At 48.1% G+C, this 144,062-nt stretch overlaps 1 protein-coding gene and 1 long non-coding RNA gene across 7 annotated transcripts; both read right to left on the bottom strand.

Moving 5' to 3' along the window:
• Positions 1–23,100: 23,100 nt before the first annotated feature.
• On the bottom strand, positions 23,101–81,121 carry MVB12B (multivesicular body subunit 12B). Of its 6 annotated transcripts, XM_065695319.1 has the most exons (11): positions 80,970–81,121; positions 75,436–75,553; positions 74,267–74,389; positions 69,332–69,439; positions 66,494–66,590; positions 63,392–63,521; positions 62,951–63,073; positions 49,822–49,919; positions 28,238–28,293; positions 27,215–27,274; positions 24,729–25,627 (listed from the first exon to the last, which is right to left on the bottom strand). In XM_065695319.1, the coding sequence occupies exons 3-11, from the start codon at positions 74,375–74,377 to the stop codon at positions 25,454–25,456; spliced, it is 957 nt and encodes a 318-aa protein (XP_065551391.1). In that variant the 5' UTR covers positions 74,378–74,389; positions 75,436–75,553; positions 80,970–81,121; the 3' UTR covers positions 24,729–25,453. The 6 variants fall into 6 exon arrangements, with proteins under 6 accessions (XP_065551392.1, XP_065551391.1, XP_065551389.1 ...); XM_065695320.1 differs by lacking the exons at positions 24,729–25,627; positions 75,436–75,553; positions 80,970–81,121 and adding exons at positions 23,101–23,277; positions 80,576–80,685; XM_065695317.1 differs by lacking the exons at positions 75,436–75,553; positions 80,970–81,121 and adding an exon at positions 80,576–80,685.
• Positions 81,122–83,616: 2,495 nt separating this feature from the next.
• LOC136022266 (uncharacterized) lies at positions 83,617–89,118 on the bottom strand. Its single transcript, XR_010616105.1, has 2 exons — positions 88,553–89,118; positions 83,617–85,498 (listed from the first exon to the last, which is right to left on the bottom strand). It is a non-coding gene; the product is annotated as an uncharacterized LOC136022266 (long non-coding RNA).
• Positions 89,119–144,062: the final 54,944 nt, after the last annotated feature.

Below are 144,062 nucleotides of genomic sequence, written 5' to 3'. Positions count from 1 at the left end.
CCTCAGTGATATCCCCGGTCAGATGAGCACTAATAAAGCCTAGCACCTCTCTGGCAGTGGGGTAACAAGATGTCTATCTAGCCAGATGTTACCTCCAGCCCATGCAGCCCCAGCTGCAGGTGCCAAACTGAACCTGCAGCAGCGACTTGGCAGAACCCACCCAGCAGCATCACTCAGGAACAGGTACTGCATAAAGCAACCTAATAGGCAACATGTACAATTATTATTACTTATAACATGCTAGAAGCATGCATGCTGCTTTACAGATTAATAAAGAGAAATTCTTTGCCACTGTGGTTTACAAGTGTAGAGATGCTGCAGTGGGAATCAGTAGAAATAATTAATACAGTTGATATAGGAGAAAGTAGAAACACATGTTCTGTCTGCAGCACACAGTACTCCCACTAAAGTTATGTTATTTATCTCTAGCTACAGAAATGTTCTAAGCACATATTCCTGGCAAATATATCTGCTAGTAAGCACCTATGAACTTTCACCCCTGTAGCTGTTTGGGCTCAGTGGTGCTGTGATCCCCTAAATGAGACAGGGCTGGTCCAGTACATCAAGACGGTTGGGGCACCCCTCTCTGTAAAAGGCAGGGATGGTATTTCACAATGGAAGCCAACAGCTAAAGCAGAACTCCAAGGAACATCAGATGTACAAACCCAAACTGATTTTGGGTTTAATTATTAGTAATTTTTACAAATTCAATGAATAAAATATCCCAAAATAAACCCTGCAAATGTCAGCAGCTGATGGTGCAGAGTCTAATCCAGCCTGGCTGTTAATATCTGAGTGACGCATTGGTCATTCTTATTCATTGTGATGTTCATTAGTACCTGGGGAATTCATTACTAAACACATACAGGTTACCTCCATTATAGCTACTGGAAGAAACAGGCACTTCTGTCCTCAGTTATATATTTTACAACTGCAATGACATCAGTAAAAGGCATTTTTGGATGGGATTTCAAACTGGAAAGTCAAGGCAAAGCTTAGATGCCGCAGTTGTGAGAAACTGCCACAAATACCTTCAGCAGAGCTGGATATTAAAACCTGTGAGCTTGTTTGGTCAGAGCAAAGTAATAAACCGCTATGTTCAATCACATTGGAATGCAAGGGCTGCAGTGAGCGCGGTGATGCCTCAGTGCTGCCATGCCCTTTCCATTCACTGCTCCATGCAAACTTCCCAGCAAAAAATCTGAAGGAAAAGTAAATTCTCATGCAGAGACTACACAAAACAACGTTGCAAAGAGCAGCAATGACCAAAAACTAATCATTGTGACACTTCAGCATGTATGAGCGCAGAACAAGAGACCTGTTGCTGAGAGGCAAAGGGCAGCTGGGCTAAATTAGCTGAGCAAGTTTGAGTCTGGATAGTGTCATTAGGAGAAAAGCAGAACTATGCCATAAACTCTAATGAATGCATTAATGGATGGCTTGTGCCTCTCAAAAGGGGAAAAAACGGTTTAAATAAAGTTATTAACACAGCCCACCTGTGTTTGGCTCTTGGACTATGTTGTTTAAATAGCCCATTAACTCTTGGAGTAACTAATCTTGAAAGTGAATATAGCCTTTCTGAAGTAGACATTTAACTACATTCATATAATTCAATTAGATTGAGCATTCTTAGTCCAAAGCCAGTATTCTCTGCTTTCATCTCTAATAATGGTGCACAGCAAACTTTGTTAATATGGTGTTAAAAAAGGAGAATTTGTATTTGTAATGGTAACCAAAAAGAAATTGTTGGACTGAACCCTGAAATATAACATGAAATGTAAGTGGTGTGAGTTGGCATTATTATAATAATACAGGTTTTAAGATAGTATTTTATTCTAAAATCAGTATTACACAAGTGAGCCGAGTTTTATGGCTCTGCCTTAAACTCCAAAGGAAAAGTAAGGATTTTTTTTAAACTGATATGAAAGCAAAGCTTTTTTTTGTGCTACCAGAGCTCACACCAGTTCGCAGACAATACCCTGGACTGCTTCTGCTTGGGTTTTGGCTGGGGGGGGGGGGGAGGGAAGAGGAGGGAGGTGAGGAAGAAGAAAAACAAGTCATGGCCCGAACAAGTTCATCCAGTTAATAAATAGTTAAAGCAAATTCATTAGGAAACAGGAATTTTATAGATTTAGTTAAAGGTTTCTTCCTATTTATGTCACTGAGAAATGATAAAATTCCTTTTATCACTCTACAACTTGTTAATGTTTTACCCCAGGACCACTTCATCTGTAATAAACATCTTAACAAAATATGCATCCCTAGGGAGGAACCGTTAATTTCCTTAAGGCCTCACACATGTAATAGGTTTTTATTGCATGCAGGTGCTTTGTGAAATTGCATTGACTTGTAATAAACGTCCAGTAAAGAGCAGGTAGCACCTAAAAGGGGGAAGTGTTTGTGCACCTGTCTGAGGAGAGACTTAACACACCCTAATCCTCCACGGGCTTCTTCTGACTGCACATCACCGAGACTCACCTTCTGCTGCCTCTAATCACAGCAAGGTAAATGCTTGGATTTTTACAGTTGTGTTTAGCCAGCTTAACAAATCAATGCTAAGTGAATTTAATATATATTCAAAGATATTTATTGCTGCTTCGGCTAAAATTGCAGCATAAATTACAATCAAACACACTCTAAAGGGTAGGGGAAATAACGCATGGCAGATTTTCCTTTTCGTTTGTAGGAAGTTGTCTGTGTAAGGCTCTTAACGGAATTAATATGTTTTATTAAACTGTTCAGAATTAAGTATGAAGAAAGTTTAATGTAATTCTTACAGGTAGTAACATACCTCAGATATTTCAATGAGGATAGCTTTGACTAAAGTGTTTAATTTTGAGACATTGTTTTTCAAAACCTATTTGAACAAAGATGCACCAATTATTTTCCATGGATGCTTATTGAAAAGGGCTATTCTACCTGTCACGGTAATTAACCAGAATGAAAATTGTGTTTCAAGACGTCTAGCAGCAGCATGTACCTATACTGAAGCTCTTTCTGGCTCAAACAATCGCTTTGCCAATTCTCTGTGTTCCATCGGAACACTCGCAATACCTGTGAGCATGGAAATTGCTCCCCCTCCTATCCTAGAGGGATGCAATCGGTATGGACAAGAGTCACAGAAAATCAGGGAGTTTGTGGGGTTTTTTTTATCAACATTTGAGGCAATACAACAGATTTTGTACCTTTGAGGAATTTGAGTGTAGTTACAAAGCCCAGAGCTCACCCTGTTCTTCAGTAAAATCTGCTTATTTCCTTTCTTTCCCCCCTCTATTTTTATCCGTTCTAAATACAATTCCTCAGTGATGGGAGGTCAAGGCAAAATTGCACAAGAAGCCAAATAAATGGCTCTGGGGATCTCAAATAGCTCGGATTAGAAATCGTTGAGATGAGATGGGATCAAATGCCTTGGTCTGAAACTGCCAAGGCTACAGGGTACCAGAAGCCGCTTGCAAAGGGCACTGATACAAGCACTCGATGCACCCCTTGGTTAAACATAGGACAAACTTTTCCAAGGGCTCCCGAGACACTTAAAATCCAAGTTTAGTTCAATTTTTCACCCAAATGCATAGGAGAGCCTTTTGACCTGTAACAGGATTATTACTAAAACACCCAAGATGCTTCTTTTCATTTCAAATTTGGGCATTTTGGAAAACATATGCAAGATTAAGTACTTAAATATTTTGACTAGCCCAGACAGAAGGATATGCACTCCATAGGCCAAAGCATCACCCGAAACATTTATTAATGACTGAAGCACTTCAGCTCAGCAAAAGCCTGCAAGAATCTGAGAAGTATTTTAGATGTGTGTTTAATTAAAAAAAATACCTACTTTTCACCAACACCTTCCTGAACTGGGTACAGAATGTAAAAACTCAGCTGTGATGTTATTGAAGGCAAGAATAACAACAAATGAATATACTAAAATGAATTCTGACTTCTTGAGGGGAGGGTAAATTTACTCATTGCTGAGTTATAAGAAAACTATTCCTATTGAAGTGATTAAAAGAGACAAATTTAAAGTGAATAAATAATAAGGGGAAAAAATGAAGTAAAAATTATTTAAGAGCAAATATGGAAATGGTGAATTCTGAAGAAAATCTCCTGGAATTTAAAAGGCAGAGGAAAAACAAAGAAACAATAAGTAACCTCACACCTGAGCTAAGATGGCAAAGAAATAAATAGCACTGCAGAAATCAGGAAAGCATTTAAACACATAAGTCACTCATCCGCAGCCCCATTAAGCTGGCAGGGGCTGTGCACACACAGAGGGCTCTGCTAGAGCCAGGTCCTCGGCTCTGACCCCTGTGGAACACCACATGCCCAAGAAAGCTGATGAATTATACGCACAGCATCTACGAGGGCTCATTAGAACATATTGCACCGGGCTGCAGAGGCAGGAGGTCCTGGTGCGCAGGGGGTGGTGGGTGAGCAAATGGGGGGATGCTGTTGGGATGCTGAGAGGCTTTGGGGGTCTCTTACAGCGGGTGATGCTGGGGATGCGGCTGTGCGAAGGGGCTTGAGGGCTATTCACTCTATACCTCGATGCGTGTGGGGCACTGCTGTCCTGTCACAGCCTCAGCCAGGCCAAGTGGGGAGAGCCAACAAGAGGTGGCTATTTGGGGCTTTTAGCCAGGAAAATCCACCAGTGCTGGTGATGGGGCTGGGGAAGGGGCAGCTGAGATGTACATCATCACTGTGTTGGCAGTCCCAATCTGTTCTGGGAAGGGATGAGTGGTGGAGCAGGGGGTGCTGGGGGAATCCTGCTCTCCCCAGCTGGGATGGGTGAGAAATGACTCCCAGGACTGAGCCCTGCTCAGCCTGAGCAGTGTCCTGTGCTCAGTGTGGTGTGCTGAACCAGAGATAGACCAGTAGGACTTAATGATAAAGGAAAAAGAAAGCTTATATTGCCAGTAGGCAGCATTTGGGCAATTTTTGCCCCCAGAATGATCCTAAGAGTATTTCCCTCCACTTGAGCAGCCCCTGGAGGCATCTCCAGGCTGTGCCGTGCAGCTCCTCTCCTGCATCAAGACACAGTGAGAAGAACAGGCAGCCGGCACCCCAGGAGCACTATGCGGCATTTACTGTGATTCCTAGAGAGAAAATCCCCTATTCCTGCTGGTTGCTGGCTCAAACCCACCTCCTTTACCCCCACGCACCACCACCCCCACGCACCACCACACCCCCCCCCCCCCAGGATTTAATTCTAAACCACTGGCCCTAGAACAGAGCATGGTTGTCACGGAGCAAAGAAACGGAGCCAGCCCCAACACGAGGAGAAGGGCAGAGGTGGCTGCGCCGTGTGTGACAGGGCCGAGAGCAGCAACTCGAGCTTCCTGTGGCTCTGAAGAGCTGCTTTTTAAAGGGGTCAAATAGTAGGAATGATCATCTTCAAAGAGAGAGGATTTATAGATGCTGCCAGGTCCCAGGCTTTGCCCATCGGGGCTGTAAGCGGATGGGTGCGCTTCCTTCGCTTCAAATCTCAGCTCTGTATCTCATGGAGCTGCCCCGATAGCTGTGATTGCTGAATCCCACTGACTGCCATTACAAATATTCCCTAGGAAAAGCTTGACACAGTATCTTTGTTTTCCAAAGGGAAAATAACAAACCAACCAAAAACACAAACCAAGGAAAAGGCAGCCCCCCCTCAGTACCGAGGAAAAAATAGAGACAGGAGTCATAGAGGCAAATGTAATTAGGCAACATATGAGAAGATTCAAAAAAGTTCAAAAGAATATGAGAAAGGAAATGTATAAAAAGTAAATAAAACACATTGTTTAAAAATGTTTCATATTAGACTTCCCCTATAAACATTTTACTTTTTATTTTATAGATTTCATGCTATTCTAATCAACTTTATTTTTGTAACTTCACAACTGAAACTGTAAACCTTACAGCCTGTTTTCACATTTCTGGTGTGTCCTGTCAGTCTTTTATATCTCTCGAGATGGGGGGAAAATAAAGTCAATGAAGTGAGCCAAAAAATTCTAATTTCAAAACTTTTATAGAAATTTCTCCTGAAGAAACTCAGGCACCACATCATGGAAAGATCATAAAGGTTTGGTGAAAACAGTTCCAACTCCCAGACAAATCAAAGACTAAATAGTTTACTATTGCTTATGAAGAGCATGTAAACTTGTAAAGGATATTAATGAAGGTGTAAACTCTTACTGAGGAAAAACAAACCTTTGCTGTAGAGGACTGGGGTATTAAAAGAAAGCAAACACAACACCTCATCTGCCATGCCTTAAGCCGCACCAGAACATCGGAATTAGGGAAGCCAGGTAATCTAAAAACCAATTTAGAGATGCAAGGCTTTTGCTGGCCTGCAGTCATCTGGATGAAGGTCCCATCTCATCTTTACAATCAAAGAGTTAACTCTGATGTCCCAGCACACAAATAAGTAAATGTGGGATAATTAGGAAACAAATTCTGCAAACATCTTGAAAGGGGCTGGAGACCTTTGATCTTTATAGAAAAGAAAACATTACAATACAGTCTAGCTTTTGGGGTCTGCACACATTTTATACCAAGGCAGAGGATGGTATCTTTCTTAAAAATCAAGTAACACCTAATTCCATCATACCCTAATTATCTTAACTGATTTCATATGTCTAAAGGTATTTCACCAAAAGATTAGAGTAGAAAGAGGGACTGACAAAATAATTAAATATGCAATTTGCCAAGCTTGGGCAATATGGCTTTGAAATCACCTTTTCAGGAAGTTTTACAGCTTGTTCATTGACATATATATTGCAGCCTTCAGATTCTTATTTAAGCTCTTTTGATTACTTTAATGGATTAATACCTGAGTACCATCAATGTAAAGCCTAATACTCAAGCCTGTTTCTAATTTGCCAAAAGTTGCACCAGTTTCCTTTTGGTGTTATGATAAGAAAAAAAAAATAATAATCTGTATCTTGATACAGTTATTTATTTTAAAAATCATGAAATTCCTTCTTCCAGAAGAGCTCTGTGAATACAGAAGTAGGCCTCTGTCTGGTGTCCTTTCTGGTTACATGAAGCGCTTTCATGTTTTCTAAGGTTTTGGTGACCTAACCAGCATACACACCACCATCAGTATGGGCTGGTTTTACCAAAAGAGTGCAGATTTGCTGCTTTAATCCTTTCAGATTTATTTTGGGTGAAAAAGCTTGTAAATGAGTTCATGTCTGCAGCCCTCACCACTGCACCATTTGGAAGGGCACGCATGGTAGCGCCTATCCTGGTGCCCCAGCCAAGAGGTCCAGCTCCACTACCATTGCCCAATCTTCCCTTCTGCCCCAACGATGCTCTCACTCCCAAAGCCACCACATCCTCTGCACAGGCAACACCAAGGCAGGAAGACAGCCTCGACACATTTCCAGGTCTGATTTCCAGCCAGCTGCAGGGAGGACATTTCTCTGCTCGCAGCAATAACAATATTCCTACCTCTCCAAATCTTTAATGAGGCAAAGTTTCCACCTAAGATCTGTGGCCTGCTAATAGAAACCATGAAAGCAACCACAAGAGGTCAAAGCAAGAGTTGTCCAACCAAGACTCTCTGCTACTGGCCAAAGCAGAGCACTACATCCCATGGATGATCCTCCATGACCAAGGAGTTTCCCAAGACACAGGTGGGTTCTGCATCTACCAGCCCTCCATCAGCTTCTTCTCTCCCAGCTCCCATCACAACCTGTGGTAACGCATTTCACAGCACAGTGACACGCTGTGTGAAGAACCACCCTCTTCAGCTTGCTTTGCACAGTGCAAGACAGAAATGACCAGCGTGTGCCTTCCATAAGCACACAGCTCACCGGCCACCTCAGTATCTGATCAGCCAGGTATGGCTCTTCCACCCAGACAAGGCACAGGAGCAACATCACTGGAGTTGTAAGGCGTTTTAAGGAAATAAAATGAAAATCCATATCTGAAGAGTTCCACGACTCGGCCGGGGACACCCACAGACATCACTATTCAAACGCGGTTCAAGCGTGACCCAACCAGTTGTGTAGCAGGGAAAAGGCAGCCATTTTCTGTAACACCTCGAGCAGTAAAGCTCACTTTACCCAGTTCACCCACTGAGGATTCTCACTCTGGCCTGAGTACACACAACCAACCAACCATCCAAAACGCCTCGGGAAACAAACCTTCTCCTTTTAACACTTGTTCACAAACCTTCCTGGGTACCCAGTTACCAGCCATGGGCACTGTCGGTGCTCCTACAGCCCAGGCCAGGGCAACCAGGGCTGAGCCAGGTTCTCCTCCCACAGCCCCCCCCATCTCCAGTTTGAGTTTTGTGAAACCAAAAGGAAAAAAACAAGCTTTAAATACTTAAATAGACAAGAAATTCAAGCTTAGAAACACTCAAGACCCTGGGCACTAGAACAGGGAAAGGGCTTCAACCACTTCTCCAGAAGCCAACATGCACTCTTTAACAAAGAACAGGTTTTCTGGAGATTTAACACAACAATCCAACCCAAACCAGCACAACCTTTGCCTCTTCCCAAACAATTCCAACGTAATTACAAACTTCCTCTGAAAGATGAAAAAACAGAGCCGATACTCACAGTCTGGGAGAAGATGCAGGCAGCAGCAACCCTAACGCAGCCCCTCTCACACTGAAAATGGCGGCCAATTGGCTCCCCACCTCAAAGAGATAACTCGTAATGGCTTCCCGAGGAGCTGGGCTCCGCTTCAGGTGTGTCCAATTAGTGTCAGTCAGAGCCGCCGGCTCACACCGGGCTGTGCACGCTCACACCGGTGCAGCGGGGCTCCTGGGCGCAGCGTGCCAGCGCCCTTCATCCTCCTCCACAAACAGACCCGGCTCTAGGTTGCTGGGGTTGTTTTCCCATGTTTATTATTCCTCCATTACACGTTATCATCTGAGGCCATCAGAAATGACCCGGGATGGAGAAAGGGCACTTGCTGACCGCAAACATGTGTGCAGTGTTCTCGGCTCAGAAGGCTGGCTGTGGGTTACTTGAAGGTCTCGGAGCAGGGGACAGAGCAATGCTGCTGGGCTCCGGGCTTTGCTGCCCATAGGACGCTGCTCTCCCTGCTGAGGAAGCAGAGGGTCCGCAGGGTGAGCACTGCCCTGGCTTCTCCTCTTCCAGCGCAGAGGAATGGGATGCAGTGCCCAAGGGCTTCCAGCGCGGTGTGCAGCAGGAGGAAACTGGTCTGGGATGCCGGGATGCCACCAGCACAGGGGCTCCAGGGCCATTCGCCTGCACCTCTTTGGGCTGAGTCCCCATTGAGGGCAGCCTGAGTCGGGATTAGCAGGACTGGTGCTGCTGCCATGATGCTGCCTGCTGCAATGTACATCATTGCTGCACATGGGTGGCTCTGCCTGTGCCTTGGCCTGGAGAGTACAGGCTGCCAACAAAGACTCTGCCTTCACCAGGGAAGGTGCAGATGGCTGGGAAAGCAGGAAAGGAATAGTGCTGCCTTGACACAGAGACACAGTTCAGGGCCTGTTTGTTTATTAGTGCCCATAAAGTTTCGCCAAGTGACACACGCTGCATTACAAATAGAGGTGATGTCAGAAATGTTCCCTGGAAGCCACAGTTCAGCAGACATCTTTAAAAATAACTAATTGAACCACAACCGAAAGACACCAAACTGACCCAATCCTTTCCCCTCCTTAAAATCATGTACAAACACTATATTTCAGGGTCAATTTATCACAACATGCCCCTTCCTCACTGGTGCATAGCAAAAGCGAGTGCACAGGCATATTTATAGCACTCACTGCTTATCAGATGGTATAAATATGTCCGTGCTAAAATAAATCAAGACGTGGATGTGAAGCTCAGTGACCCATAGCGAGAAGGAAGTGTTGATGAGCATCCGGACTACGGAGCCTCTCCTGTGGGCATGGACAGGGTGAGCTCCCCTTGGCAGGGCAGATCAGGGCTGCTGAACACTTCAGTAGGGACTGGTCACCTTGTTTGCTTTCATACTTGCATCAAGGAGCAGATGGAGAGGATTAAAAGGAGCTTTCTCTGGATTCTCTCATTCTGAGCATTCCCCTGTAGCTGTTTACCCAACTGCATTTTGGATATAATGAAGCTCCCCCAGACAAGGGTTTGTCTCGGTTTAAGAAAGCAAAGAGAATTGGTCTATTTTATCAATGTGGTGGTGGAAGATGTTTTTCTTGTTTGTAGCTGTATGAATAATTGACGGTTTAACTAACTTTTCATTCTAGATAAAGAAGCGTGATTGAAAGATAAGAGCATGGTAATGGCAGGGGGGTTGGACTAGATGACCTTTGAAGGTCCCTTCCAACCCAAACTGTTCTATGAGCTATGATCTATGATCCTAGTCAGGTCTTGGACCTGCCTCCTGTGATATTAGTGGTAAGGCACTGGTTGAGGTGTGTCATGCTCCTCTGCTGAACTATAGAAATAGTAACGGGTTCTCTTAAACTTCTATCTGTCACTAATTTACTCTAATGTCATTGGCACTGTTGTCCACATTCTGAACATCCCTGCAGCTGAAAAACCCCAAGGAAACTTCCAGGTAATATGGGATTGCACAAAAAACCCCAACAAATTGGGTTCCCCATTAGATACTGCTTTTAGGAGAATAGTATTTAGTACATCCCCAGGTACAGAAATAAGCTCAGCAGTGCTATAACAGGAGAGGTGCAGGGAGACTTTGGATTCAGGGTCCTTTCTTGCTCAATTGTCCATCTTGTGCCTCCTGCAGCCTTGGGAAATACAAGGTTTGCCAAACTGAGAATACAAACCTATTGATGGGAAAATTGGTTTCATTTTCAAACAGCAAAAGATAGTAACTCACAAATCAGCAGGAGGCTTGGGGCAGAGCTACTGGCAGCGATAAAAGAATTACAGAAACTGCATGTATTTGGCTGGTTAAGAAGACAACTTGGCAAGCAAAAATGTCAGCAAACCCCACCAAGGTAGAGCTGTTGTGTTTCCTTACGGGGACCATTTAAGATAATGCCTGCTCCTGCGCCTGGACAGTTGGGGCCTTCTAAGAATAAACTGATTAAAGAACATTTTGCAACCTATAAACCTGGTGCAGTTTAAAAGAAGTCTTTTAACCTTGGAGGTCTTATTTTCCTTAATAAGAAGTTGGGAAAGCCCTTGCTTTCCCCAGTTTGATCAGCTCATTAACGGACTGACAATATCTCAGGAGCTGCTGATACTCAATGCTTTAATAATAACATCTGCTGACTTCCTCAGGGCCCTTTCAGAAGAAATTAGGTGCAGGTTTGCATGCCAAAGAGAGCGGGGATGTCATGAATCTGCATCCAGCTGGGAAAACCAGACATAGCCACACAGTCACCGCCCAAGCAAGCCCTGGCCAAGGGGAGGCAGGTTTTGCCTCCCTCCCCTTGTACCAAGAGCATAAACCGGGATTGCAGCGCCTGCTCCATGGGCCCCCCAGCCCCGAGCATCACCCTGTGTGAGAGCCAGGAGGGGGGAACCACCAAAAGGGCTGGTAACTGCTGTGGGATTTTTTTAATCTAGTTTCCTATGAAAACAAGGTTCCTGTGATCCCTGTGTGCTTGTCTGTCTGCCTGTCCTGCCCAATAACTTTGAACTCTTTTCTTTGCTGATTTGAACCAGATTTCGCAGAGAGGTAGAAGTCTCAAGGATAATTAAGTTCCTAAAAGTTTCATAGAAGGAGGCATTTGGGCAGAAAGAGGAATTTAGAGTTAGAACAGGCAAAAAAAGTTTGCATTAAGGGCTTTGAGCCCATCGTCTGGCTTCTGCCGCCTGCGACAGGTCAGTGCCGGGAGACTGTGGGAAAAGTCTTACGTATAGGTGGGAAGAGCAGGAAATCTCTGTGTAATTCCGTTCAAAATCAGTCGCAGGAAACCACCTCCATTACCCCCACTGAAACAAACTGACCCTCACGTATCCCCAGAGCTTGTCCTTGCGTTTTGCCAGCAGTGTGGCCCCGATGATGGTTTTGCCCCCGTCAGTGATGAACTCTTTAGTCACTATAGAGTACAGAAGTGCATGTGCTGGAGCCCAGTCGCTGCTTCTCTTGCTCATTGCAATCCATGTAGCTCAGCCCTTCCGCTCCCAGTGCAGTCGGAGGGAGCTGGGGTTACAGTGCAGTGAGCTCTGTGCAGCTCGGGCTGTTTGTGACCTGGGGAGGTAAGAAAAGCATTGCTCTAGAATCACAGCCTGGTTTGGGTTGGAAAGGACCCTAAAGCTGATCCATTTCCAACCCCTGCCACGGGCAGGGACCCCTTCCACTGGAGCAGCTTGCTCCAAGCCCCTGTGTCCAGCCTGGCCTTGAACACTGCCAGGGATGGAGCAGCCACAGCTTCTCTATGCCAGTGCACCCTTATAGTGAAGAAATGAGTCCAATTTAGCAGCAAGTCTTGGTGTGCTGTCATTAGGTCCCTACCCAGGGCATCTTGCCATAGCACTCATGCTACATCCTCCAGTGCCTGCACCACACACCCTGACCAAGGTCTCAGGTTCTCCTACAGGACACGCTACAGGAACGGCAATAACGGGCTTCTTGCACCACGTTCAGGCGCTCCTGCTGGGAGCATTTCCCTGGCAGGGAAATGACCTGAAATGACCTTCTCGGGCTCCCTGGTTTCTTGACACTTCAGTGACTCTGTAGGCACCATCCCCCAGCTTCCCGCAATCCCAAACATCCCAAATCCCAACCCTTTGCCATGACCGTGGGAGCAGCCCACTAGTGTGCTCCCGGAGGCAGGGCATCACTGCACTCCCCTCCCCACAGAGCCTCAGTTGTACCCCGACTACTCCCTTAATGCTTAGCAAAGACTTAGACTTGGGACCACACGGCCCTCCCAGGCCTCACCTGTTTCCCCTTTAGGAAGTTTTCCTAACATCCATATGGATTTTCCTTGTTACCATTTAAACCCTGCACTTCCAGTGCTCTCTAAGGAGAGGAGACCCATGGAGGATTATGGGCCCATTAACAAGGAAGTGTGTCCCTCCTCAGCCTCCTCAGCTGATGCTCCGGCAGCTCTGCACATCCAGCACCATCCCATGGCCTGGGTGCCCCGTGGCCAGGAACATTAAACCTGCCACAAACCCAGCCAAACCTGGCCTAATTGAACACACATCCCTGCTCTTGGAAACCAGTAAAACACTTTAAAGTTGAAAACAAGATTCTGTTTTTTTGTTTGGCAAAATTTGGTCAGTTTGGTCGAAAAAACTGCTCTAGACAATTAGCATCCTTATTGTTCCACACCAGATTAGTTTAAATTACAAAGCTATAAGCCATAAGCAAACCTCGGCAGACTCACCTGCTTGATGTAGGTGTGAAAGCTGTCTAAGAGAAGAGCACAGCCTCTTCTTGTCCTTGCTGCAGCCAGGACCAGGCAATGCCAGGGAGCACGGACCCTGAGCCAGGCAGGGCTGTGGCACTCAGCAGGGGCTCTGCAGCCTCAGAGGGCACTGGGCTCTGGGGCAAAGTCCTCTCCACCTCTCCTCTCCCTCCTCCATTCCCCAAATGCTGGATGAACCAGTTTGCTGATTTTTTCAGTGAGAACCAACAGTAAAATTTACTCAAAATTTAACTTTTTTTTTTAATATCATCTAAACTATAAATTTAGAGAAAAAAAAAGGTACCAGTTCCTCGAGGACAGAGGTAACCCATGGGGTTTCACAGCAGTGTTTTCTTCACGGGTCAGTTTATGATCTCTCTGTGAATGATCAATGTAATTCCCAGGGCTTCACACTGCACTGGCCAAAACCAATTGTGTAGGAAACTGCCCAGCATCGATTATCCCTTCCTGGCGTAGTACCTTCCCTGCTCTGAAGCACCAGGAATTCCGGACTGTGTATGAGAACACGTGTTATCTGATTCCAGGTTTCTTCACTCACCCGTGTCCGTTTTGGAGGAACCCCTGAGGATTTGCTTTGGTTCTGTTGAACAATGGGTGTTAAATTGGGGCCTTAAAACATATAACTGTAGCTAACCTGTCAGCTGAGCATACAGCATTTAAAGGCCCATTCCCATAAAAGAGGATTACCTGGAGTTTGGTTTGGACTTCTTTTACCAGCATCCCATACTGGCGAGTGGCAGAAAGCTCCTTTGCATGTACAGGCATAGAAAGCTACGATACAGGATGGTCTCCATCGTACGACTTGGTGGGAAGGCTGTAAAACAGTATCTGGCAGAGCAGCTGGATGAATACTCAGTTTAATTTCAGATCCAACACTCACAAGTCAAACTACAAAGTGGTCCCGCTTGGGTTTTGGTTGAATCGAGTGGAATTCTAGAGGTCAGATTTCATCCTCAGTAGAAGGTTGTCACGAGACTTCCAGCATTTCTGGGGGAAAAAACCCAGCCGAGAACCCCGTTTCCTCCAGGGAATTGCACTGGGTTTGATCGGGCTTTTTCTCCTTGACACGTCGCCCGTTGTATTAACTTCTGCTTTGCTTTAAAAAGAGGCATCTACCGTTTTGCTTCCCTGAAGAAGCTCATAATGTTATAATTCAAGTGTCAGGACAGATTAGGTTAAATGTACTGTGTGATTCCCAAAGGAAAACAAACTTCCAAACATACTCTATTTGCCTTGTTACATGTCATGGATTGCATTAGAGCTGAACATGTAATTCTGTCGCCTAATGTGTTAAAGTTGGCATGAATTTTATTCTCTGTGCAAGGTGAGAAATTACTTAGCTAACAAAACATTTCGTTTCCCCCTCTTTGCGTTCCTGCTTTATGAGATTCTGAATGTGACATTTTCACAAAAAATCCCTGCACTTATTTGTGAAAAATGTATATTAAAACCAAAACACATCAAATGGAAAGAAATCACAGATGGTTTTATTCACAAGCAGTAGAATTAATGGCCTTCCCTACTCTTTATAAATATTGGAAGCAGATGAGTTCATTACTATTTCACTCTAATAAAGAAAACCTGCTTTATTTTGACAAGACATCTACTTATCTCGTGTTTCTACCGAATAATAAATCTATTTGCTTTGAAAAAGAAAAGAGAGGTGATCGATACACAAAAACCGGCCTGGAAAGTTTGCCGATGAAGAGAAACCAACCCCCAAACATCTTCATTTGGGGAGAGTGCAGGAACGGAATTGGATGGATTTTGAAATGTCACTAATTTCCAGCACAGAAAGTTTTGAGATGTTTACTTTGTGGTTGTCTTCAATTTTTACATCTTTCAACAAAGCAAGCAGAAAAGTGAAAACATCTGAAACGGCTTTTGAAAAGAAAAGAGTCAGCACAAGCGGGATAAAGCTGTGGGCTCCTTTATCTTCGAGAAATCTGCACACATGGAGCGGAGTTTAGGACTCCCTTTTTTTTTAACTCTGCATTCAAACACTTCCCAGTTCGCAATCCCCGCTACGCCGTTTGCCAGGCCTTCAAAGTACCACTGGCAGCCTTTCCTGCGCTGGGATAAAACATCTTACCCTAGGGAAGCAAGAGCTGAGTCATTTTTAACCCCAAACAACATTCACTGATGTGGTCATCTTGTTAGTCATGGAAATCCTGTGTTATTTCTATTTATGCTTCTTTCAACACTTATTAACCAAGAAGCGGGGAGGCTTCATTTTAAACTGCAGAAGATGTTTACCCTCTCCAGGGCCATGACAATCAGTTACATGGCTTATCCATCATTCCAGAGAAAGGAAAAGAGTTTGAGAAACTCCCCGGGCAAGTTAATTTTTAAAGCTGTAGGAGGGAGAGGGGAAAAGAAAACAAACACCACCACCAAGCCACAGGCACACAAAGCCCAGCACAACCCTCTAACGCCGCAGGGACCGCGGCTGGCTCCTGCCAGCCCTTGCGCCTGCTGCTTCCCCCTTTGACAAAAGGAGGATTTCCCCGGGGCAGGAATGGCCGACCGGACACCTCGTGGGGGACAAATGGCTGCTTGGTACCAAAAAACCCTTTGCAGACGAATTTAGTTTGTCCAACAAGGAACGAATGCAGGAGGAGGAAGTGAAATATCAGAGATGTCCAGGTGAGGGGCGAAGGATGGCTCAGTGGATGGATTTATGTTATCAGAACAAAGGAAATGCTGTTCAGGCACTGGTTTGGCCTCTGATGGCACCGAGGAATGCGGCAGGTGAGGCTCTGGGTTTTCTTTCTGTCTGTTTTTATCATCTCCACCAATCTGTGTTTTTGAACAGTAGGTCCATGCTCCAGCTTTGGTCCGTGAGCAACACACCTCCAGCCAAAGCATCACACAATATCTGGAGGGGCAGATAGGGGTAGGCAGGGAAGAGGGGGGAGGATGCCTCTGCTTCTCCAGGCTTTGAGCATTGCTCCTCACGATGGAGACTCCCTTCCAGCTCATCACCACTAAAAGCAGCTCTTCAGATTACGGCTGTTTTGGGAGAAAAACTGCAGAAACCGCACAGAGATTTGGTGAAGAATGAACGTATTTTAAACATTCCATAATTACCCCAGAAGTCTGAGCAGCTGAATTAGGAAATGTGAAAAGCAAAACAAGGGCTGGGGATGAAGCTCTTCCTGGCAGGCATGCCTGGAAGCTCGGCTGTATTCCCAGGCAGCGGATGCGCAGCCCCATGCCATTTCCCATGCCACAGATCCGAGCCCATGTCCCGTGGCAGCAGCTAAATAGGCAGAAGTGGCTTTGATGTCCGCAGGCATCACTCGCTTGGCGATGGCTCCGAGGCAGCTCACATGCCTGCGAGCTGGTGTGCAGGACAGGCCCACTCTGGTTTATGTCCCCCCTGCGCCGTTTCCTCCCTGGCCGGGATATTCAATCAGGTGCCGGTGACGGCTCCCACAGCAGCTCCAGGTTGCAGTTCCTTAGTTTTTGGTGGAGCAAGTGGTACTCACTTTGAAAAGGAGGTTATAAAAACATGTGCCTGAACAGAATGTCGGGAACTTGGGTATTAATCTCCTTTAATTCAAAGACCACTCAAAATAAGTGAGACAGAAATATTGGCTGGGGTGAGAGAAGATGCCAGAGGTCGCATTGTGCACCACCAGCTTGGGTCAAGTCCAGAAGAATAAGTTAGCACAAAGAAAAACAATTTTCAGTTTTAATGCTGTGCTATTGGCCTCTCTCTAGCTGAAAAGTCTGTTTCCCCTACCAGGGCTTACTGCCACTGCCCATGTGGGTACCTGTCTGCAACGACACCAGCCCGGCAGCCATTGCTGCAGGACCCCATGGCAAGGGCTCTGCCACCAGCACAGTCCCTGCACCAGGTTTTGCCCTGTCCTGCCCATAATGAGGCATCTCCCCACTGGCCAAAGGAACTTCACCCTCTGGCACTGCATGAACAGCAGGCACCAGCTCCCATCGCTCGAGCTAAAGCCTGTCCCAGCAGCATCCCTGTGGTGCCCTTAGAGCACTCAATGCTCAGCCGAGTGCCAGCAAAGCAAGGCCACGCAGGACACATCAGTCATAAAAGCACAACACCTTCCCTGCAACTCACACTTCCACCCTTAACTGCCTCTCTTAAAACACGTCTGTATTTCAGAGTTGATTATAAAACCCCTCTTTATTTCTGCAGAATCTCACTTTATAATATTTGTAAAACATAAGACCATGGAGTCCTGAGCTAGGCAGAGCCACTCTCGGCCTGCAGCAACGCTCCCTCCCCATCCATGCACAGCCTCTGTCCCATCAGCTCCAAGCCACAGCACTGCTGCCCGCTGTGGGGAAGTGTTGTGAAACTCTGTGCAAGGTGCATGCTGCTGTCACTCACTGCATGCTGCTGTGGTCTACTGCATGTGGCTGCAGTGGTCCATTGCTGCTCCCAGCAAGAGCCACGCTGAGCTGCAGTGGCACCAGCATCCCTGGCATGGGGCAGCATGCTGGTACCGAAGGGCTGGGGAAGGAGCAGCCACGCACCAGTGTGCACATGTTAAAAACAACACAGAAAGCTGACAAGTCAAACCTGCAACAGCTTTTCCAAGCTTTGAGGCCAACTCCATGACTTTAACTTGACTTCCTCCTAATTACGTGCAATGCAAATTTTGCAGCTGATATGAGTGATTAAAGTTGTTAAACTTCATAGAGGATAAACAAGGTGTTTCACCGATGCTGCTGTCACTTACTAGAGTGACATACTTACTGAGACACGCATTTGGGACATGGCCGGTGCGGATGCCACGTGTGGTCCCTGGCTCCAGAAAACGCTGAAGTTGAGCTATTTTGAGTTCTGCGTTTTGACTTTGCAGCACACCTTCCGAGAGAGACATTTTGGACAGACTTTCCAAGGCTTTTTACATCCCATTTCCAAGGACAAAACCCACACATTACCTACAGGGGGATGATGCTGTCACCTCTGAAGCTGACCCCTCAGATCCATGGCCAGACTGTAGCTGCTTAGGTCAACCAAGCGACCAGCCAGGGCCATAGGCGATCACTGCTGTTCCTCAGTTAGTTGAAGCTTCACAGCCCCTCGTCCAACTCTAGTGATGCTTCTGCTCCCACTTCTTTATTCCTCCTGTGCCTGGAATTAGGTCCCATCTTTTGCAGCATCCTTGGCCTTCCTGGGCAGCTTGAGAGCAGAGGAAAAGGCATCTCTGGTCTTGGTCCTCACATCCCACCAAAACTATGCAAGAGGGGTTTTAAACTTCTTAAACTCCAAATTTAAGACACAAAGCACAGAGGATAAACAGATTAAAACGAGTTTTATTTAACAAATTATATTAAGAATACAGACTAAGTTATCACACAATGAAACTTCCCTTTGTAAAATACAGGAGGGTCATCTAAAATAAATATAAAACGTAGTAACATTCATAAGATTAATGCACAGTAAATTCACTTCCAATAACCCAACAAAATGCATAGCATCTTAGAAAAACACTTTGCAACTGCATAAAAGGTTTCTCTGTTCCATTTGCAGGATGACATTTAAACCTGTTGCTGTTAGGAAACGATTCACAATAAACAATCAGAATATCCAAACTGTTTGGTTTCCCTGTATGGAACGAATTGAGCAGCACCTTACTGAGCTTTTCCATGCGCAGGGGAGCACCCTCCCTGCTGCTGGGACGGCGCGGGATAACCAACACCGAGGCCGCTCTGCTGCCGGCAATTCCTGCCTGCTTGTCAAGGCTCGAAGGCTGAGGTAATTATGTGAATACAGCAAAACGCCATCGGGAAGAGTGGGATGGGCTTCCCAGGGAGCTGCTCTGCCAGCACCCATAGGATGTGCCCATGGCCACCCCAGCCATGCTCCTAGGGATGCTTTGGGAGAGTGGCTGGGGGCAGAGCCCATGTCGCCTGAGGGCAATGGGGAGGCGAAGGCCAATGTGGGACCGACTCCAAAGGCGCCGCATCCCATTGTCCCTCTCCCAGGTTGATCTTTAGGGCTGCACTGAAGGTGCCCAGACCTGTGGACACATGCCCATGCCACCAGTGTCCACACGGCACACGTCAGGCTCTTCTCTGGGCTTTGCGGGGTGTGGGCTCATCTGGAGAGCTCAGGGAACTGGGGGGTCAGGGGCGGGTGTGAAACCAAACAAGCCCAATGCTACAGACCAACAACAACCTCTCACTACACAGGAGGCTCACAGGGGATCCTGTCCTACAAACACACCGCGAGCAAACTCGGTGACAGTCACAGGAAAAAAGCTTGACAAAGTTTATTCCTATGGAACTACAGCTATGGAGATGCTCCCCCAGGGAAGGCACCTGCTACGACTGTTCACACTTGAATTTTATCACAAAGTTCACACTCTACATTATTTTCTGGACTAATTTCTCGCCTTTCCATTGTTAACACATCAGACAGCACAGCCTGGCCTGGATGGCCCACGAGTCATCTCAATACGTGACCTGCTCTTTGCCGTGAGAAATCCAGGAGGCAGCATGTCACTAATAATTCACATCAGAAGGTGTATTTTACAGTAAGCAAACCCCTCACTGCTGCTTTTCTGTCTCTGTTGCAGATATACGATAATTCAGCAAACTAATTTCTCCAACAGTCCCAAGATTAAGCTACCTTGACGGTAGTTCTGTTCTAGAAATAGAAGCAAGGTAGCCAAGCACATCTGGTAAAGCTCTGCAAATCCACTTCTGCTGCTTTCCACTGACTCATCCCTTCCCTTATGCTCCAGAAGGTTTCTCCACAGCCAGACACCAACATCAGGCTCTCTAAGTAGTTACTGCCTGGGCTGATGCTACCATAGCACCTTTTGGACAGGGAAGGAAGGACATGCAGAGAGATGCTGGTATTGGCTATGGCACATGCCAACAGGGAGGACTTGTGAGGATACAAGGACCAGCCTTGCAGTGAGTTGCTGTGAGTATAAAACTTAATGGAACAGCAAATAAAACCTGCTTGTGGAAACACTGACCTGATGCCCAAGACCTTGGGAATTCAGAGGTGCAACAAAAAAGCTTCCTATAATGACTGGACTGAGCAGATGACACACACAGCAGTCACCCTGCACTGCATGTCTCGCTGGGCTTCCAAGCACTGGCTCTAAGCCCTCTCCCTTTGGAAATGCCCAGCCTTCACTAGCCAGTCTGAGAGCTCGGCTGGCTCTCAGAAGCTGTAGCTCTTTGCTCTAAACACCTCTACTGCATTTGTACCACAAAAACTGCTTTTGTACTATTCCTGCTTACAGTACAGGGTATTCTGGCAGTGCCACAGTGCAGAAACACACTGTGAAGATCAAACTGATCTCCCAAGTATCTTTGCAGATGCACCTCTGAAGCAGCTCAGCTAGGCCAGTGTAAGAAGAGTGAGAACCAACTATACAAATATATCCTGAACATTTCCTAGATGCTTGTCCCAGCTGCACATCCCATCAGTGTTTTGAGCCATCCAGTGTTTCTTGTAGGTACTGAAGAGAAAGCTGAGCTCACCATCTCTAGGAAGGCTGAGCAAACATAATTTGCTATAAACATTAAAGCACCAATTTTATCTACTGCTGCTCTCTAAGCTGAATCTCACAGTAAGGGACTTGAGGCTATGGACCCATTATTCTCAGATGTCCCCATGGATCGCAGCTATCCGAACCTGCTCCTCCTGGAGTGCTCCAGCTGCTCCATGGTCAGCCCTGTCCTTGGTGTGGGAAGATGTGGCTTGAGGAAAAGCTCCTGGCAGCCCTCTTTCCATCTCCCAATGGCAGGAACCACCCCTGGAGCTCTGCAGACTCTGCACTGGCTGCCCTGCACCTACCTGCAGTCCTTGCTCCTGCACCACCAGGAACAGGGAATGTCTCTGCAGCTCCTTCAGCCCAAAGCCACAAGGAATGCATTGCTGCAGAGGGCTTTTACCTACCTGCAATGTCCACTAAGCCACATGACAAGCTCTAAACGGATGCCACAGAAAAATACAGAACAAATTACAAGCAGAAAAATAGGAAGACAAAAGATGGATGAGATGGGCATAGTACTACAGCATGGAGTGGATTTGAACTTCAAGTGAACCTGAGCCGAATGACCAGGCTGCCATGGTATGTTCATTTGTCGATGTCGGCATCATCAATCTAGCCTTTGTGAAGCTTGGCAGTGAGGTCTGGCTTTTCTTTCCTGCAGGATAAATAAGGACTAAAAGTGATGCTGCAACCTCCAAGTAAACGAGCACTTCCAGGGGGTCACCAACGCTTCGGAGCTGGTGCAAATGGGATAGCTTTGAGTCTTTTGCTCAAGTGCAAGAAGACACCTGCAACCACATGAGCCTCTGCTTCCCAATGGCAAAGCCCTGCCTTACAGAGGCAGCTTCAGAAAACAATTTACCTGACTGGAAGAACTTGAAGCAAAGACTTGAAATGAGTCTGTCCAGAATGGTAAGGATTTTGTGCTCATTATTCCAGCAATACAGCATGGTGCCTTAAACCCAGAAATGAATCTTTGGACAAGAAATATTTTACATATGTACAAATAAAACATACAAGCTGACAGTACAAAACCTAGTCACCACTAGTGTTAGTCACCATTCTGGCCAGCTACAAAAAGCAAGATCAATCAAAAGCAGTGCAAAGCAGGTCAGGGCATATGTACAACCCAGACTGAGAGCGGCAACACTGTTATTTGTTACTATGGCAATTGCATTTCAATAGGGTTAGGTAATCAGTATTTTACAATATAAAAAACTGGTATGTTTGAACACTTACTTAAAAAATGCCATTTTGCTGCCATGATGTAGCTTTGTTCTACAGCAGAGACTTGAGAAAGCAGCATGGAGTCAGATGGGCACTTCTAAATAACTTATTACAGCAACAGACTTCTCCAAGACATGCATTTGACTCAGGAGCGAGCTAAGGTCAGCGATCACAAGGAGGCTGAGGTCAGGGTTTAATGCATCCCACTCTCATCCTGCACTACGTCAGAGTTCAGTGCTTCCCCGTGAGCACACGAGGGAACAGGCACATCTCTTTTGTTTTAGCAGCTAGCGGGGCAAGTATTAGAAAGCTGTCCGAAGTGACAGGCAGGTGACAGCATCCAAGTTGTCAGCAGAGCTCCAGCTCTGCAGGAAGCATGGCCAAGGGTCAGCTGGGCGCTGCCAGCATCCAGCCCAGAAAGAAAGACAGGATGTTTGTCACTCCTGGTCTGGACAGACACATGGACACCCTGTGCAAAGCAGAGGTGCTTCCCCTTAGGAACAGCAGTGCAGCTTCTGCTCTCTGCACCCCTTCGCCTTGACGGGACAGAGCCCAAGGCAAGTCTGAGCAAGCAACCCTGGCTGTGTCAGCTATAAGAGAGCCAAGTGATCACATCCTGAGGTTGATCCCGGCCCTGGTGGAGCTGCTGTGTGCCCAGACCTTGCTGGAGGCAGACGGGACATCTGCTGTAGCTCAGTGCTGCCTGCTGCAAGGCATTGAGAGCCCATCAGCTCCACATCAGCTTGGGCAGGATGCTCGTGGGCTCATGGATTAACCAGTCATATCATTTGTTCTTCCCTATTTTTAGGGCTCGCTGCTGAGCATTTCTTGATGGTCCAGGAGCTCACAGCTCGCTGTTCGCAGCAGTTTGTTACAGCTCTGGTTTTTATCACTGTCCTGCAGCAACAGGTATGAAGCGGGGATGATCGAGGGGCTGCCCCAGGCTCCCAGTCACGTACTCACGTGGAGAGGAGCCCGCAGCAGCGAGGGAGGGTGAGGGCAGCTGCCAAAGGGTTGCGCAGTCCCAAGGCGTGGAGCAGTGTGTGCAGGAGGAGGTGGTGCAGCGCAGGGAGGGCGGCGATGCCCGGGCGAGCGGCGGTCTGGGATGGCCCCGGTGCCACATCCTGCTCAGTAGTACGCACGCACATCCCGCTCCAGCGCCGGCCGCCCCGCTCAGGACTGGGGGACCGGCGGGCACCTCGTGGGGCTGGGTGGCAGCCGGGCCGCCGCGCTCTGCTCCGTCCGGAAGCTGTAGTCGTACTGTGGGCAAAGCAAGAGAGGGAACTGTGGAGCGCAGCCTGGGGCAACGTGTGCAGCCACGCTCCCCAGCCCATGCCAGGGCAACACAACACGAGGTAAGAACTGGGCCTGGCAGCACCCGGAGCTGTGATCTCCCCAGATAGGGCCATGCCGGGTGAGCATGCCAGCATTACCTGACTCCACGGTGGTAACTGGATCCATTCCCTTCCTTAAAACCCAGCATTAACACAACACCCTAAACACCAGCATTAATACAAACATGACCACATGCATCCTGCACATAAAGCACCTAGTCAGAAAGGCTCCCCTTTGCCCTCCTTGCTCACACAACATTGTTGGTTTGGCAAGGTGGGTGAAAATTCCTACATATACGTCCCTGCTCTCCACAGATGTCCCTGCAGTGGATGGACGCAGCCGTGCAGGCCTGGTTGCTGCAGCACACGCCGTAGCAGTGCCATCTCGTGGCACGTGTTGGGCCATACCCCGACAGCCTCTGGTCACCTTGGATGCTGCCGTGGTCCCTCACCATGCCATAGCATCCCCAGGAGAGGATGACGCTGCAGTGGCTGTCCCATGTTGGCTGCTGGGAGTGATGCCCTGGGGCAGCTTGGGCACCCAGGCCTGTACACACACTGCTCTGGCTATGGACAGTCCTCCCTTGTGTCTCCATGTCCTGTTTGTGGCTTCTGGGATGTCACCAAGATGTTCCCTTGGACCAGGCCCATTTGTCACAGCTCCTCACCAGCCAGCCTAGGCATGCTGCCAGTGGTACAGCCCCAAAAACTCACAGTGACTTTGCCAGTGCCTGACCCCGGCCCTGGTGAAGCCACAGTGACGGCCGGGCTGGCTGTGCCAGGGATGTGGTGCTAAGAGCCCCAGGCACTGTGCGAGGGCCTCATGCTGAGCTGGACCAGCACCTCCACAGGCTCCCAGCAGACCTGGCACTGGCCTTCCCAGCTCCAATGCTGAATCCGTTCTGGCTCTCCGAGCCCACTGCGGAGCGAGCGAGGCCACCGGCGCTCCCTCCTCCGTCACCACCGGGATGCCGGCAGCACGGAGCCCGAAGCCACCAAAGCGGCCGCTCCAGGGGGCACCAGCGGGGCCTGCAGGGAGGCGCGGGGCCGGCAGAGGGCGCGCGGGGACCGCGGCGGCACCCGGAGGCACCGGGCCCGGAGCGACAGCACCGGAGGCACCGGGACCCGGAGCGGCGGCCGGGGGAGCGCACCCCGGTGCATCCTTGGCCCCGAGTCATCCTCCTCCCGGCCGCCGTTCAACTGGCAAACGCGTCTTCATTAAGTGCACCTCAATGTCAGGATGTCGCAGCGAGCAGCACCAGCCCCGAGCTAAATACGCAATAAGCCTCATTTTTCAACACACAAACACATAAAGATGTCAGCTCAAACTGTTTACTAATTAACACTTAAAAAGACACAAATTAGATATGCGTGGCTAAGAGCAATTATAATCAAGACGAATTTCTCTAGTCATTTGGGAACTGAAAAAAATGCCTAATTGCTGGAACCAATGTTTTAAAAACTGAAATCATGCCAGTTAGCAAATATGTTCATTTAAAGAACATTTCATGTGACTACACTCTGGAGAACTGACTACAAACATGAGAACAAGGAAAAATATTTCTGTATAAAATTAAAATTTTAAGCTCTCTTAGATTTACAACTTCTTCATTAAACATATTTGCAAAGAGCAGCCCATGAAAACTTGTAGCGATTAAGTGGTTAAATGAACTGCCTCCCTTGTCAGTTTAAAAGGAATGATTAATATTAGATGCTTGCTCTGCTCGCTAGCCTCTCTCCACACTTTTGCTCAGTGCCAGGCTAAGATGAAGATGGGGCACACACCATGAGCACAGGAGGCCCACAGAAGCCAAATGGCTGCAACGGTACCCACAGCCACATAGCACAGCAGCATCCGCTGCCAACAAAGCCATGAACAGTCCCAGTGCCTTCACTGCTGCCTGCACTGCTCTGCACCACACAGAGGCTGCCTCGCCTGCTGGGTGACATTCCCCATGGCAGGACACGCAGAAGAGCCAGCAGCAGCACTGCCAGAGCTCTCTGCTCCTCTACATGCTACATCCACCAAAACAGCCGTAAGCAGATGATGCTTCCAGCTAAAACCTGACATCACCCACTGGGCTTCACCACCTTGCACACCATCACTTCACACGCTCCTCAGGGCACAGCAGTGCAATCCCAGCGCACAAGATCCTGACTTCAGGAACAGCCTGAATGTACAGTACAGGATTTGAGCCTGTTTTCATCAGTTTTCCTGAAAGGCTGGAGTACTTCCATTCAGCTCGCCTCGCAACTTGGAGGATGGGTGCATACATCTGCAAATGTGATGACAGAGAACAATAACTCTTGGAATTCTTTGGGAATACTTTTTTTTTTTGCAAGGCATCTAGCTCCAGGGAAAATGTTCTTGCTGCTTTGGAAATCCAGAAGATTTGCTGTAATGGTGCTATTGCTTGCAAGGGAAATAAAGCCATGCAGAAATTCACAATATTTATATGCGCAGCTATCTATGTGCAGACAAGATGCTTCATCAAGGAATATGGGCTGCATAATTATACTTTTCATTACTCTGAAACACACGCAGCCTTGACGGAACAAGAGGGTGTGAGGAGAGCAGGCACGTATCGACCTCTCCTCCCAAGGCCACCCAAATGACTCTGGTGCTGGTGTCCCTGCAGGTCTGCATAGGGCAGGGGACAGCCTGCACAGCCCACCCCTCTAGGCAGCGTACCAAGCTACCGAAACCCCAGTTGCACCAGGCAACACACAGAGGGCTGGGGAAGGAAATCCAGTTCCACTTTGCTTCCCCTTAGGCAAAAGGGGCCCACTGCCCCGCAGCCAGCTTTTGCCAAGTGTTGGGAAGGCATCCAGCATGCACAGGGGCTGCCAGCCCTGAGCAGCTCTAGCTCCCAGCATGCAGGGCCCTCGCCACAGATGCAGGCAGCCCTGAACAGAAGCATGGCACATGTGCAACATGGCAGGACCACAGTGCCCGAGGCACAGGGTGCTTTGGGCAGCAATGGGCCTTGTTGGGCAGTGCCTTCAGAGCACCCTCACTGCTCCCTTGGCCTGCCAGGTGCCTGGGAAGCCCCTGGCAACCAACCACCTTCTGGTACTCAGGCACAACTTCCAGGCAGAAAAGGATGGATTTAGGAAACTGGACTCACAACTGTAATCACAAAGTGGAGAAGCCATGAGAAGTCTGTAAGTTTTGCTTTGCCATCTTCTTACTTTGCTTAACCCAGCTGCTCAGCACAAGAGATGATGTTTGTGACTGATGAAGCACGTGCTGCTGAGACAAGTTTCCTCCTGGTTCGAAACTTCAGCTGAGAGGCAGCCCTTGCAGAACAGGCGGCTCCTCAGCACAGTGTATTCCAAGTCATACACATGCCAAAATGCTCCCTTGGGAACACAAGACCACCCTTGATTTGATGGCTGTCTCCTCCCCAAGCTCCTGGAAGACTTGGGCTCACTGAGAGCCCAGCCTGGTTTTCCTGGTAACAAGTTACCAGCAGCATCAAACTGAAAAGTGATGACTCAGTTTACCTGACATTGCTTAGTCAAGTTCCTTTGCTTCCCTGAGATGCAAGAAGCAACCTAACACAAGCAGCTTGTAGCATGCTTTGTTAATAAATGAGAAAGAAAGGTTAAATAAGACAGACATCTGGAATTAAACAGAGGGCAGAAGACTTTGCCATTAGATTCAACACCTAAAGCGTCTTCACCCGGATCATGGAGGACATCCCTAATTCTGAGCTTACTGTTTTACTCCGCATTGAATTTATCCACCAGCAGTGACTTAGGAAAGACAAGGGGGAGTTTTTCCATGAGGGAAGGGATCTTACAACAAAGTGAGCACAGCTCTCACGATGCTTTTGCTTAGTGCCTGACTCACTACCTACCTCCTTTTCGATTTCTGCAAGGGTTTTGATTGTGATGCCCAAGAGATCAACTGGCTGCATCTGGCAAGAGAAAAAGAAACAGAAATGTTAAATTTAGGGTTTTTTTTTTTTTTGTTTTAAGTCAGCAAATACTCTATCAGCAGAGATTCAGAGGCACCATCTGTAAGCACGGCCATAATTCTGTTTCTCAGTCCCCTACAAGTGTGGGTTAGGACCAGCAGCTCTAATGCCTTTCTCCCTAAGCAGGGACAGCTGACACGCATACTGGTGTCACTTTGCCCATCTCCCTGCTGCAGGACGCCTGTTACCAGCACTCTGTAACACCCTATGGATTTCATATGGCCTCAGCACATAGGTGTCAGCAGTGCTGAGTGTGGGAAGCCCTGACCAAACTGACCATATGGTGGCAATGGTGTCTAAAGGATCCGAGGGGAGGATTAGCACGACCTAATCTCTCTGCATTTGTCCTCGCAGCAGGGACTCCAGCTTTCTGGGAATAACGGCCCATAAACCACCCTTTCAGAAAGCAATGGTTGGGAAAACCCTGTCCGGCTGCACATGCAGGTTGTGTCAGCAGGAAGAGGAAAGCACAAAGTGGGAGTACAGATGTGAAAACTCAGATACAGCTGATAGCTCAGTGTTTGCCTTAGCAGCTTCTTGTAAATTGATTTTTAAAGAGATACTGGCTTAGAATTGGGTAGATTAGGGAACTTGCAATGGGATGCTGAGCCTCTGGAACTAGATCTTTAAGGTCCCTTCCAACCCACACCATTCTGCGATTGTACGGTTCTATGAAACCTTCAGCTCCTGGGACAATTCAGTTTTAGGAATGATCTGGCAAAAGCCATTCCCACCCCATGGGGAAGTATTGTTAAGTGCAACACTGGGTCATTTCAAGCATGTATGTATTGGGCCCCACAAAGGAAAAGCTCACAGAAGCAGGTGATTTGTGTTGAAGTTTTGTGACTGCTCTCCACGAAAAGCTGCGTTTTAGACACTGAAAGAACAACGAAGGCAACTCACCCCTTCAGGAGCACAGGCAAACTTGTCCGAAATCATGAAAGGCACTCCATCCATTGCTGAGAGAGACAAAATGAGCAGAGAGTCACATTTCCAGCTGACTTCTGACATGCAACTTCACACATTCCCAGTGACAGATCAAGTATTCATGGCATTGACACATGACTGATAGCTCGCAGAAGCTATTGCCAGCCTTTTCCTCGCTTGAACCTGCCAGTGGTTTATCTCTGATCGAGACACAGCTGGGTTAGTCCCTACCAAATCAGGAATCCAGTGAACACTCCCTGCTGTATCCATATACAATTTCATGGTCTCAATTTTGAGCCTTCCGATTTGGTTCAGCTGCCAAAGCAGACAGTATATGAAACTGAAAACAAACACAAACATTTTGAGAGGACTGAGATTCATTTACCACTACCACACAGAACCACTGGAAAGAACTCAGTGGTGTCTGAGCAAGAAGACAAGGAACATGCCCAGTTCAGGTGCCTTGAACTCCCCCAAGTAGTTACGTACTACAAACACCTAGGGCCAAGCACTGGCCTGGCCTGGCTGCTGCCAGCACAAACTCAACAGGGAGCAGCAGAGCTCAAGCACTTGCAAATCACAGCAGGAGAATGGAAACCAGCGGAGTGTGAGGACAGACACAGGGACATGACAGCTCACGGCACAGCCTCGTGTCACTGGGCCAAGCTCTCTCTGCAGCACAAGCTTAGCGGTACTGTCCTCTTAGATGGAGCAATGGCTCAGTGTCTGTGTCATGGTTTAAACCAATCCACACAGGTCATCCACTCACTCCCCCCCCCGACCCTCCCCACTCCCGGAGGGATGGGGAGGAGAATCAGGAGAATGTAACTCCCACAGGTTGAGATAAGAACAACCCAGTAACTAAGGTGTAACACAAATCACTGCTGCTACCGCCAATGATAATACTGATAAGAGAAAATAACAGGAGAATACGATACCGCCGCCGAACGAGTTCAACCCCTCTGAAGAGAGAGAGTGCCCTTCTGTGTAACTCCCAGTTACATCCCAGGCATGACGTGCTGTGCTATGGAATACCTCTTTGGCTAGTTTGGGTCAGGTGTCCTGTCTCTGCTTCCTCCCGGCCTCCCCTCATCCCCGGCAGAGCATGAGACTCACAGAGTCCTTGGCCAGAACAAACATTACTTAGCAACAATTAAAACCAATCGGTGTTATCAGCTCTCTGCCCAGGCTGGAAGTCAAAACACAGAGCTTGCACCAGTTACTAAGAAGGAGCAAAACGGCTCCTGGTAAACCCAGGACAGTCTGTGTCTTGCTACCACCACCTCAGAAACTTCACAGAAAGCCTCCCACAAGACGTGTCAGTACAACGGAGACACTTACTTTCCAAACATGTAACTCAGCAATTTCGACACCAGATGGAAAAGGGCACATCTCTAAGGCAGAGTGCAGCCCCAAATACACCCAGCTTTATTTCAGGTACACATTTAACATTTTAAGTCCTTAAATTTCAACTCCGAAAGAAATAAAAACTTCAAACTAGAGCAAATTTAAGCCCTGAAATGCCCTCAAGTAATCCTCAAATAGGGTTTTCTTTCACAAAGCATCTGCACCCACAAACTCAGTGTTCCTCTGCTCGCTGTTTGCAACTTCCATTAGCACCACTGAGTTACCATGTTAGCAATTTAACAAGCATTTTACATAGCATTTTACATTTGCTTTTTGTATTTCTGACTTTAAAAAAGCCCCCACTTCTCCACTGGAGTCATTTCATTATCAAAGGTGCTATGTGGCAGCCACAGTGCTGTGTGAACCAAAAGGAAACAGATGAAAAGCAGCATCACCAAAGCCAGGAAGTTTTGAACCTGGAAGCCCATCTGCATTTGTTACCCCGACAGAAACCTGCTTTGATCAGTCACACGCTGGCTTTGGTATAGTAATTTAAAGACTAAGCCATGATGAGCATGCCCGTCCACCCGTCCTTCAGTCCTCGCACACTCCAGCCCTCCCAGAGCTCAGAACTGCACAGCAAAGCAGCAGATGAAAGCAGGGTGTGCCAAAGGCTCAGCAGCGCAATTAGCACTCTCCTAAACAAACGAGCTTCAACAGAGCTGTAATTAAGCAGGCCTGTAATTAAGTATATGCCCTTTATCATAACGATCATGCTTAAAAATGGCATGATGCATGGAAGTGTGTTATTAATGCTGTGCTCCCAAAGCGCAGGAACGTGCACAGGAGCCGCGTGTCAGGCCCGTCACCGGCCTGCTGGTAAAATACATTAAAGGCAGAAATCAGAAAACAACACGCTCATTCAACAGCCCTTTTCACAGCCAGGCACTGGGAGTCACGAGGATTTAAATACCCACCAATTCAGGAAACTGTACGGAAATAAAGCACCAGTCTGCCTCCCAGCACTGGCAGCCTCTGCCCCTTCACCCTGCGTCTTGGTTGGGCTCCAGCCTTCCAGGCTGAAAGATGGCCCTGGGCAAAGCAAATGCTTCCAAGGAAGCACACCCCTGTGTCCTCCACCTCACCCTTGGAAGTGCTGCACACTGTCCCGGAGCACAGGTCACGGAAAGGGAGATCGAAAGCTGCTGCTGCTTTTGTCACGTTCATGAGGACATCAGGGGTGAGGCACCCAACTTCCTTTTAGAAATGTAAATCTGAGTCCAAGAGGAGTAACAAGTGCAGTGACAATTTGCTCCAGCGCAACAATGAACCGCCTCATCTTAATGTTAGCTTTTACATCCCGTGGGTAAGACTGTGTTGTGCTATGCTTCACGAGGGTACCACACACCACGCTGCCCTGAACAAAATGCCAGCTGCAGCAATGCATTTCTGCAGTGATTTCACAGGGGCACCCTTGCACACTACACAGTGATGGGGCTGAGTGCTCTCCCAAGGCCACACTGCAGCACTTGGTCCTTCCCTGCAATCTGGCTCCATCACAGTTGGTTCAGCAGCACATCGCCCTGCACAGAACTCACCTTTCCGTGCTTCCCATGTGGAGCATGGCCATGCCACATAAGCCATAACAGGGCTGCACATGTGCAAGCTCAAACTCACCACTAGCGCAGGTTGAGCCCTTACAAGCACTCCTCCACCGCACACCAGCCCACTGAGACTCACAGAAAAGGGATGGAGGTAACTGCAGGGAGGAGCCTCCAGGGCCAGGCATCTCCAGCAACAAGCAGGAAAGAGCTCCCATCGCTGTGCCACAGTCTGCTGGGGTGTCCAGCACCAGGGTCTGGGTGCCACTGCTCCTCCTGTGCACCATGAGACAGTGCGCAACTGCCGTTTACAGCAGCCAGTTAATTTCATGATAAAATTAAATGGAAACCAGAACCGTAGGAGGCTTTTAATTCCATGTCCCTTGTTCTGATGTTCTGCTGTAAATAAACAGCAGCAGCAGCCTCTGATTCCTCCCTTTTCCCTCCCCCCGCCATTGCTTTTGAAGCATTCCTGGCAGTCTCTGATGAGCTGAGTGCTGTGCTGAGATTCTGCCCGGTGCTGCTATTTCCATGGGCAGCATCAAGACTTACCAGCCAGTCTCTGGCCTGGAGCTGCAGTTCCGGTTAGTCTGGCCAAGAGCTATTCAACTCTAAGATGTCAATTTGTGTTATGTTAGAGACCAACAGAGAGCAACACAAACAGATAAAAGAATTTGGTGCTGGTTAATGGCCAAATACAGCTATTTCCAAAGGCAATGTGTACCGATTCAGAACAAAAAAAGGTGGCAAGGCCCTATTTTCACAACACTACCACTGCTAACATTACTCACACCACCACATGAGTAAACTCACATTAACCCACGTAGGTTTAACATCTTCAAAAGGTGGTGACTTCAAAATACTTTAAAAGTCCTGTGAAACATCTGCACCTTGCATGTTTCACATAAAGCCTCCTCGCACAAGCAGGCAAAGCTGACCTTGCCTTGTACCACTCTGAGCACACCAGCAGGAAGGCAAGCTCACTCCTAAACCAAGCCCTGAAGGATGGAGTCCCCATGAAGACCTGACAGTAGCCAGGAGGAGGATGGACCCCTCCAAGCGAAGGGTACATGAAAGGAAGGAAGAGCCACCCCCTTCATTAGTGCAGGACCACTGAAAAGCACAATCAACTTTTAACTGGTGCCTACTTCTTCATTATAATTTACTAAGACTTACTCTCAGCCTTTAAAGGGCAGGCCACAAAACTGTGCTCTAAAAATACAACTTGTTAGCTGGCTCAGAAATTCTCTTTTTAATCTGAAAAAGTACTGTCACCCTCCTTTAAGCACACGATAGATGCTGCCTTCTGTGCTGCAGACTCCAACTAAATCTCAGTTGTCAAATTAGTAATTCATCTTTCTTGAATAACTATATTTTTAGCAAAGCTACCAGATTTAAATAATCAGACCTGCCAATGCTACCCTAATTTAAACACGCTGACGAACTTTCACAGGCAGCATCAGCTAACATAATGAGTTTCTGGATGACAAAGAACTTCAGACTGTAGTTCTCTACACTACCCAGCGTAATAAGCACTTGTTCTTTTCTACAATGCGGACATAAAAGAGGAATCTAAATAATAATTGCTGTAATTATCTTGAAAAATATGTGGTGATTAATGGTGATTATGAAAATCTGTATAATTGTTCATTGAAATCTCCAGTGATCAGATGCTTTCTTGAAGCAGCCGTTAATGAAGAATGCAGGAACACAAAAAGCATCAAAACTCAAGCCAAGCTCCTGCCCGTTTGAAGCGGGTGAGGATGCGACAGCGCACACGCCGGCTCGGCTTCCGCCCCTCCCATGAACTCTCTGCAAGAGGTTCCGAGATGTCCGTGATGTGATGCACATGTCACTGCGGTTCAAAGCACGAAGTTCACCCTGTTATTTATGCAAATAATTAATTACTCTTGTATCCAACTAGCAGTTTGTCATGACACATTAATGACTTGATAGACTTCTATGAACTAGTGAACACAGGACAGCAGAGCGCTTTTATCGTCATTTAATTTAAAAACGATCCTGTGTGAAATTATCTAGTCGTGAGTGATGGAAGCATAAAGAACAGACTCAGCAAAGCTTCTTTTGGATCATTGCTTTATTAATGGTAACGTCAGGGAAATGAAAAATGCTAACATTGTCATATTTAGCTCCTGGGTATAGATGAATAGCTGCCTCAGTGCTTGGCGGGTTCAGTTTGCATACTGCAGTGAGCGCTAATTCTTCACACCACTATTGTGGGGATACACAGCCATGGAAGAGTTTATATACCTGAACTCCCCAGGAAATAACAGCTCCTTCTGCATCTAAATTCTCACCATAAGCTTTTACAGCTTTGGATTCTGTTATTGCTATTTTTGCATGGCCTTTTACACTTGAATTTTCAACTGCTGATATTAAAAATATTTAAATTAATAAATCCCCTGCAAAACACTTCCCTTCCTGACTTTGAAAGCCGAGCACTGCTAATCCAAACCAACAAAAACACCCAACAGTGAAGGTACTATTGCCACCTTGAAAATTTAAATGATCTTAGAGTTTAGAAAGAGCTTTCTGCAATACTGCACAAGTCCTCAGATTTTCCCCAGACCCGAAACACTAGTAGAGTGTTTATGTTTTACCGAGATGAATATCTCATAAACCAGCTCACAGCAATACCATAAGCCCAGCACAGCTCTCCTGCTTTGACAAAACTTAATTTTTAGCTCAATAACGCCAGAAGCACTTGGAAGCGGGTATGAACCTGGCAGAGGGCGGGTAGCAGTGCTTGGAGCGGGCCCAGGGAAGCTGTGGGCAGACTGGGGAGCGATGTGAGCCCCTGTCCTGTGTGGACATCGAGGGCACCCACCAGCACACAGCACAGCCTTGGGGCCCCTCTGAACACCCATTTCCACGTATGCAAAAAAGCACAGCCCATGTCTGCTCCATCCCCAAGATGAGGAGGGCTCTTTCCATCAGCAGCAAGTGCCCTGTGCAGGGTGAGGCTGTGACTCGGACACAGTCACCCCTCAGCTGATGGAGACGGCTCTTCCCTGGGGAACACCCGCTCTGCAGTCACAACTGTTAACCAGGGGTGATGGCACTAGGCTGATGCTTTCCAAGGAACAGAACAGGGACTCCCCAAGCCCTTGCAGGGCATGAAGGATGCCAGGTCCAACGCCTGCCTGCCCAGTGAGGCTGCTCCTGCCAGCAGCATGGCCCTTCCTGCCCAACCAGCACACCAGGCCTCGCACAGCTACCTGGCCAGGGCAGGCTGGTCAGGCAGGGACCAGGACACCCATCATCCCTTTGCACCCTGCCCAGCCCCTGCCTGTCTGCCACAGCCATCCTAACACCCTACAGCATGCACAAGGCTCTGACTCCCATTCACACCTCTCTGCTTCCCACAAAGTACATTGGCAACATCTCTGCACACTTGAGCCTTTGCACCCAGGCACGGAGGATGGCACAGGACACCTGCATGAACCCAGGCGCGTTGTGTGATCTCAGAACAAGGGGAAAAAGTCATTCAGAAGTATGGAAAAAAATGTTGTACAACAGTCTGCAACACATCAAGAGAAGGATGCAAGCTTTTCAAAATAAACCACACTCTTCATAATGTACAGCTAAGCCTCCCACTTCACTGTTTCTGTACATAGTAATTTAAATAGCAGTCTGAATAGTAAACATGTGTGTGTGCTCCCTGTGCTACCGTGCACCAAGTCCCAGATGGAACAACACCACTCTGCATTTCCAAATCACTAATGATAGCAAAACCTCAGGGGGGAAACAAAAGCAAACCCTCCCACGAGCTCCTGCCAAGCCGGCTGCAATGGGGAACGCTGCAACTGCCCCAGGCTGCAGACACCGCACCCAAAATGCACACACTTCATTTAATAAAGTACCCAAATATTAGAGAGTGACCCCATTTCCTCTGGCTCCTCTCCACTCCCTTTTCAGCCTACCCAGAGCAGCCCTGCAGTAGGGGAGCCCTCGGACGAGGGGCAGGGGAAGGCATAGGATAAGGGGAAGGATGTCTCCAGGACATGCTGCTTGGGCTCACCATCTGTGCTGCTCCCACAGAGGCCACTGATGCCGGCTGTGCCGAGGCAGCAGGTTGCCAGCCCTGTGCAGCCTCTCGTTAGTCAAACATGCTGACGAGGGGAGACCAGAGTGGCCAGGACGGTCCAATACGCCACTGAAACAACCTGCACTGTGGGCTGTGCCTGCACACCCAGCCCAGAGGTGCCTCCAGGTGCAGGGCTCAGCTTCCCTTCTCCAGCTCCACCACACCAAGGCACGAACCCAAGTTCAGGAGAGCACCCAAAAGCACCGCAATGGCTCTGGGGTTAGCTCCTTGTCCTACAGCTCCCAGTGGGAGCTTGCACCAGGGAGTCATTGTGGGAAGAAAGGAAACAGTACCATAGCCCAGATGGAAGCCCATGCCTGGTGTCCAGGCAGTACAACAGCAGCAGCACCAAACCACATGATGCTCAGCGAGGTGAACGGGAGAGCAGGGGCCTCCCGGGCTGTGGAAGGAAACCTCCGTGATGGGAAAGGTTTACAGCTTTCCTGTTCGTCCTGAAAGCTCTTTGATTAAGAAAACAGACCTGGACTACATTTTCATTTTTGCTAATTTGATTGTCAGCCTTGATTCTGTCCGTTTCCTGCATAGCTCACGACACAGCACAATTAGTTCTTTACTGCTAGATCAAGCCACGAAAACACTTGAGAGAATACTCCTGGTTTTGATTATTTTCTTTTTTAAATAAAGTGAAGGTTAAGTACTGCATGGTGACGGCTAAGTAGTACCTCAGCGCTGCGGCTGTATCAGCACCAGAGAACATGGAGAGACTTCAAACAAAGCTCTTCAAATTGCAAGTGTTTAGGAGCTCTTGATTTTATTATTTTTTAATAAAATGCCCCCTTTGAAGTCTCCGCACCACACTAAACTTCAAAGATCACACCTAAGCATGTGCTACTTCCAAGCAACAACCCTTAATTAATTAGACCAGAGCAGATACAGAACAGGGCCCTCGCGCGGGGCTGTGCAGAGCTGGGACAGGTCCTGCTCGAGGACAGGGAGGTGAGGCAGAGGCACTCACCCCTCCAGCTTGTACTGAAGAGAAACACAGACGCTTTTCAATTACTTTCAGCTCTGGCTGTAATGACAGACAGACTCCTTGGAAGTCATTAAACATGTACCGTCTGTCTGCCGCAGAGAGGCAGGGAGGCGCAGGCAGGGCTCGGGCTGGAGCAGGCAGTTGCAGAAAGCATCTCAGGAAGCACCCACAATAGCTGCAGTGTTCCCCGGCCGGCAGCTGTAAATTTCTCCCTCTTGATGAGAGAAACATCCTGTTGGGTAACGGCCGCTTCCTTCCAGCACTGGTATTTTTTGCATTTCAGTCATTTCAGTACCGCAGGTTAGGAGCAGGGGACGTTAAAGAAACACGCTGCATTTTGTTACAATAGCTGGCCCTGGAAGCTTTGATTTTTCTTTGCTAACAAATCTACGGAGGTGTGATTTCGAACTACAGGGACAGCGAGTCCCTGTACACTGCAAGGTTATGGGGCTCCCCAGCTGGAAAACCTCTCTGGACAGGGGCCAGGTCACCGGGCAGTGGCAGCGGTCACACTTGCAATGATGGCTGTGCCCCTGCCCAGCAGCAACAGCACTGTGCAGTGTCCAGCTGTGCACTGAGCGACCAACATCTGTCCCACGGGGCTCCCTGGGGAGATAAGCATGCACAGCACCCTCTCTTAACATGGTTTTGTTTTAAGGTACTTTAGGGTTTCTTTTAAACATACAGACAGCTTTTTGCTTCTAATAAAAGAGGACAGAAGACTGATCAGCTGACCTGAAAGCATCCTGCCCTCCATACTCCAGTGAATGGAAAGCAGAAACACACCACCAGCACGCCTGCAAAGGACATGCGACTCCATCTCCCGCTCACTGATGAACAGAACATGTGCTCACAGATGTAACACTTATCTAGCCAGAAAAGCCTCAACAAGGACCCAAAGCCAAAGGTTGTCACTGCAGGGGAGGATGGCAGGATGGCAAGGGTGACGGCTGTGCTGCATGAGATTCCACGCATCTGCAGGAGGCTGATCCTAACACCAAAGTCTAGGGAGCCAAAAGGACAGGGAAAGGTTTCCTCGTTCTCCCAACAGCCAGACCATGGAGCTACGGCCCTGCAGAGCCAAATGCTCTGAGAGGAGGAGGAGATCCACCATGCCACTGCACAGCAGCGCAGGATCCAGATCTCCTAATGCAATTTAATTTTTAAGTGCTCAGAGTCATTAGCGGAGCCACATATTTCTATCAGGTAAATTTCATTTGCATATGCAAATTATATCTAAATACATGGCACCATTAATATGATCACTAATTACATAATAATAGTCACCAATCTCCACACAGATCAAACTTACAGTTTTGTAGCTATTAAGGAAATTGTGCTTTGTAATTAAGATAATCCTCATTTCCAGATGCTAATTAACTATATAATAATTAGCTTCTTTTGCTAATGCAAATTAAGTATTTTCATCCTTATTGGTAAAAGAGTTGCTTATCACTTAAAAAAAAAAAAGAGAGAACCTAGAAATAATCCCTCCTCCCCCTTAAAGGTGAAAAGGTAACTCCATTTTTATCAGTCTCATTTGCAAATGCAAATTAGCCCCTATTAATCAAGTCACAGATAAATGCATCCACTCTGTAGTGTAGACACCTGCCTGGCACATCCCTCCTCTCTTGGAGGACCAGGACCAAAACCAAGACGAGGACCAGGACCATGCATGCTGCTGCTCTATCATCAGTGCATGGCTCAAGGCTCCTGGCAAGGTCTGGAGCAGTGTCTACCAGCATCCTCCAGCATAGCGGAGCACCCAAAAGCAGCCACGTGTTTGTTCCACAGGGCTCCCTGAGGTGCTGGGAGCAGCGGTGGGTGCTAGCGCAGGTTGGAGGTGAGTACTGAGCCCAACACCAGCGCCAGCCTGGCTGCCTTGGCACGGCTTGGCAGCGGCTGCAGCACATCCATCAGCTGCGAAACCAATCCGCCTGCTCCGCACCACCATTTGTCATTAATTATGCTAATCAGCAAACCATTACTCTCTGATGACACCACAGCACTTATTAGCTAGTTATGGCTTTTCAAAAGCACAGCTTATTGTGTATGTAAGTGCCGCGCATACATTAGCCTACAGGGAAGAAATGTCCAATTATGAAAAGAAGAAATTTGCCATTATCTCCTTCTAACAAACCAATTTACTAATTATAAAAGTCTCTGAACTCAGAAGGATTTTTTAAGAAGAGCTGAGTGATGAAACCAGAGAATTTTGTTTGCAATAACTTTCCGAGTTGGAACTAAAGTGACAATAGGGGAATGAACAGTTTTTATTATCATAATTATAATTCTTGCATCTTAACTTTAGATGATCAAAAAGCAGAATTTATCTAAAGCGTGGCTTCATTTGGCTCTTTCCTTAAAGTATGTTTATTTCAGTAGATACACAACCAAATCTGTGTAGCGCTGCAGATATTTACACAGGCCTGGCCTGTTCTCAACCTGCAGTTCTTTACTACACACACAGTTATACGAGCAACAACAACCCCTGCTACACCCTTGAACGCCCATGAGACGATGTATCAACGAGCAGGTCCAAATGACATCACTGAGGCCGAGGTATTACATGTTCTGGGAACATGAAGCAGCGGAGCTGGGACACAGCCCAATGCTGATGGAACTAAATGGGTTGGAGAAGGCGTCTGAAGACGCGGTTGAAAAACGGTCTTGTTGGAGCATCCAATTCATTTACAATTCCTAAGTTGTTTTGCTCACTGCGAGAGGAATACCACTAGTTTTAGAAGCTTAATATGTGTTAAGAGCTCATTAATATCATCAGAGTAAATGGGCCTATTAAAACATCTTTAAGCAATATCTGAACATAAATCTCCCTAAACTATATTTAATGACTGTACTTAAGATACATTATATGCAAGTCTTAATGAGACATTAGATAGCATTTTGAAGATTAAAATTAGAGAATCCATATAAAGTCTGTCCACTTAATGTAGCCTTAAGCTACACTGATGAAAAGCATTACTACCAAATTATTACTTCATTAGAACAAACATTTTCTAATCATTTCTGATTTATGCCATTAGTTGTCTCCATATATATTATTCGTATATACATAAGAGTATACACAAAACAATTTCCTAGTTCCACAGGAGATGGGAGAAATTTCGAGCTTTCTAATGACTGAGTTAATTACTTGTCTTTTTTCTATTGAGTTAAAAATAAGCACTCTTTATAAAAGTCCATTTACTGTATCCCCCCATTTCTAATTGAATTGGATTATAAATTCCATTAACCAAAAGGTCATTCTTTAAACATTTGCTCGTTTGCGTTTCAAAGAAGCCCATGACATGGCACAGCACAGCACACAACACCAAAATCACGGCCTAACACTACTCCTGGACAAACCCATGGCAAGACCAAGGGCAGCATTGAGAACCCCTACCCATGGCATAGCCCACAGGATGGGGACCTGCCACTGGGACCCACCATGGCACAACCAGGACAGCAAGGCAGCAGGATGCCTCCTCCAACCACTGAGTCACCGCCAAAATGAATCGCAATAAACTCATTAGCAAGAGGGCTTTATGTGTGGTTTATTTGGTATAAACAGCTTTTCATTAGATAAATGAAGCCCAACAACCTTTATAAATGTTTTCAATTATGAAATTACGCCATTGAGATATCCGGATGACGATAATCAGGGAAAACACCAGTGACACCTCTTGATTGGAGTCGGAGCGTGCTGCCTGGATGACTGCTCCTCCCAATAAAACACAGCCTACCCCACATCAGTCATTAAAAAAAATCCTTCCTTATTAGATGAAATCTGTAGCAACAAGACTATTTTCATTTGTTCTGCCCAAGTCTTCTATCCAAAAGAGAGAACATCTCATTGTAACAATTTTGCATTTTTAACTGTGCAAATTAAGCATTCTTCATAAATAACAGCCTGGTTTTCTGCACTAGAACTCCTTTTTATTAGCAGCACAGTAACGAACAATGAGCAATGTGTTCTATTATTCTTTGTCAAATCACAGAATGCTACATTAGAATAACTCTGCTGGTCAATGTAATATAGTAGATTAAATTCAACTTCTGTGCAAAAACCACTGTAAAACAGCATGATAAGAAGGCTATAAAAAATTTAATTTTACTCCAAACTCCATCAGAAAAAAAAAAATGGTGTGAAAAGTAATTTTGCATAATCAGTACACGCCATCTGGAACAATTAACCGATTTCTATAGAACTATGAGGATCAGTCATATCTGCTTATTAAAGATCAGAAATTATACAAGTAATAAATCCTTGAAAAACTAAGCGTACTCCCGCCTGTCAATGCTATTTTAACTTCAAATACTGAAGAACGCCTGATAAGGCTGAAAAGAAGAGATTAATATATGCAAATTACATCCAGCATTTAAAATCCCCAACAACTGTCTCCGGTTTTCTGTCCCTTATTGCTGCCTTTATGTTTTATTCATACACCAACTCACCTGTCACTTCATAAGCTATAATATTATGGGGGTATTATTAAACAGCATAAAGCCGTGCTTTAATTGGAAAGCTTCATTGCATTTTCCAATTATTTGGAGTAAATTAAAAGCAGATGCACATAGTTTAATAAGGAGTCTAATATCAGTTCCGGGAAATCAAAATTCATTGTCATTACTATGCCGTGATAGTTTTGCAAACTGTACTCAATTTCAGAGGTTTTGAAAAGAAAATCTGTCTATGCAATCTGTTAATTGTCATTCGGTTAATAACTGTTTAAATATCCAAACCACAGAGCAGCTTCCTATTCAAAAAAAGAATTAAACTATGGCACTCAGAAAAGCAAAACAAATACAGCACAGCCCGCCTCAGAGGTTGTGCTCCACACGCAGCAGTGCGAGTCCCACCAGCACATCCTCATCCAGCAGCCCTCCTCCAACAACTGCTGCTGGGCACGCGGAGTGAGGGCAGAGCCGCACCCTGCCCCGACCTGGCTCCACATCATCGGCAGGGTACCCTCCAGCATCACCCTCCCTCTCCATACATCCTTGCTCCAGCGTCAGGCAGCGTTCCGATGCACCCAGCTCAGAGCTGCTGGTGTCAATGCCTTCACCACCGCCCATGCCACGGGTACACCTGCTCATACATAATTCAAGGCTTCGGGGTAGCAGGATAATCCTCTCAACAGAGATCAACAAGCAGCCTCCTCGGAACGAGACGTGTGATCTAGGAAAAAGCCTGTATGTGTGGTACATTACGGCAAGGCTGCCCATGCCGGACCGCGGCTTTGTACCAGTACGCAAAGAGTGAGATGATGAAGATAAAGAATGCCACTTCAGACGACACCAGGTTAATCAGAAAATCACATGCCTGAGAAATTACACAGGGGGGAGAACTCATGGCTTCATCTTTCACCATTGGGACCGAGCACAGCACTGATAACGTGGGGCCACACACCGCAGTGAGCACGCAAAGAACCTGTGTACCACGGATGAGCTAGTTTAACAAGAAATACACCTTTCTGAATCTCATTAAATATAGTATTAAGTAACACTTGAATTTTCCTTTCTGAAATACGCAGCTGCAGCATTTTACTTGAGACTTTAGTCTCCCTGAACTGCTGGATATTAACAGAGCCTTTTATATTTCAAAGATTATCTGGGTCTCTCAGTCCAAAGACTGGAAATTGCAATAGGTAAAGAACAAGCTGACTTTAATCTCAGCCTCAGTAAAGAGGTTTCAATGCAGAATAAAGCTGGTGTCACAACTTGTCTGGTTTTGGACCATCCTGATTAAAATTCAGTGTCATAAAACATAAATTTAGTTCCGCTTCTATTCTTAAGCAAAGAACACACACGTGGGAATCGGGATCGACAGTAAAATGGAGCACAGGGCCTCCCCCTCTAGAGAGCAGGGTGTACTGAAACACTTCAACATACACTTGAATACAAGAGGGTATCACAAAACCACCAGAAACTATGCTGGAAGATGAAGATAAAAGCAATTCTTGTGCACTGATCCACAAAATAGCATCTTCCTTTTTTTCAGAATTACCTGTTTTAATAAAGCAGGCACACTGTGCCAAGTGAACCATTTAATTACCTGCAAAAATGATGAAGCAAAACAACAGTTTGCAAAAATAAATGACTAACCCCTGATTAAAACGTCTGTCCTCATTACAGCCAGACAAAAGATACAGTATCTTTTAAAAGAAAACGTACATTGGAGAGAAGTAAGTGGCAGCTGTGGCATAGATAACCTGACATTTTGCACAAGAAAGAAGTTGACGTGCGGGCAATGAAATGTAACGAAATCTTTAATTTTTCTTTAATTTCTTAATCTAGAAAGTCCTCTGAAAGAAACTTTTGTCATTGAAAAAGAAAAAAAATGGATTTTTAAAACAATGATTAAAAAGAAAAGGACTAAAATAAAAAGGCGGGGCGGAATATATGCAACGAGGCATTCCCAAATCGATTGCTGCCAGCACCCACCCCAGCGAGCCCAGCTACTGCAGGGCTCAAGCCAGGCTCCAGAGCCAAACTCAGCCACACTGAGTAAATCGACTGAGCTCCAAAAAGGAAAGAGGGATCTGGAAGCAAACTGCTGCCATAAGAGCAGCGTGTGAAATAAATGCTTCCAACAAAGCTACCCAGACAAATTACAGCTCCCCCCTGCCAAGCTCTGCATTATCCAATACAGAAAAGCAACTTGGTTTCCTCTTCAGGAATCCACTGCTTTGATGTTTTTCCAGATCATTAACATCAGTTTCCACTCTCTGCTGCCTCCAGAGATCTGGATCATAAACCTGTGTGGAATGAACATCAAACCTCCCTGCGTTTCCTAGAGGAGCATCCCCTCCTCCCAGTGCTGTGTGGTGGATGGACCCTGGCTCACCTTGCCTTCATCACTGGACTGAGCCCCCAGCCCTGCAGGGACCTGGCCCAGTGTCTCCTGCCACTGCAGAACAGCTGCCTGCCAGGGAATCCTGCCTGGGTGACCTGGCAGAGCCACCTCTACCTGGAAACTACCCTTGCAAACATTCCCTTCTACAACCACAGCCTGACTGTCCTGCTTCACAATGGCAACTGCTTTGGCTTGCCTGCCCCACGTCACTACCTGCCATCCATCAGACCACAGAATGGTTTGGATCTGAAGGGACCTTAAAGCTCATCCTGTTCCAGCCCCTGCCACGGGCAGGGACCCCTTCCACTAGAGCAGCTTGCTCCAAGCCCCTGTATCCAGCCTGGCCTTGAACACTGCCAGGGATGGGGCAGCCACAGCTTCTCTGGGCACCCTGTGCCAGCGCCTCAGCACCCTCACAGGGAAGAGCTTCTGCCTAAGAGCTCATCTCAGTCTCCCCTCTGGCAGGTTAAAGCCATTCCTCCTTGTCCTGTCCCTACACACCCTTGCAGAAAGGCCCTCTCCAGCTTTCACGTAGCCTCTTTAGGTACTGGGAACTGCTATAAGGTCTCTCTTCTCCAGGCTGAATAAGCCCAACAGATACCACAACAAACTGCTACTGTCCTGCTACCCAATCAGACCACAAAGTGTGTTTTCTGGAAAGTGTCTTAACAAGCTAAATAAATGAAATATTCATCTATAAAACATAAGAATAAACAAACATTTTAGTAAATAGTTACATTTAAGGTAAATTTAAGGTAACATTGGTGCATGATTCCAACATAAACAAATTAGACATGGGGAGAAAGCAACACCTGCAAAAGCTGCCCACGAAAGCATCCTCATTTACGGTAAATGTGCCAGCCAACACCAAGCTGGCAGCTGGCTGTGCTTCTCTTCCTTGGTGCTCAGCCCAGTTTCTCTGGGAAAAACACTTCACACAAGTAACTGTTTTGATAATGTGGTTAAAGACAATCACAAACCAGTATAAAATAGTACTTTTAAGATAAGAAATACATGCAAACGCACTGCTGCATCAAATAACTGCTTTGAAAGCCTGCCACTCCTAAATGAATGGCAACTACTACAGCCTTGTTCACAAACAGGAACGTTGCTTTATTGGTAGATAAAGCACGTGGCTTGTTTCTGGATGTGACATCTAAGCTCCTACCCAAAGGACACGGCCTTTTTTCTTTGAAAGAGAATGAAAACCTTTGCCTTCAGTTCAGTATCAGCAAAATCACAGCCATAGTCACAGACAGTCTGAATATAAAGAAAGGATTCAGTTAACTTTTATATAGTACAAATAATATATGTTTCCAGATACTGGTTTATTTCTATGGATTAACATGACTTCAGGTACTGAACTTACGGATGACATATCAGCATCAACATCAACTATTTCTTCCTTTAACTATTCCTTGCACAAATGTTTTAATCATTTTGGGTCGCCAGCTGGCAAGTATTATTTGAAAATGCTATCAAATAACGTCCATCAAAGCATGTTCTACTGTTGTTCTGTTGCTTTTTCAGCACAATTTCCATATTTAAGTGTTCAAAAAATGAAACTCAGTCCCACCCAAGGGTAACTCTGATCATCTTGTTATCTCCCAGTTTCTGCTAGAACAAAAATCCTCAGAGATAGGTTTAAATGACTGAAGTTTAGTCTGGCTCTATGATGACAGCTGCAGCAGTATCTGGAAGTTCATACACTTGTTTCATGCAGAGAATTGGTACAAAGAGGCTTTAACTACTTTGTGCACACACCCTGATGGGGTTGTGCAGTACTACCTGACAGACTCTATGCAATGTGATTTCTGTCTTGACAGTTTGACAACAGGTCAAGACAAGGTATGAGTATTGACTGTCCTATATTTAAATGACATAAATTTGTATGCGACAACCAAACAGGTCTACCTGCAATATGATGCTGAAGTTGGCTACAGTAAAATTTCAGGGGGTAAAAAAACCCAAGCAAGACAACCTTGCTCAGCATCGTGCAGAGTCACACACTAGAGTCAGCAATGGCTTTGCCCACCTGACTTCAGCCACCAAAGCCCACAGCTTGGACCAGCCTGAGTGTCCCCAGAAACCACAGCCGAAACTGTCAGTATCTCATTTTTAAACGAGCTCATAACACCGCATCCTGCCATGCGCTCTGCAGGGTGGTTTAAGCCTTTTTTCCATCCCTAACTCTTTCCCTGAGACGAGCAGGTTGAGCACGTCTCAAACTGGCAGCCTGAAGGGAATCTGGAAGTGCAATCAAAGGTTAGAGCTGGTGCTGGTGTGGGCTGTGCCTCCTGCTGAGGAGGTCCTGCTCGGCCCCAGGCAGAAGACAGATCTCCCCTGTAATCAGAATCTGGAGGGGGCTTTTGATGGAAGATTTTGTAATTCAAAAGGTTTATGTTTCAGTGGCACTTCCATGGCAGAAAACTTATGGAAGGTAGGATCCCCAAGAGGCATCAGCATACTGGTCTGAAACACACTGTTTATTAACTTCAGAGAGAGCTACAGTGGTGTTAGAGCCCATCCAATTAGTGAGGCCTGCAGGAATACCTGCACTCCTAAATCTCTTGGTTTCTGAAAGGGTTAAAGCTTATTATTAGCATATAATTTACAGGTCCCTTCTCCCAGGAAAGAAATAATGCACAGTAAATGCCACATTCATTTTAATAATACATGTTACAGTCTGTGCCCAACATCTGCACAAAGGTAAAGCAGACAGATTTTTTTGACATGTCCCACTCTGCCATCCAAACACAGGCTTTTTGTTTCTTAAGTGACGGAAGGTTTAATCAAGAAAGCAGGCAATTCATCAATCGAAACAAGGCTGCTCACACCGCCCTGACAGCACACACATGGTTTTATACAGAAGAAACCTGGCCACCTGTCAGCAGCACCTTTTACATCAGGATATACAAATACACCGAGTGATCAATCCTCCAGCTCTTCCCATTCATTTCTTCGTTTTCTTATTATATTTTTCTTTATGCTAGATGTTGCCCTCATTCTCTGCAGGGATAGATGGGAGACAAGGCAAGCTATGGCTGTTTATACACTATCATAAAAATTTATATACCCTTAGAGTGACTTATTTCCCTTCCATTTGAGTACCATTATTATAAATAATTTTTCACTTCATTCAGGATTTTTCCCTGTACGTTATTATCTGTGGCTGCCTGAGAGGGCTCCCTCTCTCTCTCACCGTCCTTGTGGCTCTGATAAGCCAAAGCAATATGCAGCCAGAAGATGCTTAAGTCTGAAATGAAGGCAGTATGCAGTCACAACAACATCTTAATTAAGCTGAAGGCCATGAAGAAAGACTATGCTGTGAAATACTGAGCAGTGTCTGTCGACAGGTCTGTCTGGAGCAAGGCATTCTTCTTCCAGCAGCTGCCCGTTCGAACATGCATATTAAACCTGTCAGCTCCTCAGCACCATGCTCCCAGCAGCACCTAGAGACCTTCTGCAGATCAACTTAGAAGTAATTCTGCCTTTTGATCTTGGGCCCATGGCAGAGGGTAGGACCAGGGTGTCTGCCAGGCCAGGAGGATGATGCTGGCAGTGCTGCAACAGCATGTGGCAGGTTCCCACTGCAAGGTCTGGGCAATGCTTTCCTAAATGCACCCTGTCAAATTGCTATTCATTATTTCACTGTGCCAAGAGGAGTCTCCCTAACTTTCTGGTCACCCCAATGTCTCATTGCCAAGACTGGAAATGACAAAAGGCTGGTTAAAAATTGTAATTACTACTTTCAGGATCATTTTTTCTCAACTCTAGCACGGTGATAAAGTGCATTACATGTCCCAAGGAGTAACAGGACAGCCCCAGTGGGGATACGGCAATTTCTGCCAAAATGCATTTTGAGATATAGAGTAAACTCAACAGCCAGTATCTATTTCACCTTCATAAACAGGCTGAACCCAAGCTGGAAGTGTTGCTTTCACTGACTAGTGAGAAAATCTTTGGTGGCCCTATCCTGCTTCACAGCCCGCCCTCCCTAAACAGCCCATCCCATCTCTACCACAAGAAATCAGACTGCAAAACTGGAAGATAGGAGACAGTTCATCACAGCTTTTGTTTCCCTGCACCAGGAAGCCTTTCATTTTGCTAAGAGCCAAGAGAGGGAGCCCGCAGGCCTGTCCAGCACGAGGCGGGACCAGAGAGGAGTCCTGTGCGCATCGCAGCCCTGTGTCACCTCCCCTGCTCACCTTCCACATGTCCCCGTCGTCCCCATGGGCCCTGCAGCATGCTGCGGCTGGGACCCCACCGTGGCAAACCGCATCCCGGCAGAGCAATTAGGGACGCCAGTGGAAGCACGTTAATCAATTCCCCGTTGCCATGGCACTGCAGCAAGGCGCTCGCACTGCGGCACAGATAAAACGGACCGGCTGCAAACTACACCCCACCTAACAGGAAACTTCGGAATGGTTTCCACAGCGCGCCTGGAGGCTCATCTACCTCCGCAATGTTGAAGCGCACAAAGGGGATTGTCACAGCACCTCATCACAGCTGCTGAGAAGGCAGCAGCGGTCAGGAGTTATGCGCGAAGATCCCTGCCAACGCACAGGATGTTTCATATGACAAGGCCCTTTCTTCAGAAAACGGTTCACAGCTGTAATAGCCATTATGGCTCATGTATGCACAACAACTTGTGTAACGTGTCTGGAGGAGAATGTGCAGCTGAGGCGGAAAAAGAGAGAGTTATATACTTTGACCATGAACATGGAGGACGAATGCCATGCCTGGTTTTGCAGGCTTGAGTTGTGCTGTGCCTATAATTATCTGGTAAAGTATTCAGGTTCTTTGCAAACTAGGTCATCGTCCCAGGCGGCACTGCAAGCAGAGACAGCCCATGGGAACGTCCTATAGCAGGGTCACTCTCAGTAACACTCCTGCAGAGCTGCGCCTCACTGTTGGATGCTTTCTGTCCTCCACGCAGGACTGTCTCATGCGAACACAAGAAAATGCCTTCTCTTACATTTCTAAATCTATTAGAGCAGAGGAGTAACAAGAAAAACGAGTACTGACAAGAATTATGCAATTGTTATATTCCATCTATTTAGGAACCCGAAGCTGCAGTTTCAGTCAGAGATTACCTTTTAAATAACCCTTTGATTATGGTACATGAATTAATGCCATGTTCCCATGTTAGAAGTGTCACTCACTATTAATAGCAAGAACCTGTGAATGGCACATTTTTGCCATCTTCTCTTCCCTGATTATGCGCCAGCACTACCTATTTATTGTACAGCCCACTGAATCCACTGCTGCTTTTCCTGGGTTTCCAAACTGTCCTGAAAATCTCCTTCAGCCAGATGAAGGGACTGCACTTTCATGAGGTTTTCACAGTCAGGTTTAAAGCCAGTATTCTTCTCCTCTTGCAAAAAGGACCTAACAAAGGGAAAACTGTGGCTAAGTGTGATTCTACCCTGCCTAGCACACTATTTGTTCAGGTGTAATATTACTCCAAAAAAAGAATTCATCCCAGTGCTGCTCAGATGAGACCCAGCCTCTGAGCTGGCCCCATAGGAGAGGAGGCAGGTGAAACGTGCTGCTGCACCACCGCTGCACCTAATGCTTGTCTTCAGCTTACAGAACCGTAAGTCCTTTTGCTGTGGGTTATGAATAGCTTCCAGACCACACAGTACTCTGCACATCCAGCAGTGACAGACTCCACGAGGTACAACCTCTGTAAAGCATCCCTGTCTCTCATTCCCAAAAGCACTTCTTCCTGGGCCTTGGGAATCAGGTTACCTCCCTTTTTAGCTTACTCCTCCTTCAAGAAAGCCAGCACCAAGAGGCAGGACTGCTCACAGAAGCCTCAGCTCCAAACTGAACCCACTGCATAGTCCTGAAGCACAGTAACAAGTTACCTGCAAGGGTAAAAGAATGGGCTTGTTCCTCACCACTCTATTTAAACACAAGTTTTCCCTGCAGACTAGTACTAGTTAAAAATAAAAACAGGCAGTTATTTTCCACATTGACATCTGGAAACTATCACTAGCTCTAGCACTTGTGTACTAGCCTGGAATGGTGAACAGAGAGAAAGTTGCAGCTAGAGACCAAGTGTGCATCTGCAAGCACATGCTTCTTAAAAATAACACAGACATCCATCCAAATCTGAACATCTATGTTCAAATTTGCCCTAATACCAGGGAAACAAAACTATGCAGTGCAATGATCAGAATATAGAAATTGGAGAAAGATCTCATCTGTTTTTAATGTGTATGTTGAGTGTAGCAGAGCAGACTGTGTAGGAAACTCATCCTTGTTAGGAAGTACAAAGCTTCCTGTGAAATGGGCAGAGACGCGGTCTCTTGTGACTCACCTGTGATGACCATGACCAGCATGAGGAGCAAAGTTTGTATCAGTGTTGCTTTCCACCAGAGCTCTCACTGAGCACCTCCATAGGCAGCAGCATCCCTGCCTAAGGCTGTGATGTCCCCAGTGGTCAGTAATGTCTGCTGCCAGTAACATGTGTTTGAGCACATTCTGGGGTCCCTCTGCCCTCAATGCTTAAACAGCACTGACAAAAGCTGGGTGTAAGTTTCGTGGGTACCACACACCCGACTGTTTGTACAAGCAGGGCTGCTGTACTGGGTTCCACTCCTGGTTCCACAGAGGAGGAGAGAAAGCACTGCGTGCGCAGCTTACCTGATATGGCGTACAAATTCGAGTGCTGGTGCTCCAAGTCCAGGCGAGTGCTGTGACTTTTCCCTCGAAAGCTGGCAGGGAGCGTCAGCGAGATATGCCTGAGGAAGAGAGATGGGAAATGGACAGGATGTTATCATAGAGCAGAGAATGCTGCTGCTGTCAGCTCACTCTTCCCTGATGATTCCAGTCAGGTTAAACAACAAACATCACCCTTAACACTGCTTCCAAAACCTGGAGTGGGCACTAAATGCCAGGGGGAGACTGAGATGGCGATATACCCATTATAACCAAGTGTCGTTGAGCTGCTTTACCTCCTCCTCAGTCCAGCTGTGAGCAAGACTGAATAAACCCCACCACAAGCCTGCTTTGCCTCACCAAACACCGGACTCAGCTGACTAACTGAAGCACTACGGAGGCAGCCATCCACTCTCCAGCAGGACATGGCAGCTCCTTGTGAGCCGGCACCCAGGGACAGATTGCATGGCCTCCCCTCTGCAAACACAAGTCTCAAAAGAAGATACAGAGAGTACCGGAAAACCCTGCAGGACTCAACTGAGTCCCCTTCAAGGCAGAAAGCACTAACAGCAAGTGCCAAAAACTTCTGAGTGCATTTGTAAATAGGATCTTTGAAACTCTCTTGATGACCAAGGCCTGCTCTAGACCTACCCAATGCTAGATGCAGGCTCCCATGCTCCCCAAGGCAGGGGGTGACGAGCTGAGCTCCCCTACAGCAGCCCCAGAGGAAAGGGAAGCCAAACTTCACTCATCACCTCCCCGGCTGCAGCAGAGTTCTGCCCAGCATTCCTGCAGCAGGGAGATATTTTTACATCTTCCATTAAACTTTCCTATAAATAGGAAAAAAATGGAGCCCATGGAAGTGAAGCTGAAACTGTTTTCAGTGGCTCAGGGCTTATTAAGGGGAAAATCCAGCACCCAGCAAGCCTGAACAGACTAGAATATAAGGTGGGTGACTTTCCCCCCATGTGGGGTGGGAGGGCAGAGGCAATGCCCTGCTCTCATCAGGCACGTGGGAGCTCTGGGGCTTGGTACAGCAGCAGTGAGGTTGCTCAATGCAGCAGACGCAGTTCTCCCTCTGCCATCACACTGTTCTCCCTGTACAGCCAGTGTGGCTGCCCAGCCAACAATGGAGATGTGAGAAGTCTGCCATGAGAGCAGACTTTTTGCTAGTCAATAGTTGCTGATAGCCCACAGATTTCTATGTTTTGATGAGAGATTTGGGCTTTTCCCATTTAATTCAAAAATGTACTTTTCTAGTGCTGATCCCAGTGAATTTTTATACATTATCATTAATCTTCTGGGCCACATCGCCATACGTAATGAAGATGCTCCCTCTTCCTAAAGGGACAGCAGATTCCATTTCACATGAGGAGAGCTATGGGACATGGCAAGGCCCTTAGCATCATTCTCCTGCCAGGAAAACAAGGTGGCCTTAGCATCATTCTCCTGCCAGGAAAACAAGGTGGCCTTTGTGTTCTCTCAAACAAACCGTATCTGAGAAACAGGGCCCTGCATATCCTCCATCAAATCCACCTTCTTAGCTAGCAGGTTTTATCTATCGAGCAAATCATCTGGAAATTATCTGCCTTTAAAAACCGGGACACATTTTGTGAAGAACTAAGTATTTTTAGCCCTCGATGCAACTGATGGTGAACAGCACGGATAAAATAAGAAAAAGCAAACACGAGTTTGAATTTGCCTGTGCTTCCCAAAGCTCCTTCTAACTGAAAAAAGATGGTGTGAAAATAGTTTTGAATTTGGCTAACAGTTTGCTGTTTAAAACACAATCCATATGAGACTCGTTGCGAGCAGAGGCAGGTTTGTCATGAACACACTTTAAAACAGAGGACCACTGCCTGTAGGCATTACACGCTTTTCATTTGGTTTTTAATAGCAGTATCCAAAAATACTTTCCGAGGCACCAAAACAGCTAACGGAAAGACTTTTGAATTTCTCTTGCTTGTCCAGGGGACTTTCTTCACCCCAAACAGAACAGCAGGAATTGTTTGGGAAGTAAACAAAGCAGATCCACTTTGAAAGGCACATTTCTGAGCAGAGTATTTTAGAGGTTTCCACCAGCTCCCGCTGCAGGTGAGGCTGACCCTCTTCCCTCTGGACCAGCAAAGGCTGTGAGGGAGGTGATGAGCATCCCTCCAGTCACAGGACCATTCCGCAGGGCTCATGGTGGGTGATGTGGAAGCACTGCGGAGGAGCCATCAGCTCCATGGTGCGGCAGCTTTCCCAGCTCTGAACCCTTAGCTTGCAAAAGACTTTGTGAACCTAGTCCCCAGCCAGTACCAGTGTGCCTGGCAGCTCACATGAGCACCAGGTTTCACAAGTGCCATATGCTGAAGTGGAGCACACGTTCCACGTGTGTAATTAAAATGAATCACTCACCATCTGAGGGATGCTGACCACACACTGGTGAATACGGCAGCAGAAGATGACTTACTGCTGCCTGACTCCACAGGGTATCCCGTTTGCTCTCCACTTCAGACATATCAGTATTAGGTAAATGTGAGTGGGTGCAGTAACTCTGCTCTCACTCATGCAACCTACTGCAAGCAGAACTGCCCATTCAGCTGCTGCCAACACTGGCCTGCCAGCACCAGGGTCTGCACATGGGCTTATGAGGGTGTTTGGAAACAAGGGCCCGCCATCCATGGCCACTTTCCATTTCAAGGTAGGACAAACAGGCATTTCATTGCTCCCATGGAGCTGCTCCAAGAAGAGCCAGGTCTCTCCAAGAACATTTAGCTGCAAGACCACAAGACGGAGGGCAGTGACTGCTGGAAGGAGATCAGCTCTCCCCTTCCCTTTTTAAAAAGCATGACATTGTAAAGAAAAACCAGGAAACAAAGTCTAATTTATTTTAAATTAATGCAAACTTTGGCCAGGATCGATATAACTTAAACCTACTAAGTTGATTGCATAATGCATTTTCCTTATGTGTTGTAAAAGCCAAATCATTTTGCATTGTAGAAGACAAAAAACCAGAGAGGCTGCCATTGAAAAGCAAGAAAATCCCAATTACAAAGTCCCCAAGTTCCTAAACACATATCGTGAAAGTATGTGCAGCTCTGCGGCATATGGCAAATCAATTACTAGTTTAAAATTTAAAACAAAAACATGGTAAATGTGTTGCACAAATAATCAAGAACAACGGTTTGGTTTAGATTACAGCGGCCACTAGAGTTTTGAATACAATTAATCATCATTCCAGGCAATGGGAAGCCATATTGACACTTATTCCTAATTTGAATATTTAATTAGGGTGAAGTTCTTCATCAAATTATCACAGAACTGGGAGGAAAGCCTAAAAGATTTAAACAATTACTACTTTAACCCTTCACCAACTACTCACCTGTGAGCACAAGAATCTCTTCCCTGCTCTGCAAAGCAAAGATATGCTCAGGCAATACCCAAAGATGGTATTTAAGACACTACAAATACCCTGGGAAAGGCATATGGACATTTGGCATCCTGCAGGGCTCATTCTGAGATTCCAGATTCTGACTGCCTTTGCTCCTCGATCTTTATCAGAGCAAAGCTTTCAGGCCAGATCTCCAGTGTAGCATCAAGTGTGGTTCCTACCAGGGCTCCTATGGTTTGTTTTCTGGTTGAGTTGCTTTGTTTTTAACTGAAGAGCGCACCCAGAATCATCTACCAGGTTCATGGGCCAAGGATACTGCAACACAGCCGCCTGGTCCTGCGCGGGAGGCTTCCCATCCCTGCTCTACACCAAGAGCTCATGGGATGGGGTCAGACCCCCTGCACCTCCCACCACACCATGGGCACCCTCCCTCTGCACAGCTCTGCTTCAGATCGCTCAAACATCCCTTTATGTGCTGTATTAATCCATATAAGAAAATCTCTTTTAATGAGGAGTGATACAGTTATGAACTCTCTAGAGCCATAATTAGAGCAAACTAATTGAAGTTGTGTTTTGACACACTTTCCAAATTCACGGGTACTGCATGACATATTCACAACACTACCGCTGCACAGCCATAGTGACAGCAAAATCATTAGGCTAATAACGCTTATTTGCATTCTTATCATGCCAGCAGCATGCCGTTAAACACTGCTCCAACCAGTGCTCGTTTACTCTGAAAGTTTCCACTGAAAGATATTAACAGTAATTATTAGTACTTTAGTGGAATCTCTGATGTTAAGGAATGGCAACTCACATTAACTATCCCCATGCCAATTATTTTCCTTTTGAACTGTCACAAAACATACTTTTCTTCCTCTTCACCGAATGAAAGCAGTGAAGTGGATTTGCTGCTGCAGGAAAGATGGATGGTCCAGCCCTAATGAGGCCATCATCAGGGCTTCAGCCCATGCTTTCCAATGCTGAAGTCCAACCCACACTGTTCCAGCACGGGTTAAACACAAGGAATAGCTCTCCCCAGCATACTATAATTTGCAGGCAATTTAGGATGAAACAACTGTAACAGCACAGTTCAGGACTGGGCAGATTTAATTACTCTCTTAGCTTCAGTTTTTCTTTTAGTCATTAAATCTATGAAACAAGTCTACATAGGACAGAAACTGAAGAGGCACGTGATGAGAGAGACCCTTCACATGCTAGCAAAGGCAGTTTGAGGTCTGTGCACATTATGGCCGCTTTCTGACTGGTTTTGGAGAGAAACTCGTATAAAACAGGCCCAGGAATGCCCAACAGTTCCAAACCAGTTATTAATAACTGTCTGCAGGAAGGTGATGAACTGCTTTTGAAGTTAGAGGGCAAGTACTCATAAAAAGTAACAGAGGATCGTAAGGGGAAATGCCAGATATCAAAGGATGCTTCATAATTCATATAAAAACATCAACCAAGCACAGCAAAAGAACAACGCTAAGATTTTGCTTTCCAACGGGACTGGATGAGCGTGGTAGAGAAATAAGGCAAAAACTTTAAACTGCCCCACGTTACCAAATGTATTAGAAACCATACTGCATGCTGTAGACTGGCGTTGTCCTGTTCTTTGATTACCACTGCCATGATTGCAATTTAAATGAACTCAAGAATAGTGCTGCCAAAACTGCAGTCTCATAGGCATTACCTTCAAATAAAAACAATTGTGTCTTCCATGATTATGCGAAGACCATGCCTTGTGAAACACTGAGGACAGAACAATTAAATTCCAAGCTGTGGAAAGCTGAAAATACACCTACAAGAAGTTAGTATCAGGCTGTAGCTCCAAGGAATGTCATCCAACTTGAAAGCTTTGCCTACAGAGGGAGGAAAAAGCCCATTTCTAAGAAACACACTGCTGGAGTTCCACTGACAGACATCAGAGGACCTCTCAGCAACTGCTCCCTTTACCAGAATGCATTTTTCAAACTGCAGCTTGCAGACAATGCCAGAGCAGGTATCTATAGCTCCAGCAGTGTCCAGAATCTCACCTACTGTATTTATTCAGTCCTTAACTTTTCCTGTGCTCAGGCACAGCGATGCCAGAACACCTACCTCATACCCCAAAGAACTGCAATGAAAAACAAAACTGTGAGGCAAGAATCACCTCGGGTAATGGACTTCATTCCAGACAATCTATTCTAATCGTGTAAACCAAATATTTAAATACTTTCTAAAACCTTCCTGACCCTTTCCCTAAAACAAGCAACATATGGGCTTTGCAAGCATTTCATCTCATTCCAAGCTACTAAAATATCCTGTTTCCTAAAAATCAATGAGAGCTGGTGCTGCCAGATTCTGATTTTTATAAAACAGAATGAAAAAGGGAGCGAGTGATTCTTTCCACTTTTAGATTTACCCGTTTCATTTTCCCAGCTGCAGAAAGGGAAGAGGCCTGCCCACAGCAGCCTCTGTGCATCCCCTCCTGGCACAACCATGCCTTGGAGACAGGGGAAACCGCTGCTGTGCTGTTCTGTCAAAACTAAAGCCATCACCAGCTGAACAGAACAAGCCCCAGCGATGCTAACAAGGGAGCATGATCTACTGCAGGCCAGCAACCCGAACTGTAAGGCTTAATGCAGAATGAAGCTCCTGCAGCTTCCTCTATACGGGGATTAATTTAGATCAGAGGACTTAAGTAACCAGGATAGAACAGCTGCCAAACAATAGAGAAAACCCAAGTAGTTTAATTTACACTGCTTGAAAGTCTGAGCTGCAGCCCATTAAATTGTTATAGGCAGAGGACTGCATCAAAGAACTAAGACCTCATACTGTAAGCATGAGGTGCTTATGAAGTGGTTGTCTTAGATGAGCAGCGCGGCGTCTCTGGAGGCTGCAGCGGGAAGAGCACAGCTTTCCACATCCTTCACTAGCTACTCTCCAGAGTCAGGAGTTTTCAGATAATGAAGCAGTAGGGAAAAATTGCCAAACAGCAGAAATACTCCAAAAAGATAAATTACACACGGTGCAAGCCTCCTCGGTTAGGATTTTAAATTCTGTCAAATTAATCAGCACACAAAGCCCAGGCTCACAGGTCCACCAGCAGCATCTCTCAAAGGCAAGCCCCTTGTCAGGGGGGGACCGCACCCCAGCAGACCCACAGCACCAGGGAGCAGCAGCACCACCCCTGCAGAACCTGTTAAACAAATATTCCACATAAAGACTCATTTGGGAAGAGCACGTTGTCAGCACTTTGCCAGTAATAAATAATGACAGTCCGAACACTTTACTAAAAGCAATAAACTCAAGAAGTGTTTTGGAAAATGGTGAAAGTGATTGATTTAAAGAAGGAAATATCTGAACACAACCACATGCACTTCAGGGTGAAAGCACAGATTACAAATCAACAGTGGCAGAGATCATATTAAATAGCAGACAACACAGAAGTTTTAGGGGAAAAACGCTCAATTCCCCCGCAGGGCTTATTTAACAACTCAGTGTATAGCTTCTTTGAATGAATACCTTCAGCTTCTACTTAATGACCCTACTCTATACCCTAAAGAAAACATGCCTCCAGGAGTATTACTATACCAGGAATAGGGCTCTATAAAGAAAAATGACTCCTAGGAGATTGAAGCCTCTTCACTCAGAGCACTCCCCAAATTTTTCAACGCATCCTCAAAATCAGCTAAATCCATCAGACTTCTTCTAACTACAGTTGATGTCTCTCTCGGCTGCTGCAAAGGATTCTTGTGCCTGGAAACCACTCGTATTGTTTAAACATTTTTTCCTAATCATCATTTTCTACCACTAAAACATACTGGAATGTGACCAATTTTTGCACGTCTTCATCCAGCTGAGTTGGACGCAAGCCATACGGTCAGTGCAGTTTCATAACAAATTCCTTATGGGAAACAGACTCTGGATAAATGTATGCCAGCACCTTTACCCGCTCAAACCAACCCTCATGCTCAGATTTGCACAGCGTATATGCATCACTGACATTTCACCCTTACATTTTGCTTCTTACCATACCTGCTGGAAAAAGTCTCTGGAAACACTTCCTCCTAAATTCAGGTTATTGTTTCATTCTCATTGGGTTTTTTATCCATAGCTACTGGGACATGAGCCCAGCCCTTGTGCCACCCTTAGCCTCTTGTAGGGTTCGTAATTTTAAGATAGGCATACTGTGCTGTATTTCAGGATAGAAGTGATTTGAGCACCCAAGCCAGAGAACAGGTTTTATTAGTTGTAAATCAGAAGGTAGTTTTACTTTAGAGCTCTTTTAATGAAACAGATTAGAAAATACAACTCCATCAAGAAGGAAGCATTCTGTAGAAAGGACCAGACACAGCAGAGATTCCACTGGCAATATTTTTCAGAGCACTTTCCAGTCAAGCCTGAAACATCCATCCCAAAATACTCACTATCCGATAGCATTTGGTTCTGACGAGGGACTTTAAGGCAGATCCCCATCACTCTGTTACAGCCTCCTGGCCATCAGGCTACCAGTGGTGTCTGCCTCCGGTCCGTGGCAGCTCCCTGAGTCTTGGCTTTGTTCCACACCAGAGCAGAAAACCATTCAAACCCTGGAGCCTTTTCCTCTACAGACTCTCCTTAAAAAGTTATTTTAAATGTCTTAAAGAAAAAAAATAAAGATTATTATTTTTAAATAGTATTGTTGCTACTTAAAATAACAGGGAAGGTAAAAGGCTTCCTACTTCCCTTCAATTAACCCACTGCACAGAATGAAGCTGGCTCACTGTCAGGCCAACTTCAGGTCTCCACCGCACAGGCTTGGTGCTGCTTTATTAGCTGCCACCTATTGCACATCATCAGCCTCCAGGAGAAAGCCACACACTGATCACTTTCCAGGCTTACATGACTAAGTTCAAACACCATTAATAAATCAATTTGAAAAATCAGACTTCCCTGCCTAGAAAGGAAATTCTTACATTCTTTAACATTAAGCTCCACTGGGAACAGAAAACAGGAGCAAAGCATTTCCCCTTTCTAAGGAGGAGCAGCTTAACTATTTAAAAGGTAATTGAGAGCATGAGAAGAAAATTTACACATCCTGCTCTTATTTCAGGGGTTTAAGTAGGACAATTGTTATCCGGTTATCAAAACCAGAGCAGCACTTCCCTGGTGCAACGCTCCTGCCAGATCAGGATTTCAAGGCCTGAGCACTTGGTGGCACAGACTGATTGCACGGAAAGGGATGCTGCCAGCCCTGCTCAGACCCACATATGCAAGAGGTTTGAGCTGCAGCACTTTCTGTAGCTTATTAGCCACGTGGATCAGGGAGGAACTACAAGCACAAGAAGATGTATGCTGGGTCCTCTGGTGCCTCTTCTTCTTCATGGGCACTTCTGCCAGTGCCTATGATGGCTTGTGCCTAGCTGTGCCAGGAGCACCTAGTGTGAGAAACCCAACGGAGCCACTCAGGGTCCCCAACCAGGGAACAGCATCTCCAACACTGCTGGCCTCTCCTGGCCAGGCCAGCCATTCCACCAGCTCTGCCACTTCTCCTGGTCACCAGGCTTGCTTAGAGATGCAGCATTCAGGGTCAACACTGTTTTGCTCACCCATGCACCTTTATGGTCAGTCCCGAGCATGAGTGACCCTCCTGGATGGCAGGAGGCACTGTAAGCCCCACTGAGACCTGCAGCTTGGGCTTACCCCTGCCCCAGGAGGGTCCTGCCCTCTCCCTTGTGGTTCTCAACTAGAACAGTCACAGAGACATGCCACAGGCATCCCAAGAAGGCACCTGGAGGAGTTCTGCCCTTTTGAACCTGAATACCGAGCGCCCAGCCACGCTAGCACATGATACGAATGCAAGCGGATTGCAGCAAGATCTTCCCTCTCCCTGCTAAGCCATTAACCTTTCAGATGACAGCCCTGCAAAGTAAATGACTGAACAATTCCCAGGGTCAGCACGAATCTACATTTTCAAAACCTGACATCAACAAGTAAAAGTTGTGACTGAATCCCAGTCTCCCTGCGAGGAAGATTAAACGCCTGTGACACATTATCTGCAATCAGAGTGCTCCATTTCCCAAAGTATCCGTCACAGATTGATAACATCCACGCAAAAAGTTAAGTGCAATTATGTCTGTCACTGTAAAACACACTTCAGCAGCACTGACTGACATCTTGCTTGCAGCTGACAAATTGTGAGAGGGCTGTTTGAGCAACGGTGGTGGAGACTCCTGCAGCACCTTGGGAGGGGATGTAAAACCGCACAAGCTGCGTGGGCTCATAGAGCACCATGGCTGTGATGGAGCCATCCCACAGGCAGCCACAAGGCAAAGTGGTTCAAGGTTGGCTCTGTGTGTATTCATAGAAGTGGGGGACTTGCTCCCAAAAGGCTGGAACTGGACTCAGGAAGAGAACATCACACACAAATCCTACTCTAAGAGAGCTTGAGGCATGGAGGGCTGAGCCCCAAGATGTTGCTCATATGCTTGTAACATGCATTTTTCTCCAAGTCCCCAGCCCATGCACTGGTGACAGCCAATCCACAGGCTGGTGAGTTACCCATTAATAGCACCTCTTTTGTGGGGGGGATTACCTTCCTGCTCCCCAAAGGGATGTCACCGTGCAGCACCGGTGAGTGCAAGCCTTGACCACAGAGCAGAGATTCTGAGGAAGGTTAGAGTAAACTCCCACTGATGATTCAAGTCAACAAAAGCAGTTCTTTAGCAGCAGCCTTCTAGGATGGGAAACTGCAAGTGCATTTCTCCAGGCTGCCATTACTGCCAAGAAGCTGTCGCAGAATTTGGAGAGAAAAGACAGTAAAGCAGCTTGATGCCTTGCACAATGGCATGGTTGTACTCCACAGCACAGCATGCCATCCTCACTGGAATGTGCAAGGGCTGCCGTTAGAGACCATTAAGCCAGATGCCTGCAGTAGGAAACACCAAGGAGAAGAAATGGCTGAAAAATAACATATGCAGTCCAGCATGGATATCAGACAAAGCCTCCCCTTGTGCAGTTCTGACTGTGAGCCATAACCCTGCGGCACAAGCGGTGGAAGCAGCATTGCCGATGTGCAGCAAGCTGTGGAGGTCAAACCTCTGACACATGACAAAACTCTGATGTGCTGCCATCCACCGCCATCAGTAACTTACATCATGGATCAGAGGAGGAAACACGGCTGGAGCAGAAATAAACATCTCCCACAGTAAAAAGTCCTTCCATTTAGGAAGGTTTTGCTGTGCAGAAGCTCACTGGTGTGTTTTACTGGTTTAGTTTATATCCCATGCTAGCAATTGTTCTGAAGCACCCAAGCATGCCCTCTTGATTTAAAATTATTTTATAATGCCAGACAGCAACTGAATAGCTTAAATATTTGACCAGCCTATTCAGCACTGCTCATGGATTTCCTCTTAACACTCACAGCAGCATCAGAATATCTCCCTGCTGCTCCTGTCAGGATAAATCCACATGGAATAAAACAACGAACTGTCTACTAGTATAATCTCATCTCTCTATGGTGATGTAAAAATAAGAGGTTACTTGTGACTACAATCTTCCACCAACATTAAGTGTTGAGTAACTTACCACATTGCTGATAAAGTATTAGGAAAGGCTTCCAAGTTGTATGTGTTCCCCATAATAATGAAATATTTGCAGGATACACTTTTATATACATTTCTATTTCTTAAAAAATATATTGGATAATAAATAATCAGAGTGAAAAAAAACAGACATGAAAGATGCTTTGAATGATCAGGCTGGTGGTGTAAAAGTTACCTGTAAATCACACATGGGGCATGAGAGTGGAGCTGGCTACAGACAGGTGGTTTTTACTAGGAGGCATTAATGTAACATTCAATTATTCCACTGCATACTGGCTGGTTTAACTCAGCCAAATTAGAATACATTTTATATTGACTATTTTGACATTTGCTTTATTTGGCAAGTAAAACAAAACTGATCCAATTTCCTTGCAGCCATTGTAAACCATAAACTGTACAACAAGAGGTTATAAAATATATAAGCCTTGTAAACACTTCTTTTCAGGCTGTCGCTGATGCTCTGAGCTCTAATTTTGGCCCTGTTCCCAATAGCTCTGACACTGCTCAACAGCCTTCCCTGCTCAGCCATAAAGTGACCCTTCCACACTTAGTGATTAAGGACTGCCATTGACATTCTCTTGCTATGATAATTTTTTCTCTTTATTGTGGAAATCTGCCCAGGCACGAATTTCTTGCAGACAGAAAATGAAGATCTGTGCTCTAAAAAAATCAAGACATCTTTTTCTCTGATCTCGCATGGCCTGTGCCAGCATGTAGCTTTATGTCCAGTGGAGCTTCAAAACAACATTATCAGCTCCCAGTGGGACAGCCTGAAATCTCCAAAAGACTGCTGGCTTTTCATCTCTCGGAGGCAAGACAGCATCCCTGCCTGCAGCACACCTGACAGTACAGGACAGCTAGCAGCGTGCCACAGCATGGCAGCGACTGAGTAAAACTCTCAGTGAAAGAAATGCCCAAATGCTTTGGAGAGCTTGAAGAGCCACCACAAGACAGCAGATTTAAGTCTGGGTCATGGGTGAAGGCTCAAATGTACACACCTGCCTTCAAAGATACCCAACAGCTTTTCTGAGAACAGTTCAGAGCAGTTTGAGCATCACTCTCCAAAATGACCTGTAAATCAAGACTCTGAAGGACATAGATATCACCTATATAGTACAGTGACTTTTACATAGAAACCTATCCCCTGGGAATTCCCCTCTGCAGTCTCCTTTGTAATTCTAGCTCTTAACAGTTATTGTAATACTGTAAATGTATCTGCAGTACACCAAATGCTTAGTGCAAAAATACGTGTTCACTTAATTAAGGAAAAGCCCACAGGGACCATACAGAATGTGCTATCCCCTGGCAATAACCCAGCCCCAGAGTTCAGGGAGTGAGCCTCATCAGGAAGAGCCCATCTCACTCTAGATGCTGTGCTTTCATAGCAAATGCCAGGAGCATAAACCACTCAGTTTAACCTCTGTCTGGGTTGGTTTGTTGCTTAACAACACTCTATTTTGTCCTGAGAAATTCAGCAAGCTGTCAATACAGGACTGCTGTTATATGCAAGTATACACACAAGTGCATACATTTATAGACACACACACACACACATTATCTGTAACACAGGGAAAACAACTTGGACAGACACTATGCCAGCATCTGGCCAGAAGCTTACTCCTGTCAGATAAGCAGCCTGCTCTGCATGCTCAGTGGCAGCTGCAAGTCTGCAGCACTGTAGCCGGGTCCAAGACAAGACAAAACAGGGCCTGTACTTCAAACTGTGAGCACACTGATTCTGGAGAATGAGCAGAATTGCCTCGCTATAGGTTAAAATCTGTATGAACGCTTCTCCCTCCCTTCAGTCAAGGAGAGAAATCAGCTTGGCTACTCTCTGGGCTACCCTCTATGGATGACCCACACATACTTGTTGGAAACTGTAACATTCCACACAGTTTAAAGCAAAGAAAAGGTGTAGCTGGCCATTTCCCTTCCTCTGCAGGCTTTTTCTTTCTTCTGACTTCTTTACTTGTATGCCTTTGTACAATGACAGCCAAAGGAACTTCCATCGGGCAAATACTTGAAACAATGACACATTCCCTCATTATCAGATCACACCACATAACCATTCATATTGATGTGGAACCCTGTTCTTGATTCCATCAGGCAAGGTTAGTAACAATACACCATGCAGCATCAAGCAGAAGGGGCTGGAAAGCAGGAAACTTACCTTGGCAGGTTAGGAGCGGGTGTTGAAGATGGTGCTTGAGAAGGAGGAGTTTCAGGCTGCGCAGGCTCATGGTTGCGTGGAACTCTGCCCATCCGGTACCAGATGCCCATGTTGTTCAACTCCCTGTGCAATCAACACAGAAGACATTAATGCCACAAGCAAATGATGCACATAAGTACGCATAAGTATGAAGCACTGACATGCTCCATGAGCACCTTGTTTAGTCAGAACCAGCCTAATCAGGGGAAAAAGCCAGGGTGGGGAGAGAAGGTCTTAGTTAATGCCTACATCAAATCCAGTAACGCTTGTGCTTATGTAAACTCTTCTAATAACAAGCTTCAGCTCTTACAGACTACTACTTAGTAATTACAGGAAAACACAGTGCTTAGCCTTGGTACAATTGAATTTAGGACAACAGCTCCTGGAGTGAGGGATACTTACCCTATGAAGGTGTACTGAGGAGGGGCCTGTTTAGATCTACCCAGGATTCGGATATCACAGATCGCTGCCTCTGTAGAATCTCGAGGGATGAATTTAATGCATAGCCTCTTCTTCCTGAAAGCTATTTCTTCTGCAAAAACAACCCAGGACATGGGGTGGTTTTTTTATGCAAGATTAGAGTATAAATGTTATTTATTGTTTCTCCAGATATTAGGGAGATAATTATGGCAGGAACTGGAGCCAAAGAACAGACATATGTCAGCAAACCAGACAGTGCAGTGCCATTCAGTGGCTGGAGAAATCTTCTATCAGGAGCAGTCTGTACACTGTGTGAGATATGTTATTAGGCACTGTGATAAACCAATACTCCCTACTACCCTCTGCAGAGAAGATAAGACATCACGTATGCCACGGCACCACAGAACAGAAATGGCAGGTGATTTTTCCACTTCCACATACTTCTCACATTCACTTTCTCTTTCCATAGTAATGTTTGCCTTACTGGCCTGCGTATTTGTGTCTAAATATTCCTCCCACAAGCATTGCCTCTAGGAACATACCTGGAAGCTGCTGACACAACCAGTCAGTTTATTCTGCCAAGTGCTTCCAAACAGCCAACCAAAGAGGAGCAGCAGGAGCAGCAGGCAGGAAAACAGAGCGCCACACGGAGTGGCCAGCAGTAAAAGCTGTCTGCTCGAGTCTCACACATCCGACGTGTCAGTGACCTCTCCTGACTCAATCAGCAAGCACTGAAATGATACTCTGCCCTGGAATCTTCATAGGGATAAACCAGATTTACAAAGCAGTAATTGCTAGGACCTCCTACGGAGCAACTGTGCTGCACTGACCTGTGTTCAGAGGGTGGATGAATCTGCTGCATGGCCCTTTCCTGCCAAGCATCACAGAACAATTTCACTTGTTTCCATGTTATCCATCAAGAAAAACTCAAGCCATCAGAGTTAAGGCTTATCTGTATAATGAATTCATGTATATGCATGCTGTCTGCACACAGATACAATCCGCATCCAGCTACAGGTCAGTCGCATGACAATGGGTGGCACTGCACACAGACAGATCTGTGGTGCTTGGAAACCACTGCTTTATCTCACCCTCGAGAGTCTCAACGTGAGCAAGGTAAGGTTTCTGTTTGTGAATGCAGGCACTTAAAAGACACAACAGAAGTCTATGGATAAGCTGAAAATCTAAAGTGCACACACTGAATGAAAATCTGGAACCAACCAACAACTACAAACAAGTGCCTGCAAAATAAAAACCCTTTGGGTTAACATGAATAAATATCCTCCAGCTTAAAAATGTGCTCTCACTTCGACAGATGGCAAGCAGCCCTGTCTCTGTAGGCTCCTCCTGTCTTGTAATCCACACCTTGGAGAAAGCAATCCATCCCAGCCTCTGAAATCTGCTGTCACACCAGCACCGACAAATGTACAGCCAGTGAGAGGTGTGTCACCATACAGCATCTGTGCATGCAGCTTTTCACTTCCCATGCTGCTTTTTAGAGATGCTAAATACCTGGATCCCTAAAGTCTAGTCTCTCCTGCTCTAAAAAACTGGGGCTTTAATTTGGAGTGCCTAAAACTGATTTTAGGAGCCCAGGGATTAAGACTTCCACACCTGGAAATTTCCTCAGAACCTAGTAAGAAGTAATGTATTTAATATATTTACTACAAGTCAACTGTGAGTTAGAGTAAGAGCACAGAAACATGTAACTCTGAACAGAACCAGTGTCTCTCATTTGACTTTCACAGAAGTACAAAGCTGACTGTTTGCTTTTTCCTTTGGTCTCTTTCACACTTGGCTAGAGTCTGCAGTCTGTAGCAAACTTGGTTTAGGAGCTGGATTCATTAATTACACATGCTTAACTAGAGTTAATTTTAAGTAAACATATTACGAACAGTCAATCGAAATGTGTTCATTCATGCTAATGGAGGCAGGGATATGCACTGCTTCATTAATACAGACAGGGCCTCTGCTTTGAAGATGGCCTGGGTTGCAATCTAATGAATTTAAATTAATTATAAAGTCCCCTTCCACCTTTTCCCCAGGACTTTCACAAAAGTTACAGCAGCTCATGGTAAGTGTCCAGCACTCCCAAGAGTGAGCAGGATAAACCCGTGACTCTTCCCCAACCTGCGTGCCCAGGAATTCTCCAGGGAAAGGAGATGAGCCAGGAGAATGGGAAATGGGCTGTAGAGCCTTTCACTTCTAGGTCACGGGTTCAAATCAGAACCAGGTCGACAGTGACTGAAAAACCACCCTCATCTGCTACAGACCCAGATGAACGAATCCCTGCAAAGCAAGAACTCCTTTCTACTCATAACTAGGCTGGATTTCATTACTGACGAGTCTGGTACCAGCACAGCACCTGAGCAGTAGCTGTATCAGCACATGGTGTCCTGCAGCCCTTCCACACTCAGCTCCAGTGGGGCTCATCCCCATCCTCCACATTGGAGGCCCAAAACACCCGATGCTGCTGCAGAGCAGAATGCTACGACCAGACGTGGTTCCAGCTGCCACTGCCACGAGGATCAGAATACACTGTTTGGGAGCTGCTGGCTTAAATGTCGCAGCAAAGTGACTTCTGCCTTGTAGAAATGAGGATGGTATTTTCCCTGGACGTTCCATTTGTGCCTTCTCTCAGCAAGGGCAAACATACCCCACCATCCTCAGCACTACCTGACAGGACATTTGCCTTCAGTTACATAAAGCTGTCATGCATGAATCCTGAACCACAAGCACATGCCCTTTCTTTCGGTATGCATTTGTGGACATCCCTCAGGACAGCAGCTCTGCTCCCACTTGGCCTAGCCCACCCTCACAAAATGAGAACATGAACTACTCCTTCCCACTCTAGCAGGCTCAGTGACAGCCAGGAAGCAGTGTTAAGAAACCCGGAAGAGTACAGGAAAAATGAATGATAAACACTGTTCCACTGCAGTCCAGGGCTGCTCCAAACATGCACATGTAACTCCAGAGCACAGCAATGCCGAGAGCATCCCTCTGCCTGGGACACTGCTGCCCACACAGGCACTGGTGGAGAGCCTGCTCCCAAAGTATGGGACTGAAAAACAGATGCAAACTTACGTGTATCAGAGGTCTCCTGGATGGGAATGAAGCCCACCGGTAAAGTGTCCTTGATATCAATGAGCTTCATATCAACCAAGACATTGCCTAAATGACTCTTTGGAGAGAGAAAAAACAACAGTTAACTATGACAATGTCACCAAATTCAAACCCAGCTTTTCTCACCTGCTGAACACTAAGACACTGTCACTGCACCTGACCACCAACTTTAAAAATGGTAAGTTGCAAGCCAACACTTGCAACTGTCTCCTCTGCAGGAACTGTGTGACAATTGACTAGGAGATACTGGACAACTGTCAGCATTTATAGATTCTTACACCTCATCCACTGCCATACTCCTGGATCCTCAGAAGCACAACCAAATTCTTCCCTTTGGAAACACAGCAGTTCAAAGTATTACCTCTGCTACCTCATCCACTCAGCAGGTCACCTTAGTTCTCACACACTCTACACCTACAATAGCAACATGACATTTCTGTGACAGTAACAGCAGAAAGCATTATGGGAAGATGGTTCAAGCAGACACAGCCAAAGTTATTACATGCATTAGCTAATTAGTACCGAACAGACATGGTTCTAGCTCCAAACACAGGCACACTCCAGAAGAGCAGGCCATTTGGAACAGAGAACTTCATTTGGAGTCCATATGAATTCTGAACTGATGCCTCGCCCTATTAATCAAGGCTTGAAGAGCTCAAAACACAATTCAGAATGACAGCCTCCACAATTGTTTAGAGACCAGATTTTCTTTGCAGTTCTCATTAAAGCCAGCACTGCTGCCAATAATCTGGATTCACGTATGGAAGAAAAACACACTTTAGTTACTGCACAGCCTTTATAAACAGAAATGCAATACAGAACAATTAAAATTTCATCCTAAGCCATCAAACCATGTCAGTGTTTTTTACTGTTACTGGTCAATAAGCGTCTTCTTTAGTTTTTATCTGGCAGAGTATTTCAGGCAAACCTCTCCTGTGATTATTACACTGAGCTATTTTATAACATATTTAAATTTGCAGCCTCTGAAATAAGGGGAGATCAGGTCTGAGTTTATTTTTTGGAGGTTCTGTGTTTCACGGTCAACTCCTCATGAGGAAGGCCACCCGCATGCATCCATCCCACTTTGGCCAGGGCATCTCAGAGCCAGCAATGCTGGATGCTGTGAAGCCTGAGTATATCAGTTACCACGGTCCTGGCACAGCAAATGGTAGATGAAGTGGTCGCTGCTGATTCATCTTTCATGTTTTATTTATCCAAACTGTCTGGCTGTGTTACATCAATGTGCAACTTTCAGCTGATCATTCCTCCATCAACAGCAGACAGGTAGGAGAGATGACCTCTGTTAAGTTTGTTAGTTGCTGAAACACTGGGAGTCAGCATCAATGCTCTGCCACAAACACAGGAGGAAAGGGCAGAAAGCCTCCCTGTTTGCAAGATGCACCATTCAGGGCCTCCTCACCATGACACTCGAATACCAGCAATGTCCTTATCTGTCAAATACTGTAAGCTGTTAAGAATGATGGTTCTGATAAAAAGACACTACAGACTGTCTCTGTTATAAACCAGGTATCTGAGGGGCAGCTGGGACCGGCAGTCTTCCCCACACACTCACTTTAATTCACTCCTCATCAATATGAGGAATGTATTCCCAAACCGTGCCGAGCAGAGGATTCATGCCAAAAGCCCAACAGGCACCGACTGAGGGTATTTACACTCTCTGGTAGCCAGCAGTTGCTACTATCCTGTAATGATTTCTGACAACCTCACATTTAAGGTAACCACAGATAAACTGAATACTCAAATCACCACAAACCTTTTTGTTTAATGCCCTCCCTGCCTATTCTGGGGCTATTACTCCTGCTAGTGCAGGTACTCCAGGATGAAAAGCACAATTATTGTCCATCTACCCCAGGAAGCAATATTTCCCATAGCTCTGGAGCTTTATTTTAATGTAGAGGCAGGCAGGGAAGCAGATGGAAAAAAGGTCAAATGCTGGAAATTGGCAGCCCCCAGCCTTCCTGTCAGAAACCATGATCAACCTCTGAGGTCGCAGTCCCTTTTCTGTTCCTGTTGTCACTGAAAGCACAGGTACAAAATGGTATCTCCATAGCCTGACAACTGAGTCACTGTGAATATCCAAAACACGACAAAAAGCAGGATTACCCACTAGATGGAGTGCATTCATTGTGGAATTAAATAGTTCCTCCACAAAAGGGGAAGTTTTCACACTGGTCTCAACCAAAAACACTGTAGAAGGCATCAGGATCTCATTACACATGGTCACCTCTCCTCCACAGAAGATGTGGGCAGACGACCACCACTAATCAGAAATTAACCAATGCTTAATAGCCACACTAGAAGATCACAAGAACACGGTGTGTACAACATGGGCAAACTTGCAAGAATCAGCACCAAAAACAACAAAGAAAGGGAAGCTAATCCGGCAAGAAAGTATCTATGATGCCCAGGATTCAGAAACTAGTATTTCCTTCATCAACACTCCCTGCAGCATTTGCTTCTCTAGGTAGTTAGAAATTCATCAGCATCATGAGCACACAGCACCCAGTGCTAAAGCAGGAAACACTAAAGTGAGGGCGTTGCTGAAATGCAAGTGTTCCCTTTTCTGCAGCTTTTATTGCGGATTTTGCCAGCAATTTCTTTCCAAGAAGAACAGATAAAATGCAAATATCCTGCCGCTGCAGTTTGCCTCCTGACTCACCCAAACTCAGTGAAGTGCCTGCCTGAATTATAATTGGCTCCATAAAATGAATTATCTTATGGGTAAGAGCATGCCAGGCACAGATGCAAATCATACAGACACTCAGCAAACGGACTTACATTTTCTTTTGAAAACGATCTCGTGAAGCACAGGTATCGTGTGACCTTGGATTTAAATAAGCCATCCTTCCAGAGGTCAGCATCCAAGCCATCTGCTGTTTGTGCAACCTGGAAAGAAGAGACAGAGGGGGAGAGGAGACATGTGAGCCAAGATAAAGTTAATATATGTGCAGTACTTCTTCCTCAGACCTCTTCTAATTAACGGTAGCCCGAACTCTCACAGCATCTCATTAGTTTCTTCACAAGGTGCAGTGCAAAGAACTTCCAAGAGAAGGTATAAAAAGAAGTTCTAAAAATGCTGTCTCTTGGGAGCCCATTGATTAAAGATGCTCTGACAAAGGCTATTCTAATGAGGAAAGAGCAACTTTGGTTACAGTTTCCAAACAATAGTTTGGGAAAGTCAGCATATCGAGGCTCTCATTACCACCCTACAGGCAAGGGCACACTGGGGCAAGCTGGGAGGAGGGTCCATATAGACAAAGCACAGAAACTGCCCAATCTCAGTATTATATTCGCAGAAGAGGCAGAGGAATTCTGGTTCTAGGCAAAAAGGCTGCTTCCAGCAGCTGGGGAAAGCCCTGGTCACTTGTGGACTTCAACAGCAGTGCTGTGTGTGACGATGCACCCTGAAAACACCCCTTTCCAATGCAACTCTATGCCCAGTTGAATCAGTGGCACACACACAGAGGGCCAAGGAAACAGACTGTGGGTCTGTCTGTCCGTCTGTCTGACCCTCAAATCACATGGTGTCCTGAAACCATGACACATGGGCACGTGCAAGACAAGAAGAGAAAGGCAGAAGATTTCACCTTTGAGCTGATCCAATGAGTGAGCACAAGGCAGCATCATGCCCAGGGAAAGGACTCTGCTCTATTAGCAGCTGGGCACTCACCCTGCACCACAAGCTGGTAAGAGCCCCTGCCACTGAAGGTTTGCTGTCAAACGAGAGAAGGCAAAGCAGCACACATAAGGGTAGCAGAAATAAGATCACCCCACCAGACTAATGCCTGACTGATAGCTCCCAACAGAAGACTCCAGAAGCACAGCTGAACTTCTGCCTAATGCTTCTCAGATGGGGGCAAACTGCTCCACTGCAGCTCTTCCAAGCCTAATCTTATTGAGTAAGACCTTGGCCCCAGAGCAGCCAGATAACAAAGAGCTGACATTTGTTGTCACTGTTTGCACCCATGTTTTGCTGAGGAGAGGCTCTGTGCAGGGCACAGGAAGCAAGAGATGCGTGCTGACAAGACCCTCCAATTATCCCAAGTACAGGAGAGAAAAGCCTGTTTACTGTCTGATCAAAGGGAGCAAAGTGCATTGGCTGCTCTTCGCATTTCAGCAACTGCTGTTTCACAAGCCCCTGCTCAGCTAAAGCCCTTGCGTGACACAGCTTTTGCAGTCAGGTTTCTGCAAAGAAACAGGAATCATTTTTAAATAGTAAAATCTGAAAACAGGATTTTGGTGGGATTTTTTTCTGCTTTATTATTCCCTGAATTCAACTGTTTCCTAAAGTGCTACTTTAGGAACATAACAAAATCCATGCACATCTCCTTCCCCTATGGTTAAGTCTGGCCTGGTGAACACATATTCAGACAACAGACTGCTTGGAAAAACTGTTGGCACGCAGGGACCCTTCACTTGGACTCCAGCCCTGTTTAGAAACTGTTTTTAGAGACCATTTCTGCTTCTGCTGAAATAGAAGTCACAGGTGACATTAACCCTGAGCGCCCTGCCTGCACATCATCCCGCTGAAGTCTTCTTCCAAGCCCAGGGAACATAAGCATGCATTAACTTGTCAGAAAACTCATGGGGAAAGAAAACAGTGCAATATAAACAGGAAACATCTTACATCATCTGCTGGGCTCCTGGAGGCAAGGAGGATCCCCACCACCTCCTAAAGCAGAACTCTGCATGGGCAGTATTGCTTTGCAATGGCAGAGTGCCCTCGGTGGGGCAACACAGGAGGGGAGCTGGCCTGGAAAGGCCAAGGCAGACCTGTCTATCCTGTGCAGCCTCAGCTCATCAAGTGCTCTGCTTGGCTAAGAGACAAGTAATGTGTGGGACGGAGGACATGGCACGCAGCACCAGGACCCAGTGCCCCAGGCACAAGGAATGGTCCTTCTTAGGAGCTGACAAAGACATTCCTCAAGCATGTGCTACAAACACCAATGGTACAGAACCATCCCTGCTCCAACAGGGCCCTGGGTGAACAGCATGCTCAGGCTCTCGCCCCAGAGCAAACCCCACATGGAGCTGACATTCAGCCTGCAGCAAGCAGTGTGGCTGCACGGGAACCACACCTCTCTCCTACCCCAGGCTCCCACCTCTCCTCCCTTTCCTCCCCACCCATATGCTCAGTCTTGCCAGTTTGGGCAGATTTTCAGGAATCTAACTTCAAACACACTGTACATTTTGGCAAAATCAAGTCTTTGGTGCTTCAGCTGTTAAAATACCTGGCTAGTCAAGACAAGTCGTTTTCTAAACAGACACAAAGGCAGTGGAGGTTTCTAATTGAATGACTGAGGGAAAAGATCTCTGACCCATTTGCCAAGCTCCTGCTGGGTCTGGTCCCCTGGGCTCTGCCACACTGCCATCTCCAGCTGGGCAGGATGCCTGGACCTGGGCTCCGTGTGAACCTGGCTCCATGTGAACCTGGGAAACAGACAGGGACATCCCCAGGGCATTTAACTTACACCTGGGCTGAAAGCACCCATGCCTTTGCTTGTTTGCTTTAAAGAGAAGCAAGGGCAAAAGGAAGGAAAAGAATATGCCAATGGCTGGTTGTTGGAGAAAGGACATGAACAAAGAGGAAGTTAGGCAAAGTCTATAAATAACATCACGGTCTCAGAGAGAACTGGATACTTCACGATCACAAAACTCGAATTATTAGTGAAACTACATGATCTCAAATTCATCACTAATTAGAGGAAATACTTTCACATGCAACTCTGAATCCAGTTGTGGAACTGAATGCTGCAGTATGCTGGAGCAAAAATGCAAAGCAATCAGATCCCTATGGGGACAACAACATCCCGAGAGAAACAGGGATTTCAGGAGTACACTTTCAGGATAGAGTTGCCACAGCTGCCTTCATCAAAGCTTTAGACCCTAAAGTAACAATCAGCTGTTGGTGTCTCATTAGGGAAACAGAAGAGGAAACACAGCCCAGAACCGCCCAAGTCCTCACGTTGCCCACGTCTCAGAACATGACTTTCTCTACTGCACTGAGAAGGGCACTTCTGCATACTCGGCTTCATGCCTTCAGGTACAGCAGACTTGAGTTCCACAGAGGTCACAGGGAAGTGACAACCCTGCATACCACACAGTGGTCCACAGCCCAGACTCATGCAGAGGAGCCTCCTTACCAGACTTCCAGGCAAGAAAAGTAGCCCTGCATGCCACTATCCTTTGGGTCTGGATACCAGGACACCCTGTTACATCAGGGTGGCACCCTGAGCGGCTACAGTGGAAAAGACACTGACCATGGCTGGAGCTGGACTGTTGATGTGCCATACACAGCTGAAGTGTGTGAAAGCTGTGCTTAGGGTAAGACAGCTGCAGAGAGCAGGCACTTCCCCACGGCCTGCAGCACAGACTGCTGGCCCCAAGGTCAGAGGAGAGCTCTTTGTAAACAGAGGAAGGCAGAAGAACCAGAAGAAAGGCAGCCTCCTCTCTGTACCCCCCAGGAGAGAGCGACCCACATTTGCAAGCATTATTACAACACCACTGTAATTGGATTAAGCCACAGGAAGACTCTTTTATCTTGCTTAGTTTAAACTGCGTTAGCGCTGGAGCTCCCTATTAAACCACAGACAGGCTATCTGGGGTGAGCGCGCTCTCTGCCCAGTCATTTAAACAGAATGCAATTCTGTTATCACAACTCTCACATTGTCCCATGCTCCTTTATCAGGGTAAGCAGCTAATTACACAGCCTGGCTCACACAGGTAATGAGCACTCAGAAAAATGCAGTAAATGCAAAAAACCTTCCAGGTCTTTAAGCAGCCTTTTCACAATTCCCTCCCTTGTGCCCCTACTTCAGCCTGATCCATTTTCTTCTTTCTCACACTGAACTGGGTATGCAACGATCCAGAGCTGAAAAGGTTGAGCAACGCCTCATGTTAACTGGATTCCACTCCCAACCACACAAGCCATGCAACTCTGGAAACCCAAGGTGGATGTAGCACAGTCAGGGCAGGATACACACAACAGTGAGCAGAATGACTGCAGGCCAAACATTTCCATATAGAGCTATGCAAGGTCAGTATTTTAAGGTATTTCACTGTTTGGGACACTAATCTATGCGAAGAAAAATCATGCTGTTTGTTACACAGCAACTAATCCATGGAACAACCAGCTGTTAAACAGTGACCTCCCTTTATGCATTCACATACTCATCTCTGCTGTATCCAGCTGCCTTTTCCTGCTGCCCAACATCCTGCCAAAACTTAGTTTAGAGGTTTGCATTCTGTCCATCAAAATTATCCCTGCAATTTCAGCTGGATGTGAAACTCTTTGCTTCCCATTCTGGAGCTTCTCATCATCATTGTGCAGTGCTGATATGTGGGATAAAACAGCTGATGTGGGATCCATTTACCCAGAGATACAATTTGTGCAATACTTAAGACTCCTTCAGGATGAATGTTACTAGGATTATTAAATTTGCATGCCACAGTGGCCAGCTGTTTCTGAAAACCCATCCTCCAGGTAATTATGCTCTTCTGGAGTGGCATAGATGAAATAGCACGATTGCACCCACAAACCTCCACTGAGGGAAAGCACTAAGTACTGTGGGCTGAGAGGTGGGCAGCTGGACCTCAAATTACTTCTTAAAGGACACATCTGAAGGCAAGCCCTCTCTGGAAGAGATGCTGTTCCCAGCCTCATTAGTGTAGAACCAAAGCATTAGCAATGGCAGCTGAAACAGCTCTACTTACAACATCATAATCTGTAGGTGCTCGGTTCCGGGATGCAACCACACCAACACCTGTGATGGGATCCATCGGCAAGTCAGGTAAGGCATCGGAGAGGTCTCGCACTTCAGGCATTATGGACTGATCCTGAAAGAAAGGAGCAGAATTAAAGGGCTGCTCATCAGAACACCCCAGCAGAAGACAGCACCAAGAGAGCCTGCATGCATGCCACAGTGCCTGTGCTGACACACCACAGACTGCCAAGTTAAACAAGGGATTAGGCCAGACACACCTTCTGCACTTTCATTTGCTTTTGATAAGAGGGTACATTTGTGCAATGCCCAATAGGTTTGGAATTTGGGCCTGCAGCCTCTTCTGAGATTAATTTTGTTGCTTCCAAGATGCTTAGCATGGGCTGGTCTCCATCTAGCAATGATGGGAAAACCCAAGCTCATTCCCTTCCCTTCCAAACAGAGGGCAAATTTCATCCCAGATAAAGCATCTCTATTTCAAGCAGCAAGAAATCTGCTCCTAACAGCTTGATTGGGAGGGTCCCCATCCACTACACGTGTTACACACACTGGGGGTTCCCCCACAAGTCTTCAGTCCCACGCACCCTCCTGAACCAGACCATTATCATGTAGCAGCACAGATGTATCTGGCGCTGTACGCAAAACTGCACTTGCTGCAGAGAGCCTCAGCACCAGGGAACACAGATGAAGCAGCATGGGGTGGTCTGATGCAAAGCAGAAAGAGGCCTTGAAGAGGCCTGAGCATCTTCCAGGAGAAGGGACACATCACCAAGTACTTCACAGGAAGGAGATACGCAACGCGGGATAGAAGCAGGTAAGACCAACCAATTCTGGAGAGATGCTGTTGCAGGAAGCAGGAGGAGAAGACAAGAGAGCTGCTGAAACAACTTGTTGAGGAGGATGAGGAAAGGTGCCACTGCCTCAGCACGTGGTCTCCTGCAGAGGCAGCCAGTCAGGGCAAGTCTTCTCCAGCTTTCAGGCAGGAATGCCCCAGGAAACCGCCCCCCACGCACCCCAAGATAAAAGGGCAGTGCTTTGTGTAAACAAGCATCACTGCTGCGCAGCCAGACAAGCCGTGAACCAGAGCTACCTAATTCAATTCCCTCCTCAGAGCAATCAAACCCCAGCATTTCGAGGCCATGTAGACAACTGGTTACTTACTGCTTCTAGAAAAGGCAGAGGTGAGTGCTGGTGCCAGTGGGACCTGGGTTTACACTTCACAGTGCCCAGTCAGAACAAACATCGTGCTGCAGGCAGTAAGAAAGAGCAAGTCTGGGCCCTAGGTAAATAATAATAATGTCACACGAACAGCCAGACTACCTGAGGAGTCCAAAACAGAAGCTAGGAACTGGTAATGGCAAAACTACTATTGCTGATGAACCAAACCCAGTGGAAAGCTCTGCCTGTGCTGCTCCACCGGCTCATCCAGATGCCTTGCAAATAATCCAGAACCCACTGCCTAAAACGTGAAGCACTGAGCAAACAAAATGTGAACTTAACAAAGAACTTACAATCTGTTCTTCATACAGACACACATTTTCTGAACCTTTTCCAAGTCACTCTCAATAATGTGATGACTTGTTATTACACATTGGGAGGAGCTGGGAGATAATGAATGCTAATAGGAGCTTCTCTTAAGCCATTTTGCACTGAAATCCAGGTAAGTGACGATATTCCCCAGCACACTAAGAACACCACAAGGCAGGTTCCAGCACGGCTGCAAGGAAGCAGATCTGCTTCTCCAGCCTCCACCAAACCCACCCTGACCAAGCGCTGCCTTGCTCTGCAGAAGCAAGGGGAGCATGGGCAGCTGGGATGGCATTGACACCTCAGGGTGGGAAGCAGGGGGGCTGTGCCCCCTCTCTCAAGCCCTGGGAGAGCCCAGGCACACACAGAGCATCCGGTACTCCCTCCTCTTCCACAGCAGTGATGGCAAGGATGGGGCTTATGCTGCTGAACACCGCCCTGGTAGGATCCTGAGCAGCAGCAGTGTTGGCTTGGGAAAGGATGAGGACGGAGCCCTGGGAGTCCCTGGCACCACTGCGGGAGCAGGGTGGGTGCCTCTACCCGCAGCCCAAAAGCACCCTGACCTCGGCAGGAGGAAGGGGGGATGTTTGTGGGAGCTGTCTGCGGTCCCTCTCAGAGCAGCAGGAGGAGGAGAAATTAGCATCAATCCTCACTTTGTGCTGGCTCACACAAAGCCCCTCTATGGCAGCGGCAGCGGCCAAGCACAGAGAATGGGGCTTTCTGCCTTGAGAGGGCAGGGGGTGGAAGCCATGGGGCAAGACACAATGCAGCACTGGTGCAGGGCCTGGAGCAGCACCCCACTGCAGCAAGGGCTGAGCTCCCCATAGCCACCACTGCTGCGTGCAGTGAGCCTGGCACCCTCTTCTGCCTTGTGCTCAGGCCTCGGCTGTGCCCATGGCCAGAGAGGATGGGCAGGCAGAGAGCATGTGCACACAAAACAAACCTCCAGGTCTCCAAGCAGTGCAGAGCACCCTGCTCTGCAGCACTCAAAGACGGCTGGGCCTGTGTCTGGCCACCACAGTGCAGCAAGGCTCTGCAGCAGCTTCCTGCTGTGCGGGTGGCATGGAGGATGCATCTGGAACAGATATGGAGCAGCAGCAATCGGTTTGCACACTCGGGTAAATGTTTTTGTGAACTCTGCACAGGTCAGAGGGGAGTCTATGGCTGGGCAATCATACAGACGATTAGTTACATTGCCCTTCTCCCCCAGGGCGCCTGCAAAGTTTGGTTTTTTTCTATCATGCCTTTGAACTTAGAACCAAAAAGCAAACAGTGAGAGAAAAGATTAAATTAAGGAGCAGGATTCTATAAATACTCCTATTAGACAGCTTGTTATTTTAATGAAGCTCTCTTTAAACAACACAAGTTTGACCTAAATGCACAACTAACATCATGGTGGCTGAGAACTCAAACCAGCCGACCAGGAGATGGCCTGTCCCCACCCTGTGCTCAGCCGAGCTCTGCTGAAGGGCCCTGTGCCACTCTGCTCACAGGGGGGTTATTCTGGGAGCAGCCCAAAACAATTACAACATTTTTCCTACCAGTTGGGAGCATGCTCCCTGAAAGTCATTCCCAACTGCAGGGCCACATCCAGCAAAGGGAAACCGGATGCAGGCTCTGATGCAGGAAGAAGTCTGTGGGGCCACTCAGACAAAGCCAGCAGGGAAAGGATGTGGCTCCACCAGAGAAAGTCACTGTGCATCCTGCCAGCCCCAGTCCTGAGCAATGCACGGCAGAGTGGTGTGGGATGGCTGCAGTACAAGATGCAGAGAACATATGGCTTGACACGCAGCCACCACACTGCTGGCTTTATCCCAAATGCCTTCTGTCCCCCTTGAACTGGCCATGCTGCAAAGCAGGAGACAAAGCAGGAGACTAGGGATCTTGATGCCCAGCTGTAGGAGAGACCTTCAGAGCCTCTGCCTCAGCCAAGGCCCTGCTTTATTGTCTTTGCCCCTTCCTGCCCAGAGTCTGCAGCACCACTTGCTCTGTGTGGCACCAACTGAGGTGTGGCCAGACCCAGACCAGCCCCAGCCTCTGCAGGCATGAGGTACAGTGCCCATCCTGCTCCCCCATCCTGCCATTCCCCAACTCCAGATGCTGCAGCCTACAGAGCAAGCTACCAGGTACAGGCAGGGAAGAAGAGCAGAGGAAGTGCATGCAGCAGGCAGTGACATTTAATCAGGAAGCCACACATGTGCAGCCCAGCCAAGGTCTCGGTTTAACCTGTCACCACACAATGCTCACCAGTGCTCCACTCTGAGTCCTCCTGCTGTGAAGTACCTACTTCCAACAGGCACAGCGTGTCTGCTCCCTAGGAGATGTGTAACACAGGGCCCGTGCTGCCCTGGCAGTACAAAGCCCTGTGCCAACTGGCAGCACAGCTCCTCGTAGCTGTCTCAGCACCCTGAGCCTTGTACCCTTTGGAGACAGCAAAGCTGAGGGCAGCTCATCACCCCAGAGAGTGCTGTCTTGCAGCCCATGCCCACAGTCACACACACCTCCCCTTCTCACAGCACTCCCAAGACTGTTTGTGTCCTTCTCACTTGCTCTCACCCGTTTTCTTGCTAGCTCATCTCTGCTTTTATGTGTTTATCCTAGGCATACTTTTCTGCTGGTTCCACTGTCTGTTTCAAGTATTCCACTGAGGTGACTGACCACACACGCTGCTGTGCTTTGGCTGGGACTATCTATAACAAAGGAATACATTTTCAGAAATGAATGTATTATTGAGTTTGTAAGAACATTTTTCCCCCTCGGCATTCCTTTTCAACAAGTTAGGCAAGTTCAAGAGCTGGTGGGTACATGATCATATCAGGCCTGATGATGTATTTGCTACAGAAGCATCATGCTGCCAGCAAAGCGGGTCAAGTTCTGAAGTTAAATAGCAAGGGACTTGGAGAGAATGGGCTTATTGTTTCTTCCTTCTACTACAAGCCCTGCACTTTGACACTGACTTGTTCTTCCTACAGGCAGGAAAGTATGAGCTAAGCCAAAACTGGAAAAAAATTACCAACTACCTCACTGAGTTCCTGCGCCCTGCGGGAAATAACCCCATCAAACCAAAGCAGACACGTTGCTAAAACCCTCGCTCGCATGCTTGGGCTATCGCTCCATCACTTTATAAAGGCAGTAGGTACTGCTGGCACGACACACGTCGCTTAGAAGTTACATTGCCATTCTTCTCTGCACACCCGGTCCTCCCACTGCGTCTGGGAGAAGGACACAGCCGAGCCAATTTTCTATTTCTGTTCACGGAATAGGACACAGGTTCAAACAGAAAACAGGAGACCATGGCAGGACAAGGGGTCAGGGCCCTGGGGGCCTCCATCACAAGTAGGCAGAATTTCAGTTTCATGTTTCTCCCCAAATAAAGGTATGTCTGGAATCACCCCCGCACCCCGGCTCCCATCTTCGAGACAGCTGCCCTGTCTCAGCTGCAAACTCTCGACAGTTTAACTGACCTGGATGGAAACAGGAACTTTAGTCATGGAATGAGCAAAACTGAGATCTTGTATTGCTTCACAGCATTTCTAACTATGGACATACATCTGTGAAGAGAGTCCTATTTCAAACCAAAATAGGTTTCCACACACAACCAACCCTGCACCAGGGCAGCAAAATTTAAGCAACGTTCAGTTCAGTTACTTCTATCTTGGCACATATATGAGCTATGCAGTCCCTGGGGGCTACGACAACCTTTGGGCCTGGGATTCATTTTGTCAGAGCAGCACGCAGTCCAAGACTAAAGCATTGTGTGTTTTATTTCACACCTCCACAAGCTCAAACTCAGCCTTCATCCCAGCGTGATGAGAAAATGTAGCGGATAAGGCTACCTCAGCTAAAAATTACCGGGGTGACACCGCCAACCTGCTCCACGACGCACTAAGGTATGCGTTAGCATGTTCTCATGCAGCTAAAATAAAACACAAGATGGAGAAACCTAAGTTTCAGCCCAACCAGCTGAACAGCTGCTCAGGCCCAGCCTGTCTTGTTTCAGCTGAAGGCCTCCTCTTGCATTACTGTGCACAGAAAACACTGATGCCTGGTAGGTCTTTGAGAACCTTCCCAGAAACCACACTGGAAGCTCAGGAGTCTCAGTAATGCAAGAGGTGAGTACATGAAACACCGGAAACCGAGTATCGCTGCTCTGGCCAGTGCTGTAAAGAGAAGCACCCACGTTATCACCTCCAGATACACAGAAACATGAGAGCAGGTGAGAAAAATGGGTAGTCATGTACACCCATGCTGTAAACGCTTGCAGCTGAAGACCACACAAAAGGCAGGGGTTTTGTTATTGTCTCCAACCACTCACTAACGACATCTGCAGTAACCCCTGAGCAGGTCAAGGTCACCAGGGCTTTGCCCCACTGCCGATGCCTGCCAGCGACAGCAGAGCGCTTTGGTCTTGCATGGGGTCACCGCGGAGCTCAGGACACGACCAGAGCTCAACGAAGCCTCGGGCTACTCGGTGCGCAGGCACCGGCAGGCCGCTGCCCGAGCCCGGGGAGCCCCCACCTGCCCCTCCTCAGCGGGCAACCGAGCACCTCGGCCCGCACACCGGGCCCCGCACCCGCCCCGCCCGGGCGGGGGTCCCAGTGCGCCCGTCTCCCCCGGCCGTGCCCCGCAGCGCCGGGCCGGGCCCCCCTCTCGGACGCGCAGCCCCCGCCGGATCCCCGAGCACCCACCGGGCCCGGCCCCCGGCCCCAGAGCGGGGCGGCCGCACCGGGCCGGGCCACGCCGAGGGTCCGCGGCGGGTGCGGGGACACTTAACTGTTGCCCGTGCGGCGGGCGGCGGGTCGCGGCTCCCCCGTCGCAGGCAGAAGCAGCTCCTCATCGCCCGGCGGGGCCGGCGCGGCGCGGCCCGGCGGGAGGAGCGGCGGCGGCGGGGGAGCGGCCTGCGGGCCCGGGCGGAGCGGGGCGGGGAGCGGCGGGCAGGCCGCGGCCCGGCCCCGCGCGGAGCCTCACCCGGCGGGGCGCCTTGTGCCGGGCCCCGGGGAGCTCCGGGGCCGCAGCAGCGCAACACGGCGCAGCCCGGGCTCCCCCCGCCGCTGCCGCCGCCGCCGCCGCCGCGCAGGCTCCCGCCCACCCGCGACCGGACCGCGGCGCGCAGGGCCCAGAGCCCGCCCCGCACCGCGACCCCCGCGGGCCGGCCCCGGGGCACTCACCGTGCGGCCGCGCAGCTGCCTCCCAGCGCCCGGCCCACCGCGGAACCGGCCCCGGCGCCCGGCCCACCCGCACCGGGCCCCACTGCCACCCCTCGGCCCCCGGAGCTCTGCCCACACCGGGGCACAGCGCTCGGAGAGCGGCTCCTGCCACAGCAACGCGACCCCCGTGCGGACACGGGCTCACCCGCTGCCCCCGCCTGGGTGGGGAACGCTCAGGTGCTTGGCCCGCCCCAGCCGGGAGCCTCTGGAAGGTGGGAAAGAGCTGGGTAATTGCAGCGCAGCCAACAGCACCTCGTTCCCTCTGAAACAAATCGCGTGTAGGAGACAAGCGTCAGCTGCCGTGGACTGCGGAAGGTGAACTGTGTCAAACAAAGCTAGTTTTATTCTTGAGAACACAGTCCCTGGGGTTGGGGGATAAGCAGTTTTGGGAGCTGCCTTGGCTTCAGTCAGGTATTCGATGCTTCCTCTTGCCATGGACTGACAAACAAGCTAAACATACATGGTGCAGAGAGGTCAGGGTTGGCCGGGCTGGCTGGGTCCACTTGCAGCACAGAGCCCATCCTGACCTGAGAGTCTGCAGTGGTCTGGTTCCGCTGAAGGTTATTGCAGTGATGAAACTGAGAATGCACTTACCAAATCAGCAGATGATGCAAATCACAACCTGGAACAGGAGCATGGCCTGTTGCCATCATCACAGGAGCTAATCCTGCAGCTACCCTGCGTTTGGTTTTGAGCACCTTACTGAAGGAAGGTCATCAGCAATAGTCTGGAGAGCAGCAAGAGTGGTGTAGGGGTTGATACCAATGGTCTTTGATGCAGGACTGAAAGAGCTGCTAATCTAAAGGAAAAGAAAAAATCCTGGGATGAAGAATGAAATAAAGAAGGAGGAAAACACCATAGTTTGTAGGTAAATTAAAAGGGAGGGCAGTAGCCTTCAATCCTTTGTGACAGACCAAGAGGTGGTGGGTGTGAAGTACAGCAAGAGATCCTGCAAAGATATGGTGAAAAACTTCAGTATAGCAAAGACAGTCAAGCAGCCTGGGGAGTCTTTATCTCACTGGTCACCTTGAAAGCACTTATCTGACATCACTTCGTCATTCCCTCGGGGCAGGGACCAGGCAAGTCTTCTAGGTCCCTTCTGGAGCTGGTTTCCTCTATTTTCCCTGATATGCTGCCTGCTCAGAGCCATGTTGTCCTCTGTGCTGGAAATGTGGCCTCTGACTTACAAGATGAGAAAGAACTCACTCGGATGTCACCCAAATTTCCTCCCAGTTGTCCTCTTTTGCCCTAGCAAAATCAGGTGCCACCTGAAGGTACATTTAATGGAGCATCCATCTTTGTGATTACAGGGCGATTCCTTTCCTGATATTCTGCCTTTACACCACTAACTCACTGGTTTCCTCCCCCTCTCCTTTATCTTTTGTTCAGATTTGCTCATTGTTTGCGGAGCTCTGTTCAACCCACTCTTTAACCACCTGGATGACTGTTCACTTCTTCCACTTTGGTTGGACTCTCTATCTACCTTCCTTTAGCCAGGCTGAGCTGAGCGGAGCAGTTGAGCAAGCAGCCCTTCTGTTGTTCCAGCTCCTTGCTCTTCATTCTGGTGTGGTCAGACTTACTACCAAGAGAAACACTACAAGCTTTGATTAGTGTGTGTTTGAGAGGCTTGCCTGGAGAGCAACAGGCACATTAGTGGTTTTGTACTCCCGTCCATAAAGCAAAGTGTTCTGCAACAGCAGGATCCTGGTGTTCCGTTTACTCCTGGATGCAGCTCTGGGTTGAGGCCAAACCTGTTCTGGCTGGTGGTTCTCTCCAGTAAACCATTTTAGACTGGTGCTTGTTGAGCCATGGTCATAACTGGGTATTCTTAACTACAGCTCTGTTCCCTACCACTCCACCAAGGCTTTCTGGCTTCTACCACATACAGCCCGTATGGCTGGTAGTGGCTTCTGGGTCTAAAGATTTAAAAAAAATGTATGTATTTTGAGCAATAAGGAATAAAATGCAGGTTTTTTTTTTTATTTGGAGAGTAATTTAGAGAGAAGGAAGGATGATGCCTGGTGGAAATGAGAAATATATGTCCCATACATAATATATGCCCCACATGCCCTATTAGAAATACAACAAGATTTCCTGAACTGAAGAAGTTGTTACACATTACAGTGTGCTAATGCTCCCCCACGGAGATGCTGATACTGAGAGAGTCTTTAGTGTAATAATATTAAAAATCCTAGAGTTTCAATAAGATCCTCCCTGCTACCACGGCGGTAGGAAATGAATTGATTCCAAAGGAAGACTCTAATTGCTGCTTAGTATCCACCAAATATTCCAAGATTCACTGCAAACATATATCCCAACGTGTCTGTAGCATGATCTGTAATAACACTTTTTCCAAGGAGACAGTCACTTTCCAGCACAGTTTAGCTGCTGCTCCAGTTTTACCCTCAGAGAAGCTGCTTGAGAGAGCTTCATAGACTTGCACAGCTCAGGGCAAACTCCCAGCCCTTCTGCCTGCGGAGACCTTTAAACCTTGTCAGAGTTCAGAGGCTGGGGAAAGGCACCATCATCATCGTTCACAGAGCATAAGCACGGGCTCTGAATCAGCAAATACTTGCACACTTGATATTAGATACATGAATAACTGAACTGGAGCTGGTTAATCTGCCAATGTAAAGTTACTCAAAAGCATAAGTATTTGCAAGTATATTTGAATATTTTACATAAAGCTTCTTCAAAATGCATTTATTTACTGAGACCATGTCTTTTCTCATGAGTTTGGCAGTCACGTACACACTGTCCAGCTTGAGCCAGTGTCTTGTTTTCAGGGCACTGAATAGGAGGAATTTCAGCCACTCTTGGCCACAGTGCTGGAGCTGTAGCTGAATGAACACAGCTCCCTCATCGCCGAGTGGCTGGACACCAGGGTTCACATCCTCCAGAACAGAAAACAGAGCCAGTATCGTGGTGTCTCCCACGTACCACAGGGGAGCTGCTAAATCTGCTCTTAGGTGAGAGACTGGACTGAGATAAAAGGCTGCAGTTGAGCCCCACCACCGTCTTTACATTTCAAGCTTCCTGTAACAGTAAAAACTGCCCATTCCCAGACAACACCTCTGCAGAGCAGCATAGCACAGAATAAAATGCAGAATCCTCATTTACTATAAGCAGTCTGTGGTGCAGCCTGTGATGCACTGCTCCCAGCTTGCTTGGTAAGGCACAGCATAGATGTTGCGTGCTGCACTGATGCCAGGACGAGGCGTGCAGCACCGAGGGCTGGTGCAGGGGGCACTGGCCCAGCTCTACTTTATGTGGAGCAGGAACTCCTTGCAAGCACTGGTCAGGCTTCACCACCAAATAGGATCCCAGTGTGCAGGGGGACAACCCACAAAGGATTGTGCATCCTCATCCTGACTGTCGGCTCAAGCCCTTGTTTAAAATCCTTTATGCTGCAGGAATTCCTCTCTGTAGCCACATTTCATGTAGCAATGAAATACTGCTGCACGTACTATTTTTTCTATGCCTGCCTTTAGAGAAAAATCAGCCCAGAGTTTAATTTCATGCTGGAGCTGCGGCAGGTAGGTGGAGGCTCAGCTACCACCTGGCTTTAAGATTTCGTTAAGCTATCTCTTAGTGCACCAGAATGTCTTTTTGCAGCTACAATTTCCCTTCTATATTCCTATTCTAAATCTTGGCTTCCCTAAAAGTAATGAGAAGGGCCTTGTATCTCCCTTAATTTAGGTACCTCCAAGTGGAAAAGGTGTGGCTGCCCAGATGCATCTCTCCCTGAGAAAGCTCTGTGTGGTTTTGTTTCTAGCAATACCCAGGCAAGATGCACCAGAAACCCTGTGACCCTCCATCCTTGTGTCCTCAGCAGTCCCCAGTGCTCGGCGCACAGCACTGCCCTACCAGATCAACAACAGCAGAGCTAAACCTCCACTTCTACAATAGTGGCAAGTTTTTACCTTGCCAATGCAGGATTGCAGCATACACAGGGCTCTTTACAGCACGAAGCTGCAACATTCAGCCCCGCTATTTATTATATTATGGATCATAATATTTAAGTGGCCTGGATATAACCCTGTAACCAGTTTTTCTTGACAGAACGAGTATTGCTCAGCGCATACTTAGAGCTGTCTATAAAACACATTTATGAAACGTTCATAAATTTCCCATCATAGCAAACCCCATATCAAGGCCCCCGCACTGATCCCAGACCCCTTGAACAGGCAGGGGCTGCCCATTCCCCTGGGCTCCAGTGTGCCCGGGAGAAGGCTTTTCCAGCTGGGATATCAGTACAGAGAATAAACAGCCCTGCTCATTGAGCTATGCGTGCTCACCAGTGTTTCTGTCCTACCTGGTGACAAAGTGCTCTGGGGCAGGAGCACCACCTTAGACCTCAAGTGTGGATGGCCCTACAGCAGAGTGCTCAGTCCTTCATGCTTCTGTTGCAGCTATCACTCCCATGCATGGTCCCTCATGCTTGTGTTGCAGCTCTGAGTCCCAGGAGATGCTGCACCTCATGCAGAAGCCTGCATACAAAAGGACAAAGCTGTATTTAGTGTTATCAGCTCCTCACTTAGCTCCAGGTCAGCAAAGCACTAAAAGCAAGTGCTCAGGCTCAAGCATGTGCTTAACCAGCTCCTGAATTAGAGGAATGTCTGCAGGGTCAGTGACTTAATGGCAGTCCCAAAGGAATGAGCCTGCGTGTGTGCTTGCTGCAGTCAGATGCACACAGCTGGAGTGCTGGAGCCACCACCATGTCCCAGCTTTGGCAGGCTCACGCAGTGGGGCAAGTCCCTCGCAGGGTACCACACAGATGTAGGGTACAAGAGTGATGCATCCTTACCACAAGTGGGCGGGATCAGAAACTGGTGGGCATTCGGCAGGGGCAAACAGGGTCCTGGTTTTCTGACCCTTCTCCCCAAGGGGATCATCAGACACTCCAGAACAGGGGAGGAGCTTACACAGGTCAACATCCTGCTGGTGCCCATAAGTGTGTTTCCAGGATCTTGCATGGAAACCAGCTCTGGCTGGCAGCCGACTTCCTCCATTCCCACCACACGTGTTTAGGAAAATGTTGTTTGCAAGCGTATTCACTACCTGGAGCATCACACTCATGGATCATGAGTGAGCAATGCCTGGAAAGTTACCAAAATAGCCTCTGCAGGAAATTGCTCCGAGCTGTTGTTTGAGGGATCCACTCCGGAACAGAAAAAGTGATCTGGAAAAGCCACTATTTTTTTTATCTCCCGTTTGCTTTCCTAGCCTATAATTTTTACTAAATAACACCTATGCAGTACAAGTAAGTCCTCACATTTGTATTTTAGTCCCCATTTCAGTTATGATGTACTGAACACTAATATACGACACCGCTAGTGAGCACTGTGATTTACATCGGACCCAGTAACTGCTCCCACCAGGACAGGCATTTAGCTCACTCCTTCTAAAGGGGTTCAAGGAATTCCTCAACTGAGGAGGTGGTCCAGGAGAAGCGACTTTCACCAGTCCCCTCCCAGGACAAGGAAACCAGGGCCCAAAGCATCCATCACTTGCCTGGGTCACAGGGACCCACTGCCCTGAGGTGCACAGGATGCCAGCACCATTTAACAGCACAAGTCTGCATTCATGATCCCTGTTTCAAGGCCCTGCAGCCAGGACCAGCCCTATTTGTTCCACAGAGACAATCCCAGGACTGAGGTACAGCTGCTGTTCCACTCAAATGGAGGGCAGAAAAAACCTCCATGCAGCTTAATTACCAAGGAGAGCCACACATCCAGATTCCCATATTATGAATAATAGCCACAGCGAGATGGAAACCTTTGCTTGAATAATTTTGAATGATGAACACATTTGAGGAAATAATGTTTTCTTTGCAAATCTCCTCTGATGAAATGCTACTGCTTGTCTTGCTTTCAGGGTGGGCACTGTCCCAATGCCATCCCCCAGTGCTGCCCCAGGCCTGGGCCAGCACACTGCTTGCTGCTGTGCCAAGACATTCCCTGCGGATACGTGCAGGGAAAAATCCACAGTGTCCATCAGGGCTGCAAAGCTGCTGCCCTAGGAACAAGCTGGCAGCAAGTAGCATTCAGATGACTGGGTGTTTGCACGGAGGAATGCCAGGGAATGAGTTAATAGGTGACCAGTTGGCAGGCAGCAATGGGAAGTCGGTCACAGTTCAGCTGCCTTTGCAGGGCTTTTTCTGTGTCTCTTCTCCATTTGGATCCCAAAAATATGGTCTTCAAACTCCCCAAAGCAGGGCCACAGCCAGCACCTTTCATTCCTTTTAAACCAAAAGAAACAGTTAACACAGTGGTTAAACTGCTGCAGCCAGAGGATTAATGCCCCCTTTTCAGCCCCAAGCCATCCTCCTTGCCCTGCTTCCCACCATCACAGCATGTGCAGGACCATAGCAGCATCGGGTAATACCAAGGGCTCCATTCCCTCTGGTAAGAGCACATCGGCTCCCTTCGTCACAATTCCCAGGCCAGCTGGCAGCATTAGACACTGTTGCTTGGCTCCTTGGCTACTGCAGCTTGTGCACATTAGCACCCCAGCGAGTTTCCCATCCGTCTAACAGGACTCAGTGTGGATAACGATGCCAAAGCCAGTCGTAACTGGTCAATTACAGCATCACTGGGAGATCAGAAAAATTGCAATCCAAATACCCTTAATGAAGAGCCAGCGGGAACAGCGAGAGCCTCTCCAGGCTGTCCCCAAACACAAGGTCACCTCCCCAAGGGCATCACAGCACCCTGATGAATTACATAGCTGAGGCTCAGGACCGGAAGTGGGGTCTTCATGTTAAAACCTAAACCCACCATGACCAGCAGTGGAAGCAGAAGCCCTGACTCTGCCAGGAGGTTCCAAGCACCACGGTGCAACCACAAGCAAAGCCTCCCGTGCAGGCAGCTACAGTGATTGCTGGGAAGAGGCTGCACATTCAGCGCCTGCTTAACATCCTCCCAACTTTACTAGTACCAGAAGCATCACATCTATAGGATCCCTGGAGAAAAAACACACTTAATCCTTACAAGGAGGCAGATAAAACCAAAATGAAGCGCATCAGGCAGTTCCCTCAGAAGGATTTCTGCAACGTTGGGAAGTACAAGAGGATGGGTATCATGTGACGGGAGAATCTACAGATCACCCAGCATCACTAATGAGAAGCTATTCTTTGAATGCATAATGTGACATCCCACTTTGCTTGCTTTCCAGCTTTGCATTTACTCCCACGTAAGTTTTGAGGTTTTTGTTCCAGAATTACAGGCCTGTGGATCCCTCAAAGCACATCCCGAGAGCACAGACACTTCTGAAGCAGGATCGCTCCCCTGCTGCCGAAATCATCCTTTTCTTGCTAACCAAAGGGAGGCTCAATGCAAAGCCAGAGCAGCTTTGCTTTCAGGGTGTATAATGTGCATCAACAACACAATAATGAGCTGACATTGGAAAGAGAAGGGCTCTTCTAGCTCCTTTCTAGCTGAGAGGATGCTTGTGCCAAGCACAGCTTTCATATGGAAAGTGGTGCATTTTTTTAGTGTAAATATTTTAAGAACAATGTTTTATAAGAGAGGAAAAAATCTCACCTGAGTTCAACAGGAAGAGCCGTTCAGTTTCTTCTTTCATTGTCAAAGACCTCGCTGCAGGACGCTCCGCTGCCTCTGTCTCTTCGTAACTGTGGGATTTATTACAGTAACTTGGCCTGTATTTCATTTCTTGGCTGTTGTGTTTCTCCTGTCGGTGCTACTCTGCCCGCCAAGGAGGGGAAGAGCCCATGCATCAGCCTCGGTGGTGTGCCAGCCCAGTGCCAACAAGCATCTTTCCAGGCCTCAGGTTGGGAGCAGGTCCCTGTGCCCCGGGGTAGCAGCAGAGCAGTAAGTGCTTGGGCAAGCGTGTGTACACACAGAGATGCTGGGGCCCCACTGAAGCAGCAGGGCAGGGACCCCATAGATACCAGAAGGAGGCAGGCAGGGATGGCAATGGCCAGGGTCAGGGTCAGGTCCTCATCCAACCATCTGGAAAGTCCATGGTATGAGACAGACCAAGCCGGAAAGCTGACCCACAGGTCAGATCACATCCATGGGGACAATGCAGGACCAAAGCCAAGCCAGTTAGGGGCTGGATCCACAGAGTCTGTGAGGCCTAAATCTGCTACAGCATAGCTCAGAAAGAGCTAAGTACCCAAGAGCTGAGCTTAAATGGGCTCCTTGGGTGCTTGACCCAGGTGGGGCTCATCCCAGCCATTAGGGCAGTTAGTGCCCTAGGCTCTGGGTGGAGCTTTCCAGGAAGTGCTGACATTTCCCATAGGTGTGATGACTTGTGCCTGTTCTCAGACAGACAGAGGAGGTTGGGTGTTGCTGTGATAGTCCACTGAAGGAACCCCAGTTATCGCCGTGCTCAGGGCACCCTGCCTGCCCTTTCCAGTGGCATAGTGACTGGAGATTCTGACCCTATGTTGGGAAAAACCACCTAAACTAATCAGAGGTTAAACCTCGTGAAGTCCTTGGTATGCCCCTGCAGATGGGACTCCCATTGTGCTCCAGTCAGGTCTGGGCAGCAACTGGGGGAGAGTCTGTGTGGCTGGAAGCCTGCACAATCACATATCTGGACAGCAGGAGAATAGGCTGAGAAATGTCTCGTCCTATCCTGCCCTGTGTATTGCTGTTTCCATCTTGGAAGTGACAGTAAAACAGCATCCATATTACGGTGACATTAGTAGAATAGCTGCCACAGGGTTGCCTCCTGCTTTATGCTTTTCAGGCAGAGGCCAGCAGCAAGAGATCAAAAACTGTTTTTATGTTGCTTCAGAGCTGTGTTGGCTCAATGAGCCAACAAACCCTGCAGTGCCGGCGTGCATCCTGCTAGCGCTGCTTAGCACTCGGAGCATTAAATTATTGACAGGATGCTGCTTGTGAACCTGCAGCACTCCTGACCCAGATCCTCGTCATCACTAAACCTGGGAGACAGAAGTCTCCAAAATGTCAAATTTGCTGAAATATTCATATTGTAAATACAGATGGTATAAAACCTCCAGCGAGGTTACAGCCTGCGTATTTACTTATGTCAGCTCCACTACCGAGAGCGAATGAGTCACAGCCACTTTATTAAATTCACACGCAATAGCAAGGAAGGCGACGCACGATGTTGAATGGCTTTAGGTGACACAAGCTCCTTGCATACATTACTGCTCCCAAGGAAAAATGCTCCTCTCTCCTCTCCGCTCTGACACAATATTAACTCTGCTTTCTCCATTGCCCTGCTGGAAGCAAGTCAAAGCTGCAGCATTATTTCCACAACAGAAGGTGCAACAAGCAAATGGGCATTAATCCTGAATAATGGATCCAGCAATGTCAGGGACGAGCATCTCCCGCTCGTGGGGAATGCAAAATCCTGGAGGAGGGTCCCAGGCCAAAGCAAGCTTTTGGAGCAGCACAGCAGAACTGTCCTGGAGGAGTTAAATGCAGCTCTGTCCTGGGAAAAGAGCCTCTGTCCCAGGAGGATGGATGGGAGCAGATTTCAGACTTTTGTGTAGAGCCTGGCCTGTATCTGCCCTTCCTGCTGCTCGAGTATTTGGGCAGGAGAAACAGGGGACCAAACCCAGATCTCCTGCAGGGATATGGAGTTGGGCCAGTTCCAATTAGCACATAGAATGGTTTGGGTAGGAAGGGACTTTAAACCTCATCCAGTTCCAACCCCTGCCATGGGCAGGGACACCTTCCACTAGGGCAGCTTGCTCCAAGCCCTGTCCAACCCTGCCATGGATGGGGCAGCCACAGCTCTGGGCTCCCTGTGCCAGCATCTCAGCACCCTCACAGGGAAGAGCTTCTTTCTAGTATCTCATCTCAGTCTCCCCTCTGTCATTTTAAAGCCATTCCCCTTGTCCTATCACTACAGGCCCTTGCCAAAAGTCCCTCTCCAGCTTTCTTGTCAGCCCCTTTAGGTATTGGAAGACTGTTATAAAGTCTCTCCTGATAAATTCTTTCTAAGAACTCCCTAGCATGGCCGTAGCCACAGCACAGTGTAGACCATGCAGGGAGGCTCACGCCTTCCCACGGCTGGGTACCCTGGCCAGCAGCAGCATCACGATGCTACCCACACTCAGTCAAGAAAAAGTCAGGTTAATTCCCCCCAACACACTGGGGAGCTGGAAGAGTCACCATTTCCCAGGAGACAGCTTTGATGGAAGCAATGATGAGCAGCACATTGGATCTGCTCCTACCAAATGGTTTCCCAGGCATAACGAGGGTGGGCTTGTGCAAGGTGTGGGCACACATTAGCAGAGGATGCGTGGACCTAACCAGAGGGACCTCCGTGTATATGTGCAGAAGTGCTCACGGGTGCTCTGCACAACTAGGACCCTTGTCCAAGGGTGCACAGGGGCACGGCAGCCAGGCAGTGCTACCATGGAAGGAATGATGTGAACCCTTCCCTTGCCTGCGAGCAGAGGGTACAAAGTGAAGCGCTCCAGCTGCCTGTGCCTCGCTGCCCTTGTGCAGTTGTCTGCCAGTTGTGTGTGCCGATTGCTATGAATGCCACCATCTGGTGTGCCACGTGGACATCATAATCTTTTCTTAATTACATTAGCAGTGCAATCAGTTACTGCATTACAAGGCCGGCGATGAGCTTTTAAATCTTGGTGGAAATCATAAATAATTGCACTAAGTACCAGGCGCCAGATGTGAGTGCCAACTTCAGTTGCTCTAGATAAATAGTAACCTTACAACAGTGTTAGATAACGGTCCAGTCACTGCTTTTCATGGCTTAACAGTGGCTGCACTCCCATTTTTTTTCCAGGCAGGCTCTATCCCCAGTGGTAAATTAGCAGAAAAGCCCAACAAAAACCAGACACAAAGCACAAACAGGATTTTTCAAAATGGTAAAAATAACAGTAACATGAAGGAAAAATATGTTCGGGTTTAACACAGTGGATGGGTTCCAAGTATCCCCTCCTTGCTGTGAGCCCCTCATGCTGCTGCTGGGGTAGGAGGGGGGTCAGCTGAAATCCAGTAGGACAGACACCTGGATGTATGGACAGGGCAATGGCGTCTTCTCATTTCAGGGAAACCTGTGATTTTCTTTTGTAAAAAGAGGATGTCTGAATCATACACAAAGTTTTTTCCAATTTCTTTGGAGCCAGGAAATTCAATGAAGTGAGCCTGTCCATAAATAACATATGGCCTGAAGGGAGAGTCTTCATCGCACAGGCAGAAGAGCCTCACATGACTCCCTGCATCCCAAAGGGGCTACCGGCCCTGTGGCTGTCCTGCTCCCAAGGAATCACACGGACACAGGTGCTGAGGTCAGCTTTGCCATGGCCATCCATGCGCCCATTGCCAGGAGGATGCCTCAGCACCGTGCACTTGGAAGGCATCAGCTCCTTGTCAGTGAGTGCGGTGTTCCCAAGCTGCCAGAGCAGCTCCATTTGCCAGATGCCATTCAGGAACCACCCGGTGCCTGGTACATCACCGGGGAGCTGCCGCCTCCCCGCACGTGCCCGGCTCTGTGCCAGCCCTGCTCGCACCCCGCGCAGCTCCAGCTGAGCCGAGGGGGATGCTGTGCTCTCAGCATCACTTGGCAATGGCAGGAAGCGTCACGGCTGTGGCAGTGCTGCAGGTGTGACACGGGCACGTCCCCAGGGGCTGCCATCCCTTGGGAAGCAGGATGCTCACCCCACCATTGCATCCCATGAGCTGCCAGCAGGTGCCGTCCCATGGGCACCGTCAGGCACGCCGGGATCCATCCTGAAGGAGAACAGGCGCCCGTACCCTTGCAGTGTTTAAATAAGCAAAGTTTTTGTGCAAAGCAGAGGTTAATGTACTTTATTGTTCAATGTCATGTTTATAGTGGATTGTTGGAGGAAAAAAATGTGATTAATTGCCCAGAAACCCACGGATCTACAATTATTTGGTTGTTGTGAACAAATAAAGGGCTACAGTATTCATCATATTCAAATGAGGCAGTAAAATAAATGATGGCATGCCGTTTATGAACAAAACCTAGCCGTGTTCCCTCACAATCTGAAAATGTACTCGAAAAATTGTAAATGAGATACAGCCATTGTCGAGGGCTCACTGGTGATTTGTCTTTGTGTAATGTTTTGCAGTGCTGACCCATCACTTGCCTGTTTTAATTTATGTCACAATATGCACCTTCATTATGCACTTTATGAAAACGAAGTGCCAATTTGTAATAAAGACTTGTTTTCAATGAAATCTCCTCTTTTTGGTAGGTGTTCTGCTTTTCATTAGCACCCATTTCACCAGGCCTAGTTAAAGAGCACAGGTACAGACTAAATATGTCCGATCATTCATCATAATTTTGCTTTCCACTTTGTCACAGCTTGGGTATTTAAGGAAGATAGATGATACAAGATGTTGTCTCCTTTTCAGACTCTTTATGCTCTGGTAAGTGTGTCCGATGCAGAATTATTTTGCCACTTTATTATTTTCTAGTGAGTGTTTGTCACAGCCCGCTCTGCCTCTCGGTGCGGTGCTGGTGTTTGCTGTCACTCACCAGCGTCTCACTGGCCACGGCAGGGCTCGGGGCCGCACAGCATCCTTGCTGTTGGCAGCTCCATGCAGAGCTGAGCCCAGCACCATGCTGCTGCCGGCGCTGCCCGGTCATGGATGAAGCCAAAATGTTGGTGCCTGCTCCTTGGGGACCTGATTCTTCCCACCTTGGGCAGCCATGTGTGGGTGACACAAATGCTCTCAGGCAGCTCTGTGTGAAACGGTGTTGCACGGTGCTGGGGGTGCCCAGCCCTGACTCAAATCCATCCCATGGACATCATAGAATCACAGAATTGTTTGTGTTGGAAGGGACCTTAAAGCTCATCCGGTTCCAAATCCTGCCATGGGCAGGGACAACTTTCACTAGAGCAGGGTGCTCCAAGCCCCTGTGTCCAACCTGGCCTTGAGCACTGCCAGGGATGGGGCAGCCACAGCTTCTCTGGGCAACCTGTGTCTCTTGCCCTGGTGAGCATCCTCAAAGGATGGACCCAAACCCCACACCTCCCTCAGATATCTCCAGCAATGAAGGAGGGAACAGCTGGCTCTGCTTTCTGTTCCTTGGTGGCTGATGACAGCAAAGTCAGGAGAGCAAGCTTGTCTCTGGGCTGCTGCACTGGAGCACCAGGAGCAGATGAGTACATCACCTGCACCCGCACCTTCCACCCCTGCACCATGAGTGCTACTGAGCTAACAACTGCCTCACAGGTTTGGATAATGAGCAGCAGGCTGGAGCCAAAGCACCGCTCCTGACTCCGGGCACCGCGGCACAGCCCCTGCGTGCGCCAGGACAGGCGCATCCAGGCATAGCGTGCTCTGAAAGCTCTCCCATCCTCTCCACCTGGGAAAAGTTTTTGGCCGCAGCTGCTAGGCAGTGTGTTGTGCACAGCGGGACCCAGAGGATGGCGGCTGCGGGGCTGCAGGGCTGGCTGGCCCCCATGCTGGCATGCAGCAGCGGTGGCACAGATGTGCGAGTGCAGATAGAGCTGGAGAGCAGAGGTGCCAGGAGGCTGGAGGCTGTGCCAGGGCTCATTGTGCTGCGGTGGAAGGGTCGCTGGCAATGAGCTGCAGGCTGCTCAGGGCAGCAGCGATGCTCTTCACAGCACAGTCCCAGCGGCTGTCCGTGGCTTTGTGTTTTTAATCTGCTTGTCACCACGTTCCTCTGGTCCTTCCCGGCTCCTGCTTTCCTGGCACGTGTGCACGAGCTCATCAGGGCTCCCGATGTAGCACCAGGTATTTCCATCCACTCCTGTTATCGCCAGAGCTTTTATGTTGCAGGCACCCTGCCTCTGCACGTACAGTGGCTCTCCCCAATCAGCAGAAGCAGAAGGGGAGAGAGCTGGGGCTCCCTGAAGCATTCTTCTCATGTCTGGAGCCCTCCTTGATATTTAGACACTCACCAGCAGATGCACAGGCAGTGCCCAGAAGTCCCAGGCAGAGAATGGGGTTTGCTGCACAGGAGAAAGGAGGCGGAATACATTTTGCCATTGCCCATGCTTACTTGGTCTGTAAAACCCAAAGAGAGATGGATTTAAACTCCTGAGGCTGTCAGGAATGGGAGGTCCTCAGGCAAAGAGTGCTTCAGGGTCAGCAGCAGGGACTGTGGTGCTGAGGGGCAGCTTGGAGGCGGATGCTCTGCTCCAGCTGGGCCCATGGCTTGCAAAGGCCACAGCCATGGAGCTTTGGCCAGGGCTGAACAGAGGGAATGTGGCTTTGAGCTCAGAGAGGTGTCACACGAGGGCTGGTGCCAGCCTTCAGGACAGATTGGCTCTATCATAGAATCATAGAATCATAGAATAGTTAGGGTTGGAAAGGACCTCAAGATCATCCAGTTCCACCCCCCCGCCACACTAAACCATCCCACCCAAGGCTCCATCCAACCAGGCCTTGAACACCGCCAGGGATGGAGCACTCACAACCTCCCTGGGCAACCCATTCCAGTGCCTCACCACCCTAACAGGAAAGAATTTCCTCCTTAGATCCAATCTAAACTTCCCCTGTTTAAGTTTTAACCCATTACCCCTCGTCCTGTCACTGCAGTCCCTGATGAAGAGTCCCTCCCCAGCATCCCTATAGGCCCCCTTCAGATACTGGAAGGATCCTATAGATCCTGTAGCTCCTGCAGCTCCTATAGCTCTGCAGCTCCTTCCTGAGTGCAGCACAGACTGTATGATCATGTTAATTCCACTTCTGAAAGTGTGAGGGAAAAAAACCCCATCATCAGTACAGCTCCCAGCTCTGCTCCTGAAGTATCATATAATTTAGATTAACAGATATTTTGCAGATGCCACCAAACTTGACAAGATATAATTATTTTTAACAAGAAAAAGTTGTTTTTTTCAGCTGCTCTCTGAATGCAGGGCTGTTCCCAAACACTAATCATGCTGTGCGTTGTGCCGGAGAGAACAACTCTTGTAGCAGAGCTATAGAGGCTCCGTTTCTATTTGCATGGAGTATTTATGCTAATAAATAAGATGTCCTTGAAAAGACTGCACAGCTCCTTCCAGGGGCTGACTCTCTGCGTGCTTCGAAGAGGCACTTTCCTCTTCGGCCTTATCCTGCCGCAGATGGGACTCACAAGACGGGCACAGGGAAAGGCTGGCAGCATCCCAGGCAGTCGCTGGGCAGAACACGCAGCTCCTGGGAATAGACGGCCGATAATTAACCTGAGTGATGGGAGAGCGGAGGGAGCAGGACGGGGGAGCGGTGGAGGAGGAGGAGGAGAGGCAGGAGGCGGAATAAGGGGGAAACACGGAATTGCGGTGCCGGGGACCTGCTCCCCGTGTCGCCCTGTCACGCGTGTGGCGTGCAGTGGCCACCAGGGGGTGCTGTAGAGGGCCGTCGCCGGAGCTGTGGGGCCGGTGCTGGGGGGCCGCTGTCCCCGGGGTCCCTCCGACACCCCCAGGACCCTCCAGACCCCTCAAACCCTTCCCAGACCCCCTCCCCGACCTGTCCCGATGCCCCACATCCCTGTCCTATCCCAGCACCATTTGGAAGCATCCCCCCACCTCCGTGCTGTGTGGAGAAATCTCAGCTCGAAGATCCCCATTAAACCATAGATGATGCGACATCCAGAGACGTGACGAAACGGATGTCTGGTTTGGCAAGATGAATTTCACCTAAAAATTGTGACCAGTCCAAATGAAAAGCCATCTTGTGACGGTTATCCTTTGAAAAAGCTACCTGCGGAAGCTGTAAAGCTGCCTGCCCTGTGCCAGGTTGGTGGTTTGTTGAGCAAATCTTGAGGACCACCAGAAAAGCATCAGCAGAAACACATCCCACAGCACTGCAGCTCTGGCAATGCAGAAAGAGCCAACTTTGGGGGATTTCTCCTTTTCCTGAGGTCATCTGCATCCTTGCTTCAAACATTTTGCCTTTTGATCTTTGTAACGCGCCAGATGAGAGGCAAAGGCAAAACCAGCTCTTTGAGGGGAGGCAAAGCAAACCCTGGGATGATTCGCAGCAGGGAGGGAAGGAATCCGGGGCCATTCCTGGTGCCTGGGAAAGTTGCAGTCAGCAGCAAATAGAAAGGGTGAAATATGCCTGTGTGCTTATGGCTAATACCTGCCCAGCTCAAACCCCTGCTATCACCAGCGTTCGAGCCACATCCTAAAGGGAATGACACTGGAATGCTAGTTATGTTTATTATGTGAGCTATTAAATCCAACAGCAGCACAGGAGGAAGAAGCAGGAGCACACAAGGTTCCTGTTCCCAGCACTGGGTCAGACCATGGGTTCCCACACCCCTGGGTCCCCCCATAGCATCCCAAGATGTCCCATCTCATCCTGTCCCCCATGAGCTCTGCCTGCCTGTGTTGGTTGTCCCTGCAGGTAAAACTTACCTGTGTTCAGCGCAAAGAACAGCACAGAAGTTGTGGTTAAACCCCAATGCACCCCAAATCCTGTGCTGGGTCACCCCAGAGCTCCCCTAAAGCTGAACCCAGCAGCAACACTTGAGTTTTCTTCTCCTTTTCTTTAAGGAGAGCAGTTTTCCATCAAGGAAAGCGTTTCCATTGAAATGGAAATCCTCGTGGGGATGTCAGATTTGATGACACCTTTGATGGGAGAAAGATTAAACAATTTTTTCTTCCTTTTTGTATTTGGTTGAAAATTTTGATTTGATAAGGTAAAATATTAAAACCCAAACACACTCACTGCTCTTACTTGTATTGCTCTGGCTTAAAATTGCGTATAGTATTACATATTTAGCATTATAATGTATAGCATGCTGTATTTGATAATATATTTTTACACATAATGAAACCATTTGCTATTATCAAGAAGGCAGCTCAGAAGCTTCTAAATTAAAATTGGGGTGTTTTTTTCCCCTGTTTATGAGGGGAATGTTTAAGATGAATGTTTAAGATTTGTTCCAATTGAAGAGGAAAATGCATTGTGGAGTGCTGCTGTGTTCCGTGGCCCAGACACGCTGTTCTCTGACCATTTCCAATCCCAAGGAATTGGGATTGGAGTTGTTCCCAAGGAACTGTGGCTTTGGGATGGCACGTCCCCCACGCTGGCGCTTGCTCTGCCTCTCCCCCCTTAGTCCCCCTTGCCTTAGCCCCCACCAGACTAAGGAGTAATGTTATGCAGAATGATCTCAAACCGTTGCTTATTAATAATCGTGTATTATGTGAGATGCGCGGTATTGATTTAAACCCACGGGGCAGCACTGGGTAGAGAAGGTTTAATTTATAGGAACGCTGATGTTTGATAGCAATAAATAATTAGGGCGCTCGCAAAAAGAGGGTTCATAGGGCACTGCCCTCCAACTCCAGCTGGCTGCTCTCGTCCTGCTAATAAATTGGTTAATAAAAGGCAAGAGAGAAAGCCTGGATTCTGGGGTTATGAAAACAAATGACATTTCTGTGTTTAGCGGAGAGGGAAGGAACGGGAAGGCAGAGGAGTCAGCCGGGTGCACCGGGAATCACTCTGTGGTTCGCAGCCTGAATTCCTTAATGACATTCTCATTAAAAGTTCTCGCTGCCAAATGCTGTTTGCTTTCGCCTTCAGAGCTGTCTGCATTAATAATGAGTAACTCCGCTTGGAAGTTATTTACATAAAGTATTGTTCTCATGTCACTGCGCCGACAGCAGCGCCAGCCTGGGGAGGGGGACAGCATCCGGGGAGCCGAAACAGCAGCACTTAGTGCTCGAGATGTGTGATCACACTTGGACCAAGCGGCTGTGCCGGAGAAGGATGAGGTGAGTGGGTCCGAGCAGTGCGGTGGAGTGACCCCCAGCTCCCCATGCAGGGGCTATGGGCAGTGTCCATCTCTTGCCCTGCCGCAGGGTTTTATGGGATCAAGAGTGGCAATTCCTGTGCCCCTGGGGATCCCAGCCAGGGAAGCAAGTTGTTATTATATAGAACAAAACTGCAAGACCCTTTTCATATGCAAACCGCTGATATTCCAGCACCCTCTGCACCGAGATTGAGCCATGGAGGTCCCTGCACAGCCCAGGGCTCCCACCAGCACCCTCCTTCCTGCCTCACCTCCCCCATGAACCAGCCACGCACAGTGCAATAGCTGTGCACTGCTTTGGAACAGAACCCGAGCGCTTGGCACCTTGGCCACCGGCCTGTGGGGTGTTGGGGAGCAGGCAGCCAGATGCTGCCATTTGTTCACACACTGGAGCAGCTGTGTTCATCTGCTCCATGTGTCTGTGGCTTGGGAGAGGATCTCTGTGTGAGAGACACTGGAGCAGTGTTTGGGCTCCTTCTGCTTGTCAACCTGAAGGATGCTGGGACACCCCAATAGGAGTGGGTTTCGTGAATGGCATCCACAGTGCTCAGTGGATGAGGAGGAGCTGAGCTGGGATGAGCTCAGTGGGATGAGGAAAACCCAGGGCATGGTGGTCCAACTGCAGCACAGCAGTTAAATCGTTAAGACTGACGGGGTTAATGGTTCTCCTCCTGGGACCATCAGAATCAGCTCTGCCTGCTAAGAATAGAAACTTACTGAGATTTGAAGGTTCCATAACGAACAGAGAGTTTCAATTGAATGGTCGTGAGCAGTGGAGAGAACCTGAGGACTGTGGGGACGCTGCACACCACTCTGATTCGGGAGACACATGTGGTGAGTGCAATTACCCACAGTAATGCCCACCCTCTGGAGCCACAGCACTGGAATACGTCACCAGAGTCAGCATGGGGCACCTAACAAAGTGATTGCAAGGACTGTCAGGTAGCAGCACTGGTTTGGGACTGCCCCAACCGCACATGCAGGATGGGCCATAGCACCCAGCCATGTGTTGTCCTCTCACCTTCTGCACCCACTGATCACAATATGATCAGGGTCCCTGCTGGTGCACCCCGTGCTGCGCTGCTGCTGCATGTGAGCAGAGCAGTTAAAGTGTCCTTTTTCAGGGACAGCATCCCATACCCTGCAATTATAGCAGGGGGACGGTACTCAACAAACCTCCTTTTAGAAGGTTATGCAAATCACTATTGGCACTGCGGTACCATCACTGACAAGCTGCAGACAGCCGAGGCTGAAGCACTACCCTGGTCTGCGTCCGTCTCTTCTGGAAGCTCCTACCAGGTTTACTGTCACGCGAACACAATCTGAACAGGGCTCATACATCCCTAGATAATATTATCATATAGTAGTGTAAATGTTGTTACTTACATTACAGTAAAAATAGCAACCCCAATGGGAAATAGGAGACCCTTTTCCCAAGCAATAGGCCAGTGCAAAATGGAAAGCCAGACTTCACCATCAGAGAGACTAAAGCTGGGCTGGCAGAGGAGGCAATTCCTGAATGGTGAGACCGTTCTGGAATCTTCCACTGAACAGAACTGTGTGAAACGTCCGATTTCAGGTCAGCAAAACAGCTTGCTTCGGGAAAATTTAAACTTTTAATTCCAAAGTTTCATTCTATTTACATTTTCAGCACAAAATTGAAAGGAAACATGCGGCTGAAGTGGAAAATTGAAACGTCCTGCTCTGAAAAGGTTGAAGCTGAATGTTTGACCTTATCAGGAAAAACCTCCCCCCACATCCCCAATTTTTCTTTCAAAACAAATTTTTGTCAAAGGCAACACGTTCCCACCAAACATCTTGCTCTGATGGGCTGGCATTTCCCAACGGAGGCTGCCCAGCCAGAGCATCCCCCGCAGCTCAGCCAGAGCCCTCCTCACCCCTCGGAGTGATCCCCACTGGGAGAAGCACAGATACCCTAAGGCGTCAGCCAGCACTGGTCTCACCCCATCGCTGGGTACCTGCAGAGAGAGCCAAGCCATCCTGTACATGCTCTGCAGCATCACCTGCGTGCCCCAAAGCTGTGGCATTCTTTCCAAATATATTCCCTCAGCTTAACCTTTCCCTGTGTTTTACCTTTCCCTGCAAACCTGCCCTTGCCATAGAGACATCAACAGCTGGAAAACAACGCCCCACTGCTATATTGTGAAACCCTTCTGAGTGCCGGCACACCCGCAACCGGTGCAGGCTGTACTGAGCCCCAGACCCGACTCACCCGCAGCCATGTGAGACTCGTCCTCCACCGGCTCCCCAGTGACCCCCACTCCAAACTACGCCCTGCTCCAGCAGGTGCTGGGGGTGTTGATTCCCGGTAAATTGTGATGCATTGTGTTTACTCCTGCTCTGACTGGCAGCGCCATGCCCATCCCTGTGGATGTGCTCCTGCATCACCTCCCGAGCGCACACCGTGGCTGCTGCCGGCTCGGTTGCAGCTGAGCACTGTCGCCTGCCTCCCCAGCTGCCTCCTGAGCCAAGAAATCACCTTCTGAGCCCTGCAGGTGTTCTCACTCCTGCTCCTGGCACTCTCTGCCCAACCACCCCAGCCACTTCCCAGCCATTCCCACAGTGATAGCCTCGCACTGCTACCATATGCACACAGCTCAGGGGGCTCTTTGAGAGCCCTGGCCTGGAGATTTGCCATTTCAGCATCCTCAGTGATGCCATCAGCTTATCCACAGCATCGCAGTTACTGCCAACCCAGTGGTACTGTGCAAACACAGTGTGGGACTTCACAGATCGGCAATCAAGAACCTGCAGCCAGGGAAGGCACGTGCCACCCAAAGGCTGGTGAACACCCTTGTGCACTTACATGGCACGCAGGGGCACAGGGCAAGCCACAGCACAGGGCACCCTCTGTGTGCATGCATGAAGCCGAGCGGGCCGTATGCTGCGGTGCACATGCAATGCACATGCAATGCACACGCGATGCACACACAATGCACACATGTGCACAGGGAGACACAGCCCATCTCACAGCATGCCCAGGTCCCTGAGCCATGTCAGCGGTGCTGCTCCCCTATCCATAAGGAAAGCTGCTCACAAAGGGCCTTAAGGAATTGCCCAGATGCAGTGAGAGATTTTCATGGCAAGAAATCAAATAAAATGTTCCTGGTGATGAAGTGAAAAATAAAACATGCTTTCAGAAAATGGTCCTTTTCTTCTCCATGCCTGGAAGGAGGGGGGGGCCTGAGGGGGAACAAAGACAAAGGTGCCGAAGGTCTCAATCATCTCACCACTTAATTATTCCATCTCTCAGAAGGCATCTCCAGGCAATTAGAATAATCATTCATGCCTGTGCTTTAGCAGGGACTCTTGCATTCTTCCTGTGAAGCATCGGAGCTGGATTGTAATATGGGGTTTTTTTTTAAACTTTAGCAGTGACCTGCAACTAAAGGAAAAATAAAAGTTTTTTGAAATATTAGTTTAATAAGACATGAGAATAATATTAAGGATATGAGCCTCCCTTATTTATTATTTATATGCATAGTGTGATTTAGAGATGCACTTGAACCAAACAAGTCACTACCAAAGAGTGGATCTATCTCTCTCTATATATATTAAAAAAACCCTACAATATTCGCCTGGAGATTCTGTCCACATATTCGGAGATTGTGATTTAACATACACAGTTTATCAAGGCTGGTGTGCTGCACAGAGAGACTGGAGTTTTATGTAAGGGTATAAATAATCAATGCACATAGCAACTTTAAATTACTGCTAATGTGTTTTACTTATGTTCCCACTAGAACGATATGTGAAATAACAGGGAGTTGCTAGGCGCACACTTGACAAATAATATCCATGAGTTTCCATTTTTATTATTTTTATACATTTCTTATTAAACCAAGCGGGGTAGTTCAAGCCCATGCAGCCAGCCCTTACTGGTGGATCGCAGTAAGCATGTGAAATGGGGAGTTAATGCTGCGTGGCTCAGCAATGCCATAGGGCTGGGCCGGGGCTCCAAGGGCTGCACCGGGATTGCTGCAGGCATGTGAGCCTGTAAATCCATCGGCAGAGCCAGCAGCCGACCTGCCTGCTCTGGAGCATCCTTGTGTCTGAGCTGCTCCGTCGCTCTGGGAGGATGTGGGCATTCTCTGCTCCAGTGGGTTTGGGCTGCAGCACCAGGGTGGTTTCAGACAGGAGCTGGTCCGTGTGGTTGCTGCTGCTGCAAGAGGCCCTGATGATGATAACATTGGGCTCATGGCTAAAGTGATTTCTTGCTTTCAATTTCATTTTCAAAGCTGATTTCTTCTCCACTTTTCCTCTGCCAGGGATCCAGGACTAGCTGCCTGGGCAGGGCCAGCCCCTGATTTTGAGTGATCCTGTGGAGAAGTCAGTGCAGCTGCATGATCTGCCTCTTCAGTAAGGAGGATGTTTGGATGCCCTAATGCAAAACATCCCCCGATGTCTCTGGATCAACCTGAGGGTGCAGCGGTTGTGGGGCAAGGGAGTGCTGAAGAATAGTCCCAAAGGCTTCATGGTCCTCAAGGGCAGCTGGGGCTCCTGCTCCCTCTTCACTGAAACCAGTAGAGATTTCCTTAAGCAGAGTTTCTTGATGACTTTTTCATCTCCATTAGGGCTTTGGCACAAGAGGAGTGGCACATGGGCCCTGTCTGCCTGGTGCCTCCATAAGCTGCTACCTTGAAACCACAATTCCCCTTTTCTCTGCTGCTGCCTACTTTATACAGCATCTGTAAACATCTTTGCTGGACCAGGCACAGCTCGCAGGGGCTGGAGCATGGGGCTCCTGGAGATGGTTTAGTCCTCTCCCTGCTGGGAAGGGATCATTTAAAGTGTCATCTGTTGCAGGAGCTGACATGGATATGTATTGTTTGTAGAAGCACAGCCTCACCAGGCGAGCTTGAAAGATGCCATCCACAGAAATCCAAACATTAAACATGGCACTGATAGGAAAGACACTTGAATAGGCGGGAGGAAGGATTTGCTTTAAAGCATGCAATCATCTGGTATTTGGGCACTGGAGCTGTTACAAAAACCTTTTCTGTGCCTAAGTAATTGGTACATGAGAAGCAAAGAGCATGCTGCTTTGGGACTGCCCACCCTGCATCCAGAGCAGCACTGTACCAAACCCCAGCAGGGAGCTTCCCTGTTTTCCATTACTACTATTTAACAAACAATAACTATTTCTTTGTAAACAAGTCCTTAAGTGTTTATTACTATGTCACAATCAAAACCATATAGCTTTGTGCTGTGTTCAATGGAACAAAATTAACAGTGTTTTAAAACCCACTCCACTAAGAAATGCTAAAGTGACAAATGGATGTCCCAGGGGCTGGCAGGTTGGGGTTGTCCCTGGGAGCACAGTGGTGCCTCTGCTGACATTGCCAGCGATAGAACATCCCCCTTGCTGTGCACATAAGCAGTAAAGAACCAGCAGCCTTTGCACAAGATGCTTATTCACAAACCAAATGTCATTCTTTGCAGGGAGAACAGAGCCCAGTCCCACACTATTTATGTTAATTGAAAATCTTGCATTAACCTCGGTGAGAGCACAGCCAGACTCATAAATACAAGACCTAAATTAAATGATTGTCATCTAAGACTAGTAGCTTACAGGTCCTTTTTGCAGTGGATGAGCTAGCAACTGTCAATAAAAGGTGTAGCTGGGTTGCGGAGCTGGGAGCAACAATATTAATTTGGTCAATATCACTGTCAAGATTATCCTTAAAATGCTTTTCCAAAGAGTGAGCAACTGTGACCATCCGCCACGGCAAAGCATCACCCTCACTGCAGGGAATGGGGCTGCTCAGGGCTGAGCAACGCCAGCGCCAGCACCTGATGACAGCGGCCCTGTCGGGCTGCAGGGGCAGCAGCAGCTATTTCATGGTGCACACACAGTGTGGAGGGAAGATATCCTTCAGCTCCGAATTTGGAATGGGGAAGGGGGGGGGAAAAACCCTATTCAAGTGAAAAGCGGCTTTGGATCTTTAATTAAAAATCAGGGTTCACAGCACCAGGGCATGGACTTCCACTAGTTAATCTCCATCACTTCATTTCACCACCAACTTCCATACTCTACAAAACTGCTGGAGACAATTTTTATTGATTGCTCTTCAAGCCGTCAAAAGCGTCCCTGGCTGATCATATGTTACCCCCAGACACCTTGTGCATTTCAGATAATAACTTGGTGCTCTAGAGAAGAAATGAATTGGATGTGCAGTCAGTAACTGTCCAAGTGAATCATGTTACTATATGTCAGCAGCCCGGGCTCTGACTATCATTTTAACAGAGAGAAATCCGCTATTTTCATGGCTGTTTGAAATTATTTTCCAGATGAATAAGATATAACAACAACTACTTACAGTAAAGAATAATATGGGGAATCTATTTGCTACTTGGAAGCAAATCTTTCAAGTGTAATCCTGTTAAATAGTATTTAATCTGGAACTGCAAACATGAAATTTGGAAACTGGCTTTCATGTAGTACAGAAATCTCGTGATGGGAGAGAGTGGGAAGCTGAAGTTGCTGTGGGTGCTGGGTGGTATTTTGTAGCTCGTAATTGCAAATATAGTAATTCATACAGAAAATGGAACATCACTAAAATACTGTCGACATAGATGTATACTAATGCCAAACAGCATCAGTGACAGTTTATTTTGCATAAACAATTACCACGTACCAAGACTATTCCTTTGTATCAGGTGTGTTTGTCAGTGTATGTTTTGCTCAGAACTGCTATAAACAGCTGCAAATGGATTTTGTGATGTTAAAAGAAGCAAATAGTGTAGAGGCTGCTATCAAATGGGTAACTTTAACTACATAAGCCTTACGTTTGCAATAGAGCTGTATTAGCGCTGTTTGCTTGGGTTTCACGCTGCACTGGTGGCTTCCCTTTGTGCCCTGCTGCAGACACTGCTGTGCACAACTTCTAAAGGATGTTGAAAACAAACCATGAACATCTTCAACGATGGCATTTTGCAAGTGGCCAGGACGTGTAAGAATGTGCCCATGTGCCTGCACCACCATGGGGTAGTGCATCTGCATCTGAAGGTGCTGTAAGCATCGACCCTCACTTGGTGGTGTCTCTTTCAAAGCACTTTTAAGAAAGATGGGAAGAACACATCAAATACCTACATTAAACAAATGCAGCCTCCAATTGCAGCTCACCCTTGCCCGGTGGTGGCGGGGTAGCTTGTGGGGTCTTCACTGCTCACCAGGCAGTGCCAGGTGCTGGCACAGGGATGCTGGGCAGCTCTCAGCTCATGGGTATTTGAGCTGCTGGGCATCAGAAGCAGGAGCCAGCACAGGCACTGCCTATGGGCTGGACTCCAAGCACCCACTGGCGCCTTGACTCTCTCCCCAGGGCTCCCTTGGGCCGAACACAGGGTGCTGGGTGCCCTGGTGCAGATGGATGAGTGGTGGGAGCCCTGGGCTCTCACTGCTGCCAATGGAGCTGTACCTGTGCCTGCTGCCAGCACCCTTCCCATGGGAAAGTCCTGTGGCACTGACAAATCTGCTGCAGGAAACCCCCACCTACCGCACAGCCCAAGGAGCAGCTGTCCCTTTCACTGCCTTATCTCCTGCTTTACACAAGACTAATGAGAGGGATTATTTGACTGATACCAGCCTGCTTTCCCTGTCCATCACGTGTGGCTTCCTCTCCAAGGGCTGCAGGCTCTATGAATGGCTTTACGGCCCCCTTACAGGCAGCTGCCTGCAGGCTCCCGATGGCCCCATCCCACCCTGGCTTTTTTGCAGGAAAAGGGCACAAAAAGGATGTTCCCTTCTTTACTATAAGGGTGCTGAGGCACTGGCACAGGGTGCCCAGAGAAGTTGTGGCTGCTCCATCCGTGGCAGTGTTCAAGGCCAGGTTGGACACAGGGGCTTGGAGCAAGCTACTCTATGGAAGGTGTCCCTGCCCGTGGCAGGGGTTGGAATGGGATGAGCTTTAAGTTCCCTTCCAGCCCAAACTCTCCATCCACTTCTGCAGAGCCCTGAGGGGCTGAGCCCATGGGACCCCACTGATGCTCAACCCCACAGCATCTCATAACCCTGCTTAGCTGCAGGAAAAGCTGTCAGACTATCTCTGAGCTGGTGTGGCACCATCCTGGGACACACTGGGTCTGAGCAACTCTTCACGCGCAGATGCTCTCAGAGATGTGTCATACCTGTGTGTCAGAGCAGCAGAAGTGGCAGAAATAAAGCAAAGGAGGTTTGGTGACATGGAGGAGGTCCAGCGACGACTGCAGCTCTGCTATCAGCAGGGACAGAGGTCACAGCCGCTTTGGGTATTAGCTCATCATCTCTATTACTGTTGAGTTATTATACTGAAATGGTTAAATACATCATGGGACATAACTGTTGAAAAAGAGCAATTTAGTCCTTTGGTGGATGAAAAATAAGTTGGGGAAAACCATATTTAATCTGCGGAATCCGGGGGATTTCATGAATCCAGAGACCAGGATTTATTTGCATACAGGTTCACATCCATTACATGAAAGCAGCCATTCCAACTGGATACTGGGAGCAGTTTGACATCCCTTATTGGGATAGTCCAAGAGCAGTTTGAGAGATTCAGCCCTGGACTGGTTATATCCCTCTGAGCACAGCCGTGTGCCTGCAGGGTGCTGCCAAAATGATGAGCTTCCCCAATAAGACTTCCTTTTCCTTCACTGCCCATCCGGCACACTCTGGGATACACGGCACAGCCTTGCCCAGTGCCAGGGAGGGAGGTGTGGGACCGGCCAGGCATGCACCAGAAGCGTTTTGGATTTGGCATGATGGAATGCCACCACCTTCCCTCCCTCCCTCCCTCAATCTGTTCCCTGGCTTCTCAGCTTCCTGCGCCGGTCCCTGATGTTCTGTCACAGGCTCCCAGTGGGAGCTGGAAGCAGAAATGTTGCTGCCACTTGCGACGGCTAAGCCTGCTCGTGTTCCAGCTGGTAAGTCATAAAGAAATGGTAAAACACAACCCCCTCAGGGCTGCTGGGAGCCGGATCGAGTTTTTCCATCTCTCCCCAGGGACAGCTCTTTATTCTCACACTGTCAAAACTAATGGCCTCACCGGGTCCGACAGTGACAAAGCAGCCGATGGCATTGGCCCCACCAGTGCAGTACCACATGAGATGGGGCTGGACCCCCATCCTGGCCTGGGGATGCCTCTCTGCCCGAGTCCCGCTTGTGCTGATTCAGGCCCAGGCTTCTCACAGCTAAAGATCATGTTTCCTGATAAATATTTAATTTTAAAGAATTAAATCTTAATTACCACACCAGGTTTCACGGCGAGGCTGTAACACAGGCATCCTCCCCATGCTTGGGCATGCAGTCAGGTTCCCTGCACTCACCACAGCATCCCCACACCACTCGGTGCTGTGTGTTTGGGGTCTGCAGTGTGGAGGCCCAGGAGGAGCCAAGCATGCGCCTGTTGCTGCTAAGGGAGGCACTGCCACCACCATAACCATTGGCATCGCCACCACCACTGCCTTGCGTGTCACCTCTTGAGGTTTCCTGCACCCATCGGGTTCATGCCAGTGGCACTCAGTGAGGCCGGGCAGGTGGATGCCTGTACACGGCGGCTCCTCCATCATTTAATCTGGAGTGATGCATATAGAAATTTAGATCAGGCAGCTTGACATTCCTGACTGCTGAGGCTGTGAATCGATGGCCTCTCTACTCCCTGCAGGGGAGATCGATTCCCCAAGCACAATGGATTGGTTTCATCACTTTGGTTTCACCTTGTCAAAGTCATGTCTGATTTACTTTAGTCTGGAGGGCAGATTTTAAGTATTTCATTGCATTTTGTAATCTCGCCGCGTGTCTTGCTAATTGCCCTGTCCTGTGTCTGGCCAGAGTGTGCCTGGCACCAGGGTTGGACAACAAACACCCCCCAAATGGTGCTTCCAGAGGGTGCTTCCCTCTTTCCCGCACAGCACAGGCTTTCCCTGCACCTCTGCCATACTCCTGGCTTTGGGCACTTGGCTGGGCCAGCGCTGTGGCTGCAGGACCTGCCTTACCTGTGGGGCTCAAGCAGTGCTGGGGGTGCCCCACAGCTGCCCTACAGCACAGACCCCACTACTCAGCTGTGAGGGCAGTGTTTGGTCCATGCATGGGCTCCGGCTGTGACGGGGCGGCTGCTCCGCTGCAGACTGGGCTTGATGTCAGGGTGCACTTCCCACATGGATGAGCAAGGAGCAAACATCTCGGTTCAGGTCAGAGCATCCCTGGGAGTCAGAAACATGACCGGGACTCAGGAGCAGCTGGGAAATATCCCTGGAACTGGCATGAGGAGTCCTGGGGCTGTCCCAAATGGGAGGATGCTCAGTCCAGCCGGGGTGTTCAATCTGGTCACAAACCCAAAGATTCAGATCCTTCACCAAGAGGAATGACAATAAAACCATTACTACAGCGAGTGTGCTGTAAACTCACCTGGGATGGATGGTGCCGGTCCTGTGAGCTTCCTGATGGCTTGTTGTTAGCAAAATTATATTCCCAGTGCTGGGTTTGGCCCAAATTCTGCTTTGTCCAATTATACTCCTGGGTGAGTTTCACGAATGTAAGTATTGATCACTCTTCAGACAGGTTTTCTGCCTGTTCTGTACATTACCTCTGCTCTTCTTCAGGTAATCAATTATATTTTCATAGCTACGGGTATTAATCAATATACAGTAGCTGTCTTAATTGATTTGTCTAAGGCCTTCAATCTGCAGCCCATCAGTTATCCGGGGCTGCCTGTGCAAGCAGAGTGGGGTGATGTGAAGCGGGTGCAGGAGAGCACCGGCCCCAGGCCCCTTCCAAACACCTCCATCACATTCCTCCCGTGGTCTCTGCCGGGCATTGATGCTCTGACGCCTTCCCTGCTGCTCATTATCATTATTTATCTGTTACAGCTGTATCTGGAGGCCACAGGAAGGGTCAGGGAACATCCGTATGGAGAATTAGCAGTAATATTTCAGGGGGGAAATATATATCTCCTGCTTTAAACGGAGCAAGGAGGGGTAAGTGGGCTGGGAGCTGAGCCTGAGCATCCTGATCCTCCCTCCACCTGGTCCATCTGTCACCTTACGGCTGCCCCTGCACCATGCACTCGAGGTGACGTGCACCTCATGCTGCTGGTGCTTGTATTGATGCCAGTGAAACGGATGGCTTAAAGTTTTGATGCCCACATGGACAGCAATGAATATTTGTGCTGGGGAATGAGCCTCGTGGTGCTTCCATCTCCTGGGGTGATGGGAGAAGGCACCTTTTGGAAGTGCAGTAGTCCCAGCGCTCTGCCCACAGGGATCCCAGCCCCTGGAGCCGGGCATGAGCCCCTTGGCACCGGCCTGGGCAAGCAGCGGGGCTGGAGCCAACGGGCGTGCGAGGGTTAATTTGGGAAGATCTGTGTTGATAATAAAGCTGCTTTTTTCCTGGCGATGATATGATCGGAGAGGGGTTGCTATGGCAACGGTGGCTCTAGAAACCCCCGACCGATGGCGGCGGCTGCCGGGTGCTCCCAGGCCGGGATGTGCCCATCCCACCATCCGCTGCCCACACCAGCATCCCCTGCCCGTCCCCTGCCTATCCCACCCACTCCCTGCCCACCGCTCGATCCTCTGGGCGCTTCCCCATGCCACACCTACCGCACCACTGACCCATCCCCTGCTCACCACCCTGGGCTGTACTCACCACCCTAAGCTCATGGGATGGGCTCTGGGACCAAGCCCCGGGATGCTGCCCGGCTGCTCTGGGACAGGCAGCTCTACCCTGCTCCTGTCCCCCAGCCTGTTGTCAAGGCATGGCCATTCCCCATCCCCAGAGCACCCACGTCACTGTGTCACCCACCCCACAGACACTGCAGGCACGGTGTCCACCGGGTCAGCCCTGGCTACCCTTTGCCTTGGCAGATGGGAGCTGGCCATGACCCCTGATCCCACCACAGCACGATGCTCCTGCATGTGGATGATGACAGTGCCAAACTGCAGGACACCATGGGCCAGGCTGTCCCCATGGGGTCTGTGCTCCTCTCCTGCCTCAGTGGCTGTGCTCACCCCTGGGTCCAGCTGGTGCTGCTGCTGACATTGCACGTGATGCGCTGCTCACTAAATCAAGCACCCTCCTCCCTCCTCTTCCTCCCTCCCTCCCTTGCCCATTAATGAAATGAAATAAATTTTCCGTTTTTAAACATGAAGTTTTATCAAAAAAAAAAAAAAAAAAAAAAAGAAAAAGCTGCCGTTCTGCACACAAGCAATTCCCACCGGGAGGGGAGAGCGAGGAGCGCGGGGCCCGTGTGCTAAATACAGAACAAAGCCTTCTGTCTGAAAATACCTACGAGGAGCTAACAAATGCTAATGACAAAATAATGTATGGGGGGTTTAACGCTGGATGCTTTTTATCAGCAAATTAGCACAGTTATTATGCTGTAGATGCATTTAACAATAATTTGTTTCAATAACTGTAGAACTGGTATTTTAAAAAATATACACCATATTTAGAGCACTTCATCCATGAAGGACCATTATTGTTTTTTTCCTCCCAAGAGAGTTATAAAGGTCTCTCTTACAAGTGAAAGAAATACAATCATCACCCTTCACAGTTCAGTTATTCTCCTTTATTTTATTCAGAGCCATTTAAAGTTTGTGTTTTTAAAGGAAAAAGAGAGAATGTCTTTAAAGGGTCAGGGCTGCAGAGGGCCTGGGGACCCGTGCACTGTGCTTGGGTTTAAATGGCATTGCTGGGGCCAGTGAACGCGGTGAGCCAGCAGTACTGCATGAGCAGGATGCTGGCACGGGGTCTGGGTCAGCCAAACCTCACCAGGTCTCCAGGGCCCTGGAGCAGGGCTGGAGCACACAGGGGTTTCTGAGCAGGGCATACAGATACACACTGCTGCCCACGCTGTGACATGCTGGGACTCATTGGTCATGGGATCAAGGCAGGGCTCTAGCAGGATGAGTGGCCAGGGTCCCCAGTGAAGGGACATGTGCCTGAGGTCACCTCCCACAGCCCCCAAAGGCAGGAGGCACATCTCCGAGAAGGAGGGCATGGAGGAGCAGAGCAGCTTGACTGCAGACATGAGGTTTTATGAACTCTTTGCTATAAAGAGTATTAAATCACAATGTCAGCCCATAGATCCCTTATTCCAGGGGCTGTGCAGGTGGGCAAGTCACTGGGATGATGCATATGGGATGCTGGGATGTCCCCTCTGCCAGCAGGAGAGCAGGATATCCCAGCTAATACAGCCCCTTACAGGTCACTGAGGATGAAGAAGTGCCTTTTGCCACTGAGCCAGTGCCAATGGCCCAGCAGCCCTCACCTCAATCAGCGTGTCCCGACACCAGCCTTGTCCCGGCATGGATGCACTCAGCAGTCAGCCAGCCCTGGTACCCTGGTGTGCCCTCTGCCCGCAGGGTGGTCCAGCAGTGCTGCTCCGCACTGGAGCTGCCTGTTTACAGCCCAGCTCTTCAGTCACAAGCCATTAAGGAAGAGAAACAGCTACATAGACACTCACGAGAAATAGATTCCTGTGTAAATCAGCTGCTTTTAAAATTTCACTGAGCATGAAAGTTCACCTTTAAAATCTACATAAACCACAGCTGTTCCCAGGGCATCCGAGGTGTAATCCCGCGCGGGAGAGGAAGCATTTACATGCTTAACACAAGAACAGGGTTGTCAGAAAGCTGAGCTTGCATCCACATCTTTAAAACCTTTTCTTGCACCAGGTAGGTCAAGAGCCAGCACTGGTCACAGCACCCAGCACCCAGCACCGGGCAGCCACTGCTCCGCTGTGCTGGCTGGCAGAGCATGGGGAGACTGAACCGTGGTACGGAAGCAGGTCAGAAAAGGATGCAGAGTTTGGTTTTGGGGGAGATATGAGCAGCATCCTTGTCTCCGTTGCTGGCACCACTGGCAGAATGAATGCTCACTGAGGCTGTGCTGGGAAATCGCAAGAAACATGACCCTAGATATACATGGCACTTCCTGAGGCCTCGGGATGAGCTTTGGCTGTGTTCTGGCTGCAGAGCCAGCTCACCCTCACAAACACTGCTGATTTATAAAATCAAACAATAACTTTTAGGACAGTCTACTCACACCATAAACATCTGAAAGAAAATCCATCTCTTCTCCATGCAAAACCACTGATGAGTTCATGAACTGTACTGTGCAATAAATCACTTTTGCTTGTGCAGGAGAGCTGAGGTTTTTTAGGTTCCTAATAGGCACTCTGACAATGTGATTGCTCCATATTTCTTTGTAGCTGTCACCTTTGCAGGCCTGTCAATGCTCCTAATCTTTTTTCATTGCGATGTCAAGTTTTGGTAAGTGAAGAGGTGGGAGGTGGGATGGGATGTGCGATACTGGGACCACTTCCTGGAATCACTCCTGGAGCCCTCTCCCTTCTGTCAGGAGCCCACCCATGTGGAAGGGCCTTGGGGCGGCTGCAGCACCCGGGCAAAGTGTCATCATGGGTCTGACATATGGGATGGACACCAGCTCCAAGCTCCCTTCCTGCTTCCCATCATCTTTCCTTTCTCCCTGTCCCTATCAAAGCCATCCTCCTTCTTCTCCCCCCACCACCAAACCCACAGAAGTGCTGTTCCCGTGACGAGGCAGCCAGCTCTGAGCTACTAATGTGTACAAGAAAACATACTTTTAATATTCAGCATCTGGATAGACAATAAAAACTGGGACAAATAATCTAGTTGAGGCAATTACCTTAGCATAAATGTATATATTATTTATAAATGGCTTTGAATATATAAATAATATTGATCAAATTTGCATGAGAAAAAAGAGACATAATTACCAAATGACGCCTCAGAGCAGTGGATCCTGCTGGCTGTTTGCTGCCCTGATTCTCATTCTTGGGGGACTCTGCCCAGCCCTCAATACATGACATACACATTAAACCGAGCTAAAAAATAGATCGTCATCCAAGTAAACCAGTTTAGAGAGCTGAGCAGCAGGAGCTATGGGCTCCTACCCCTTCCCAGCCTTTGCCAGGAGCCACGAGGAGCTGTCCTCAAGTTAAATTCACCAGCAAAGTGAGCACAGGAACGAGCCCAGCCCTTGGCTGCTCTGCGAGCCGCCGCTAGATGAAGTTGTCTGTGCCTGGCGCGTCCCACGCGCCACACGCAGCTCTTTAATAAAACTGGCTGAGATTTGTTGATAAGCCTGAAGCAAAGTCAATGTGAAGTGTCAATCCCGCCGTTCACGGGAGCCTTCGGGGGTCAAGCTGCTTCCTCGGTATGATCGTCGTATCAAAGATATGTCAGCCGCGTGTTAACTGTTTGCTTATGAATCGCGCTCGGGATCAGACACGAGGCGCAGATAAACCAAAGCAAAGGGGCTGGAGATGAGCCGTGCTCTGCCAGCCAAAGCTCGTGGTGGCCGATGGGGTCTCTGCAGTCCCCAACCTGCACCCACACCGACCAGGCCAGGGCAGCAAAGGGCAGCTGGTGGCACAGGGGCATGCGGGGATGATGAATTGTAGGGACACAGCCGCTACATCCCATTTAGCCCCATGGGTGCCACTGTGCGTGCCAGGCTGCTCTTTGCGGGATGAGTATCTAATGGCTGTGCAGTCCGCACTAAGTGAAGCTGAAAGACAAGAAATCAAAAGAAGTGGGGTTTAATTAAGTATCAACCAAGATTTATGCAACTTTCTCTCCCCTCCATAAATATTAATAAGGACCAAGCAGTGGCTCCGTGTGGCAGGCACTGTCGAGCCATGAATTGATGTTAATTCCAAGCTCTTTGAGGTGGACTAAGCGTGACACAGAGCCTCTTTGATTTGGAATATTCCTTGGGTTTAAAAGTTAAATAACATGAAGGGGGATTTAGTGGGTAGTAAACCATTAGTGAGTCCGGGATTTAAACTCCAGCACGCATGTAGTGTATTTCACGAGTGCCAAACTGATTAATGGAAGTGTTGCCGGAGCTCCCTCGCCAATGCCGGGCACATGCCGGCAGCAGGGCCCCCATTTCCAGGCTGGTGGCAGTGTGATATGAGCCACAGGGGTGCCCGTGCCATGGGGTGCAATGGATGGGATGGGGAGAAGGAGCTGGGGCAGCCAGGGCCATCCCCATCCTTGCACACCCTGCAGGCAGGCAGTTATTAAAGGTGACACAGCCAGCCGAAGTGAGGACTCGCAGAGCCCACTAAATCTCTAGCCATCCCTTAAATAAAACTTTATGCTGGCTAATAAATTTTAATGCCACTTGTCAGCACTTGATAACTGCAATCATTTAACGGAGGAGGAGAAACCCCAGTGCTGGAATGAAGCGGCTGTGCCGTGCGTGGTGCCCGCGGTGCTGCCCCTCTGTGCTGCTGCTTGCGTGTCCGTCCTGCCAATCCATCCATCCCAGCAGCATCCCTGTTCCTGGTGAGCACTGAGGAACAGGCATCTTCTAGGGCTGGAAAACAACCACGGCCAGAGGAGAGGAGCAAAGGAGCAGGTGACGTTCACACTGAAGCTTAATGACAGCAATGCCAGTGTGACACAGCTCAGTGTTCCTCAATGCACCACGTCTGCTTCGTTGATGTCTTGATTTCCTCATCCTCAGGCTGCACTGGCTGGTTATGAAGCCTGCTGGCAGCCCTGACCATCACACAGCACAAACCCATGATTTCAACACCAGCTGAGATTAAGAAGTGTAAGAAGTGTGCCTGTGAGGGTGAAGTCTGTCCCCTGGCATAACGTGCACAGTGGGGCTCTGGCCCTTGGCTGCAGCTGCTCAGCTACACTGCAATAATCAATAATGATAATAATTATTACAGGAGCAGCATGAATTTCCTATCAAATTAAATCACACAATGAATAATTTTCATGTTTTATTAAACAAAAGCCTCTCTCTGGAGAGGTTTGATGGTGCCGCAGTGTCTTGGGTTTGCTGCAGCAGGGTATCATGACAGACCTGAACACAAGACTGCTCTGGAGGGATGGGGGCAAGCGCAATCCAGGTCTCAGCATGGCTTTAACCCAGTCAGAATTAGCACAGCTTTAACTCACTCATCCTCTGGCCATCTATTCTTAGGAAATATATAAAGCTTGGAGTACAAACATCACTATGTGGCCTCCAGGCTGAGCCGCTAACATGGGAGTGCCTGCTCCTCTCTGTGAAGGTCTCATAGCACGTGGCTGTGGGACAGAGGGATAAAGATCATGGATGGGTGGCTGATAGTGACTTGCCCTGGTCCTGAGCTCTGCCAGATTGGTGCTTGAGCCCAGCCACTGACCTGGGCAAATAATTGTGTTTTTTTCTGATTTGGTGGTTGAACAGGGAGTAAAGAGAGTGGAAAGCAGTTTATGCCGCCTCAAACTGGGAATTTTCAGTGTGTTTGGGGATAGAAAATGAAAGCATTTCTTTTTGGAAGAGCGGAATTTCGTGTTTGGGATTTTGGGGGGAAATTTAAAGAATAATTAAAAAAGTTTTCAATTTTCAGGAGACCGCTTTTGAGGCCAACAAATTTGTTGGATTCCACAAAAAAAAAAAAACGCACCAGTCCCAGAACTGTGTTTTTAATCCCTAATTCAAAACACTCTCCCAGCTTTACTCAGGACCCTGGGCCTGGGTTAACAGCAGAGTTTATCCAACTGCAGCATCTCTCAGCTCCCTCCCATGGGTGCCAGAGGACGCCAGGACCTGGCTGCTTGGCTGAGGTGGCAACTGCTCCTGGGAATGGCAGGTCTGACCCCATCCCCATTCTAGATGGATATCCTTGCTCATGGGGTATTTGATTTTTCTGTCCTTATGGTACAATACAGCAATGGTTATGGCTGCCCAGCAAAACCCAGTGAGAGGAATCACCTTGGAAGGTGGCACGTGTGAACAGATTAGATTTAACTTGCTGGACAGGGAAGCATCACACAGGCAGCAGATACATGTGGAAAGGATCAGCTCGCTTTGCATAATAGCATTTCCTTCCTCCACCCGCCTTGCATGCTGCCTTGCAGCACGGCTGCACACTGAGATTTCATGTAATTTTGTTTTAGTGCAGAATTTAATGTTAAGTTTAAATATGTAATTATCTTTAATTGAAATTACATCCATGCTTTTCATTAACAAGATGCAAAGAGTGAGCAGTATAACACAGAGAGATGTGAGATCCAGGCTGCACAGTGCACCCGGACCCGGCTGCAGGATTGCTGCAGAGAAGACATGGGTAAAGTCCCATGAACTCTCTTAAGAAGTTCCTCAGTGCCCCTGGTGCAGGGGGCTGGTGGAGCCCCTCTCCCTGGCCACAGCCTTGGATGTACCCCAGCACTAATCGCTGTGTGTACACGGGCTTGTGCCCCCCTCCTGCTGCATCCCAAGGTGCCCCTGGCCAGTCCCTGTGGGTGCTCTGCTGCTGCCCACTGCAGCCACAGGGATCCCAGCTTGGTCTCTCCCTTTGCCCCACCAGAGGATGAAGCACAAGGGCAGACACTGCAGCTGTTCCAGGGGCTGGTGGGACACTGGTTCTTCCAGTAAATCCATTGGTCATGGCAAGGAAAAGCCCATGGGGACATTGCTTGGTGTTACTCTTCATGAGTACCCGCACATCTCTGGGCAGATGCTGGAGCAGCTTTCAGTGCCTAAAGGGGCCAACAAGAAACCTGGAGAGGTGCTTTCGACAAGGGCCTGTAGGGAAAGAACAAGGGGAAATGGCTTTAAACTGAAAGAGGGGAGTTTGAGATGGGCACTTAGCAGAAGTTCTTCCCTGTGAGGGTGCTGAGGCACTGGCACAGGGTGCCCAGAGAAGCTGTGGCTGCCCCATCCCTGGCAGCGTTCAAGGCCAGGTTGGACACAGGGGCTTGGAGCAAGCTGCTCTAACGGAAGGTGTCCCTGCCTGTGGCAGGGGTTGGAACTGGATGAGCTTTAAGGTCCCTTCCAACTCAAACCATTCCATGGTTCTACGAAACGTCACAACTGAAAAGGGAATGCTTCCTGTATTGTGTTTGTTACACCTGCTCATCTGTAATCACTAACCTCAAAATCCACCATAGAATCAGAGAACAGCTCGGGTTGGAAGGGACCTTAAAGCTCATCCAGTTCCAATCCATCTTCCCATGTGTAAGAGATTAAACCAAACACGAACCCAAACTCTGGTTGCAGAAGCTGCTTTGACACCCTCGTTCACGCCATGTAAACGCCCTCGAGAGAAAAGCCCTGTCGGATGAAGGGCTCGTCCGCGCCTATGGAGCTTGTTCAGAAGTTTCACCCGCGGAGCCTGGGGTGCGCGATCCGAGCGGCAGGGCACAGCGCAGGCTGCTTCCTTTCGAGTTCCGCGGCGAGCGCCGTGTCCCAACCCGGGCGTGAGCCTGCGGGGCGGTGCGGGGCGGTGCGGGGCCAAGCGGCGCGGAGCAGCGCGGCGGCTGCGGTCACCAGGGGGTAGCATTGGTTCGGCGCTGCGCTCCTGCCGCGGCTGCGGCGGCTCCGGCAGCGCCCAGGGCTGCGCTGCCCCTCCTGCGAGCGGTGCCGCTTGCAGCAGCGAGCGGACAATTGCATGGAGAGGGGACCAGGGCCCCGCTGCCGCGTCTCCCGGGAAAAATCATCTGTTTCCAGAGTGGGTCCTTTTCAGACCTGGAGGTCAGTGATTCGAGTGGGCACTAAACCAATCCAGCCAGATAACGCTGTTACAATCGTCTGGTGGCTCTTCCGCAAACCAATGGGTCCTTTCAGATCCCCCCGTACTTCGGTTAGACCTGCGCTCCTGACAGCTTTGTTCCCCCGGGGCATGCACCAGCACACCAAAGCCTACGTCTGCTAAAACCCAGACTGGCCCATGTCGTATTTATTCAGTACTTTTACAGTTCCAATGGGATAATTCGGCTCTTCACCCCAGCGCTGGCTGAAAGGGGGTGCAGGGGAATCAGTCTCTAGCCCAGTGCTGGCTGTTATCACTTGGGAGCCCTGGTTTCTGTGAAGAAAAAGCTTGTCAGAGCCATATCTCAGCAGCCAGTGCTTGCCACAGACCTTGGTTCAGGCTGGGAAAAGCATTCTACATTTTTGATGTAATGTTTCCTAATGTTTCACCCAACAACCCATAAATTTCTCAAGAACAAGCTATAAAGGGTTTGTTTGAGGAGAAAAGGACAGATTGCTACAGGCTGTAACTGCGGAGTGAAAGAGAGGCCTTTAAAGAAGCTCTTGACAAACAGCAAAAGAAGTGATGCACACACAGAGAACTGCTTGTCCTGCTCTCCCCATCCCTGCATCCAAACCTGCTCCCTTTCCTTGAGGCCATGGGGATTGACCCTGGGTCTGCACCAATCCCTCTGGCAGTGACAGCACTTGGACGACACATATTCCAGGTACAAATCAGGGCACGAACACTTTAGAGTAGCTTCCTGAGCATAGAGCAGAGCACAGCACCTTGCTGGGGCAATGGAGCCAAGGACACTTCTTACCCCACCTAAGCAGCTACATTTAAATTCCCCTAAACAATTACTTTAAAAGCAAGGAGAAGGACCTTGCTGTGTGTGAATGATTGCATTGCTCACTGACCGTGCTCTGTGAACTCAGGCCTTTGTTGCCACCAAAGCAGTTTCTGTACCTTTTTGCACGCACAGTTCCTGTGGATTTATACTAAATGCTCTTCAGACTTGTTAGTAACAGTCAGCAAGACAATCAGCACATGCTAAAGTCCTGCTCTGACAGTGCAATCAATTAAATATCAATTAATCAGTTAATCAGTATAGAGGATACACAGAACAATGCTGGTGATGGCTAGTTTCTAACACTGAATGTTTCATGCTAGTTCCACGCATGTAGCTGACAGGTACATTATTTTGGGGGGATGGACTTTCAGGCAGTGGGATTTCCAGTCTGCAGGGCAAATGCTTCCCCACACGTGCTCATTAGAACAGCTCAATAACTCCCTCCATATCCCTTGCGTTTGCATCTTCTGCCATGGTCGTTTTCAGCCAATATCCTCGCAAGGGAAATTTAGTAATGCTCCTGAAAAGCACTTTTTAAACACAAATGCTCAAATATCCCCAATAACTGCGTAAAAGATCATCAGTATAAAGCTGACACTCAGATGTATAGTTACTATGCTGTCTCCTTGTTGCTACCTATAAGAGACAGGAGGACTGAGAAGCAAACCATGCATCCTGCATAACTCAACACCAGTCAGGAATTCCCACTGCTGACCTAAGGCTTTCCTGCCCTGTAGATCCAAGGCTTTATCAGTGCAGAACATCACAGAGAGAAAAAATACGCTCAAGAATTTAGGGATTTGCTTCTAAATAGGAAGAAACTAAATTAGCTGTGGAAGCTGTCTGAAATTCCTTTTCCAGCTGTGGAGATAGGAAAGATGCCAAGATCCTGGCGTACCAGATCTCGGCCCTCTCCAGGACTCTGGCTGATACGTGTTTCCCACATGCTCTGCAGAGGGATCCAGCAACCTCCATCACAGCCAACCCAGCATCCCGCTGCCCTTTTCCTCTTGGAGACGCACTCTGGCCCTGGGAGAAGCTACCCCAGGGGTCAGTGCTGCATCTCCCTCTGCCCTTGGGACCCTGGTGCCAGTGGTTGTGTGAAGCGGGTCCTTGGCAATGGCATTTGCAGCACTTTCAGCCCCGGGGAAGCTGCTTGAACAGTTCTATTTCTAGAGCACTCCTTACTGCTCCTCCTTCCTTTCTCCTCCGGTCTGTTGCCCCATCTACACCCTTTTGCCCTGTGAATCCCCAATACTTCTCATGGTAAAGCCAGGATAGGTGGCCCCAGAGACCTTTTCACCTCGGGCATGTCCTGCCTATGGCTTAACCTGATTTGGATGTGTCTGTGATGTGAGTGATACACCTACCCAGAGCCTGAGACCTCCAGAAGCCACTGCTTGTTTCCATAGACCCCCATAAATGGATAACTGGCTCTTTTAATCTTGTTACTAAATTGTAATGGAATTATCCCTCTAATCCTTTGGAGCAAGAGCAGAACTCAGCCACCAATATAAAATTAAAAAACCCCAACCCTGCAGTAAGCATAGATTTTAAAAGTATTTATTTTGTGCCGCTCTCAGATAGGCTGTATATAAAATTTTATTTCAGAGGAATAATGCCATGTAGTGCACTTTGTGGCTGCTCTGTGATTAAGTCCTTTTTAATCTGCTGTGTAGGGTGAGGTGCAGCGCTTTCCCAGCACAGCTCCCTCCATGCCAGACTCTCTATTAATGGGGTTACCGGCTTATCGGAAAGAGGCGGAATTACCCAGCTACAGGAGGTTTTTACTCTGATCTGCTTAGAAACCCGGGCCATGTCAGGGCAGGGAGGGCTCAGGGGAGTTAAGCCTGTTTCTTCCTCAGGACCATGTGCCCCTCACTGCTCTATTTTTCTTGCAAGGAACTTTCTAGCTGGTAAATCTGTTTAGAGCGATTGGTTCCTGCTGCTGCTCTGTCTGTCTGCCTCACAATGGGCAGCAATGGGATGCTGCCAGGATGAGCAGCTCACCCTGCTGACTCTGGGATGGGGAGGCAGAGACAGAGCCAACAGACAGGTCAGCAAGTGCCCAGTAGCTGAGGCTGACGGGACACGGTTGTAGTGAGCACAGCAAAAGCATCGTCGATGGAATAAATCACTGGCAATAGGATGGGCAAACGCAGTTGGCTCTGGAGCCCCGGGTACCTGGTGCCATCAGGAAAAGGCAGCTGGTGCTGCCACGGTGCAGTGCACGAAGCCATCCTGCTCGTAACCCCGCTGCAGCATCCTCCTCCTCGCCAGCAGTTTGCAGTAACAGGTCCTGTTCCTTCCTTTTCAACCACAGCTCCCAGCTGTTGACTCTCGGAGGTGGTGGTGTAGCAGGGATGGGGACTGGGGCAGCAGAGGCTGCGGTCAGGACAAGCAGAGCATGGCAAGAAGGGCTTTTCTTCAGGCAGCACAAGCCCGATGGTGTGGGGGCACAAGGAAAATAATTCGGCTGATGCAAAAGCATCTTCTGGAAACAGATGGGGTTATGGACAGAAACAGGTCCCTGCCTGTGCAGGGGCTTGTAGCAGTGTCTGTATGATGTAAAGGAAGAAACGTCAGCAGGAGGGACCTCAGGTCCTGGTTCGCTGTGCGCCTGGCGCATGGGGCGAGGCAGCGAGCGGGTTAGGGATGCGCTAGCATCTTGTCACAAAGCATTTGCTGACCTTTCTGTAAATATTTCCCAGAAAAGGCTAAAAGCCCGGGTCAGTTCAGAGGGTGCTGTGCTGTGATCAGCACTTTGCCTGGGGCCGCGGCCACGGCTGCCTTTGACAAATAGCACTTGACCCGAGCCACTGCGGGCGCAGGCAGCCGCACGGCGCTGGGCAAGCGCGGTCCCGCAGCACATTGCCAGCTTCACCGTGCCTGCTGCTTAACACCGTCCCTTCCTGCAGCAGGCAGATGATGGTTTAGGGAATAGAATGCAGTTTTCTCCTTAACAAAGTGAACGCTGCAGAACTCAAGACGTGTACAAAATGCTGCTTCTCACCTGATGACTTTGCCTGGAGTTTGTACCCCCAAATTAAAGAGGTTTTATCCGTTCACTTTGCAAATACCAAATATGAAGTGGAAAGAGCTTCACGTAAGGGTGTATCGTCTGACTTAAAGCAATATTAGAGGAGGGCAAAAAAAAAAGAAGGGTTTCACAAGGATGATTCTAAATGTGAAGCATAGTCCTTTTTTTTGTTGTCTGATGGCAAAAACCATTGTGTGGAAATTAAAGCAGTGAAGTCTCACAGACCAGACCTCTGCAAATACTGTACTGCTAAATACAAAAATACCCCACAAACACCATTTGTTGAAGGCTGCTCTATGGCTGGCAAGCTGCTTTAGCAGTTCTACTAGCCCATAAAAAATCTGCCCCGGTTTCTTACATTGCTGTAATTCTGGATCACATTGGACCAGCTTGCACTGAGGAAAAGGAAACTGATGTGATGGAACCTGATAGTAAATGTTCACAACAGGATTTGAGCTGCACTAGACCAGTTGGGCCATGTCTGTGAGGGAGCAGTCCAGGGGCAAGGAGACGAGGGAAGACTTGCTGCACAGCCAGCCTTCGACATGCTTTCCTTTGCATGCCGAGTACCTGGCACGCCAGTGCTTCCCTGAGCTATCTTCTGGTCCCACTCTGACCCAAATGCTGCCTGCACTGTGCATGGCTGCTCCCTGCTCGTGCCCACCTCCGACACAATCACTGCCCGCTGACATCCACCCCTGCTTCCCAGGGACACAGACACAGAGAGGGAATTTGCTAAAGGTGATGCCAGAAGTTCAACACCCCCATGGCATCCAAAACGCTTGGGAAAGAAACACTCGGGAGGCTGGCACAAGCGTGGAGGGCTCGGCGTGCCTCCATGCACTGACACAGACAGCCCCGCGCACGGTGCTTGTTCCATTACGCGTGTGCACAGGAATGTGTGTGCATGTGTGCATGGGAATGCCTGAGGCCCCCAGCCTGCAAAGATTTATGTACATGCTTAACTCTTAGCAGATGAGAAATCCCACTGAGACTATGCATGTGCTACAGGTTAAAGACAGGCATAAAGCTCTGAAGAGTCTAAATCTTAGATTATAAAGATTATAAATTTTAGGAGGACAAGGACAGCCTATGTCCGTGCAGCTTATCCTGCAGTCAAAGGGTGAGCTTCTGCCTGCAGTTGCCCTACCTCACCTTAGTCCTGTTGGTTGGTGTCAGCACAAAAGGAGGGCACTGGTGTGCAGCCCCTGTGGGTGCCAAGCATGGCCTGGGGAGGATCTGGGCAGGCTGGTGGTCATGGCGTGGGCATGGGGGAACACATTTCTCAATTCACTAGCTCCAGCAATTCAAAAGAAGAGAATGCAATGAGAAACAGATGATACATCCATTCCTCTTTCGGCACCGGCGCTCCTACGCTCATCAACAGCACCATGGAGTGAGTCACAGGCTGCTGGCAGCGCTTGCACAGGGAAACCTGCGGATCCAGGGGCTCCTCATGGGCATCAATCTCTCTTCTGCCTCAGAAAGACCTTGAGGAGCTGATGCAGGAAGAGCCAAGTACAGAAAATGGGGACATCTGAGCCTTGTCAGAGCATCCACCCTGGTGATGGGCAGCAGAGCCTGCGGTGCAGGTCTAGGGGTCCAGTGGTCCTTGCTTACCCCATCACAGGGAACAACACAGCATGCAGGTGGCACCAGCCATCCAGCTTTACTTGGTGTAATTGCAAAGGGACAGGGCAAGAGGAAGCTACTTCCTGCTACTCTGTATTTTTAATTCATATTTTCACAGCTCTGCCTGTCCTAAATCCCAAGCAGATGGTGCAACTCAGCCCATCTCCTGCAGCAAGGATGATCCCCGGGGCCTCCCTGCAGAGAGTGTACATTTCAAAGGATAATTCCATGAGCACTTCTTACCCTGATCCGGAGCCTTCTGAGCATCCGTATAGTTCATCACTCTTCACACAGGTTTGCCCCTGCCTTGTGCCAGCTCCCACTGGTGTTTCCTTTTCCCTATTGAAAGGTGAGCAGAGTCACAAGGACTCAGATGTGGCCTTGGAAGCAAAGGGAGCTGTGAAATGCAAAAGGCAAAAGTGAGAAACAGGGAGGAAAACAAAGAGAAAAGAAGGAAAATTTCTGTGTGATTTCTTTGATTTATACTACAAAAATGGGAACCATCCCCACACCTTCCACACGTGGGGGCGACCCCAACCTCCGCTGAAGCAGCAGCGAGGGAAACCCCTTTACAGAGCAGCCCCTTCCCCGCAGCACCTTTTTGTGCTCGTGAAGCATTTCTGCACTAACAAATCCCGTTTGATAATTGTGTTGCAAAAGCCTCACTCTGAATATTTAATAGAATTATTGCCAGTTATCAGCACAAGTAGGCGATAAATCACAGGCCGCCTTTACCCAGCAGCAGGCAGAGCCATTAGGGGGTTTCAATCACGGTTCCCACCCTGCCCCTTGTGTCAGAATGACCATGAATTAAAAGGGAAAACAAACAAACAACCTCCCCCCCCCCCCCCAAAGGAAGGGTTCAATTCCTTCAACAGACACAGAAGCTCTTTCAAGCTGTGGCTTGGGCCCCTCTGTCCCTATGTGCCACAAGCCCAACTTTTGGGTGCCCTCGGGTGCCACCTCCGCAGCAGAACCCTCTGGCGAGGCCCCCCCTTTGCCGTGTAGGAACGAGGTGATCTTTTAGCTGCCCTTTGTCTTGGAAAAAGAATTAATTCTCATTTGCATTACCTCAACTGTCACCCACCGATATTTTGTTAGACATTAGCAGCGCTGGCAGAGAGGGGCACGGGATAATTGCGTTCTGCCGAGCGCTGGGATTTACATAATTTCAGACAGCAATTAAAGAATCCCTGGGAATTATTTTTTTCCCCCCTTCTTCCCTCTTCCAACCTCTCCTACAAAGAAAGTGTTCGTTTACATTAAGCACTCAGCTCCTCGCTGTTCATTTGCATAAAATTAAAGGTTTTTGTGCTCGGGAACAGCAGGGTAACATTTAAAATTCCCTTTCAAAAAGCTCACCTTAGAATAATAAAATGTTAATATCATTTCACGGGCTGGAGAAGGTTGCCAGCTGCCTTTCACGTCAAACTTTTACCCAATACTAACTGTTTGGGTGGGTGATGCGAGGATGGTTTTGCTTGGTGGGGTTAAGAGATAAACTTTGTCGAAGAAGTGCAGGGATGGAAATGTGCTCACCGATGGGTCTCTGCAGGGCTACTCCGGAGCAGAATGTTTGTTTACTCCATAGTTTTTTAATTAAAAAATCATGCAAAAGAGCAGCAGCGGAATATTACCGGCTTTAATGTGCCGTCATACTCCAGGCTGCGAGAGGAAATGCAATTTGGATCACACCCCTTTCATTTGCTTTCATGGAGATGGAAGCAACGCTCCAGCACAAGTCTGCAATGTGAGATAACTTCCACTCTGAGACTGCATTTCCATGCCCAGAGCAGGGTATGGTGCAGGCAGGCAGGCAGGAGGAACAGGCAGCAAAGGTGGCATCATCCAAGGCTGAAGCTCTCCCAGCCATCAGCTGCCTTTATTCTGAGCTCTCTATCAGCACTGAATAATAAAAAATGACATTTCCATTTGAGGATGACACTGTTGAGGTCCCTGAATGACCTTCCTTATATCACCAGGGTCCCTCGCACCTGGGAGGAGTTGTCAGCAGCATTGTCCATCCTATGTGCTAAGGGCAGAGCCCCCAGCACAGGGAGGACGGGCGCTGCAGGGCTCCAACACAACTGCAGCCAGGTGAGGAACATCCCTGCAGGCCAGCTCCTGGGATCCAAGCATCCTCCAGTCCCCCAGGGCAGGGTCCTGCATAGCACTGGGGGGAGGCAAACAAACCCAGGGCAGAGATGCCCCCTTCTTGAAGGCAGGGTGCCCAAAGCACGCTCTGCCCCGACCCATGGGTGTCAGCCTGGGTGCAGCAGGCAGAGGGTAAGAGGCATGGGTCTGCCCTGTCCTCTGGCTTTTGTGGGGTCCTCACAGCACCCACACTCTCCCTTCCTCAGCTTTATGTTGCTCACCAGCACTGACACTGCTCCTCTGCAGCCACCACCAGCCCACCCCCCATCTCACAGCATCCCTCCCCACCGCCCCATCACTACTGCACCTCATAGCCATGGTTAGGGGGTTCCCCTCACAGAGGGGTTCACGAAGCAGCCGAGGCAGGAGGAGCTCTTCCACCTGGCAGTCCTCTTATCTGCCACCATTTGGGGCTGCTGTAGGATTGTTGCAAAAAGTATTTCATTAAAAATGAATCTGGATCCCAGCCGTTGTGTTATCTGACTGGTGCACAGGCAGGAGAGCAGTGAGCACAGCCTACGGTCCCCAGTGCCCATATTTGTTCCTGCTTTAGTCTCCAGGATACCGGAACTCTTACCTGCTAGCAAGTGCCACGTTTCCCCAGTGATTCGCACAGGGAATCTCACCTTTGCAGTTACATCGAACACAAGGACAGGACAGAGTCAGGCTTATAAGCATTCAGATCTCCAGCAGCCTGTTATGTTTTCCAAACTGTATCCCCGTAAAAATGAATATAAATTAGGATCAGCATGCTGTATAGCTCCCATGAGAAGCTCACAACCGAAACATGTGCCAGTCTTGTGTCAGCCAGCATCTTCATCACCCGCATCACCTCTTTTGCCAGGATGCATCCCTGTTCTCCATCATTTTCTACATGCTCCTCTGAGAAGTTTTCAGATCCAACACAAAAGCTGCCTATTGTGGGTCAGCAAAGCCACAAGCAGACAGCAAAGCCTGAAGGAAGGAATAAAATATTTTATGTGGGGGCAAAGTGGAGGACCCCACCTCTTCCATGAATGCCTGGAGCAGGCAGCAGCAGAGCCAACCGGCACCAGGCAGATGCCCCCTAATAGGGGAGCACTGCACCCCAGAGATGGGACCATGAATTCACTTCTCCTTTAACGCCCCAAGCCCTGTGACTGCAAGGACCAGATGCTTTAATTTATAAAGCAAAAACATTTTCTTTCCTTGTGTTTTTAATACTCTGAATATTTGATCTTCCACATCTGCTACATTGCGAGCAGCAGGACTGACATTTTCCTGCTCTGAATGACCCACTGTGCTTGCCAGCCCACAGCACAGATGTGTCAGCACCCATCACACCCCCCCGTGCTCATAGGAGCCCAAAGCATCACGCACAAACATGGTACATGTGCAGAAGCAGACATGCCACCACATGCCAGGCTCACGGATGCAGAGATCACAAGGGATGCTGAGGAGTGAGCTGTGTGTTCACAACCTGATGGAAACCCAGGGCTCCATCCTCATGGGAAGCACTAACTCTTCAGAAGCCATTTGCCTTCCAGGTGAAGATGAAACAAACTTTGAAAAGTGGAAATGAAAAGGATTTGCTTGGGAATTTCTCTCCGGGAAAGTCATTAATTCATTTCAAAATTTTTCATTTCAAAATTTGTTTTCATTATTTCACATTATTTTATGACATCAGGAGTAGCGCATAATGTGACCTGTCATATCATGTCAAGTCATGTCATAATATGCATAATAGTAGTAGAAGTGCATAATATTACATGTCATATTGACATAATCAGAATATTCTATTATTATTGACTTTGTCAAATTAATTACAACACAGACAGGAAATACTTTGCTCTAGAAAATAAGATTAAAAAGGCGCAAACTATAAAAAAAGTCAGTTCTTTCCCCTTGCAGCCACATTTTCAATGTATTTGTATAAAAACATTTAGACTAGTGTATTACATCATGTTATGAACTGTTACATATAATTCCATGAAATAATGGAGTAAGAAAAATTGAGTCCAAGTAAAATTACCTGTTTGAAACTATTTCAGTTTTTCATAATAAACCATTCTCAACACAAAATTAGCAAACCCTTCCATATATGAAACCTAAAAGTTCCCCCTATGAAACATTTGCATGAAAACAGTCATAAAAATAGAACTTCAAGTGCCCAAAGAGCAATGAAGCTGGTGAAGGCTCTGAAGCACAAGTCCTGTGAGGAGTGGCTGAGGGAATTGGGGGTGATCAGTCTCTCCTTTTAGGGGAGACCTTCTCGTACAGTACATTACCTGGAAGCTGGGATTGGTCTCTTCTCCCAAAGAACAGAAGAGGAAATGGCCTCATGTTGTGCCATGGGAGGTTTAGACTGGATATTAGGAATAATTTCTTCCCAGAAAGGCACTGGAACGCTATGCTCAGGGGAGTGATGGAATCACCATCCCTGGAGGCATTTAAAAGACATATAGATGTTACACTTAGGAACATGGTTTAGTGGTAGACTTGGCAGTACCGGGTTAATGGTTGAACCCAATCTTGAAGCTCTTTTCTGACCTAACTGATTCTATCCAGAACAATATTTCAGAGAAGATCCCCCGATAGCTCTGCAGTGTTTGTGGAAGTGCTGTCCCACAGGGTTTGAGGTGCTGCATCACATCCATGCTGCACCAGCATGCTCATACCCACTTGCACACACATGGCCATACCCACTTCTTCACAACCATCCCCCTCCATGCCTGGGCTCACATTGAGCCCACTGGGATTTCTAATTGACTTGACATGTTATAAATTGCCTAACTTGGCTGTGATTGCTGTGAAGAATGGTACTTTAAAGGACTCAATATCTGTATATCTGCCTTTGATAAACATTGGCTTGCTGAGCTTAGATCTTATTTATTTACCCTTGGAGCAGGTTCATTACTATGTATTAGGTAGATATGACATATTTATGGAAATATGGGGACTCTTTGTGGAATATATTAAGATTAAATAAATCATTGACTATGTGGTCAAGAACTACAGCAATCCTGATGAATGATTCCATGATTTTTTTTTGATCCTTGTATAATTTTAAAAGCCATCCCCCTTTGTCTTCCTGGCCTGCAGAATTTCCCACATCATCATTAATGCACACAAATGCAAGATGTGCACCTTTGCTTGGGAAGAAAACTCCAGGTCCCCATGTGGCCTACAGCCTGTATGAAGGAAATGCACCCAGGTACCAAAACCCATCCCCTGGAAACCTGCTTAGCAAGGTGAGAAATGGTTCCAATTCCTTTATCCCTCATCATCCCATGCACTGTAATCTGCCACGTGCATCCATTAGCCAATGAATTTGCATACCTAATGGCACACTTTCACAAATTAGTGGTAATTACATTTAAAACAGCTATTTTGATACAAATCAATGAGAGCCACAGCTAATGACATAAATGCTATTTCACATGTCCCTTGGCCTCATTGCAAACACTGGAGGATACACACACAGCACAAACTGCAGTGTAGCAGTGCAATGCCACCAGCAGACTCAAAGAAGTAGTTTTCCTGGTGGGATGAAACCAGACAAACAGAACAGAGCTACTACAGCTTCACAGCCACTCTCTGACCTGTGGTATTTGAGTTCTTCCCTCCTCTTTCTTCCCAATCCTGCTCACGTTTAAATACTTGGTGTTTGGTAATGGCAATGCTAGCTGCAAAATGAACATGGCATCAGCATGTGACTATGTGACCCAAAGCATCCTCATCTCTGAGCAGGCAGGGTACCACATCTGCACCAACAGAGGCTGAGCCCCAGCACAAACACTTACCCCCATTAGCATCCATGTAGAGCTCACCAGGGCTGGTCCCCCATAATGTGGAGCACAGTGCTCATGCATGGGAGAACCTCGGACTCTTCCTCCTACGTCCGTTTCCCAGCATCTTTACTCCCATTCCATACCACTCCCTATGATGCCCCTAGTCTTGCAGAGGTTCCAGGCAGCAGACACAGGACTGAACACAGCAGCAACCAGAGGACCTCTGTAAAGTGTGCATCATGTTTTCCTTTTGGCTCAGGACAGCAAGTAAAAATCTGTAAATACTGGGGAATTCTTAAGGATAGTTAAATAGCAAACTATCTGTTGATAATAAAATTTGCTTGCTTCTCACAAATATCCAATTTTCCTACTATCAGAAGAAAGGAATTGGGTGTCTGCTTCCTAAATTGTTTTAATCTCTGGCAAAGAGTGCTTCTGGCAGAGTCCCTCAGCTGGAAAATAGGAAATGAGTTTGAAGCAATAAGCAAAGTGAGTAATACAGAGCTTAAGATGTCTGATCTTGATCTTGAGAAGTGAAGTTTAAAGAGATTCCTCGATTCACCTGCATGTGACCACCCTGGGAAGGGAAGTGCCCTTCCTGGGGAGGGCTAGGGATGCTCTGTCAGGTCTGGCAGTGATATACACTCCCACCTGGCTGCCCAGTACAGTGGCAACCTGGAACATGTCTTCCCAGTGAGAGGGACACAGTGCTTCCTCGTCAGGATGCCTGTGCCACTGGGGACCGACACAGTACCAGCAGCTTTAGCAGCTTGCCCAAGGCTCTAATACAATGGATCTCTTTAATTCATCTTCCCACCCCTTATGTGCACCCAACTGCTCTGACCCTTCAAATACAGACCCCAGTGATGGTCAGTGGGTGCTGCTGTACCCGTAATAAACCAACCTGGGTGCTGTGCACCTGCAGCCCTCACCTTCCCTCTGCACCTTCCTCCCCACCTGCAAGCTGCATCTTTGCTTTACCTTTATAAAGAGGTTTTCAAACATTTTTCCTCAATTGTCTTAAAGAATCAAGAAATCTTAAAATCATGGAGGGGAAAATAGTAACCTTCTGCTCATCTCCCTGCAGAGAGACTTTTTGTAACCCTGTTAACAACATCCATGTCACCGTGACACTAATTGAACTTTTCCATGCAAAGAGGCCCCTGTACAAATCAGCCCCACGCACTGGGATAAATCCTGCGGCAGCCTTCTCCTGAGGAGGGTCTGTATGGGTCGAGGTCCGTATGGAGACCCACTGGAGAATCACCCTGTGCCACAAGGCAGAGGGATCCTCTGGAGCCTGCATGTGATTTTTGGAATGGAAAAGGCATTTCCAATGGATATCCATTGGAATTTTTCCAATGGATACTGTATTTATAATCCAAATCTTTCCTGCCAGGACAGTGCTCTCAGCATCGCACACCAGTGCCGCCCTGAGCACTAAAGGAAATGCTCTTTTCCATCGCACTAAGTGAAACAATTCCAACCAGGAAAATCTTGATAAAAGTTTAATTAGGAAAACGGCCTCCATCTGTAACATATCCCCATTCTCCCCATGTATTAACCCTTTTGCCATAAATCTGCCACCCTTGAAGAAACCTGCCTTCCTCACAAAACCTACTCAGGGTTCACATTATTTTAATCAGTTAGAGGGGTTTAATACATTATTGATTTTTAGGAGAATTGAAAAAGCTCCCGTATTAAGTCCAGGTTGCTTATTCTTTCTGTATATGACATTCAGGTACTTGTGAAAAATTATACCAATTATGAAATCAGCCATTTACTGCTTCAAAGTGCAATCAGTTGTCACACTGGAAAGCACTTGCTCCTGAATATTATTAGTTGGGCTATGTGCACAGGAAAGTGCTGAGAGGAAAGACTTTAACCAAAGGGCAATTGCATGAAATTTACTTAGAAATAGCTATTTATCACCCTTGGATTTCCTACTGTTCAAATCCACTGCAGACACTTTATGGAATGAAACAGCCATCTCACCAACGTAACTCAGCCAACTGAGGGGGCTTTTTCCTCACTGACATTAAATGAAAAATTTAGAAGTCATTGTAACAGCTTAAAGATGCATTATCCTTTTTGATGTGCAATTTTAGCTTCATATCAAAAGCCATATAAAATAACCCCCGCACAAACACAAAAAAGGAACTTTAAAAAGTTTTATGACATGTAGTTCATCTTACCTTTTATGCATCTAACAGGCACCGCTTCTCCTGCTGTTCTCAGAGACCATTGCATGATTACCACTATGGGGGAGAAAATATTGCCATAGCAGCAGCAAAACCAGCCGAAGGAAGGATTAGTCTCTGGAGCCTGGGAAATGGAGGGGGAGAAGCTGAGCACCACAACGCCAAGCAAATTCCTCCGAAGCCAGAGCACAGTGGGATTGCGGGAGAGCTGCCCATTAGAGAAGCCTTCAGTTGTGTCACAAACTGCACCATTAATGGGTTTTGCTGCAGGCAGTGAAGTGAGAGGGAACATAAATTAAAGAGGGTACAGTCAAAAGGAATTTCTAGCTCGGTAAAGATGTCTTGTCCACTTGGTTTCCAGAGCAGGCAAGAACTTTAGGAGGCGAGGTTAGCTTCTCAAAGTAGGAATGGAACCGGTCAGCCTGGGAACGCCGGCACAGCGCCGTTAACATGCAGGGCTAACGCGTTGGATTACTGACAGATGTGACCACCTGGGCATCAGGGCATATCACAGGGCGAGCACGGCCACCTCACACGCCTTGTACACAAGGTGACGCTTCTTCCTCTTCAAGTTTCTCCAGGTAGAATCCACAATAAGAACGGAATAACCTCATGATTTCCATGTTGGAAGCATGGTCAGGTGGACAGTAAGGAGTCTCGATACAGAGCCAGTCACCATAGGAATACAAATAGTGTTCCCCCAGGAAAATGGGAGAGCAGCTCTTGACCCACCAGCTCTTGAAGACCTGGGTCAGGAACGCACTGAAAATCCCCATACCTTTGATTGTGCTTGGCTTGTACACAGCAACAACACCCAAACCAGCCCAATGGTTAGGAGACAATACAAGATGCTTCCCACCTGCAGGCCTGTCCCCGCTCCTTTCTGGAGAGGGTGAAATCCAGGGATGAAGGAAGTATCAAGCCAGAAATAGTCGCCTCCTCCTTCACCTTGCTCCTGCCATGGGGGTTAGAGACCTGCTGGTCCCACCAGTGAGGGTTGGGCATCCACCATTTGTTATCTGAGCTGTGCTGGATGAGCCAAGGGACCACAAGGATCACTTCACCACACACATGGCCATGCCGCAGCTCACCAAGACAAATCCAAACACGCATCCCACAAGCATGCACACTCCTGGCTGGGGAATTCTCACTCTGTGCATTTCAAAAGCAGCTGAACCTGGTCCCCAAAGTGTTCAGCCCCACTCCCTATGGGGCCTGGGCATGTGCCGCCTTCAGTTGAGCAGCCAAACATAGCCACAGACAAGGTTTATGCTACTTGCCACAGTCAAACCCCGTGCTTCAAAAGACAGGCAACTCCAGAACCAGCTTATTCTAGAATTCCAGGTCCTGATGAAGAAAGGAGGTGCTGAAACAAGATGCTTTTCCAATATCCTTCAGCATGGCATGCGTGCCTCAGGTGTCTAATAAGCACGTTACAAAATGCACCAACAGTAGTCTTAACAAGTAACAGCAACCAAGATCTAAACAGCCTGCTTTATAGCACAGAAATAATGCAAAACCAGAACACTTGGTGTATTTTAACATAGCAAAAGGATTGTTATACCACCATTTAATTTAATAAATAGTAAAGTATTTATAAATGAACCATTTCATAAAGTGTACCAATTTCTCCATACACAATAATATGATTTGCACAAACGTTTGTCCTTGAGGCAATAGAAATTTTCTTTGCAAATCAATCCTTACAAGGATTGTAATTAGTATCCGTTAAGGCAGCTCGCAGTACCTGTAGCTGTATTTCTCCCATAAAAGCCCTGATTGCTGCAAGCTCTCACACAAAGCTAATGACACAGAAGGAAAATGCACACATCGTCTAGACTATTCATTTTAATCAGGCAAGAGTGATTTTTTGTGGCCCATTTGATATGACTTTTACACAAGATACAACCTCGCTCCACAGGGGCTGGTGGAAAAGGTCAACACTGCTGTATAAAAATACATTTAATGGAGTTTAAGAAAGCAAAAACTACAGATAAGGACCAGCGTTGTGCGGGCAGAGCTGCAGATGTTACATCCAGCCAGTGACTTCTGAGAAACCCGTAGATCTAGTTTTAGACGCTCAAAAGTTAAAAAGTCAGGGGCTTATTTTGTCAGCTTCTTGCCTTGGCAATGGGATGCAGATGAGAATGTATGATGGTACATGCGTGGGTTAAGGTGGGTTAGAGCAGATACTGCTCCTTTAGGAAAGGTTTTACACCCAAAAGCGAGCACCCAGCTGGAAACCAAGAGCTGGCTTTGCCCAATACCTTGTATGGAAGTACAACCACATTCATGAACAGCTTGTGGTACCCAGAGGATCTGGACTGTGATGGGGAGCAGGACACAGGGCTCACCACACTTGGGGCTGCCAGCAGAAGAGCAACCCCAGCCCAGTGCTGCCTGCCCATTGGCACACAGCACACAGCCACACCAGTTCCCTTGTGCTTACAGTAGTGTTTTCCAGACTCAGTCATTATCACACACTGTTCCAAAGCGGTGCTTTGCTGGGTGCAGTTTAGCTAATACCACTCTTGATGATGCATGCTAGTGCAAAACACAATTAGAGACCCTCCCGTGGCCAGCAGGCATAACACAAGCCATCCCCATGGAGCCAGAACTGCTCTGAACAGCAGCACACAAAGGCAGCCCTGTGCTGTACAGTCTCCTCCTTCTCCTGGTAATTACACTCCCATGCCAGGGAATCACACACACACAGCATCAAGAGACACAAAAGCCACCACCCGGGGGTCTCTGCTCTGCGGCATCGCACCCATGGATGCTCCACACCTCTGCTGGTGGCTATCACAGGACATTGGCACTCCTCAGCACAGCCACATCCTCCTGATAGCAGCTCTGATCCAAGCCAGATATGGAACAGGAGCCTTTTGATCCCTTGAACACAGGCCTGAATCAGTGGGTTCACCTGGAGCACCCCAGTGCTTTCTGCTGCACCCTAAGTGCCACCAAATAGCACAGCAGGAGCAGGATTTTTCTGTGAACAGGGTCTAAAACTCCAGCTCTAGGTCCAAGTTCCAGCATTAATCATTCCATTCATCATCATTACCCACAGTCACTCCACTTGCTGCCCCAAGGGCAGCGGCAGGGACTGATGCACTTTGTTCCTTCCTCCTTCCAAAGGAGGGGAGGCCAGGCATCAGTAAGATCTGGAGCACTTGCCTGTCCTCCTGGGCAAGGAGGAAGTTTATTTACCACAGGATGGAGAAAACCCAGTCTTTAAATTCCTTGGTTCCTTAATTAAAGGGAACTTCACCATGTTTGGCTAAAGCTTGCTCCAAGGACCCAACTGCGGTGGTTCAAACACCCAGCTCAGTTGTTCAGGGCCGCTCTGAGGACAGAGGAACCTCTGACACAGTGATGCTGATGATAGATCACTCTGGCATCCTTGTGCAGCCCTTTTGGGAGCTGGACCTGACACCCACCACGGGGTGGAGTGCCAGCCCCTGAACCCATATCCCACATCTGCAGATGCTGCTGTGTCGGGCAGCCCAGAGAGCAAGAACAGACAAGTCCATCACAAACCTGGCTGCAAGGACAGCTCCTTGGCACTCTCCAAGAGGTGCGAGGGGAAGATTAATCCTAATAATCACTGTTCTCAGCTTGCCCCATGCTCAGGCCTCCCCTGCACAGGTCTCCCACATCCCCATCTCCTCCCATGCAGGGCTGCACTGCACCCAGCCTGCAGAGGAAACCCTGCATCCTGACTGCCAGGCTCAGCAGCGCCTTGAGGCTTTTCCCCTCCTGTCCACAAAGTAAATGAAGTGGGGAGAGTAATACAGTGCGCTCTCAGCACGACTGACAAGCCTGTGCCTCTCCCGGAGCCGCTGCGCTGGTATTAAACAGACAAGACAAGCTTGCAGTCAGTTATCGGCCAAAAATATAATGAAGGAACAAGGCGGCAGAGCAAAGCCGAGTCACCCCGACCAGCCAAGTGGAGAATTGAATTTCTCACCAGCTCCCCAGCAGCAAAGCGTCTCCGAGCTGCGGCCTCGCACGCACCAACAGCTCTGACCCAGCGGCCGCAGCAGCTCACTCCATCGCCACAGGGCTCGAGGGGGATGCCCCATTCTCATTTACTAGAGCAGGGTTTGGTCACCACAGGAAAGTGCTCAGCACAACACAGGGTGTCAGAGGGGTGACATTTACCCATCGCTGCAGAGCAGCAGCCTGGGCTAAGCCCAAAGCAGTGTGCAGGAGACAGGGGCTTGGGAAGTGCTTTCAGCCCGGTAGCAAAGCAGCCAAGGGTAGGGAGGTCCCAGCTCCAGCAGCATGGGTCCAACCAGAGTGGCCATGCAGCTACTGGGGTGCACCAGGGAGCCGGGGACCCTGTGCCCCAGTGAGAAATGAGCATCTTGGTCCTGATGATCACAGCATTCCTTGAGTTTGCCAAGAGGGGGAGAGTTTACAGGAAACTAAACTGTAAAGAGATCCTGATACCAACAGGGGTGCCTGGACCCAATTTGGACTCCTTCCATCTGAGTCTTTTTCCATCCCTTTGTTTCCAAAAGAACACTTCTGGAACTCTTCCCTGGTGTTAGTGCTCCGCACTCAGTGTCACAGGCAACTCTGGAAAAGCAGCCAGTGGTTTGGGACAGCCCCAAAACCAAAACACACACAGCAGCAGGGGGAATAAATCAGCTGCCAGAGAGAGCAAACATGGTGCAGGTTAGTGTGAAGGTACCCAGCTCTTTAGCTACTCATCCTGGGGCAGAAATAGGGGCCGAGCTGTAAACCAGTGGGAACCGGCTTCAATTGCAGCCCCTGTTCCAGCACGTGCTACAGAACTTATTCTCTGAGGGTTTTTAATTCACATTATCACAAATGAGAAAACCTACAAAACTCCTTATCACACAGTGACCCTCAGGGTACCACAGCTTGGCTGAATACATGGGTTTCTGGGCTGATGCACAAATTTCAGACCCATTTTGGGAAGCATTTTGAAGTTCATTTCAGTAAAAGGGGAAGAGGCAGGACACTCCGAGCATGGTAGCTCTTTTAAAAGCTATAGCTGAGGAGTGCTAAACTGAAGTCTATGACTTCAGCTAGCTAAGGGTTGCATGGCCAGCAGCTCATCAGGACCAGGTCCCACTGCATCCACATCAGCAGCCCAAGAGCTGCAGCCAACCCAGGGGACTTCCCCCTTGCAGGCCACAGAGCAATCCCCATCCTGACTCCCAGGGGTGCTGACACCAGGACACTGCTCCCCACACCATAGCGGAGCTTTGCTCTTTGCAGCGCTGTGACAGCACCTGGGCAAAGTGACACGGTAACAAATGGGCTGAACCAGCCAGTTTCTGCCTGCGAGAAATCATGCAACGATTTTCGGCTCCACACAAACATTTACAGCCAAGTTATAAACTCCTATAAAGTGCTGACAGACCCTTCGCTCCAGCAGTGCTAGCAGGTGCCCCGTAATGAATGTGCTGAATGACCTACCAAGCAAAGTTATTGAGGCAAAAAGCACCACGGTCATTCAACAAACAATTAGAGAGTGTCCTGGTGGGGACAGCATACTAACAAGGGAAGTAGCCCAGAAGAGCTGAGTAAGCATCCTGCCTTTCCCCCCCAAATTCCTCCTCTTTTCCATCCTGGGCTCTGATCTATAGCATGACTCACTGGAGCTCCAATAAAGCTTTAGAGATTGTTATGCTAAATGAGAAAAAAAAAGTAATTGCCTTTCCCCCATCTAGAACTCCCAATATATAACTTGGAGAAATATAATTAGCTGCTAACTTCAAAGATGCATTGGAATTTTTTGTAATGGGCATTGGGACCCTGTATTAAAGAAAGCTAAAAGAAAAATGATACACTCCTCCTTGTAAATGGAATAAGACTTAAAGGTTTTAATTAGGATTCACTATGCATCTGCAGGCAGGAAAACGGGAAAAACACCCTCGTAGTATCTTATGTTTGAAAAACACATATTGGGGAAGAAGCTTTCTGCAAAAATAATTAAGGAGAGTGACACATTTTTGTCTTTGAGCAGTAATTATCTATTATTAAAAATAAGCTGCTCTTTTTACTCCATTTAAAATTAAATTACTTCAAACAAAGGAAGATCCTTGCAAGGAGGACCAGAGGCACTCACTTATTTGGGGTGGGGGAATCAGTCACACAGTGCACGCAGGGAAGTTCTGAGGAAAATCCGGAGCACATCCTGCACAAAGAGGAAGGGCACCTGCCTGCAGTGGTCCTTGGTGTCCCCGCAGGGTGGGTACCTGGGGGTTCTCAGAGCCTCTTGTTTAACAATGGGGCTCCTACAATGTCTTCCCACAGGAATAGTCTTTCCTAGACAATTACCTCTGTGTCATAACCAGGCAGAGCAAGTGCTACAAGACGGGGCTGTTTCAGCCAGCTGGGGCAGGAGAACAGAGACTCCTCATTCTCCTTTGTAAGAAACCAGAATAAGCCACATACAGGGCTGCCCACGTCTCAGGGCACAGCTCAACTGCTCAGCAGCAAGAGCAGAGCTGCATGCTCAGCCTATGCTTCCCTTGGTCTAGCACACCAGACACCCCTATTAGTTAGGTTGCCTGCACCCTGCAACCTCCTCAAGGCCATGGCTAAAAGAAGACTGCAAATCTTTCAGGTTACACTACAACAGGGTAGGGTGAAAACCATGCTAGATAACTACTAGACAGAACCAGAAATAAGATTATGTATTGCTTACCATTTAAGCCTCCAGTCACCAGAAAGCATCCTGTACCTGGTTCAAAGCACTACCTCTACATCCAGAGAGTTTTACAAACGGTAAAAGAGATTTCCCAAAACCAAAGAAATTACTTAAGAAGCTGATTTCCAACCTACCTTTTCCTAGTGCTGCAGACACTGAGCATGAACACGAAGCAAGGAGCCCAACAGCACCAATCCCACACCCAACGCCCCAACCAAAGGTGAGAGATACTCATCATTAACCTCAGGTGAGGGTGTCCTGGGGCCTCTTATCTCAGAGGCCCCACCCCACTGCAGGGGTGGAGGGGAATCTGCTGCCCATAAATGTGGGGCTCAGAGCACCTTACATTTCATTTGTGCAGCTGGGGCTGTGCTGGAGACTGCTCTGCACTGGTATGTAATGCAGGAAACCTGCAGTGGCTTCTGGGCTTGTGTCTTTCTCTTGTTTCTGGGGGTTGTGGTGTCTGATGCTTAGTAGATGGTCCTTTTGCTTTTCTGGTCTCTGTGCTGTGTGGAAAAAGCTCATTAATCTCCTGAAGAGCATCAGAGTTTGTGTAACATTGATTTTTTGACTGCTCTGTGGACTTCAGTGAAGTTGTTGAGAAACATTCCTATAATAGGTGAATATATTCCTATAAAAGGCAGATGTGGTTGGTGTTTAGGAGTTGCATTTGGAGCAATTTTCAGGGGAGCTCAAACACGCCTGCTTTTAGGAGGGAAAAGACTCAGGTTTTTGTATGGGCAGTATTGGCTCTCAGAGCCCCTGTACTACTGCAGTCTTGCTCCTCCTTGCATGGTGCACAGACAAAGCTATAGAACAAAACTTGTTTTCTTCCTGCTGCCTGACTTTTAATAAATCCTTTCCCTTTTAGACTCTGTGTAGGCTAATTCTTGATTTACTGCCTAGGCTTTAATAGCTGGAGCACATCAGTCATCTGAGCACTAGCTGGCTTGACTCAAGGAGCAGAGAAGCACTGATGTTTTTCTTGGGCTGGGCATGAAGCTTTGAACCACTGACTTGCAGAGATTTTCTGTGTCTATAGCAGGAGAAGCAGAAAATGCTTCTGTTGCTTGGCTTCTTCACGACTGAGCTGGGAGTGCTGAAGTGTTGCTTATGGTTTCTATTCCCAGCAGTAGCTTCGGACCTGGAAAAGGGACTCAATTTTAGGGAGTGCTTGAGCTTGTTTGCTGGTGAGGGAAAGGGTGCTTGTGAGAACTCACCTGTGTGTGGCCAAAAGGAAACAGAGCAATTTGGCTGATGACAAAGCTGCCAGCTCAATAATGAATTGGTATTGGGAAGCCTAAGCCAAAACGCTCTCAATGTGAGGAGCTTGCAAGAGGTGGGCATGCTCTGCTTGTGTCCTCCTGCCCTGGGGCTGCCCCAGTGTCCACATGGCAGAGGCTGAGCTGTGTTGGGCAGGGTCACAGGAGTTCTGGTGCTAATGGATGGCTTATTCTTTGATACTGTGGATTATGATTTATTGTGTGTTTGGCTGCTTGTTGGACTGGGCCTTGATGAGTCGTTGATGAGCTGTGATACAGGAGGTTGCCTTTAATGAATTTCTGAGGTGCAAGCTGACCATTTGAGCCCCTGCAGGCAGGGATGAGGCCATGCTGGGAGAAAGAAGGATTGGGAATATTTGTGGGGAGGAGGAAAGCTTCTGGCTTTTAGCAATCCTTTTCAAAGAGAATTCCAGGTATGCTTTTTCTGCTGTGGAATAATGAATTCCTGCTTGATGTGTTCATTGTGTAATGCTAACCACGAGCTCATCTCTAATCTGAGCTGTGCAGGAGCTCATCACCACATAGCTTGAGAAATCCTTTATTGTATATGCATGGGCAAGCACATTATAAATACAGGACCTGGCAATAACTCCCAGCCTGCCTGACAGCCTGCAGAGGGGCTGGGTGCTGTGCTGTGTGAAGGCAGCTCCTCACCATGGGATGGAGTTGTGGGAGCTGGGGTGGGGGGGGCTTCTGATGGCTCTACCTATCTTAATGCAGCACAGACCATTTTCTGCACAAACCGGGTTTTGTTCAGGGTTCTGTTACAGAGCAAACTGAAGAGGAGGGTTTATTTAATAAGAAATCCTTGTATTAGCTTTTGAATGTCATTCTACTGCTTGCTCGTGTGCATCTCAAACTTGGGATTTCTCTGGTCTGGCTCCTTGGCTGTGGTTCATAGGTAGGGCTGTGGCTCTATGGAGTGGTGCTGTTTGGACCACCTCCACCTCAGGCTGCTTTGCCCTTTGTGCTGCTCACCCCTGGGGAGCAATGTGCTGTCACAACTCAGCGCTGCCTATGAAAGACCTTCAGACCTCCTGAATCCAGGCTGGCTCCCACTGTTTCCAGCAGAACTGTTGAGAGCCGTTTAGCACTGTGGAATAAGCTGCTGGAAGCACAGGGGCTGACTGCTGAGTGCTTGTGGAATCAAGCTTAATTGCAAGCCCAAATGTGTTCATTAGCCTTGCTCTCCACCACCACAATGCCTGTGTAAGGTGTCAAGCTTGTGTTAGCTGTTGAAGATGCAGTGGGGTTGAGGCGTGCAGGGCCTGTGTGTGATGGTGTGACAGGCTCTCAGAAGTGCTCTGTGCAACTGTTTTATCCCCACTAACCAGGGTACGACAGCACAAGCAGATGCTGAAGTGCAAGGGGGTGGTTCGGAGGGACAGACTGGCACAAGGGCTCTGCTACCCAGCTCCAGCAGAGCTTCTCATGCCAGCCTCTGCTTTTAGCACTTCTGTGGCTCTGCTTGATGTTAAGTGATTTTGTTTATTTGTCTTAATTGCACTTGATTAACACCATGACCTCTTTTCTCATGATTCCTATCCTATTACCTGCGTGGAGATGGGGAGGAGCAAGGCAGGAATCAGTGGCTGCAGTGCTCATGTGGCTGATACTCTTCTTGTGGCTGTTAGGCTCCTTTGATCAACATGAAGATGAGAGCAGGAGAAATGCTCAGGTTGTTGGTCCACCTTGTCCACATTATGTCCTATAGTTGACCCTGAAACTGGAATGAAGGATCTATGGCAGATCTGGATGAGGCAAGTAACAGCATGCAAGGGTGGCTGATGACGCTGCAGGGCAGCAATGCCTCAGGCTGGTCCTTGGCTGGTAGATGGGCACCAGCCCCATGAGCCATGGCTTGGGATCCTTTCACAGCAGTTCCAGAAATGACTCATGAACATGGCAGTTTCTCTCCAGCCCAGTGAGCTGAGTGGCTCCCTGAAGGAGGCCTTGCACCCATGCAGTGGGAAGCTGGTCCCCAGCTGCACTGGTGAGGAGCTGTGGCCCATTTACATGCCTGGTGTGGAGGACACAACACTGAGCACTGGTAACACAATTTATTTCCACTAGCGAGTGAATTGCCCATAATTCATGACAAGTAGAGCCTCGAGTGATGATGAAGGTCAGCCCATCAGATCTGGAAATAAATTGTATCCTATTACAGCCTCCTATTAGGGGTCTCTTTATATCAGGGCTTGCAAACTCCTGGAAGTTTGGAGGGGTTTTTTGTTGGATTTTTCCTTTTATCTTGGCTGGTGAGGGTATAAGGACATGAAAAACTTGGATGCAGAACAAGCACTTATGCTGCTGATATAAACCAGCTCTACTGCAGAGAGATGCTGGGTCTTGGACTGGCAGGGGGGATTTCTGGGGTCTCAGGGCTGGAGGCGCTGCTTGGCCAGCCAAGGGACAGGGGTAAGTGGACAGAAACCTGGCTGTTTTGGTGAGGTTTGCCATCTGCTCCAAGGACTGCTTTTATGCTTTTACACTGGCAGCACAGTTATTCCTGCAGACAGAAAAGCAGTGCCTTTTCCCTGTATTTACCCCTTCTATTTACCATGCCACTGTAATCCCCAATTGATAGATAATGTGCAGGATGTGGTTTGCCATGGAAACGGAGCCCTAGTTCTTTATATTTTTTAAAAAAGATTAATATTTCTTGGCTTGGTTTCATTATTCTGATAGTAAAAATCATTAGTTATGTACCATTTTACGGCCTTCCCAGGCCATAATATGCCCTCTTGGGCACAAGCTTTCCCATAGGCGAAATAAAGCAAGCCCCCTGGGACCAGCAGAGCACAGTGAAGGCATCTGGTGGTACCTTGTCTGCAAAGTCTTTGCTTTCCAGCATCTCCGGCTATCACATCAGATCACTATCTGCCACGTTGGTGTTTCTGATAACACTCTGGATGAACTGAAAATGGAGGTGCTTCTAAAACCCCATGTATGAGTATGCAAGTTCACATGCCTCTCATTTGAATCCTGGTTCTAGAGGCAGTAAGATCTTCTTTCAAAGCCCATCAGATGCGAGGGAATCTCAGCACTGGTAAATGGGTGAAGTTACAGATTTTCATGTCCTCTATCGCCTCGAAAAAAATATTTGAACTTCCAAAGGATGTGGGACAGGGGGAAACTGCTGTGAATTAAATTGCCTTATTCTATTGAAGAGCATGGGTTTGGATAAAGTGGGGCTGCTTGCTAGGAAGTGAAGCTGTTGCTTTCAACAAATGACTGCTCTAATCTGGATGCCTATGGAGGGGAAGTGTGCTTAATTGTGCAGGAGTCCCAGCTCTGTGCTCAGGAGTAGATGCAGAACTGGATGTAATTGCTTGCTCAGGTTAAGAGGGGTGATTCAGTCATGCTGGAAGTTTAGTTCCTTATAGGTGAAATAAGAAAAACAGCTGTCTTTTAAAAGTCATTAATCTGTACAGTAAAAGGGTTGGGCAAAACCCGTATTTTACTGGGTTTGCTGTCAAAAACACAAAGAATTAAGGGCCATGTGACTTGGTAATTGCTGTGGACTTTTTTCTGACAATAAACATTAAACTTAAAACTGTATTAAAATCATTTGACAATTTTTATGCTTTAACAGCTGAGAGTGAATAATGTTTTTTTGCATATAAAATACTTTCCCTTGTCAGCCTATAAAACTGTCAGAAATAAATTCATCAAAAAAAGGTTCTATAATTAAAAGTCACTTCTTTTCTTTCTCTAGTTTAGTTGGAATTATTTGTTTGTCACTTTTCCAGGGCTAAATTACTGCATTCAGAGACAACTTTCTTCAAGACTATTATGAACTGTATGATTCTTACAAAAGGAGCCCAACTTTCTCTTCTAATGTATCAATTTAATATCGCTTTTCAGCACATACTTTTAGATGGTACTGTTTCTAAAGAGCTATTTTCCTCTGAAGATGAACAGGAGTGGTAATGGAAAGTATCCAAATGTAGAAATGGTATTTTTATTATTGAGCTGCATAAAATTTATGGAAAATTGCTGAATTAATTTTTTAGCAAAGTAAATTGTTAGCACTTCAGATTGCAAGTTCTCTCTGAAAGTGGGAGCTGTACAGGTGTGTTAAAGCTAAAGGAGCAAGATTGATCTTTATTGTAATCAAAGGAGGTTGTCGGCCTCCTGAGGGAGAGCTGAGGATGATTTGGTCCTGACACCTGCCAGGCGGCAATGGTGGAGGAGCCCC

This window comes from Lathamus discolor, chromosome 15 (assembly GCF_037157495.1).
Source record: "Lathamus discolor isolate bLatDis1 chromosome 15, bLatDis1.hap1, whole genome shotgun sequence".
In the NCBI taxonomy this organism is placed as follows: domain Eukaryota; kingdom Metazoa; phylum Chordata; class Aves; order Psittaciformes; family Psittacidae; genus Lathamus; species Lathamus discolor.
The sequence above is the reverse complement of the archived record's forward strand: the minus strand, read 5'-3'. Positions and strand labels throughout refer to the sequence as shown.

Excerpts from the sequence above, each read along its gene's own strand:
- MVB12B (XM_065695317.1), bottom strand. The coding sequence starts at position 80,638 with ATGAGGAGCTGCTTCTGCCTGCGACGGGGGAGCCGCGACCCGCCGCCC. Across the intron at positions 74,390-80,575 it reads CGCCCGCCGCACGGGCAACA|GATCAGTCCATAATGCCTGA; the intron begins GTTAAGTGTCCC and ends CCTTTCTTTCAG. Across the intron at positions 28,294-49,821 it reads GAATTTGTACGCCATATCAG|CAATGGATGGAGTGCCTTTC; the intron begins GTAAGCTGCGCA and ends TGTCTCTCTCAG.